The 140,136-nt window shown below is 37.6% G+C and overlaps 4 protein-coding genes and 1 pseudogene across 5 annotated transcripts; 3 read left to right on the forward strand and 2 right to left on the reverse strand.

Annotated features, from left to right (window-relative positions):
- Nucleotides 1–49,267: 49,267 nt before the first annotated feature.
- On the forward strand, nucleotides 49,268–52,590 carry LOC112176321 (septin and tuftelin-interacting protein 1 homolog 1). Of its 2 annotated transcripts, none has more exons than XM_024314175.2 (2): nucleotides 49,268–49,459; nucleotides 49,581–52,590. In XM_024314175.2, exon 2 carries the CDS (start codon nucleotides 49,669–49,671, stop codon nucleotides 52,291–52,293), a length of 2,625 nt encoding a protein of 874 aa, XP_024169943.1. In that variant the 5' UTR covers nucleotides 49,268–49,459; nucleotides 49,581–49,668; the 3' UTR covers nucleotides 52,294–52,590. The 2 variants fall into 2 exon arrangements, with proteins under 2 accessions (XP_024169943.1, XP_024169946.1); XM_024314178.2 differs by having other exon boundaries at nucleotides 49,268–49,438; nucleotides 49,584–52,590.
- Nucleotides 52,591–56,085: 3,495 nt separating this feature from the next.
- LOC112177855 lies at nucleotides 56,086–59,489 on the forward strand (annotated as a pseudogene).
- Nucleotides 59,490–78,602: 19,113 nt separating this feature from the next.
- LOC112177856 lies at nucleotides 78,603–79,805 on the forward strand. The gene has a single exon (XM_024316101.1). The coding sequence runs from the start codon at nucleotides 78,603–78,605 to the stop codon at nucleotides 79,803–79,805; it is 1,203 nt and encodes a 400-aa protein (XP_024171869.1).
- Nucleotides 79,806–105,051: 25,246 nt separating this feature from the next.
- LOC112178886 (NAC domain-containing protein 35) lies at nucleotides 105,052–108,005 on the reverse strand. Its single transcript, XM_024317147.2, has 3 exons — nucleotides 107,468–108,005; nucleotides 107,078–107,346; nucleotides 105,052–106,668 (listed from the first exon to the last, which is right to left on the reverse strand). The coding sequence occupies exons 1-3, from the start codon at nucleotides 107,709–107,711 to the stop codon at nucleotides 105,778–105,780; spliced, it is 1,404 nt and encodes a 467-aa protein (XP_024172915.1). The 5' UTR covers nucleotides 107,712–108,005; the 3' UTR covers nucleotides 105,052–105,777.
- Nucleotides 108,006–133,524: 25,519 nt separating this feature from the next.
- LOC112180914 (dnaJ homolog subfamily C member 8) lies at nucleotides 133,525–139,000 on the reverse strand. Its single transcript, XM_024319494.2, has 9 exons — nucleotides 138,815–139,000; nucleotides 137,868–137,958; nucleotides 137,708–137,768; nucleotides 136,591–136,668; nucleotides 136,122–136,195; nucleotides 135,406–135,519; nucleotides 135,209–135,316; nucleotides 133,976–134,014; nucleotides 133,525–133,862 (listed from the first exon to the last, which is right to left on the reverse strand). The coding sequence occupies exons 1-9, from the start codon at nucleotides 138,886–138,888 to the stop codon at nucleotides 133,776–133,778; spliced, it is 726 nt and encodes a 241-aa protein (XP_024175262.1). The 5' UTR covers nucleotides 138,889–139,000; the 3' UTR covers nucleotides 133,525–133,775.
- Nucleotides 139,001–140,136: the final 1,136 nt, after the last annotated feature.

The raw sequence follows: 140,136 nt of genomic DNA on the forward strand, positions 1-140,136 counted from the left end.
CTCATTCCTCAACAACCTGTTCTCACCTCGCTGTACAATATCCTAGCTCAATAATGGATACAGGTACCCCACCTAATATCACAACACTAGGAATCTTTACCACACCGCTCGGTGGCAACCCAATCATTTCATGGATCTCATCCTCGTACACTATCCAACAAAGACTCTGTGACTGCAGCACTACACACAGATCACACAAGAGTCCAGAATCCTGTTATCACAACAGTATCTGCATCATATCATCAATAATGCAAACCTTGCATTACAAGAATTGAAAATGAAACCTTCATTTCAACTCACCTCGAACCTATGCATCACAACTTAATAAGTGTCTACCCAACCTGGGAACACAAAATCAAGCTAAGGTCTGGCCCCACCTGACCCGCACACACATCATCACCTGTCATTGTAATTACAATCAAAGTGGTATAGACCTTCTACTACCACAACAATGAAGGATGCATCACATCACATGCCACACTCAAAAGTCTAGCTATAGACAACAGACAAAACTCAACACAACACAACACATGGAAAGAAGTACACAACTATCACACATTATTCTAGCACACAAGCAGAATTAGATAAGGTACTTTCTTATCCGCACACACATCAGCTTGAGGAAACCATGCAACCATGATTCCATCTAGCACTCCATAACCTTTCCATCTAAAGGAAAACATAAATCACCGCTGTGACAATGTTCTATTTGCTAACTTAACCATCAAGAAGCAAATCAAGTCTCATCTAGACAATAAAGGAAGAATACTCTCGGAATTCTCCTATAATTACATACTTATGAGTCTCCAGCAACCTCGACCGTTACTCCCATAAACTATCCTGGCAGACAGACAAGAACTCTGACTGACATCGTAACCACTCGTCCGGCCAAGGACGTGATTACCTATTTCCTGCCTTGATCACCGTCTGCGATCAGTCACCGTCTATGACTCAATATATCACCATCTGTGATCAGTCACCATCTGTGATTCAATATATCACCATCTGTGATCAGTCACCTTCTGTGACTCAATATATATCACCATCTGTGATCAGTCATCTTCTGTGACTCAATATATCACCATCTGTGATCAGTCACCTTCTGTGACTCAATATATATCACCATCTGTGATCAGTCACCTTCTGTGACTCAATATCTATCACCATCTGTGATCAGTCACCATCTGTGACGCAATATCGATCACCATCTGTGATCAGTCACCATCTGTGACTCAATATATATCACCATCTGTGATCAGTCACCTTCTGTGACTCAATATATCACCATCTGTGATCAGTCACCATCTGTGACGCAATATATCACCATCTGTGATCAGTCACCATCTGTGACTCAATATATCACCATCTGTGATCAGTCACCGTCTGTGACTCAATATCGATCACCATCTGTGATCAGTCACCGTCTGTGACTCAATATCGATCACCATCTGTGATCAGTCACCCTCTGTGACTCAATATCTATCACCATCTGTGATCAGTCACCATCTGTGACCTCAATATATCACCATCTGTGATCAGTCACCATCTGTGACTCAATATCTATCACCATCTGTGATCAGTCACCATCTGTGACCTCAATATATCACCATCTGTGATCAGTCACCATCTGTGACTCAATATATCACCATCTGTGATCAGTCACCGTCTGTGACTCAATATCTATCACCATCTGTGATCAGTCACCATCTGTGACTCAATATCGATCACCATCTGTGATCAGTCACCGTCTGTGACTCAATATATCACCATCTGTGATCAGTCACCATCTGTGACTCAATATCTATCACCATCTGTGATCAGTCACCATCTGTGACTCAATATATCACCATCTGTGATCAGTCACCATCTGTGACTCAATATATCACCATCTGTGATCAGTCACCGTCTGTGACTCAATATCTATCACCATCTGTGATCAGTCACCATAACTTAGACACGATATACACATAGCTCACACTTACGGTCATCAATTCCCTAATCTTCCATATCGTGCCTACATAAGTCAACTGGTGACTACATCCTCATGCTTAGATTCTCAACTAGCGTTCCATTACACAAATTAAGCCAACAATCAATCAAATCAACCACACACTACGTCAGAAGATACAATTCTATCCCCTACGTACACAAGAGTTAAATCTAAAGGTCCTCATTCCTCAAAAGACTATAACTCCTAGAAGCTACCTTAAGCTCCTACAACTTATTCACCGAGCCAACACTACCCTGAAGACTCACATTCCAACACTCATTGCATACCCAATGACTATATCAATACCGAAGAGCATCAGATGGGGATCCGCTGCAGACGGGCCATCACTCGAGGAGTATTGATTGTCACCAAATATGCACCTTACGCTCTGATACCAATCTGTCACGCCCCTGATTTTATACACAATAAATCGATATATAACCCCATAATTATATATGCGTGAAATGCTCAGCCATCAATACAAAATACTTAGAAACTTATTCCCTTTTAACGCAAGTACATATTGATGCCCTGAACCCACAAATTCTATATTGACTCGCCCCATAGAGTCACACAACACATGAGTTTACGAATTAAATTGTCAACAACAAAATAAAACGTAAATGCTCCTCAGAGTAACTATACAACGGAAGTCCTTATCAACGGTAAAGTCACAAAGATGGCTTCCTACCGTAAAGCTGCAAAGCGCCACCTCAGCTTCAGCCACGATTTCCCTGACCTGCAGGATTAACCCCTACACCATTCCATTGAATAGTGCACCGGGTTTCCACACAACAAAACCCGGTAAGCTTATGAAGCTCGTATGAGTAACTCAAAACCAATTACACGAATTTACGGGATAAAAGCCCGCACAACTCACGCCAACACGAGGAAAACCTTTCGACTCGAGGATAAGGAAAACATATCATGCTTCCCAAAACAATACTCTTCCCCAAAAAGGAAAACACAAAAGCCACACCGTGACGAAATCATATAAATTGTTAACATCACAATTCAAATCTGATTAATTGATCCAACCTGGATAAAACACACACGCACATCAATCATACCTATCGTTAACCTAACAAATAGCATATGATTCTTAGTCCAACCTGGACAAAATACGTACCCAGGAGTCATAAGTAACCTACTTAGATCCATGAGGTACCATGGCAGACATACTAGCGCTCTAGCTTATCGTAACCACTCGCCCGGCTAACTGCGTGATTCCTTATTTCTTACCTTGGTCATTATCAGCGACCTGTCACCATCTGTGACATATGATCTTCAGACCCCATCCAATCTCGAAATCAACCATTGGTCACCATCTGCGACCTATCACCATCTGTGACATATATAATATGATTCACAAGTCCTCCCAGGACATTTAAAAGAAAGAATCCCCGAAACTCTCTTTTAAAGAAACACGTACTCATGAGCATCAGATAGCTCCCCACTAACCCCATGATGTACCAACAACAAATCAGTCCAACCTAGACACACAACACATCAACACAGATTCACCACGAAGCCACTAGTACATGAATACGTATGTATATATATATGTACACACATAGTCATTCACTCATAAATGCAACCAATACATGAATACATATGTATATATATATACCCCATAATATATATATGTACACACATACTCATTCACTCAGAAATGAAACCAATACATGAATACATATGTATATATATATACCCCATAATATATATATGTACACACATACTCATTCACTCAGAAATGAAACCAATACATGAATACATATGTATATATATATACCCCATAATATATATATGTACACACATACTCATTCACTTAGAATTGCCACAATACATCTATGGTAACTAGACTCAGAACACAGATAAATCATTGGTTACCATCTGCAACCTATCACCGTCTGTGACTCTTGGTTTTCATACCCCGTCTGGTCTTAGAACCAACCGTTGGTCACCATCTGCGACCCATGTTTTTCAGACCCCATCTGGTCTCAAGTCAACGTTAAGTAAGTCACACCTGACCTAAAAACGTTACGACCATCTAGTTCCGGCTTTCCCATCCCTGCTCACCATCTGTGACCCTTGGTACAAGGACCAATACATTTAAAAAGAGTCACGCTTGACTCAAAAATGTAACATCAAACTCAATACTTTTCAAACAATAGAAAACATCTTTTTCTATAATATTGTTTCCTGAAAAGTCATACTTAACAATAATATGAACACCATCATGCATATTATTATTCATCACAATCATCCACAAGGACATATATATATTTCATCTAAATATATATATGTAGTCATTCGCTCAGGAATGCCTACTAATACCAACTATAGTTTGCAGTTAAATAATTAACGCCAAAACAATAATGGTAATTCTGTTCATAATGAACCTTGTGAGATTACTCACCTCGAAACTCCCGCTGCGTCTTCAATACAGAACAAGACAGCCAATCCACAAAATAGCCGTCCGAGGAGTACTACGTCACGTACCTAAGGAATTACAGCTCTCATTCAGTCAACGAATCACAAGGGATAACGTTCGAAACCCTAAATCGAACCAAAATTCCCAAGGTGACGCCAAATGAGGCGAAACCACATCCGAGACCTCCCAAAGTCCTCGGAATACGTCCACGATCGATGTGACCAAACCACAAGTCGATCGGACTCTCAAATCCTCAAGGATCGAATAAATCGATCGGTATGAAACTGCAAAAATCATAACAATTCCATACGAACTCCAAAATTTGCATATTATATATCGAAACGCTCGTATCAACGAGTAGAACATATATAATACCAAAACCAATTCCTTAAGTGGCCGGAACACCGCCGGAACGCCACCACAGACGGTGGTGCACCGCCGCCGGCCAAAAACACATTATTTCACAAAACTCCCAACATCAAAAAGCTTCATCTAAGCATGCTTGTGAATTCTCATAACTGGATCGAAGTCAGAAAACAAGCCTAAGGGATCGAAAACTACCTCACAAGCCGTGAACAGTGATCCAATCCGAGTTGATCGAAGTTTCACGTGAATCGATCCAAACAACCACCAAGGATCGATCAACGAGGCCGCTCTGAGCTCAACCAAGGAATCGTTGAAGCCATGAAGTCGCCGGAGTTGTGTTTTCCGGCCGGGTCCGAAAACACCAACCTGCACCGCCTTCTACCGCCGCTACCACCGAGAATCGGCGATAGAGAACACCACAGGGACCACCAGACGGCGGAGACGATCCTGTCTGGAAAATTTCGTCGCCGGAGATGGCCGGAGCTCGCCGGAAACGTCGGGTCGGATCGACCGGGTCCGGGTCGGGTCAGTCGAAAAACTTCGACTCAGAAGACGCGGACGAGAGAGAAGAGAGAGAGAGTGTGGTTTCCGGAAAAGGAAAGTGGAAAAAATGAATATATTTTTCTGATTTTTCCTATATATACCAAAATGGAAACTTTTTCCAATAGCCATAACTTCCTCATACGAACTCCGATTTATGCGTTCCGCATGTCCACGAACTCGTATTGACGCGCTCTACGACTTTCGTGAAGGAAGTTTTTGGAGAATCTCAACGTATCAAAAGTCAACCTTGAAACCCCCCCTAATTCCACACTTTACGAATAAAAATTCGTCCAAAACACTTCCGCTCCGTCCACGAGCCACGAAAACGTCCGATACCCACAATTTAAATTCCAGAAAATCCTCGGAAAGTAAATACGAATTTCTGGGGCATCACATTGATCCCTATCAGTTACTCCCGGTACAAGACCCACAATTAAATAAACCACCCACGAACTAAAATGTTCCACAATACACAACACTTTTCAAAACAATAGAAATCACCCTTTCACAAAGCATTGTTTCACGAAAAGTCACACCCAAAACAATAAAATCAACGCACCCATAATTATTGTTTTATCACACAAATCCACCTACACATATATATTTCACGTAAATATATATACACGTAGACATTCACTCAGGAATGTTATTAATACCAACTATAGTTTGCAGTTAACTAAATAACTATCGAACGATAAGGTAAGCCCGTTCTTAAATGAACATTGTGAGATTACTCACCTCGAAACTCCCGCTGCGTCTTCAATATGGAACAAAGAAGCCAATCCACAAAATAACCGTCCAAAATACTTCGTCAAGTACCTAATCACATACGGTTTTAACTTAGTAACAATTCACAAACGATTTAAGTCTGAAACCCCTGTTTTGAACTAAAATCCCCAAAGTGGCGCCAATCGAGGCAAAACCACATCCGAGACCTCCCAAAGTCTCCGGAATACTTCCACGATCGATATATCCAAACCACAAGTCGATCGGACGCTCGGATCCTCACGGATAGAATAAATCAACCGGTATGAAACCGTAAAAATCATAACAAATTCATACGAACTCTAAAATTTTTATATTATATATTGAAACGCTCGTATCGACGAGTAGAAAATATATAATACCAGAAATAGTTCCTAATATGGTCGGAACGCCTTCAGAATGCCGCCACAGGAGGTGGCGCACTGCCGTAGGCCAAAACTCAATATTTGACAAAACTTCCAACATCAAAGATGTTCATCTCAGCATGCTTAACCATTTTCATAACTAGCACGAAGTCAAAATCGAAGCGTAAAGGGTCGATAACTACCTCGCAAGTTGTGGATTACTGTTCAATCCGAGTTGAACCAAGTTTCACGTGAATCGATCCAAACAACCACCACAGATCGATCCAGGAGGCTACTACGAGCTCCCCAAGCTTGATTTGAAGCCTCGCCGACGTCGGAGATCGGAGAACTGATCGGGTTCGAATACACAAAACTTCACCTCCTTGCTGCATCATCACCGCTGCGAATCGCCGCTAGAGGACACCACAGGGAGGAGCGGACGGCGGAGACCAGCCGATCTGGAAAGTTTCACATGAAGAGGTCAATCGCGGGTGAAGAGAGAGAACGGAGAGTTTTCTGATTTCCGGAAATGGAAAGTGAGAAAATGAAAATAGTAAGTTTCCGAAAATGGAAACTCCTATTTATAGAACTTTCCCAAAACTTCAAATGCTCATAACTTTCACATACGAACTCCGATTTCTGCGTTCCACATAACCACGAACTCGTATCAACTTGCCTACAACTTTTGTGAAGGAAGTTTTCGGAGAATCCCAACGTATAAAAAGTCAACCTTGAGCCCCCCCCTAAAGTCATACTTTCCGAATAAAAATTCATCCGAAACACTTCCGCTCTGTCCACGAGCCACGAAACCATCCAATAATCATTAGATTCCGGAAAATCCTCGGAAAATAAATATGAATTTTCGGGGCATCACAGCTACTGATTAAATTGAAACCATAGGGACTAACATGATGTTACCCCCAAACCTCAGGGGGGTAAATTGAATTTAATCTTTTTTTCTAATACAAGCTTGGATTTTTGGGTTTATATATAATTTTCTTGTTATTTAACCATAAGATTGTTCTCTTTGTCCCAACTAATGAAATTTAAAATATTTATCTGTAATGGCCAAAGCTCTACCAGTGCTCAGCTTTCTGACTATTCTTGTTCTTCTGGGTCCAGGTAATCTCTTTACACATCATTTTAAATGCAAACTTGTCTTGATAAAGGATTAAATTGAATTGATTATAATAAATTTTCAAAGTTGTGGTCATAAATCAAATTAAAATAGTAAACATCCGGATTCAATTAAGGAAGATTTTATATAGATTACATCCCATTTAATCAGATGAAATATTGTTAAAAGACGAGAAAAATCTTAATTATAGACATATAAGTACCCTATAAGGAATGTTCAATTATGTGAATTGGGTGTAGATTAGGAAAAAAAATTTAGGTGGGTTACAAGATTGGTTTTTTGAGTTTATATCTAATTATCTCGTTATTTAACCATAAGATTTTCTCCTTTGTCCTGACTAAAGAACTTTATAAAATTTATCTGAGATGGCCAAAGCTCTGCTAGTGCTGAGCTTTCTAATCATCCATGTTCTTCTGGGTCCAGGTAATCTCTTTACACATCATTTAAAATGCGAACTTGTCTTGATAAATGATTAAATTGAATTGATTATAATAAATTTCAAAGTTGTGGTCATAATTCAAGTTCAAAAAATAGTAAACATCTGTCTTCAATTAAGGAAGATTTTATATAGATTACACCCTATTTAATCAGAAGGAACTATTGTTAAAAGACTAGAAAAATCTTAGTTGTAGACATGTACCCTATAAGGAAGTTATTATGTGAATTGGGTGTAGATTAGAAAAAAATTATGGGTGGGTTTACTATTGTTAAAAGACAAGAAAAATCTTAGTTGTAGACATATACCCTATAAGGAAGTTATTATGTGAATTGGGTGTAGATTAGAAAAAAATTATGGATGGGTTTTTCCAAATACAAGCTTGGATTTTTGGGTTTATATCTAATTTTCTTGTTATTTAACCTTAAGATTTTCTCCTTTGTCCCAACTAAAGAACTTTAGACAATTTATCTGAGATGGCCAAAGCTCTGCCAATGCTCAGCTTTCTAATCATCCTTATTCTTCTTGGTCCAGGTAATCTCTTTGCACATCATTTTAAATGTTTGGATATGTCAGTATGTCGAATTCGTGAGTATTAAGTTCAAAAATGCTTTCATATTACCCCAAAAAAATGAATACCCAGATATTTCTCATATTAGATCACTGCCACATTATGTTTATGAGCTAATGTGTTACCTACACATTTAACCAACTCCCTTATACATTTTAGAACTTGTTGATTAATATCACATAAATCATTGTAATTGCAAAGAGACCAAGTGCCATACTCAAGTGTAGTTTATAATATTGTCTAAATAATATTCAAATATATTGTCTAAATAATATTTAAATATATATTTGCAGCAACTCATATAATTGCTATACCAGCACCCTGCCCAAAAGTAGTGTTGTATGGTGTCACCTGCACTCAATTGGGGACGAATCCAGAATGCACAAGACAATGTTCGAGGCAAATTGACCCCCAAAGTTTGGCAGATTGCGAAAGCCCCCCTGGTGTTCCCGGTTTAATTGTCTGCACGTGCATCAAGCCATGCTAGAAACTCTTGTCGTAGTTTAGTTGCTAATTCGGTGGCCTTATTGTTCCATCATGGCTTCGTCTCTCCTTATTATTATAAATGAATAATAATAAATATATAACAAAATAAGGGTGCTATAGCACTATTATAAAGTTATTTCACATTTCAAGTTAGAAAAAAATAATAATAAAATTCAGCGTGTTATCATTTTATAAACGTTTCAATAATCTTGTCTCTTTTTGTATGAGTTAATGATACTTACTAGAGATTAATTAATCCATTCCAAGTTCCTTAGTTATGATGACCTGGATTTTCGTTATGTAATTTTGGTAATTAATAATGGACCAGTTGTACGGATATTTGGTATTGTGCTTTATTTTTAAGTTGTATGTGAGGTGGAATGATTTTCGTACGTATAATTATTCGAATTTCACAGTTTAGGGGGTTGTGTGAAGTTTGAATTTTTATACGTTGGGGTTCTCGGAAAACTTCCTTCATGAAAGTTGTAGAGCGCGTCGATACGAGTTCGTGGACATGCGGAATGCGTCAATCGGAGTTCGTATGTGAAAGTTATGAGCATTTGAAGTTTTGGGAAAGTTCTATAAATAGGAGTTTCCATTTTCAGAAATTTACTATTTACATTTCACATTTACCATTTCTGAAAAAATCAGAAATGCTCCGTTCTCTCTCCTCACCCGCGACTGACCCGACCCAAACCCAGTGACCCGACCCGACTTTTCAGGCGAACTGCGGCGGTCTCCGGCGACGAAACTTTCCAGATAGGATCGTCTCCTCCGTCTGGTCGTCCCTCTGGTGTCCTCTAGCGCCGATTCTCCTCCATGGCGGCACTGCAAGGCGGCGCAGTTGGGTGTTTTCAGACCCGGTCGGTTCTCCGATCTCCGACGTCGGCGGGGCTTCATGTTGAGCTTGGGGAGCTCAGAGCAGCCTCCTTGATCGATCCTTGGTGGTTGTTTGGATCGATTCACGTAAAACTTGGTTCAACTCAGATTGGATTACTGTTCAAGGCTTGTGAGGTAGTTTTCGACCCTTTATGCTTGTTTTCTGACTTCGAGCTAGTTATGAGAATTCACAAGCATGCTTAGATGAAGCTTTTTGATGTTGGGAGTTTTGTGAAATATTGAGTTTTGGACGGCGGCGGTGCACCACCGTCTGTGGCGGCTTTCTGGCCATGTGGAGAACTATTTTTAGTATTATTTATGTTCTAGTCGTTGATATGAGCGTTTCGATATATAGTATGCAAATTTTGGAGTTCGTATGAAATTGTTATGATTTTTACAGTTTCATACCGATCGATTTATTCGATCAGTGAGGATTCGAGTGTCCGATCGACTTGTGGTTTGGTCATATCGATCGTGGACGTATTCCGGAGACTTTGGGAGGTCTCGGATGTGGTTTTGCCTCGATTGGCGCCACTTTGGGGATTTTAGTTCAAAACAGGGGTTTCGAACTTAAATCAAATGTGAATCGTCACTAAGTTGGAAATGTATGTGATTAGGTACTTGACGAAGTATTCTGGACGGTTAGATTGGCGGCATTGTGCTTTATTGAAGACGCAGCGGGAGTTCGAGGTGAGTAATCTCACAAGGTTCAATATGAACGGAATTACCATTATCGTTTTGGCGTTAATTAATTAACTGCAAACTATAGTTGGTATTAGTAGTCATTCCTGAGCGAATGACTACGTATATATATATTTACGTGAAATATATATATCCTTGTGGATGATTTCGATGAATAATAATATGCATGATAGTGTTCATAGTATTGTTGAATGTGACTTTTCAGGAAACAATATTGTGGAAAAAGATGTTTTCTATTGTTTGAAAAGTATTGAGCTTGATGTTACATTTTTGAGTCAAGCGTGACTCATTTTAGATGTATTGGTCTTGTACCAAGGGTCACAGATGGTGAGCAAGGATTGGAAAAAACCGAAACTAGATGTTTGTAACGTTTTAGGTCGGATGCGACTTATTTACGTTGACTTTAAGACCAGACAGGGTCTAAGAAGATCTTATGTCACAGATGGTGATAGGTCATAGATGGTGACAGGTTGCAGAAGGTGACCTTGATGTTTGATTTCATGATCAGACGGGGTCTGAAGATCATGTGTCACAGATGGTGACCTTAATGTTAATTTTGAGACCAGACGTGGTCTGAAACCACATGTCACAGTTGGTGACCAAGGCAGGAAATAGGTAATCACGTCCGTAATCGGACGAGTGGTTACGATTTCAATAGAGCTATAGTCTGTCTACCATTATAGATTATGGGGGTAACGGTCGAGGTTGCTGGAGACTCATAAGTGCGTAGTTAAAGGAGAATTCCTTGAGTATTCTTCTTTTATTGTCTAGATGAGACTTGAATTGCTTCTTGATGGTTAAGTTAGCAAATAGAACATTATCACAGCGGTGATTTATGTTGTCCTTTCAATGGGAAGGATATGGAATGTTAGAAGGAATCATGGCTGCATGTTTTCCTTATACTGATTTGTGTGAGTTGTTGATTGATGTTCATGAGTTACTCATACGGGCTTGCAAAAGCTTACCGGGTTTGTTGTGTGGCAACCCGGTGCACCATTCAAACGGTGTAGGGGTTAATCCTGCAGGTCAGGATAATTGTGGCTGAAGCTGAGGTAGCTTGTTGGCAGCAGAACGGGTAGGAAGCAAATTTTGTTGGCTTGGCCAGTGTATGACTTCCGCTATGTAGTAAGCTCTGAGGAGCATTTACGTTTTATTTTGTGATGACAATTTAATTCGTAAGTTTTGTAATATATGACTCTGTGGAGCGGGTCAATATTTGAAATTGTGGGTTCAGGGCATCAATATGTACTTGCTGTAAAGGGAAGATGTCTCCATGTACCTTGTATTGATGGCTGAACGATCGCGCATGTATAATTATGAGATTATATATCGATTTTCATATGTGTAAAATCAGGGGCGTGACATTAGTACACCCACTTACAACATACATTTTAAATTCCTCATCCATTATACAATTACAAATCTAAATGCAACATACTTGATTATTCAAAAATGTGCGATTTCAATGTACAAGTCTTAAAAGCAGGACTAGTACTACATCTTCATGAACCTAGAGTTTACTGACATACTCAAACAAGAATTTGTGCATGGTGTACCTCATGTTTTTTTTTTTTTTAGAGTAATGGTCAGCCACCTTTATTAATGAAAATAATAGAGATTACAGTTTAGAGATGTAGAAACTACATCAAAATGAAAATAACCAAAACAATACTAGATGGGCATCGAAAAGAAAACCTAGCAAGGATTATAAGGGATGCTATAAAGCATTTGATGGAGCACCGGATAGAACCTGGGCTATATAAAGAGTTATTAATGGTATGATCGACCATACTTCCACGGAAAAAAGTACGTCAAATAGAGGGTAATCTTCCATCAAAATAACCAGTAGTATGACCGACCTTGACTATTCTATGCAAAAGGATACGTCGAATAGAGAGCAATCTTCTACCTAACAAATCGAGAAACCAATTCCAAAATGCAGCAAAACAACAGGCCCATAGTAAGTCTCATGGATCCTAAATAAGAAACCAGACATTAGCTGACAGGGCTCCAAAAGACCAGGCCCAAACAAAAGCCCTTCTTGAAGAGGCCCAAGCTCACTTCCTTTGGGAACCTAAATTTCCTCTAGGCACCTAGACAGAGATGATACTTGACCCCAACTCTAGTCGGCGGCAATCCGCCTCAACCCCATCAGCTTGACTCCAAACACCGTCTCCTGCACCGGATTGGCGCCTCACAGTCTCGGATCACTGCGCTGCTGAAACACACCGCCGTCACTCACTGGGAAGGTTCCTTCTGCACAAAACTGGATAGGTCTGCATCCCTCCCTTTAAATCGAGCCTGCCATGGTCGGTCCATGCCGCTGCTGCTCTCCGCAGCCTTCGACCCTCTTAGAAGTTGAATCAACAACCCACACACTATCCAATCTGTCGCACCAAATTGCACCCCGCCGAACACCGTACCTTTCAAATTGGGCCTCAACCGCTCAACCAAGTTCTGATCTGGCCAGTCTCTAACGATGCCTTCAATCCTAGGCCAAAACCCGATCATAATCCACAGATCCCGATCACTTCCTCAGCCAATAGCTCCTGTCGAATGGTAGCACTAGACAACGAGGACAACTGAGGCAGGGGCGAAGACTTTTTGCCGAAAGACAAGGTTATTTCTTGCCTCCCAAATTTTCTAGCAAATCAGAACACAATTTTCAGTAGAAGTTTTTTCATAGCCAGTGTCAAACCAAGAAGAAAACCATTCATCAAAAGTAATACAACCATGAGAAGAGATTCCCGCTGTCCTCCAAACATCCGAAGCGTAGGGGCACGAGAGAAAAAGATGGTTTAGATTCACAACCCCTACACTGTAGAACAGACAAGCACTATCAAAATTAGCATTAAATCTAGCTAATCTTTCTCTAGTTTGTAATCTTCTTCTTGTCAACGGCCAAGCAAAGATTTTTGCTTTTGGCGGGATGTTCAATTTCTAGATTTCATTTAAAATTCTAGTTCTTGCCTGGGGGGGCTCGTGATCACATTGCAACCAGGTTGCTGTTAATAGTAAAATCTCTAGAGGGGGACAGACCCCAAATAAACTCATCATTCATATCAACTGCAGGGAGGGGAATACCAGTAATAAACTTCACAATATCAGAGGCTAAAATCGAAGATAACTTAGCTACATTCCAACAACTGTTGTCAATATAATCACTCACGTTTTCATCCAGATTTAAATTACTTCTAGCGTTTAGAGGAATGAGATTAAGAAGGGGAAATTGATAAGCCCAATTAAAAGTCTAGAATTTAACATGTTGACCATTACCAACAATCCAACGCATACCTTGAGTAATGATGTCTCTACTTTCCAGAATCCCACGCCAAGCCATGGAGTGATAAGATCTAGGCTTAGCCTCAAAGAAAGAATGCTTCCTGAGATATTTCCTGCGAACAATATCAACCCACCAGTTATTTTTGTCTGATATGATTTTCCACCCCAACTTGGCCAGGGCAGCCTTGTTGAAGAAAGTGGCAGGCCTAACACCCAAACCACCAAGAGTTTTTGGTCGGCAGATATCTTTCCAAGCTACTGGAGGGGAATAACTATCCCTTCCCCAGAAAAAATTTCTAGTTTCCTTGTCAATAGCTTTAGATAGCCTAGGAGGACACTTGAAACACGAGAAAACATGGTTCGACATACCAGAAATAGTGGACTTGATTAGAGTCAGCTTTCCAGCTCTAGAAAGCGTGGCATTTTTCCAGCCATTTAATTTGTTTGAGATCTTTTGCAGCAGTTCTTTGTCATTCAAAGGGTCCTTCTAAAACACTATATTATGAATTCCTAAATACTTACCTATCGTGTTCCTCTGTTGTATGTTCAGTCTGTTTGTAATGTCTTATTTAACTCTGTTGGAGATACCTTTAGAGAAGAAGATAGAAGACTTATCATAATTAATCTTTTGACCTGAAGCAGAAACAAAAGAATGGAGAAAATTAGCCAGAAAAGACGATGCCCTGTTTGTATCCCTAGCAAAGATAAGACAATCATCAGTAAAAACCAAATTTGAAATTTTGTAACCATTTGGAGAAGAAAGTAAACCTATATTGTTCTTTGAGTGAAGAGTTGCTGCATTAAGTTTTCTAATAAAAGGTTCCATACAAAGAATAAAAATATAGGGAGAAAGAGGGTCTCCCTGTCTGATACCTCTACTAGGAGCAAAGTGGCCCTCTTGCTTACCATTAACAAGCACCAAAAAAGTAGTAGAGGTGATACAATTCAAGATTAGGTTAATCCAAGCACCGAAAAAGTTCATTTGTTTAGCTTGCTTTTTCACCTTCTTTATTTTAAAGTACTTTTTTACTTTTTTGTATATTGAGCAAGGTGATCTCTTGGATTTGTTTGAACTTTATTTTGTTTTCCTAACCAATCCAAACAGAAGAACTTGTAATTGATGCCATATAATTAATATACCTTCCTGCCCAAAAGTGGTGTTGTATGGTGTCAACTGCACTCAATTGGGGAAGGATCCAAAATGCACAAGAAAATGTTCGGAGCATATCGATCCCTAAAGTTTGTCAAATTGTGAAAACTACCTTGGTGTGCGTGGTTCAATTGTCTGCACGTGCATCACTCCTTGCTAGAAATTGTAATACCCTAGAAATTCTTTATTAATTTTTGATGATTTTTCAGAAATTATTAAGTTGGTCGCTAGTACGATTACATGGTTCGAGGATGAAGTGAAAATGTTTCGGATGAATAATTACTCGAAACGTTTTATTTTTGAGGAGTTAAGGGTGGACTTTTTATTCATTGAGTTTCTCTGAAAACTTCCTTCACAAAATTCATAGAGGGCGTGAATACGAGTTTGTAGACATACGGCACGCGAGAATCGGAGATTGTATGAAGAAATTATGGTCAGCAGAAAATTTTCCTAGAAATAGAAAAATCTGAAAAATATTTTCTTAAATTCCCATTGGTCAGTTTTTAGATTTTTGAAACACTAATTCTCTCCCAAAATTCTGGTTGACCCAACCCAGACCCTCTTTGCCAGACCCAGCTATATCTTCGCCATCCAACATCTTCTGGCCATGCCACCACCGCAAATCGACTCGCCTCCACCCCGTCATCATCCCTGTTGGTTCGATTTCTATTGATTCACTCCGAAAGCGGCAAATCGAAGCCCGATCTCCACAACGGCGCTGCCCCATTTGGAACTTCTGATTCCGATAGCGGTTGAGTTTAAAATTTATCAAGTTTTGATGCTCTCCTCCTCCTGATCACATCCATACAAGCCTTGCAAGTTGCAACTCGAATCGAAGTGTGGAGCTCAAAATCTCGATTTGAAGTTTTGAGCTTTCAGTGGCAATCTAGGCCGATCCCGGCCGATTCTTAACTCTAGTTATGAAAGTTGCTCATCTTGTTGTCTACATTTTGGACTGTTGGATCAACCTAGTTTTGAGGTTAATCCGGCGGCGCATCCAGCCACTTTTTGGACTTCTTATTTCACAGTTGTCTTTTACTTGTCGATACGAGTAGGTTGATATATTATGGGGTCATGTTATGATCATTTGAAACATGTTAGGTTTAACGTAGTTGCAGTTTACTCGGTTTGTGATCCGTGAGGATCCAACTATTGGATCGTCGTTTAATTTTGAGAAATTGATCCTAGAAGTGTTCGGGAGACCTTGGGAGGTCTAGAAAGAAAATTTGTCTCAATTGACGAAATCCTCGATTTTTAGTTCAAGTGCTCGGTTCGAATCGTAATCGATATCATTTTTAGTCGTGTACTAAGTTGAGATTTTATTTGACTTAGGTGCTTGACGGAGTGTGTTCTATTCATTATCTCGTCTGTGAGAGAAGATGCAGTAGGATTTAGAAGTGAGTAAGTCTCACAAGGTTCATTTACAAATGGTGTCTACTTTATTGTTTTGGATTAATTGCTAAATTGTGAAATCGTTTACGAAAATAAATATATGTTTTGAATTATATGAACTTGATCATTTACAATTCATAGGTAATTTAAAATGACGTTTTTTATAGGCCTGGGCACGGGCCGAGACTGCATGTCAATTTTCTAGGCCCGGGACCAAGCCCATTTTATTCTGGTCAGGCTCAAATAACTTTTTTCAGTTATAGGGACCATGAAGGCCTGAACCGTTCAGTCCCGGGCCAGTCTTGCCGGGTTTTCGGGCCCAAAAGTCTAATTTTGATTACCTTCATTTTGTCCACAGTTTCATCATGTTTTGGGTTTAGAAGAAGAATATAACATCATACACATCACAAACTAAGCTACAAAATGAAGAGAATAACATCCAAACTTCATAGCTTCTTCAAAGTTACAAACAAATGAAGTTTCAAAGTTTAAGTTCGAACCATATGAATGAAGAACTAAGAAGTGAAGTTTCCAACTTCAAAAGTTCGAAGTTTAAATACAACAACCAACTGAAGAATTGGAGTTTCAAACAGATCAAAGTTACAGAACAAATAAAATTCCAAATCAAATAGGCAAATAATGAAATAATTGAAGAAGGCCAGAAGGAATTGAGGGCGAGGGATTGCTGGGTTTCTGGAAATGGGGAAAGGGACAGTACTCGTTCAAATTAGAAATCGGGAAAGTTATGAATCTATTGAGGGCTAAAGAAAATTCTAGTTGAGGGATTGGGTTTTGAAGTTAGTAATCAAAGAAGACCAGAAGGGATTGAAGGCCGGATTGCTAGGTTTCTAGAAATCAGGAAAAACTAGGAAAAACTAGGTACTCGTTCGGATTCGATATCGCAAATGCTAGGGATCGATTGAGGGCTAAGGGAAATTCTAGTGGGTTCGAGTTGCTAAGGGAAACTGGCAAAATTGAAGGGTTCTTGTTACAAAGGGATTCGAAGAACTGAAAGGAAGGCTGCATATGCCAAATTTCCAGTTAAGGAAAGGTTCGAGGTTGAGTTTGGGAAAGGGTCGGGGTTGCAGAAGAATGCTGCTACTTTGAAGCTTTGAATGTTGACTGAAGTCAAGGGTCTTAGTCAAGACAATATGCTTAGGGATGTAGGGTTATTACTCTTCGGGCTTTCAAGCTTATGAATATTAGGGCTCGGGACCGGCCCGTTTAAACACAAATGGTCCGGGCTTTATTTTTTTGTGTATTTTTTCCCTCAAAGCATGGCCCAGACCTGAAGGTCCAGATCGATTTGGTTCGGGTTTTCGGGCTAAAATGCCCAGGCCTAGTTTTTTGTAAAAAAAAAAAAAAAAAAAAGATTTTTCACTGATTTTGTGAATTGTGAATTATAGTTGGGATTAGTGTCATTCCTGAGTGAATGACCGCGTGTGCGCGCGCACGTCTATATATATATAAGTTCCTTTTAGTGAGGTATCATTTTTTAGGCCACTTTAAGGGATCATTCATTAGACCTACTTTTTTTTTTTTTTTTTTATCACATATTCATATCTTAACCGTTCAATTTTTTGGTATATATGAGTAGATCATCTCTGCAAATTTTCAGCCATAATCATTAAGGCATTCATAATTGAGATTTACAATTATGAACACGAATAGTTCAAGTTGGATAGATTCGACTCGTTCATTGATTTAATCTAGTTCAATACCTTAACGATCATCAATTTGGCTGAAAATTTGAAGAAATGATCTATATATAAAAAAATATATATCTTGATGGTGTAGTATTGTGGTGAGTACAACAATGGTGATTTTGTTCATGTTACTGTTTTGAGAATTTACTCTTTTCAGGAAATCAATATATTATGTGTTTGTTGATTTTTATTTTTATTGTGCTGAAAGAGTATTTTGAGTTGTGGTATAACTTTTTGGGTCATGTGGACCTCTTTAAATATTTTGCTCTTAGGGCTGTGAGGTTTGAGGTTCAGAGGTTAAGTGATAACCTCAAGGCAAGTAAATCAGGAACCACGTCTTTGGTTGGGTTAGTGATCAGATTAGTTAGAGCTCTAATCTATCTGCGATTATACTATCCTGGGGGTAACTGTGTGTTATTGCGACTCATGAGTACGTGTTTTTTTAAAAGAGAGTTTCAAGCATATTCTTTCTTTTATTGTCCAAAAGGGACATGGGTTTCATATTTAAATTGTGAGTTGTTTTACTTGAGTTGAAAGAGTGATTTATGGAATCAAATATTGTTGCTTTAATTTATTCTTAAGTTGAGAAGATTGTAAGCATGTGTTGATTGAGTCATTTTATTGGAGTTTACTCATACGAGCTTAAAAAGCTTACCGGGTCTGTTGTTGCAACCCGATGCATTATACCATGGTGTATGGGTTATTTTTGCAGGTCAGGACAACCAAGGTTGAGACCGCGGCTTGTTATTGCAGCAATGTTTGGTTTAGAACCTATTTTGTATTTTACTGCTGTTTTGTAGTATGCTCCTTGTGAGCGTTTACATTTTACTTTGATATTTCCGAGTTTTGTAAACACATTGTAATATAATATGTGACTCTAGAGAACGAGTTGGTATTCACATTTGTGGGCTAAGTTTATTTTATTGCTTAGTTTAAATGAAAAATTCCTAAGCATTGTTTGTGTTACTTGTTGAGTTATTGCGTTTCGGATTTGAATTTCTTTATTCAAAATTCGGGGCGTGACAGAAACTCTTGTCGTGGTTTAGTTGCTAATGTCTAAATTTGGTGGCCTTATTATTTCGTCGTGGCCTCGTCTCTCCTTATTATTATAAATGAATAATAATAAATATAAAACAAAATAAGGATGCTATAGCACTATTACAAAATTATTTTACATTTTAAGTTCAAATACTTTCAGAAAAAATAATGAGTGTGTTATCATTTTATAAACGTATTAATAATCTTATCTCTTTTTGTATAACTTAGTGATAGCAAAAATAGTAATAGCCCTTTGACCCAGTTTGCTCTTCCATTTCTTAGTAGGAGTGCTCCTATGTTAGCAGGACATTTCGTGCAAGAACTAGGTTTGAGTTAGTGCACTAACTAGGTTCTTTTTTCTCCCCTAATGGCTCTATCTCTGAGTTCTTATTTCGCTCACTAGGGCAGAGGAGGGGTCCAAGCTATCTTGTTAATGATAAGTCAGAATCCTTTCTTCTATTGTTTAGGTAATTTCCTCTACCGTTTGGGAGTGAGTTTGAATTACCTTTGCTTCGCAACCTTCTCATACTAGAGATTAATTAATCTATTCCAAGCTCCTCAGTACATCCACTTACAACATTTTAATGTTCTCATCCATTATACAATTACAAATCTGAATTCAACATGCTAGAATATTCAAAGTTGTGCGATTTCAATGTACAAGTCTCAAAATCAGGATTAGTATTACATCTTCACGAACCTAAAGTTTGCTAACGTACTCAGACAAGAGTTTGTGCATGGTGCATCTCATATGGGTAGTCTCAATATGAGTTTAATATATTAACCAATGTTTAAGTAAATCCAAATTGTGTCTGGCCCAAACTCTAGGTTACTTGATCTAGTGGTAATAGAGTTTTAATTAGAGAGAATCTCGGAGAATATTTTAGAGATATCCATTCATTGTATGATTACCTTTCCTTGTACAATTCAGATTCTATGCATTGTAATCCTCTATATAAAGAGGCCCCTATTATCAATAAGAATACACAACAATTTTCTCTCAATTTCTGATTCCCTAAAACACGTTATCAGCACGAAGCCCTAACCCTGAAACAAATAGCCAAACCCTGATTCAAGAAGCTAAAAACCTTGAATCCGAATACAAAAACTTGAAGCCTTTTCTGCCTCCACCTCACACGTTGAAGCACTCGATCCCACGATTCCAGAATCGGCGGCGTCACCTGAAAATCCGACCCGAAACCTACCGAACCGGCCACCGGAAGCTTCATACAACTAACATCAAATATTCCACAGGTCACCATCTTCCGGACCTCCAATTTCCACAAAATTTTGGTAGCAGAAGTCTCTTGATCTGAAGATTCAGGAACTGGAATAAAAAGTCCAAAAACCAGCCTAAAATTTGTTGAACCGGCCGCTTGATCATCAGTAGAAAACCGGCAGAAAAGAAAAGGAAAAGAAAAGAGGAAGAAAGAAGCAGCCCAACCCACTGACATCAGCCTGCCAAGTCAGCATATGGACCCACTACCACGTCATCAGCCGGACCCCATCGCCACGTCAGCAACTGGACCCCATTGTCATGTCAGCAACAGCATCAGCGTGCCACGTCAGCATCCGGTCAACACCGGTCAATGCCAGTCAACCACTTTTCTGGCAACTTTTCAGGCCAATTTCGGCAACTTTTTCTGACCACTTTTCCGGCGACCTATTTCGAGGTATTTTTTTCTAAAAGTTCCCGTTTTTTTAGAGTTTTTACATTTAATTTATCTTCTTTTTCAGGGACTTGCAACCTCCCTTCTTCTACCCCCCTTTCTTCATCATAGGGAAGACTAAATTAAGTCGAATTGTGGGGGTTTGTGTTACTCCAAGCTTAGATCTTGTTGAGATCTCCAAACATGGAGTTTGTAGAGAATTTATGATCGACCACTTACGTCATTGTTTCGATCTAATCCAATATCTCTTGGAATTGAATTTCTTGGAAGCGACTACGCTCAGAAATTCCTAATTTCTTGGAAGCGATTACGCTCATAAATTTTATATGTTTTCGTGGTAGCCTATTTCGCTCCGAAACTAACCCTAATTTCTTGTTCTCCTTCAGGATGAGTAACCTGAACAAATTAGACTTTGCTCCATTAGGAACAACTGGCTCTAGATAACACAGGTGGGTTCGTGATGTCCGCCATCATCTCAAGGCCGATAGAATCCTGGATATGATTCTCGAGCCTAGCCAGGATGTGCTAACTGTTGAGCAAGCTCAAGCTTTGGAAGAAAATAGAGCAGCCTTAGAGGCAAATAAGGCGAAAGCCATCATCCTAATGACTCGTCATATGGATGATTCGCTCTAGTAAGAGTGTATGAATGAAGAAGACCCCAGAATGCTGTGGGTCTCACTCGAAGATAGATTTGGCAACGTCCGTGACTCCTTGCTTCCTGACCTAGAAGTGAGATGACATAGCCTCCACTTCTGTGATTTCAAGTCAGTTCTTGACTACAACTCGGAAGCACTTGGCATTAAATCCTTAATGGAATTCTGTGGTAAAGAGATCACACATGCGATGTTGATTGAGAAGACTCCCTCTACCTTCCTCGTCTCTGCATTGATGGTTGCTAAGAACTGTCGAATCGATGTTGCTGCAGGATGGATCACAAGGTTTCATGAGCTCATTGGAGCTATGAATGTCGCTGAAAAGCATGACAACATCCTTGTGAAGAACTATAATTCGAGATCCGTGGAAATAGAGCATATTCCGGAATCCAATTATAGTCGCGCCCCTAAGAGAAGGCGCCAAGATGAAACTCTAACCTTAGGGATACTTCTGGACATTCTGGTCCCATATAATCGCTCTATTTGGGAAGATAACCGCCAAAATAGGCGAACATGGAACCGAAGAGGTCAACGTGGAAAGAGAGAGGGAGGCAACGCCTCTGGCCATGTTGGTGGCGCCACCAACACTAAGAGCCATCTAAATGACGCTTTCAAAGCGCCTCAATCAATGGAGTTTGAGCAAAGAGATGTATGTTCTCGATGTGGAGTGTTTGATCATTAGGCACACATTGTAGAGCTCGTGAAGAAATTGTCACCGCCTATAAAGCATATTGTGAAGCAAGATAAGCTCATTATGTGGAACAAGAAGATCAAGAAGATGATCTAGAGTGAAGGGTTGAAGACTACAAATCTGGTTGGGATCAATAGATCGCCAATTCTATTTAAGTCTTTATTTTTCCAAGAAATGTAATAGGCAATTGCCATATCTTTTTGTAGTAAATGCCAATGGTTTAGTTTTTCTTCAAAGTAGGCTCACCCAAAGTAAGTGTGATGTCTAGGAAGGTTATGAGATTAGTGGTACTTAAGCGAGCCTTGCTCCACCGACATCTCTCTACTCACTTGGTCATATTGATTTTGGAATTACCGAAAGAAGTTATACGACTACCATTGTTTTGCATTAGCTAGCATTTTGGATTAGATTTTCTTTGGTCAAAGAGACAATGATGTAACTCCGTTGGCTTATGAATAAAATTTTGAGTTCTTTTCATGATGACTCAATTTTGATTATGAGCATATTACTTTTGTGACTACGATGGCTGGGTCATCAATATTAATTCAAGGACATGGAATAACCCAAGTTCCCCCTGCCAAATGGCACCTTGATTACTGTAGCAAAAACTCTCTACGCACCTAGGGTAAATCGCACCTATGAATTGCCAAAGGATTCCATGCGAAAACGCATGTAGAGAACGGAAATGAGTTCCTTTGCAATACCTCCAATGATTGCGAACAAAGGCGCATCTTAGAGAATTTTATGTGTCTCTCTAGTGGACTTTATGTCACTATTTGAGCTATTAAATCCAATAAAGTTATGAGAGAAGATCTCTTGGATTTAGACACATATTGGCTTTGTCACGACATGATAGGTCATCCTGGTCATAATATGATGATCCGTCTACTAAAGACTTCACATGGACATCTTTTCTATCGAGCGAAATGAAGCATGAATTAAAAGTTGATCTCTGGACTAAGTGTGACCGATGCTGCTGCCTAGGGCACCGCCTCCGTCCACCACCAGCTTAGGGTTGGCACAGTCCCTATCCATGACACCATGGATAGCGTCCATCATGGTGATGGCACCCCAGGTGATGCTGCAATCACCAACTTGCTTCAAATAGTGTTTCAGACGCTCAGACCTAACTAAAATTCTCATTGGTTACTTCTAAAGCCTCTCGCTAGTTTTACAAAAGCCGTTCCTTAGGAAAATTAGGACTGAGACCATCCTATGCAAAGGATATGAAAATTCTCATTTTGTTCTTACATAGAATCCGTGGGGATTCTGTGGACTGATTCAACCAACTTGCGGATGTTTAAATATCTCAAGATGTTGGTTGACATGCAAACACGCTGGTCACGTGTTGTGCCATAGTCCACTTGTAATGCTGCTTATGCTACACTCCTGGCACATACCATATGACAACGGGCTCACTCCCCGGATCATCCTATTCAGTCAATTGGATTTGACATTGCTTAAGAGTTTACATCGAAGACTTTCGATGGTTATTGCATTGGGACTGATGTTGGACATCATATTCCCATGAACACACCCAAATGGTCTCTCGGAAACGACTACGATGGTAGCCCAGACATTGGGAATGCGCACCAATCTCCTTATATCCGCTTGGGGTGATGCAATATCGCATGCAACTATGCTAATTCGTCTACGACCTACCGCCACTCAATGTATATCTACGTTACAGCTAGTGACTCAGTACAAGTATTTTGCACTTACGCACATTTGAGTGTGCCCTTTATGTGCCCATTGCGCCACCACAGCGCTCTATAATGGGTATTTATAGAAGAATGGGCAACTACGTTGGATTTAAGACTCCAACAATCGTCCGCCACTTAATGCCCTTGCAAAGCGATCTCATTACCGCTAGATTTGTGGGTTGTCACTTTGATGAGACAGTCTTTCTGTCGTTAGGGGGAGATAAGAACACGGATGTTCAACAGGAACGACAGGAATTGTAGTGGCCTGTCCCCACAATGTCTCATCTCGATCCCTGTTAAAGTGACGAGATCACACAAATATGCTGCAAACAAGCCTGCAAGGAAGGACGTCCCTACGAGAGGACGTAGCGCCACCCTACACGGAGATAGGCATGGCGCCAACACCAAAGAGAGTGTCACTCTGGCGTTACAGGCCATGGCCCCAGCTAAGATGCATGGGAGGCCCATGGTTCAAATGACACTTTGGCACATTCCAATCCTTTGATCATCAAGACTCAAAATCCGTCTCATGAAAATCTTCCGGGTTAGGGTTATCGTTGGGGGACGCCTCAACGTTAGAACCTATTCCTGAGAATATAGAGCTCTATGAAAATTACACTAGTGTACATGAGACGTGGGATAGAAACTCCATCATAATTGTTGATGTAGTTGCGCATTTCATTGCACATGAGTTTGTTGAGCCCGATGATATCGAACCACTCTTCGTTAATGAATGAATGCCAATGTAGAGAGATTTGGCCTAAATGGAAAGATGCGATCTAGGTTAAGATGGATTCTTTAACGAAGAGGAAGGTTTTTGAGCCAGTGATGCCAACACCTCCTTACATAAAACCTATTGACTAATGGGTCTTCATTAGAAAGCGTGATGAGAAAAAGAGATGGCAATCTCGCCTTATGGTGCAAGGCTTCTCACAAAACGCCTTGGAATCGACTACGATGAGACATATTCTCTCGTAATGGATGTCATTGCACTCCACTACCCTGTCAGTTTGGTAGTTTCCGAATAACTGAACATGCAGCTTACAAATGTGGTCACTACGTATCTCTATAGGGATCTAGATACGGATTATATATGAAGGTTCATGGTGAACTTTATCTACCCAAGTCAAGTGGCTCTATACCACGGAGCGCGTTTACAATAAGATTGAAACGCTCACTAAAGTAACTACTTGATTGGGAAGGGATATGCCCACGCGTTTCTGTAACAAGTTTTGGATTCCAACCCGGTTCATGTTGGACATGATCTTCATTAGAAGCCCTTAAAGAGTTAAGAGAAACCGCTGAACACTTCAAATCTGAGTTTGAGATGAAGGATTTTGGGAGACCACGATTATATCTCGGTTTGAAACTTGAGCATCGTGTCAATAGATGCTTAGGCATTTTGACAAGGTAAGCCTTCAAGCACCCCCATGATCGTTCGTAGTCTTGATCCTGAAAAGGATCCTTTTCGTCGAAAGGATGATGACGAAGATGTGCTAGAGGCTGAAGTGCCTTACTTAGTACAATAGGTGCATTATTGTACTTAGCTCAATGTACAAGACCGGACATCTCATTTGCAGTGAACTTGTTAGCTAAGGTATAGCTCTGCGCTAACGCAACACCATTTGATTGGTGTAAAAGATATCTTTCGGTACTTGAGATGTACGATTGATATGGGCTCGTTCTATCCCTACAGAGAGATGATGGATTCAGACCCATCACATACCAGGAACGCCGCCAACACTGGTCTGCGTCCACTATCCCTATCCCAAAACAACATAAGTGTTTTGGAAGGTTTTGCTGATGTTGGGTATCTCTCTGACCCATAGAAAGGTCATTCCCAAACTAGTTAAGTGTTCACCATGGGAAAAGACCTTGATATCTTGGAGGTCTACAGAACAGACTTTAGTCGTTATATCTTCGAATAATGCAGAGATTCTTGCTCTTCACGAAGTGGTTTGTGAATGTATATGGATTGGATCCATAATTACGTATGTTCGAACAATTGTGGTTTGAAGTCTAGCACATATGAGCCTACGAGCATTTAGGATAATGCTGCTTACTTTGAACAAATGAAGCAAAGGCTACATCAAAAGCGACAACATCAAGTATAATCAGCAATAACAAACTCTCCTCAAGATCAAAGTGAACTAGGTTCGATCTGAGGACAGTATGGCAGACTTGCTCACTAAGTCATTGCCTGAATTCCACTTTCGAGAAACATGTTGTTAGCATCACTTGCGGAAGTTATCCGAACTCCAACGACCGTAGTCGTCAGGGGGAGATGTAGACATCAGGGGGAGGTGTCTACATGTATGGTCTCGAAACGTGAAACGTGTGTTGTGCTCTTTTTCCCTTTCGACCGAGGTTATTTTTGTCCCACTAGGTTTTTGTTACTCGGAAAGGTTTTTAATGAGGCAACTAGAGGAGCACCACGTTTGGGCGACACAAGGGGGAGTGTTTAAGTAAATCCAAATTGTGTCTGACCCAAACTCTAGGTAACTTGACCTAGTGGTAATAGGGTTTTAATTAGAGAGAATCTCGGAGAATATCTTAGAGATATCCATTCATTGTATGATTACCTTTCCTTGTACAATTCAGATTCTATGCATTGTAATCCTCTATATAAAGAGGCCCCTATTATCAATGAGAACACACATCAATTTTCTCTCAATTTCTGATTCCCTAAATGATGCAGCTTAAAGCAAGCGCATAATTTAACCCTGAAATGTCATCGTTAGTATATAGTAAATAGGGATCGTTCTATTCCGGGGATTGAGGGTACACCTGTAATTGCAAAAACAAATTAATAAAAGTAAAAAGTATTATTTACAAAATAAAACAAAGAATAAAATATATACAAATGAACACAAAAGGGGGTTTTAGGATTATTAAATTAAAAACTAAAATAAATAAAATAAAGAAAATGTAAAAACATATATACACGGGTGGAATGAGAGAACAAAGATCAAAACCGAAACTATGATAAAATTCGATTAAACCCTAATATTGTTCATCTAAGTCATGAGAAAGGAGTTGATCATGTGAAATATTCGAAAGCAAATAATTTCCCATTTTTTACTTTTCAATGCTAATTAACCTAAGTGAAAGCACAGAGATTAATCCTATCAAACATGTAATCAAGCCCTAGAAAGCTAGTCAATCATGACATGTTTAACGCATGAAACACATGGAAAGGCTATCAACTCAAGTGTGCAACTTAGTATGAAAAAGTCCACCTAATTGCAATCCTCTTTAATTAAATTCGGTTTTTGTCCAAAACCTTTACTACTTCGATTCAAGTTACACAAAACAAAAAGTTGATTTCATGTTCTTAAATCTAGCACCATTCATATCAAAACCCTAAGTGTTTCGAACCACATAAGATTAAAATACAAAAGATATCTATAAAGCAAATTTAATTAAACAAACTCACATAAGCAACTCTCGAATTACAATATAAGAGTCGAAATTCTCATTTAATCATAAAAATTCCAGAAATAATAATTTTGTTCAATCATGAATATCAACTAAAACAAAACCAACGAAATTCAAAGCAAAGGTTACAAAGTAGAGGTCGAATTACACCGTGGATGGAAGATGAGAATGGATGATTTTCGTTGGGATTCTTGAAGCTTGAAAGCAAGTCTTCAATGGTGGATGGTGGAGGAAAAGGTCACGGCTCCTTCTTCTCCCTTCGGCCTTGCTTGAACTCCGTGGCTTGCTTTAGAGGATGGAGAGAAGATGGAAGAAGCTCACGGCAACAATATAATTTTTCTGAATTTTTCTAAGGTGTGGAACCCTTCTCAACGTCAAAGAGGGGAGTATATATAGGAGCACGGCTAGGGTTCACAAAGCAATCAGAATTTTCCACATAGCTTCAACCAATGATAATTCGCCAAGTAAGCTTGTGATGTGGTCCAACCAATCATAGAATGCCAAGTAAGCCTTGTGATGTGTTCCCACCAATCAAAATTCTCTAAAATACCTCCCTAATATTTAATTGCCGAATTTCCTTGAAATTATTCTGATTTTCTTCATGAATTCCAGCTAACATTCCTTTAGGGAATTTAGGGATGCACCTAGACACGTTTTGAGCTTTTCCTTGGTGCACACATATTTTCCTTCCATAAATATCTCCCTTGAATCTCTCTTGGCGTCATCTCCTTGATTATTTCTGATTTTCACGTTGGCAATCACACCAAATTATTCCTCCAACAATATTTCTTTCCATAAAAGTCTCCCAAGAAAATCTCTCCTTGAAATCCTCAATCAATCATCTTTAATTCCCACGTTGTCACCTTCTTGCCATGTCATCTTCATGAAGCTTCTCTTCCCATTTATGAACTCAATTCAGCTTATTTATTCCAAAGACCTGAAAATAGAAGCTTTCTAAAATAAGAAATGGAAACTTTCCTAAACTAAAATGGGAAACTTTCTAAAAATGAAAAATAGAAACTACAAAACGGAAACTTTCTACAATTAGGAACTTTCCCAATCGAAAAATGGAAACTTTCCTAATCAAGGATTCTTTAAGGAAATAATGCAGGAAATGTAGGGAAATAGCAGTTAAAACATCGCATTAAAATGCTCCTATCACTAAAACAACCAATAAATTATTATCTTCTATTACTATAGTTAATAAAGACAAGAATACTTTAAAATGCATCTTTCTTTTCTTCATTTTGGACATAAAACAAGCAATTAGGTTCCTTCTAATAATTATAAAACCATTGATAATGTTAAGCCTATTTGAAACTTGAGAATTGATAAAATGAAGAGATACAAATTATGGTAAGTTTTCATTTTTTTACCCCTAACTTTTACATCATAAATTAGTTTGTTGTTGCAATCCTAATTCCATCATGACCGCATCTAGACTTACCAGCTCAATCAATCTTGTCTAGCTTGTAATGTTCTTGTTGATTATTTTGGGGAGTAATTTTTAATAATCGTTGCCTATCATATGATTTTTTTATACACGTCAGTGACACATCATTATAAAGGGGGGGCCCATCAGAGCTACGTCATCAATTAACAGAACAATTGATGGAAAATGTAACTATTGCCTCCTAGATTATTTCCCTCAACAAAGTACGTTCATTTGAGGCCGCTTTATTACAGATCCTGTAACCTTCACTTCTGAGTGTGTGAACTTCCTTGATACATTTTGTAGGCACTGGACTGGAACTTCCTTCTTTGGGTGCTCAAGAGTTTCAACAACACTTTCGTCAACTATGTTTACAACATTCTCTAGTCCGAATTCATCTCTATCAACGTTAATGGATAAGCTTGTGAGTTTTAACTTGCTTGAGGAGAGTGCGACAAGGTGATCTATTATCTCCTCTTCTTATTTGCCTAGAGGAGGAGGTTCTCAGTATGGTGATCACTCTCTTACCTATCTGGCAGCTGAGGAAAATAAAATAAAGTGCATTGCCGCACTCTCATCAATTAAGTCTGCATCTCATGCACTCTTTGCACTATAGCAAAATTGACGTGCGCTGTAAAATACTGTCATTTACGGCGCACATCTCGTATGCGTGCCGTTGGAATGTCTTCATTCGGGTCATTTAAGGTGTACATCTTATGTGTACCATAAATTTAGTCATCTATTAACATTCTTTTGTTTTGATTGAAAAAAGAAAGAAAAAAAAAGGGATCTCATTTCAATCATTCTTTTTCTGAGATCTAATGGATTTCATCTCAGAGTCCATAGACTCCAACTTTCCAACTCAGTGGTGGTTCATCATTCACTCCCTCACCACTTGTCTCTTTTTTTGGCGACCTCTGTTCTCTCTGAAACCTCTCTCCATCAGCGAAAGATCGACATCCGATTCAAGCATTTTCTTACTCAAATGAGTATTGTCCGATCTTGTATCTCACTTGCAGCGATTTGTGCATAGCTTGATCTTTATGGCCATCAGAGGCGTCGATTTCAAGCAGTCAATACCTTTCTTCTTGCTCCACCTTGGTTAACTGTGCCAAGTTTCTGATTTTGAAGTGTGTATCCTTTATTAGGGTTTCGATTTCATTCTCTGTGATTCGTTTTTCATTTTGGATTATCTGTTTGTGTGGTTTTCCTTAATAAGATTTCTGATAGAGTAACGTTGCGATCAATTGGAAGCGGTACCATACTTGTACATATCCGTTGCATATATGGATCGTGGTAGGTTAATATGAGGTTGCTTTGGATAATATATGCTTCGAATTTCATCTTAGGTGATTATTATCATTAATTTTTACTGGTATCTTCAGGTTGATTACACTATAGGTTAATGTTTATTGGCATCTTCAGGTTGATTACATTGCAGTATTGTATACTCGTGTTGCATATTATGTTGTATGTGCTTTTGAATAGATAGTCACCCTGTTACTGTATTAAATTCAACTCCAGTCTGTTTCACTAGCAAGAGCACTCCCCTTCTAGGTGCTTCTAGCTTTTTCATAATGTTCTTCCTCATTTAGTCACTATTCCTTGTAATCATTTTGGTTCTAATTCTGCTAAAGCAATGCCTCAGACTCTAGTGGGTGTATTAGTTTGTTGTATTGTTTATATACAACTCTTTAATATTCAAATTAGTCATGCTGCTGGTTTGAACTTTTCAATGTTAACAATATACTACCATTGATGGCATTACTGTTGGGGACATCATTGAGTATAAAATAAGTGCAAATTTGGTGTATGATGTCTCCTACTCCCAAGTATAGGAGGTCAAGTTTTAGTAAAGGGAAAAAGTAAGAGTATCGCACCGAAGGGATTGAGTAACTCTACCCTAACTAGATCACCGCGAAAATAAACCTAGAAAACACATGTAAAGTCTACCTTTTTACAAATTCACAACCTTAGCCCTTTGGAAGCTAAAGATCATGAAGATGGTATTTACAATTGTGGTGGTGAACGGTTTGGTTGATTTTAATTTTTATGAAGTAAATTAAGTTGCATAAAATAAAATAAACAAATAAAAATGAAGAGACTAAATCAATGAGAAGAATAGAGACTTAGGCATCACACCTAACCTTACTCATGCAAAAAATGTAACCCATATTTGATGTAATAACATGCTTTGACAAACTTCCCCTTAGTGCTTTGGTGAAGCTACCAAGAAACTAACTAGTCATGAAACCTAACAATCTCTTCCGAAGCAAAGTTAAATTACACAACCTTTATACCATTCAAATCTTCCGGATCCTAAATGACCTATGGTGCCATGAGCCTAAATTCTTCTGAAACCTAAACTCACAACATCATGCTTTAAGTTTAGAGGAAGAAATTCAAGCAACTTAGTTCTTCCCATAGGAATAAGCTAAGCCACCACCTATTTAGCTACACATGCTCACGGAATCAAGAGTTTATCAAGTCCATGTTTCCAATTCATTAATTTCCTAAAGCATGTTTCTAGGTGATAAATCTATAAACACACTTAGGGTACATGAACGTGTAGTAGCCAAAAGATTCAAAACATGCATAAACATCAAACCACATGGAAATTTACATTATTTGCACATAAGTTTGGCTAGGGCTAATCCAACTACTCACAACACATGTTATTACAAATACAAGCCATGAACATCAAATTAAAGAGAGAAGGAGAGAAAGAGAAGAACTACCCAACCTTCCACCTAGCTCTCAAAGATGTCAAATGATGAGAGAATTGCTTCAAGGTATGGGATTTTCGGTTTTTACAACCCAAAACACCATACACATCCACAAAACTTAAGAACAAGCAAGAACAAAGGCTTGGATTTGTGAAAAGCAAGTGTTGTGATTGATTTAGAGTGTGTAGTAACTTCGGTTTTGGTGAAACCCAAGTGCCTACACACCTATTTCTCACACAAACTCAAAGAACTATGTACAAGGTATGAAAAACTAACACATAAACTAAAGAAAAGAGAGATTTTGATGCTCCAAAATGAGAGAGCCAAGGGGGTGCACGGTTTTGGGGAGAGAGGAGGGCTATTTAAAGGCCAAGGCAATCCAAATCAAGGGTGGAGATCAAAAGGAATGAAGGGCTAGATGTGTTTGACAAATTTGTAAGCACAAAATGCGGATCTAGTTTTTGAGTCCACATAGAAATGACCTAGAAAGCCCATAGATATCTTGGTGGAGGAGAAAAAGTAGGGGTAAAAGGGTCATTGTGTAGGGGAACAAGGTAATAAATGGGAGACAAATGTGTAAGGTATAAGAATAGGACCACTTGTCATCTTTCAAATTTTGAATTTCAAAATAACCTACACCTAAAGTCTCTAACCCTAGTCAGCTCTTCCTTGTCCTCCACAAATGTTCTTGGCCTGCCAACTCGGCCGGAAATGTCTGGAATCCAGCGTTGACCACCGTTGACACATTTTTTGTCTGTTTGCGCACTTTCTTCTCCTTTCTTCCTTCAATTGAATATCTACCGAGAGTTTGGAATTGACCTTTGATTTCTTCATACCAAATGTTCCTCCATGAGTATAGATCATCCTGGTAAAATTTCAGATCTTAGTTCACCGTGGTTTGGCCGGAAATGATGCCGGAATTTGTACAGGTCCGGTTTTACAGTTTTCGTCTTTTAGTCAGAAAATTGGACCGATCTTTTGATGTTATTCCACTCCGAAATTTCTCTTACACTCTTCATATGAAATGATCCTTAGGATGTCTAGAATATATCTGGAAATTTTCAACTTATTTGGAGTTTATTTGGTCAGTCTGTCACTCCTCCTTCCTTGCCTAGCTTGGTTTCTCCTAGCCGGAGTAGGAAAATGTGCTAAAGTTGAGTTTTTAGTGCATTTCCAAGCTTCTCCATCATTTCCTAGCATGATAAGGAAAAAATAATAAATATATATAAATAAACACAAAGGCTAAGCAAAAGTACAAGATTAGGGGAATAATTACTAGGTAATTATGGACCTAACAATTACCTACATTTAGCTTACTTTATATCTTTTTTTTTTTTGGCTCTACAAGACTGCTTCTCCAAAAATCAAAAGACGGAAAACATGCTGAAACTGCAGAAGCTGGACCCTCCTCGAGCAAGGTTATTCTACCTTTGATGCATGTAAATGATATATTACCATGGATATATAGCATTGCCTGTAGTTAGCTTAATTTAACTTTTCACTTTCCCAAGATGCTTCTTGTAGTACCCCGGAAATTTGTTATTATTTTTCGTAATTTAATTAGTGGTTATTGGACAATTTCGTGGTTTGTGGATGGAGAAGAAGTGTTTCGGACGAATTTTTATTCCAAAAATTTGGTTTTAGGGAGGGCGCAAAGGTTTACTTTTTATACATTGGGTTTCTCTGAAAACTTCCTTCATGAAAGTCGTAGAGCGCGTCGATATGAGTTCGTGGAAATGTGGAACGCAAAAATTAGAGTTCGTATGAGAAAGTTATGAACGATTGAAAATTTAGGAAAATTCTATAAATAGGAGAAATTTCCGGATTTTTCATTAAATCCCAAAGTTTCCCTTTTTCTTATTTTTCTTCCCCAAATTCTCTCCGTTCTCTCTCCTCCACGTAGCCCAGACCAGACGGGTTTCGGCCGACCTGACCAGACTTGTTCTTTCTCCTCCGGCCACCTTCGACGACGAGACAAGGCAAGGAACGTTCAGACTAGCATTGCAAGCCGCCCTGTGGTGGTGGTTTGCACAGTGGTTCGCCAGAAACAGCAGATCGGAGTCGAGAAAGAATTCACGATCGGGACCCGGTCGGAAATCCACTTTTCCGGCTACATCTCGGCCGATCCTTCTCAATTTTGGAATCTCCTCCTCCTCTTAATCATCCCCATACCCGCCTTGAAGGACGATTTTGTATGTGGAGTGAAAGATCAAGGTTTGAAGATCAGCGGTGCACAACGAATCTGGAGCTTGATCAGACGGCAGTGATTGATCGATCTTGCAAGCGTGATCTAGGACGATCTAGACCGATCTAGGCTTAGCTCTAGGTAAGAAAGTTGCTCTACTCTTCATAATGAACATTTCTGGATGGCTTGATTGTTGTGATTTTGAGTTTGGTCCGGCGGTGATGCGCCACCACTTGTGGCCGCGTTCCGGCCATGTAAGGGACAGTTTCTAGTTTTATATATTATATACTCGTCGAGACGAGCGTTTTGATATATAATACATAATTTTTGGTGATCGAATGAATATGTTATGATTTTTACGGTTTCGAACCGTTCGATTATTCGATTCGTGAGGATTCGAGTGTTCAATCGACTTGTGGTTTTGGCATATCGATCGTAGTAGCATTCTAGAGATTTTGGGTGGTCTCGGATGAGGTTTCGCCTCAATTGACGTTACTTTCAGGGTTGTTGTTCTATTAGGGGATTTGAATTTTAATCACTTGGTGATTCACTGATTTAAGATCATTGATGATTAGGTGCTTCTCAAGGTGATTTGGACGAGTTGTTAGTGTGAGTGTTAGTTCGGTTCTGTATAGAAAATGTAGCAGGATTTTGAGGTGAGTAATCTCACAATGTTCATTTTCGAACGGAGTTACCTTTATTGTTTCGAGAGTTATTTAGTTAATTGCAAACTATAGTTGGTATTAGTAGCATTCCTGAGTGAATGATCACGTGTGTGTGTGTGTGTATATATACACATGAAATATGTATATTCTTATGGGTTGATGGGTGATTTTAGTACTAGGGATTGATGGGTTTCATTTTATTGTTTTGAGGCTTGACTTTTCGAGAAACATTGTGTTAGGAATTGGAAATTTCTATTGTTTGAAAAGTGTCAAGATTTGGTGTGAGTTGCTTTAATGTGATTTGAACGTTTTGATCTAACGACTGGGGGTCTGAAGATCCGAAAGTCACAAGTGGTGATTTCTCCTTTTGATTTGATTTAACATTTTGGGTCCAGTGTGACTTGCTTAATGTTTTAAATCTGATGACCGGGGGGGGGGGGTCTAGAGATTCGGAGGTCACGGGGTGACATATCATTTTGATTTGGTTTAAGATTTTGGATCCAGAGCGACTTGCTTAATGTTTTGATTTGGCTATCAAGGAGGTCTGATGATCGGAGGTCACGGGGTGACATCTCATTTTGAGAGTCGAGTAATATTTGGTCTTGAGTGACCGCTTTTAAATGTTTTGATCTGACGACCAGGGAGGTCTGAGGATTCGGGGTTGCTGGGAGTGACCTCAGGCATATATTGGGACATCACGCTTTTGGGCGGGTGAGTGGATATGATCATGGGGAGTAGCAGGGAGCTATTTGATGCTCATGAGTACGTGTTTTTAAAAGGGGATTTCGGGGATTCTTTCTTTTAAATGTCCAAGTGGGACTTGTGTATCATATTTAAATTGTCAGAGTTTCAGTTTATATGATTTGTCACGGGGTGACTTTTGTTGAATTGAGAACGTATTTTAAAAGGGAGTTTTGGGGATTCTTTCTTTTAAACGTCCGGGGTGGACTTGTGTATCATATTTAAATTGTCATAGTTTCAATTAATATGATTTTTGTCACAGGTGGCTTGTGTGTTCCTTTTTCTCGAGTTGATAGGTTTTCCTGGTTGGGTGAGTTGTGCATGTGTGTTTTGAGTTACTCATACGAGCTTTCATAAGCTTACCGGGTTTGTTGTGTGACAACCCGGTGCACTATTCAATGGTGTAGAGGTTAATCCTGCAGGTCAGGGTAATCATAGCTGAAATTGAGGTAGCATGCTAGCAGCTTTACGGTAGAAAACCAATTTTGTGACTTTACCGTTATTAAGACTTCCGCTTACAATAAGCTCTGAGGAGCATTTACTTCTTATTTTGTTGTGGAAATTTAATTCGTAAACTTGTATAATATATGACTCTGCGGAGCGAGTATATATTGATATTGTGGGTTCAGGGCATCAGTATGTACTTGGTTTAAAAGGAAAAAGTTTTCCAGGTATTTTGTATTGATGGCTGAACCATCACGCATGTATAATTATGAGATTATATATTGATTTTTAATTGTGTTAAAAATTGGGGCGTGACACTTCTCCCAAAAAATCAACCTGTGGAAATGACGCTGAAACTTCAGGAGCTGGACCATTAAGCAAGGTTACTATTATAATCTTAAGGTTACGTAATATATTACCCATTAATAGCATTACATATGTTTACCTTACTTTACTTTATTTTTCACTTTTCAAGGATTTGTCCCCACAAACTGATGCAAGATGTGTAAATGATGTTGAGTCATCAGGAGCTAGACTTTCCTCAAGCAAGGTTATTTTACCTTCAATGCAAACAGTATGTTACCATTTATAACATTGCTGACATTTATCTTAGTTTGTTATTTTTTATTTTCCTAGGTTGCTTCTGTAGAAAATGATCCAAGTGGTGTAACTGAGGTTGAAACATCAGGACCTGTACCCTCTTCCTTAAGCAAGGTTTCTTGAGGCTATGAGCAGAACATTACAAAGCAAGGATGATCTAGCTAGCATCTTCTATATTTGAAAATCAGTTTAATTATACTATGATTTTGTAATATGAAGTTATTTAATCGATATAGTTTACTGCATGAATGCTTTTGTTTACTATGCTTGAATGAAATGGTTTAGTTGAAAGCATTGTCTATTAGAAGTGTGAATGAAGACATCTTTTATGACACGCAAAAGGGTCTTCTACAACACGCAAAAAAGGTCTTTTACGACACACAAAATGGTCTTTTACGACATATACAAAATCAAAGTTGTAAAACATCTTTCACTGCGCACAAAAGAGTGTTTTACAATGCGCAAAAAATATTTTTTACTGTGCATATTTTGTGTGCCGCAAGAGAAATTTGTCTTTTATGACACGCTTCTTTGTGCCGTAAACTTGTCTTTTACGGCACACATTGTGTGTCGTAAAAGACCATTTTTGTTGTAATGTTGGAACAATGTTATGGTATTCTTGCAGGGTAGTGCCAGACATTTAAGAAATCTTATGAGCTACATGGAAGAATCTTAATTCAAGTCGGGTAGTAAAGGAAAATCTCGTCTTGGGGAAGCATACTTTATCAAGACAAGTTCACATTCAAAATGTCTTGGGTATTGCTTTTCTTCTATCTTAGAGTCCCCATCTTTACAAGCTTATCAAAGTTAGAGTTCCTAATGCCTATTGTAGACAAAATTCGATGTAACCTTAGTTATTGAAAAGGAAAATGTTAAGCTATCGTAAGTTAATTAACTTGTTAAGCTAGAGGCAACTTACTTATACTTTCCAAATTTATGAATGACCCAAGTCTTTCTTGAAAAAGGTGCAGCGTTGGGTTCAAAATTTCTTTTGGAGCGGGGATCCCCTAAATGATAGTGCAAGTCTGGTAGCTTGACGTTCTTGTTGCGCTCTGAAGGCTCAGGGTGAATTAGGGATTAAGAACCTTTTCACTCTAAACTGTTCTCTCCCATTTAAAACGTGCTGGGAGTGTGGAGCCACAAAATACACAGGCTCTGAGTCGAATGACACAATGCTCTGAAAGGATGAAACTAACCTCAAAAGGAACGGGCCACGCCTACAACAAGCCATGAACCAACTTTCTCCAGATCATCTAGAAATAATCTCTAGAACATTTCCACGAGACTTGGACTCCAGCCTAAAACTAATCCACAATGGATATGTACCAAGTCCAACAATCAAACACCTCATAACTGAGGAATGACCAAAGTCCAGCACGTTGCCCCAAACCGGACAAAAGGCTCTCAAATGGGTCTGAGCATGTGGTGACTTGCCCACTAATTCTGCTTAGTCACATAAGAAGGCTGATCCTACAAGTGATAAGAAGCTAATTATTCGACTAAGTACACGAGACTGAAAGAACCCTAGAAATCGATTTCGCTGAAATCAAGAACCAAAACATTTATAAGAAAAAAGGATGAAATGAAGTAGTGAATTACCGTGATGTATTGCGCAACACTTGTTAGGGTTAGGGTTGCAAAGTGATTGGGGAAGTTGGTCAAATTTTCAAGCTTTTCTTTGGATTTTGGAATAGAAAGAGAGAAGAATTAGGAAGAACTTGAAAGCGAGTCTTTTTGTTCTGTGTTTTGAAGAAAAGCGGGTTGGAAACGGGAACGAAAACGTAGTCATTTTGAATAATAAAAAGAAATAATTTGCTATATAATCGGTACTTTCTTTTCTATTTTTTCTTGAGAAGTTTTAAATACACACTCATAATTACTTAATACACACTTTATACTTAATACACCACCCATTTAATTTCTCATTCTAATAATTTACTAAATACACAACCCAAAGTACCTAAAATACCCTTAATATCAAAAATCATGAAATATCCTACTTTTTGACTATATTAAGGTTACTATTTAATATGATTAGTATATTCTAGTATATTGACATTTTGCAAATGACCATATTGAATTTTTTTTTTTTTGGATAAAATGGAAACATACCAATAGTATGCCCCGGTTCATAGATCAAGAATAGTACAGAAGACTACTCCAATAATACATTTCTGCTCAGAGTAGGCTATGCCACATAAAAATACCTCGCCTTGCAGGCAATCTAATCTACCTAACCTTAAAACGCCGAGCACGCAATTGTGGTACGCTAAAGCTAAGCACTTCCACAAGACTCATAGAGACATTCTTACTAGCATAGACAATCAAAACTAGGATAACCTACTAAGCAACTATAGGTTCCTTCCCATTAGACGGGTTAGAACCATTGACAATCTCAACTAAAGTAAATTCCGACAAACCATTCACCAACTTTTCCACTTTTTGTGGAGACTTACTCTTCTTGGATGGAGACTTTTTCATAGGAGAAGCCTGAACCACCTTGACCTCCTTTGTTTTGTTTTTTGTACCTTTCGGCCTACCTCTCTTCTTGTATACCTTCTCGGCCGGCTTCACATTGCACAAACCCATGGTCATAGCATCCAGATTAGTTCGTCCAACTGCCAAGCTCAATCTCATTTTCTTTGGAGAAATCCCATCCTCATCCACACGCTTACGACGCATTCCACGACCAGGAGAATGCATTGAAGGATTCGGTGCATGATCTATCGAACTGGTTGCTCCAAATGTCCCCTTACCTGAGCCATCAGACTTTGGCTCACTACCACCATCAAGCTCCGTCGCATTTGAGTCTGTCTGCACCACAGAGCTACCATCTCCACTGCCAACAGAAGGCCTCCGACATATTTCTTTCCTCACTTTAGGTTTAACAGTCGGTAGAAACCTCTCTAACCCAATCTGGGGGTATGCTGTGCCCCAAAAACCAACATTGGCCCAGCCGGCTGTATCACTCCTACTTGGTTCAAAGCACGCTCCAGATTTCGACGTGCTAAAGGAGTATCAGTTTGCAGCTCTGCCGGTAAAGGAGTTTCCGAACACGGTAAGCCAACATGAGTGACAAGTCCACAATCCTTGCACTGCCCATACAAATTTTCGAAGAAGAATTCCAAATCCACTACAATACCATCATCTACCGTGAAGCTACACCGAAAGATGATAGGCTGCAGCAGGTCCATCTCAACCCGAATCTGGATTCTTCCTGCAGCAAACTCTGTGGTGTCTTTCTGCACAAACCGACCTATGGCACTGCCGATCCTCCTAAGACAGCGATCTGTATGAAAGTCTGGCGGTAGTCCACGCACCTTGATCCAGAAAGAAAGTGTATTAAGCGGCACATCTTTGATAGTTCCAACTCCATCATATGGTGCCAAAACCACCGGATCCCTATCAAAACCCCATGGACCACCCCAGAGAATCCGGTTACAATCAATTGGGTCCGACAAGGTGAAGAGAAAACGGTCATCATGCTCCTGGACGGTGTATCGACCATTCAGCCGCCATGCTCGCCGGAACATCCCCATAAAGAATCTCTTGTTGAACGCTCTGGCTGTCAGAAGTTTCCCCACAAGGTACGTCTGTGATCGACGTAGTCCTTCACCACGAGAAGGCCGCAAGTCTACTGGCCGACGTGCATCCACCAATCCCAAGGATGCAGCCAGGCGCACTGCCATCTCGTCGACATCCTCCATGCAACCAACTTAGTGTTTTGGTGAGCTAGTTTCCTCTCTCTCGCTTAGGTGCGGCTAGGGTTTTTTAGGGGAGAAAATTGATATATCAACTCAGGTTTATTCAAACAGAGATTGCAAAAACTAAAAAGACCATATTGATTACTTGTGTTAGTTATTAAGAAATCCATAAAGATTTATTATTGTTTCCTTTAAATAGATGCATATAAATAGGCTTTGTGTTATTTGAGCTCTCATCCACCAAACACCATATTAATCAAGTATAAAATTATGAGTTGAATATTCAACCAAAACTATACCAGTAGTTTCTCCATAGTGGCGGAACTAAATAGTTGTCATTAGAGGGGCCAAACAAATTAAGAATTACAAAATTTTATCACCTATGATGTTTTATATTAGAAAATAAATTGATTAATCATAACTCTTAGAACAAAAAAGGAAATTAACTAAAAAATGGGAGTAAAGCGATTTTTTTAAAAAAATATTGATTTTGAAATTCTAAATATTATGGTCTCTAACCTCATCTAATTATAATTTATTTAAGGAAAAATTAAATTAGATAGTTTCTAACTTTATTCTTGTATTAAATTGGGAGGCCATGTATAGAAATTTGTTGTGTTTATCTAACTATTTATACATAAATAGAATAATATAAGGAAAATATGACTATTTTTTTCTTCTTCTAATGCATAGATGTATGTTTTGGTTATTTAACCTACCTACAAAATCCAATTTGAAATATAAAATAATAGGGATGTGTATTAAGTGATTAGGGGTGTGTATTTAAATTTTTTTTTTCTTCTAAATAATCCGACCCCCATTGTATTAAAAAAAATAAAAAATGTAAATTCCTTCCATGGTACTTGGGCTATGGCCAATTAGACACTTTAGTACCTAGTCTCTAAAAGAGGACAATTTGATACCTAAACTTAGGCACTGTTTGACAATTTGGTACTTCTATTAATTTTTTAGTTAAATATAAAGATAAAATTGATATTTATGTCAAAGGAAAAACATATTATGTGCCTTCGTCAAAGTAACTGACGAAGAGGGAATCAAGGAATCAGTGATTACCAATCAATTAGCATAAAAGATAGATCAATCAGTATTTAATATCATAATTGTAAACATTATTTCCGTTGTAATTTCTTCCCTATATAAAGGGACTATGAAATGAAATGAGTAGACCATTCCAATCTTCATTTACTTTTACACGTTATCAGCACGCTCAGAGCAAATAGCCAAGAAAAAAAAACCCAAACCCTAAAGAAGAAAAAGTTTGCAGCAGCCTCCACGGCCATCCCTCCGCGCGCACAGCCTCAGCTCCCTTCCACAGACCGGCCAGCCAATTGCTCTCCACACCCAACCCAGAGCACAGCCAATCATCGTCCAGACTGGCTGCCCGATCCTCCTCCGGACAGCAGCAGCGCACATCTACCTTGCAGCCCAGCCTATGCGCATCTGCCTGCACGTTCTCCAAGCGGCGAGTCCTTCATCAGACCCAGATCGGATTCATCGCTGTTCATCAGCCTAGCCTCGCCTGGCAGCACCCTTGCATCCCCGTCTGCAGCCCAGTCGCAGACCATCTTGCAGCGGCCCGCCTTCACTGCACAACCCATCTGCCACAGCGCCTCCTAACCCGTGATCTGCACCAACCCAGCACCTTTGCAGCCTTCAGCAGCCCATCTCTGCGCTTCCAGTCCACCGTCGCTCCCCACTGTCGCCGCAACCACAGATCGCAAACGACGTAACAGCCCGGCTCCTACACCAGAAGGAAGGAAAGCCGGAGGAAGAAGAAGAAGAAGAAGAAAAAAAAAGGGGCAACTCGGGCCGAAGTAAGGACCCGGCCCAGAAAGAGAAAAAAAAGGGCCCTGAAAAAAAAAAAAAAAAAAAAAAAAAAAGGGGGAGCAGGCCCTGAAACGAAAAGAAAAAAAAACAGAAAGCTCAGAAAACAGAAGGCCCAGAGAAAAAAAAAACAGAAACAGAAAAAAAAAAAAAACAAAACAAAACAGGCCCTGCGGCCCAGAAAAAAAGAAAAAAAAAGAAAAAAAACAAGGCTCAAAAGAGAGAGGAAGCGGCCCAATTTTTCTCAAGCATACAAACATCGCACGCCTTCATCAACACGCGCGTGCGTTAGGATTGTTTTTCTCGAAACCAAGTATGTTCTCTTTTATTTTCATATTATGGTATATTTAATTATTTATCATTAGAATTTTTTTTTATTTTTGAGCATGCTATTTTATCGCTTGTTATATATGTGATATATATATTCGTGGAATCTAAAGCATGTGAATTTTATTTATATTTTCTATGTTTAAGCATGCTTTATACCTTATTGTTTATACCTTTATATTTTGTTATTACGCATGTTTAATTAGATAATTTTGATCATTTTAAGCATGCCTTGTTTTTATGTTTTATATAATTACCTTTAAACATGATTTATCCTTATATAAATTATTCCTAAGCATGCCTTTATATTATGCTCTCATTTGTATTTTATGTTATGCATGATATATTCTTGCTATATGTAGTATATAATTTGTTGTATATATGTAAAATTTTGAACAAGCCATGTCATTTATTTTTATTTATGCTATGTTTTATTATTAAATGTGTTATAGTTATTTTTGTAATACAACATATACAATTCTGCTTTGCCATGATAATGAAAATTCATGCGCATTTATACACACAACATTACTGTGATAAAGTATTTTCACATAGCATCGAAAAAAAAAAATGTGTGACCATTACGAATCTTGGTCTTGAAATCTAATTCATATTGTTTGGAAAATAATACACGTGGATGTCTTTTGTGACTGCGTAATTTATATCTTCTCTCTTGTTGATGTAGATGGCTGATCCAACTCGACCTGAATTTGACATTTTGGACTCAGAAGGACTTGAGTACCACCGTTGGGTTTCCGATGTAGAAACCGCATTTGTGGCAAAAGAATACACTGTCACCATCAAAACTACCACTGACCCCAAAGACGATGGACTGTCTGATAAGGTAAAAGCAAACGCCTTAATGTTTTTAAGGCGACATATTGATCCTAGCCTACGCTGGGAATACCTCCAGTTGAAGACACCCAAAGAATTGTGGGATGCCCTTAAGGGACGTTTTGGGAACATTCATGACACCTTGCTCCCAGAATTGACTGTTCAGTGGAATGAAATCCGCTTGCTTGACTACAAAAGGGTCAATGACTTCAACAAAGACATGTTGCGCCTAAAGGCACGTCTAAATTTCTGTGGAAAGGAACTCACAGAAGATGATATGATCCAAAAGACTATTTCCACCTTTCCTACTTCAGCAATTATACTAGCGAACCAGTATAGGCTGGAGTATGATAATAAAAGAATCACAACCTTCAATAAACTGATCAACCTACTGCAAGTGGCTGAGAGGCACAATGAGGTTCTTTTGAGCAACAATGCCAGACCCGTTGGGACAAAAAAAATTCCTGAGGCTAATTATGGCAAAGTCAAAGGTGGAAAGAATCCCAATGAAAAGAGGGTTGGACGTGTTGATCCCTACCCACGTGGCAACAATGCACCACGTGGCAAGGGACGTGGGGGTCCTGGTATGGGCCGTGGAGGCCCTCCCAATGTATGGCGCAGAGATGGTGGTGCTGGCCCTAGTGGTCATGGAAACAAGGTGCAAAGGGCACCTAAGAACCCTTCAGTCAAACAGGGTAGAGTTGGCAATGAACCATGCTATAGGTGTGGAGTCATGGGGCATTGGTACAAGAACTGTCAAGCAAGCAACAGAGTAGCAGCCAATTACAAGAGGAATAAGGAGTCTCAAGAACAAGAGGCTCACTATATGGAAGAAGGAGGCAATGACCCAGATGTCAACCTCACAATTGCAGACTTCAATGGCAACAAGGAACTTGCTCAGTCAATGGATGCTTCAGATTTTGACTGATCTGCTTTATTTATTCTATTTTCCAAACACAGTTGTGAAGGCATAATGCCTCATTTTTTTTTAATTAGACTATTACGTAGTCTTAAAGTTTATTTCAATAATTGTTTGAATTAGATTTCTGAATAAGACCTTGATTTGATTATCGTTGGCTTATTAATAAATTTCGGATTTTATTCTGAAGCATTGAATTTATTCGATTTTTATGTAACACACATATTCACATGGTTCGAAAAAGCACTATAAAGATGTAAAGCAATACATCTAGAAAAAAAAAATTATTATTAAAAAAAAAAAAATTTTTTTATCATTCTACTAAAATAGTCATGCTCTAAAGAATATGAGTTATATTTTCAAAATTAATAATATATCCCATTTATTTGTAGGAATGAATCGAGGAGAAATCGAGTGCTTAGTTGATAGTGGGACTACCCACACCATATTAAGGAATAGGCAATTATTTATTGAATTAATAGCCTTTAATTCCTCTGTGACTACGATGATTGGATCATCACAAGTAATAAAAGGGCGAGGAACTGCCAATTTTTTGCTGCCTAATGGCACAACATTTAAAGTCACAGACGCTCTATATGCACCTAGAGCTAATCGAACCTTGTTAAGTTTCAAAGATATTCGTGCCAACGGTTATCATGTAGAAACACACTGTGAGAATGGAATTGAATACCTTTATATTACCTCTAATGAATGTGGAAGGAAACGCATTTTAGAGAAACTTATGAGTCAATCTAGTGGACTGTACCTCACTACGATTCGGATCATTGAATCATATGTTGTCACCAACAATGAAATGTGGGACACTGACTCATACAGGCTTTGGCATGACCGCTTAGGGCACCCTGGTCGTGACATGATGATCCGCATTTTGAAAAACTCACACGGACATCCCTTCTTTCGAGTGAAAAATAAAATGGGAGAAAAATCCGCCACACTGAAAGGTGTCGGTCCTCGTATTGCTCAAATACAACCATTACATTCTAAAGTACCAGAAGCACTACCTCCCTCCCATTATGCCTCATTGACTATTTCAAAGGCACATCGCTCGTTTTGCAAAGCCTGCTCTTTAGCAAAAACAGGATCGAGATCTTCCTATGCTAAAGATACAAAACAAAATATTCCATTCTTACAAAGGATACAAGGAGACATCTGTGGACCTATCCATCCAGAATGCGGACCATTCAAGTACTTTATGGTTCTGGTGGATGCCTCGACACGCTGGTCACATGTCGTTTTATTGTCCACAAGAAATGCTGCATTTGCAAAACTCCTAGCACAGATTATACGCTTAAGGGCTCACCACCCTGATCACCCTATCAAGTCTATAAGGCTTGATAATGCTGGAGAGTTTACATCAAAAGCATTTGATGATTATTGCATGTCTATTGGGATCGATGTAGAGCATCCTGTACCCCATGTGCATACACAAAATGGTCTCGCAGAAGCCACCATCAAAAGGCTACAGATGGTGGCTAGGGCATTGGTTATGCGCACCAACTTGCCTATATCTGCATGGGGTTATGCAATATTGCACGCAGCTTTACTCATTCGTTTCAGACCCACTGCTAGCCAACCATTTTCTGCGTACCAGTTGGTAACTGGATATGAGCCTGACATTTCACACTTACGCATATTTGGTTGCGCCGTATATGTGCCTATTGCGCCCCCACAGCGCACTAAAATGGGTCCTCAGAGACGATTAAGTATTTATGTTGGATACGAATCTCCAACGATTATCCGCTATTTGGAACCCTTGACAGGCGATCTCTTTACCGCTCGATTTGCGGATTGTCACTTTGATGAGACAGTCTTCTCGTCGTTAGGGGGAGATAGGAAAAAGGATTTTCCAAGGGAACGACAGGAATTTTCGTGGTTTGTTCCCACTCTATCTCATTTTGATCCCCGCACTTCACAATGTGAAAGTGAAGTGAAAAGAATAATCGATCTTCAAAACGTAGCAGATTCGATGCCTGATGCGTTTTCTGATATCGCAAAAGTGACGAGATCACATATACCAGCTGCAAATGTGCCTGCAAGGTTAGAAGTCCCCAACAAGGGGCACGATGCTGCAAATAGAGGCACTACAACCACACTTAGTGGAGGTATGGTTGAGGCCGTGGCTCCTCAAAGGAAGAGGGGGAGGCCACTAGGTTCGATTGACACTCACCCAAGGAAGAAGAGGGCGAGTAAGGCACAAACCGATCCATTAATCATCAATGTAGAGAATCCCTCTCATGAGATTGTCTCTGATTATAGCTATGTCCATGAATCAATACTGGAGGATGCTCCGATGTTTGAAATGATTCCAGAGAACAAAGAAATCTCAATGGATTATGAGAGTGCGTATGAGTTGATAGAAAGATCTTCCATACACATTGATGATGTATTTGCATACACTGTTGCTCAAGAAATCATAGAGCACGATGATATCGAACCACGCTCTGTTGCAGAATGTCAACAAAGAGCAGATTGGCCTAAATGGAAAGAAGCAATCCAGGCAGAGTTAGATTCTCTGACAAAGAGACAGGTATTTGGCCCGGTAGTGCTAACCCTACCAAGTGTAAAGCCTGTAGGACATAAATGGGTCTTTGTTAGAAAGCGTAATGAGAAGAATGAAGTCCTGAGGTACAAGGAGGTACAAGGCTCGCCTTGTGGCACAAGGTTTCTCCCAACGCCCTGGAATTGACTATGAGGAGACATACTCTCCCGTAATGGACGTTATAACGTTTCGCTACTTAGTTAGCCTAGTAGTTTCCGAAGGACTGGAAATGCAGCTTATGGATGTGGTGACTGCATATCTCTATGGGGATCTAGATTCAGAGATATATATGAAAGTGCCTGATGGCCTTACATTACCCAAGTCAAGTGACTCTAAACCACAGAGTGCGTTTGCAATTAAGTTGAAACGCTCACTTTACGGATTGAAACAATCTGGGCGGATGTGGTATACCTGTCTAAGTGACTACTTGATTGGGAAGGGATATAAGAACGATGAACTATGCCCCTGCGTATTCATAAAGAAAACAAGTTCCGGATTTGCAATTGTAGCAGTATATGTCGATGATATGAACATAATAGGTACTCTTGATGAAATAAGAGAAACCGCGAGCTACTTGATATCCGAATTTGAGATGAAGGATCTTGGGAAAACTCGATTCTGTCTAGGCCTTGAACTAGAACACCGAGTTTGTGGAATACTAATCCACCAGTCTGCGTATGTCCAAAAGATGCTCAGGCGATTTAACATGGACAAAGCGCATCCTGCTAGCACTCCTATGATCGGTCGAAGTTTGGATGCAAAGAAAGATCCATTTCGTCCGAAGGAAGATGACGAAGAGGTGTTGGGAGCTAAAATTCCCTACCTAAGTGCAATAGGCGCATTATTGTACTTAGCCCAATGTACTCGACCAGACATTGCATTCTCAGTGAACTTGTTAGCTAGATTTAGCTCAGCACCAACGCAGCGTCACTGGAATGGTATCAAGAATATTTTCAGATACCTAAAAGGAACCATTGACTTGGGACTGTTCTTTCCCTACAGAGAGACAAGAGGGACCGCAGATGGAACTGCAATCCCTGAAGGAAATATTGATGGTGAAAGTGCCACACACTACACCAAAACGCCAAATGATGTTTTGGTTGGTTTTGCTGATGCTGGGTATCTCTCTGACCCACATAAAGGTCGTTCCCAAACTAGTTATGTATTTACCATTGGGAACACGGCGATATCTTGGAGATCAACCAAGCAAACCCTTGTGGCTACCTCCTCGAACCACTCAGAGATCATCGCCCTACATGAGGCGGTTCGTGAGTGTGTATGGTTAAGAGCTATCATCACACATATTCGAGGGACGAGTGGTTTGAGTTCTACCACTGAAGAGCCTACTTGTATTTATGAAGATAATGCAGCTTGCATCGAACAGATGAAGATAGGATATATCAAGGGTGATAATACAAAACACATATCGCCGAAGTTTTTCTACAATCAGCAACAACAGGCCCTCCTCAAGATTCAAGTGAATCAAGTAAAGTCTGAGGAGAATGTGGCAGATTTGTTCACCAAATCATTGCCTAAGGCCATATTCGAGAAACATGTGAAAAGCATAGGAATGCGAAGACTTTCCAAGCTCCCTTGATTAATGTAAGTATCAGGGGGAGTCTAACACACACATGTCATTCTCAAATGTAGAAGGTGCGTTGTGCTCTTTTCCTTCGACCAAGTTTTTTTTTTTGTCCCACAGGGTTTTTATTGTTACTTGGCAAGGTTTTTAGTGAGGCAACAACTTATGCACCATTGCGTCTTTGACTTGGCACAAGGGGGAGTGTCAAAGGAAAAACATATTATGTGCCTTCGTCAAAGTAACTGACGAAGAGGGAATCAAGGAATCAGTGATTACCAATCAATTAGCATAAAAGATAGATCAATATCAGTATTTAATATCATAATTGTAAACATTATTTCCGTTGTAATTTCTTCCCTATATAAAGGGACTATGAAATGAAATGAGTAGACCATTCCAATCTCCATTTACTTTTACAATTTAGAATATATATATACACACACACACACACACACACACACACAGATTCGATCCAGAGAGGAGCTCCGCTTTGAAATTAACGTGTGAAGTTCGAGTTTTTGGTAACTTTTCGGTCGCATATCCACATCTCGACCGTTCAGTTTTTAGGTACTACTGTATAGATCATCTCTGCAAATTTTCAGCCAAATTGATGATCGTTAAGGTATCTAACTCGCTTAAACCAATGGATGAACTGAATTTGTCAACCTGAACCGTACCAACTTTAAAGCAGTTATCAATGCCTTAACGATCATCAATTTGACTTAAAATCTGCAGAGATGATCTATACACTAGTGCTTAAAAATTGAACGGTCGAGATGTGGATATGCGACCGAAAAGTGATCCAAAACTCGAACTTCACACGTTAATTTCAAAGCGGAGGTTCTCTCTGGATAGGATTTGTGCGTGTATATATATATATATATATATATATATATATATATATATATAGTCGTTATTCATCATTTTATGGATATGAATTAATGCTTAAGGGCTATGTTGAAGATGAAATAATTAAAAAATATAGTAATCGTGATTTGAACACTCACGAGACTAATCCACTGAATTATGTCAAATCCATCAGAAGTAGTCTCGTAAGTGTTCAAATCATGACGACTAAATTTTTCATACATCAAATTCAATTATGTTATCTTCAACATAATCTAAAAATATTAATTCATATTCATTTTCTCTCAGACGCAAAAAATGATGAAGACCCAGGATCGATGATAAGGCAAATTTTATTTTTATTTTTATACATAAATATTAATAATAATAGAAGTCAAAGTTCAAATATCAAATTATCATCTTTTAAGAACTAAGTATCAAAGTGTCTAATTGTTGATATCTCAGTCATCATAGAATGAATTTAAATAATCGCACAACAGAAAAAAAAATTGGGGTTTGAGTCGAGACGCAGCGGTCTCATCTTCTTGTTTCCGCAGTCTACAACAGAATCGCAGCCGAGGGTGAGAAAATCAGAGAAAGAGATTCAAAGAACCAAGAGGCTTCTTGGCTTTCTGTTTCTCGAAGCTTCAAGGGGCGCCCATAAGCTTCAAGGTTTTTCCCTTTCTCTATTTCAACTTTGCAATCTCTGCTCTGATTCTTGAAAGTCATCTGCTTATGCCATTTGCAGCATATATAAACATCTCTATTGAATTCATTTGTTTGTTTTATGCAGATTGATAGATGGATAGATGCATTAAGAAGAAGACGACCAAATTCAATTTTTAGGGTTTTCAGTTTCGGTGATTGTTAGGGCTCCGGCGATGGATGATTATCAGGAGATGGAGAGGTTCGGAATGGAGAACGATTACGAGGACCTCCAGTGGATCGGTGGCGAGGCCTATTACCGAAACCGCAAGAGTAAGCGCGTGCAGACCAAAGACGATGCTCTCTACGGCTCGTTCGCTGATTCCGATGACGATGAAGACGACGGCTCCAGGAAACGTCGCAAAGAGCGAAAGGCCGACTTCACAAAGCCCGTCAGTTTTGTCTCCACCGGCGTCGTCGTCCCCAACCAGGAAGCCGAGAACGATTTAAAGCAGCAGAGCGATGATAGTAGGCCTGATATTGATCCTGCTGCTATTTCAGGTTCTGGTCTAGGCTTCAATAATTCTGGTCTAGGGTTCAATAATTCTGGTTTAGGATTCGGTAATACTGGTGGTTTAGGATTCAATCATTCAGTAGGCAATGATGATGAGGAAGATGACAGCAGTTTTCTGCCGTCGGCCTTCGGGAAGAAGATAAAGGAGGGAGCTGAGAGGAGACACAAGGAGAAAGAAAAGATGAAATTGCAGCAGCAGAGTAGTCGGTCTCAAAGAGATTTGGAATCTAAAGGAGCAATCAGCGGCGGGGATGGGGATTTGGGGGCCTTTGAGAAACACACAAAAGGCATTGGGATGAAGATGCTTGCAAAAATGGGATACAAAGGAGGTGGTCTTGGGAAGAACCAGCAAGGAATTCTTGCCCCCATTGAAGCCAAGTTGAGGCCAAAAAACATGGGTATGGGTTTTAATGATTACAAGGAAACCAAACAGCCCAGTGTGCAAGAATTGGATGAGGAAAAGCCCAAGAAGCAGTTGCCGGCTGCTACTGCCACCACCAAAAAGAGGAATTCCTGGAAGAAGATGGTTGCCGGCAGGACTAACAAGGAGCGGTATATATCTGCCAAGGAGTTGTTAGCCAAGAAAGAAGAAGAAGGTGCCGAGGTCTTTGTGCAGAAGGTGGTTGATATGCGGGGACCTCAAGTACGAGTTTTGACCAATTTGGAGAATTTGAATGCTGAGGAGAAGGCTAGGGAAGAAAATGTTCCCATGCCTGAGCTACAGCACAACTTGAGGTTGATTCTTGACATGGCTGAGCTTGACATCCAAAAGATTGATAGGGATTTGAGGAATGAGAGAGAGACTGCTATAAGCTTGAACCAGGAGAAAGAGAGATTGGAAGCTGAGGTGACTATGCAGAAGCAGCACTTGGATAGCTTGGATGATATCACAACTGTGTTGGACCGACTGGGAGAAGAGAAAGCCATGGGAATATTGACGCTGGATTCTCTGGCAAAGAGTTTCAGTGACCTGCAGAGGAGGTATGCCGATGACTACAAGTTATGTAACTTGGCTTGCATTGCCTGTTCCTTTGCACTCCCTTTGTTTATCAGGATGTTTCAAGGTTGGGATCCTCTTCGGAACCCCTCTCATGGAATGGACGTGGTATCCACCTGGAAGGCTTTACTTCATGGGGAGGGGGAGTATGAGCGGTGCCTTGATATATGGGATTCTTCAATGTCTCCTTATACCCAATTGGTTTCCGAGGTTGTGGTACCAGCTGTGAGGATTGCTGGAGTAAATACTTGGCAGCCTAAGGACCCTGAACCCATGCTTCGTTTTTTGGAGTCTTGGGAGAAATTGCTGCCGGCTCCTGTTCTTAATAGCATAGTGGATATGGTAGTCTTCCCCAAATTGAAGGAGGCAGTAGACTTTTGGGAACCTCACCGGGACACAGTTCCCATCCATGTCTGGGTGCATCCATGGCTACCACTATTAGGACACAAGTTGGAGGAGGTGTACCACACAATACGCTACAAGTTGAGTAATGTTCTAGGTGCATGGCACCCCAGTGATGGATCTGCTTATACGATACTCTCTCCTTGGAAAAAGGTTTTCGATTCTGCAAGTTGGGAACAGCTAATGCATCGATTTATAGTACCCAAATTGCAGCTTGTTTTGCAAGACTTCCAAGTAAACCCTGCAGATCAGAGACTTGATCAGTTTAATTGGGTCATGAGTTGGGCTTCTGCTATTCCAATTCATCTAATGGTAGATATGTTGGAGAAGTTTTTCTTCCCCAAGTGGCTACATGTTTTATATCACTGGTTAATATCAAACCCGAACTTTGAAGAGGTTTTGAATTGGTATAAAGGTTGGAAGGAACTTATATCTGAAGAGCTTCACGCAAATGAAAGTATCCGCTATCAGCTTAATTGTGGCCTTGACATGATGAATCGTGCTGTTGAGGGTATGGAGGTGGTTCAACCTGGTTTGAAAGAGAATATTAGCTACCTCAGGGTGCTTGAGCAAAGGCAATTTGAGGCACAGCAAAAAGCAGCAGCGGCCCATGCAAATTTGGGTGGCGCAGCCCATATTGATGGTGGTAGTCACGAGATGACCCTGAAAGATGTTATTGAAGCCCATGCACAGCAGAATGGGTTGCTATTTAGGCCTAAGCCTACTAGGACGCATAATGGCCACCAGATATACGGGTTTGGTAATGTAAGCATAATAGTTGACTCTCTAAATCAAAAGGTGTATGCCCAAACAGAGGACACTTGGTCCCTTGTATCCCTTGAGAAGTTGCTTGACCTGCACAATACTTCTCTTACAAGAAGACGCTGACACTGAATCTTTGAGAAGTGGAGAGGAGTTGGTAGGTTTCATATGCAGCATGCATCTCTCAGAGTTCAAAAAATTAAAAGTTAGCTTGTTCATAGTTTTGCAGCTTATCTTTGGATGGAATTGATACTGCAGACTGTAACTTTTTTAATCATCAGCTTAGTTTTGCATCCAGAATCTGGTTGTGTAGAATACATGTGCTACCATACTTATCAATCATTTTGATTATTTTCATATTCTCATAGGACAATGCCCTGCTTTCATTTTAATGCCTACTGATATTCATCATGTTTGAGTTCAGCTCCCTCTCTACGCACTATATAATTTATTGGCTCTCTTGTTCAAAATTCTTGTTGTGCATTCTTTTGATGCTTCACGACTAGAAAGGCTGATCATATGTGTGGAGTATTTGGCTGCGTTTTGAGACCCCCAGTGATGCCATTGAAGGTATCATAGTGTCAATTTGTTTATATGTTCTGAGCACAGTGTTTGGTTTGCCTAAACCTGTAGGAGTATTCATGATCAGTTCTTGATGATTTGTTATTAATATGGATATATTAATGCGTACACTCTGCTTGATTTTTTGTTTGTATGAAGTTTTGTTCGTTGTTATTGGATGGGTTGAATTCTCAGACAATTGCTAAAGGGTCTTTGCTAATGTTCTGGTGCGATATTTGGGCGACCTTATTTGCGATTATTTATTAACAACATAAAAATGGCCTCTGTTGAATTTTTCTGCAGTCAGACTCTCTCATTCACACTTAATGCATAACCTTTTACCTCAATATCCATCTTTTCTTTTGCATATTTCAGGGATGAGAGAAGGTTGTTTTTATATTTGAATGACTGGAGTTCTATCATATGTTAGTGGTTTGGTTGCAAAATCTATCTTCGTGACAGCATTAAGTGTGCTCAAAAGTAAACACAGTTCTTACATGATGAACATGAACAGCATTTTGAGAACTTTTCAAATGCTTGAATCCATTCTTGTATCTTGATGATTCCATACATGTGGGATATGAACAGAAATGACTGTAACCCTGCATAATTGCCCCCCCAAAAAAGAAAAGGTTAATACGGATGGAAAGTTTAATTGCATGGAGCTTGAGAATGTATACCAGCCACACCTATGCATATATTAAAAATGGTGGGGAGGGGGATTTAATACAGATAGATTTTGTTTGTACAGGTTTCTCTTCCTTTTACTCAGACTGTCTTCATTTATTTGTGTGCAGCTCCTTCCTCTGCAGTTTTGCTGAGGTAGTTTTCAACGTCAGTGGTAACTCATTTCGTATTTACATTTGTGGTCATTTTTTGATACATATATTCAAAGCTTCCCCTCATTAATGTAATAAATGCTTATAGCTGCATATTTGGTATTTCTTTTGGAGCGTTGCTTTAAAATGCTTATAACTGCATATTTGCTATTCCTTTTGGACCATTTTTCTTTGAAGTTCACAACATGTTCTGGACTTGAAATGACAGAGATGAGGTTAATGGTGAATTTATCTAAGTGGGATTCTTCCATGGAAAAAACCTCCTAAATAAAATAATGAAATTACTGCATAGATGAATTGGATCGAAATGATCCATTGTGGGTTTGAAACTAATAAATATTTTTCCTGTTGCATTCATGATCCCTGCTCCTCCTGAATTATAATTCCACACCATCCCCTCCCCCCCCCCCCCAAAAAAATACCCCACAAAAAAAGAAAAAAAGAAAAGAAGAATATTGCTTTCCCTGTAGCGTTAGGAGCTAAAAATTGAACTGCATAGTTTGGTTGTCCCAGTTCTTCACTTGCATATAAACAGAACCACAAATCCCAAGTACATCATATAACATCCCTTTTCGGGACTTTGTTTCTGTCTTGCCACTTGATTTTGCTTTGTTTGGGGAACAGTTATGCTTCCTGTTTGCAGTTAGACATAAGTGAAGTGTCTGCAACATGTACATATAAAGAAGTAGTAGTTCAAGTAATCAACCATTTTCAAGAAACAATCCAATTCAGTAATAATTATAGCTAGCTTCATCAATTAGTCCAGCAAAATTGAAAGCAGTAGATGCTGATGACCTGATTTTAATGATGGTAGATGAACTCTGCAAAACTACAGACTAATTTGGCTCAGAAGTCCTCTCTCAAAAGCAACAGAATCACAAGCATGGGCTCGGACATGTTTCCCTTACCACTTGATCAATAATTTATATCCTTTCTCTCTCACTCAATCACTACAATGGTCTGTATATACTTGGTGCTCCCCAAGTATATGTTTTTAGTTTCATAACAATGAAAAGTTTGCATATAGTTCTGTTATGTTTCCTTATTACTGTTTTTGATATCTTTTCCCATAACACTAGTTCCTCTTTTCTGACTTACAATGCATGTAGGAGTCTCAAAAAGTTTATCACTTTCAACTGACATCAAAAATGAAATTGCAGAGAAAAGTGTTGGAAGTATAGGAACAGTGGTCAATGTTGTCTGCTGCCTACAACTTCTACATGTTTTTCCTTATAGCTATTATAAGTTACATAGCTAGGCAGATTTCTTTGAGTGCATCTTTAATGCATTCACATATGCATTAGTAAGTTGTATCAGTTTTACCATAGACGAAGCTTTAATTTTTTTGTCTAGTATTTGGTTGTAAGGTGCCTATATAAGGCCACCGTACCGTATGTTGTATGTTCAAAACATCTCAATGTCAGAAATAAGATCAAGAGGAATGATATTCTTCGTCTCATATTTTATCAAATAGAGTTGTGCGTCTTTTGTTAATCAGCATAGATGTATATCAGTCTCTGCAGGCCCATTCCCTTTTATTAATTACTGAGCTTGATTATTAAACGGTCCATTGTATCATTTGAGCAGAAAAATCATTAATCTGCAAGACTTTTAAAGTCCTCTCCTTCATAGTTTTGGTGTGTTCTTTTCAACCATCTTCTGAGTAGGTTCTGAAACTTTATCGTTTTTTAGTGGCAAGTTCCTGTTAATTTTATTGTGTTATTGAAGCAAGTTATGAACCTGTTGTATTGTTAAAAAGCTTTTGGAAGCTTCATGCAACTATGAATTTGGGAAGTTTGAATGAACTGCAAGTATTGGATTGTCATATTCATGGTCTGATTGTAGTCTGAAATCTGAGTTCGGTTTTTGTGAGCATTGATCAATGAAACTATTCAAATTTGTTTCCTCCAGTATGAAGCTCTTGCAAAAGTTTACACTCAGTCATCATGGGAAAAGTTCTTACTTATTCTTTTCTTAATGGGTTTTGGAAGAAAATTGTTGCAATGTGAGATTGAGGCTTGGTCTGTTTTTAGATGACAGAAAGAAAGTTGCAGTATATTTACGCTTTTGTTGGAAAGCTGCTGTTATCATCTCTTAGTAGAAAATAGGTTGAAAAATTTTGCCTTTTAATGCATCATCTGCCTCAACTTTTGTGTTGGAATAGTCATAGACGTTATGATGTAGGAATAGTCATAGTCATAATGCTAAGAATGATCTAAACCATTTCATATGGAGGGATAAAAGAAGGGCTGAAATTACAGAATGAATATATGTATTTCTCAACTAAAACCACCGATCAATATGTCAACAACTTTAGAAATCAGTCTTAGGAGTGCAGGCCTGTTCGCATCCTAACATAGGATTGCAGTAGAACTTGAGTCCTAATCGAAGATGCAGATCTCTGATGATATTATGATTTATTCAATTTTCCAAACCATCCAAAGTGAAATCATCAGACATAACACAAGATATGTTGACGCAGTAAAACCCTCCAAAGAGGTAAACAACTGCGGGCACTATGCCGGTGAACGATCACTATATGAATATGAAAGTACATAAAGATCTTACACAACTCATCTACTAGAACCAATCTAGTGGACAGCGGTGTCTCCTCGTCTTTGCTACTTCCAAATTAGCCACCTTGTTCTCCTTTGTCAATCTTGAGATGGCACAACTCTCACCTCGGTTGTCAATCACCTCAAGGCACAAATCATGCATGAACTACCAACACACATGAAGCATAAAACTAGAAAACTTTTGATAGAAAAAGTTTGAGATTTGATGATCCTTTAAGAGCTAAACAAGGAACAGCTCGTGAAGAATTCTGAACAACAATTTTGGCTCAATACTTTCTGAGAATGAAATATCAGAAAGCTCTTTATAAACGTAGCAGTGATATCTTTTCAATGACAGAAGGCTTTGGATAAGACTTTTGGCGTCGCTGATCGTCAAGTCGTTGTGGGTACATTATTAGTATTCTGAGAATTGGCAAAAGAAATGGATCAAAAAAAAGGGGGGAACCCTAACAACGTGAAAAACACATATATATAAGATATGAATGAACTAGGGTCTCCTAGGGTTTCTACTACAGAAAAACTTTTCAAAAGAGATTTTTATCCATGGATTAAAATCAGACGTTTGAAAGGAAAAGCCCATAAATCAATTTAAGAAAGTTTGAATGCTTTGGATAAAACCTTCTGAAAATTCGCAGATTAGTACATTAGGATTGAAAAGATTTTCGCATCCTACAATAGGATTTAAAGACAAGTTCAGTCCTAACCACTTGACAAGCATGCACATGTATGCAAGACATACCTGATTGATGACAGTTGTGCCTGAAGCTTGAAGCATTCCATTCTTCTAAGGATCCAAGACTAGAAAGTTATTACATGAAAACATGACTCTTGGTTGTTGTGCTTAGGAAATGCCAATCAATTAAACATTGCACTAACAAGGGCCTTTTGGTTATGGTTTTTCACTTTTGCTACTGACTGGTGTTGAATGCATAATGAAACTAAATTGACAGTTACAATTTTAGACCTCAACAATCAGTAACAGACGAGCAAAAGAGTGCAGTTTCTTGACACTGCTTAATACCATACGGTTATACCATCACCCATATTCAATAGACAGCTTGATGTAGAACGGATGGCAGCCCAATTCGAAGAGTAGTTTGATCGTGCAAAAGGAGAAAAACAAAAAGTTACTAGTAGCCACGACGGAGCTCGGTGTCCGATTGGAGCGCGCCATAGCTTTCCGGAAAGGGAATCGCGCTAGGAACAAAAATCGTCGCTATGCCACGATGTGTGGGCTTTTTCGGCCTTTCGGGGTTGTTTAGGGCCTCAAAACTGCAATTTACTGTTTTTTCGAAATTTCAGTTTCCTAGTTTATTTTGGGTTTGTTTTATTTTACCCATGAGCTTTAGAGTTTCATTATTAGTCGCCCTAGGGTTTCTTTTCTCATATATAAGCAACCTTAAACGGTTGCAAAACTATCTTTTATCATATTTTCAATCAAATTGAGATTTATCTCTTTTATCTTTGGTGGACTCTAGAACCTTTTGTTTTAGGTTTATTACTTGTAAACCTAGGTTACTGTTCCGACTGCGTCACAGCCAAAGGGTGAGACTTGCTTTGGAAGAAAAAGGCATTGGTGACACATCATTCCATCTCGATCCTGTAACCGGCAGAAATATGAATGCCTCATCTCAATCGAATTGCAACACTCCCGGTTTTCCAGAACCGCGACCACAAGAATTTCAATACGATTAAGATTATTTAGTATGTCGCTCCGCTAACACTCCCTATTACAATATAATTGAATATATGAGATTGAGTTTAGACTTTGGAACCCATTTTGATTCGCATGAATCATAATCTGAGCAGTGTTGTGTTGGTTTTTAAAGCATGTTAATTAGGAACAAAGAAAGATTTTAAAGTCCCACTCAGGGACGGAGCCACTTGAAGGGCTGTCTAGGTTGTAGCCCAAGGGAAAAATTGGGCCAAAACTACCAAGTATGGGTATAGCCCAAATAAAAAAAATAAAAAATAAAAACTAATGCTTTGCAATTGTATTTCTGCTTTCGGTCTCGACTCCATACTCTCAGATACTCTACTCCATACTCTCAGATACTCTCACTCTCTCACCGAGGCACCGACTCCATACTCTCAGATACTCTCACTCTCTCCCCGAGGCACCGAGGCTTCAAATCTTCAATCCCTGAATCTCATATTCTAAGCTCTCTGGTAAACACCATATACCCAATACCCATGTTGATGATGTTTGATTGTTTGAATCTCCCTGAATCTCGTTGATGATGTTTGATTGTTTGAATCGTTAATTCGTGATTATGGTGTTTAGGACTTTAGGGTGAGGACCGTGAGGTCGTAATTAAGTAATTGGGAATGACCGAATGGGTTGATGAATGATGACTTGATGTTGATAATTGGGAATGGGTAATGGGTTGATGTCGATAATTGGGAATGGGTTGATGTTGAATACTTGAACTGTTGATAATTGGGAATGGGTAATGGGTTGATGTTGATAATTGGGAATGGGTTGATGTTGAATACTTGAATTGTTGATAATTGGGAATGTGTTGAATCGGTTGATGAATGGTGATGTGGTGTTTGATGTTTGGTGTCTAGATTCCACATAATTGGGATTTTAGTGATGTTTTTTTTTAGATAAATGATAATTATTTATCTAAGCTTAGGCCATTTAATTTTGCATAATTGCATATTTTTCCATCTTGCTTGTTAATTGTTATATTGAAATATATGTATATATATTATAGGTATTGAATAAAATGACGGATCGCCGAAAACCCAAGCGGTATAAAAATATTCTTTCATGGTTTACAAGTGATATTCCATCAAGTGGTAGTGGGAATGAAATCGGGTTTTCGTTTTGAATAATAAAGGCGTGAGGATGAGCCTCCCACTGGGTTCCAAACCTCAAAAAAAAAAAAAGTTCTGCGCAAAATATTTGTTAGGCTAAAATTAGCCCAACCCTCCATACGATCCTGGCTACGTCCCTGGTCCCACTGGTTCTTCCAGGTATGTAGAAAGAATTGTTAGTGTCTCTACTCTACTGGCATGGTGAACATTACCTTCAGTGGCAGAGAAGTCACTGAATGGATGGACAGAATACAACAATGGAACCCCAAGTTTTTCACACTTGACCACATTCCAGACAAGTACTTCCGATCTGTCTCCAAATTCTTGAGGCGTGTGGTGATGGCTCGAATGGAGGAATCTCCTGATTTAGCAGGTGCTTATCACGGTAAGTTGCAAGAAGTATATGGCAGTATGGCACAGAAGACAAGTGGAAAAACTCAAAAGTGTTTTGATACAGGAAAAAGAACATCTAATAAGACTGCTTGATGAAGTCGAAAAACAGCTAAATGAAACGACATATTAGCTGGGGAAGAGTTTAAGCCGTTCTTCAAGTTTGACACCCAACCAGGTTTAATAAAAAAAGAAAAGAAACATTGACTACGTTAGCAAGCAGCTGTTCATATCGACGCCTGACAAAAATCCTAAAAGGTAACTTCACTCCTTTGTTTTAGTCTTTAGCCTAGAGACAAGCTATGGTACTTGTACGAATTTGTTCAAAAGCTTGTAACAATGTCGTAAGAGGTGTAATTACTATTATTAGAACTAAGATTACACAAAATAGGACTCAACATTACAACTCTAACAACAAATTTGTTGTCACTTTTGTAAATGTGGGTATGAGATACCCACAAGTACACTAGAATTTTCCCTTTAGCCTATTGTATTTTGTATATACTGCCTTTAGATGCAAGTAGTCTCTTTCCTAAATGTATTGTGGATTGAATTCAAAAGGGTGCTGTATTTGATTGCAGAGATACTTTAAGAGGAAAATACAAACCTTAAGCTGACAAAGGTTGATAATGAAAATATAAACCTTTAGCTGGAAATTTAAACCTACTTTCATAATGATAGCTGACAAAGTTTTCTTCAATACAAACCTTTAGCATAGAAACCAGCATTAAGGTTGTGGCATCTGATAAACTTCATCAAGCTTTAATATTAGTTGATTCTAGTGAAAATTAGATCCATTCCTGTTTTAAGTTTCCTGCTTGGAAGGTAGCTCTGTTAATATAGTTCATTTTGCATTTGGTTATTAATGATCGTGCACTGGACTTGATAAAAATATGCTGTAGACTGCTAAAATCTTCTCTCTAAAATTAAAGACTTCCCTTTGTCGTAATGTGCATTACATTAAAAAACTGTTATGTTTGATTGCAGACAGTGGCGTAGCCAAAAATCTCTCTTAGGAGGGTCAAACTTTATTAACTAACAAATTATATTCATTTCTAGTCGTCCTCTAAAAATAACACAATCTTTTGCCCAAAAATATATATATATTAGTATAAGTAAGAAAATTTAGGTGTAATATTTCTTGTACTAATGCTGAAATTGAAAGCTCCTTAAATCATGTTGAATAAATTTTAGGATTTAAGATGAATGATAAATATAGAAAAACTTATGTGTTACTTCAATTTAGCATATTAATAAAGAATCATAAATATGCGCATATGGGCATATATTGATCAATAGGGTAAGAAAACCTTGAAAAGATTCATATTAATTAGATATATGTAGTGTATTAATAGTGTAAAATATTATTTCATTCCATTAAAGTTCAAGGATAATTAAAACTAATTAAGATAAATTTGTATTGAATTTTAAAAATTGAGACTAATTAAAGATTTTTCAAAAATTGAGAAGGGTCAATTTTATTTCATTCCATTAAGATTCATAGATCATTAACACTAATTAAGGATTTTCTAAAAATTGAGAAGGGTCAATTGACCCTTCTCGCCCTAGGCTAGCTACGCCCTTGATTGCAGAGATACTTAGGAGGAAAATACAAACCTTTAGCTGGCAAAATTTGATATTGAAAATGTAAACCTTTAGCTGACAAACCTTCAGCTCAAAATATAAACCAACTTTCAAAATGATAGCTGACAAAGCGCATTCATTCTTATATGTCAATCTGGGAGACAAAGCGCATTCATTCTTAGTATACTATATATATGCTTTCTGCTATATACATGCCTTCTGTAATAAATTCACATTGTAGATATACCTCATCAAATCTTTCACCACATTCATTCTTATATGTCAATCTTTCCCATTTTGCTCACTTGACTGCAAGCATTAGCTTTCAATCATACAATTGATGTTAATTTTGTTAACTATTCTTTCTATGTTTGATAACTTCTGTTCGTGTTTTGAATTGGGGGAAACTTGGGCTGCAATTGCATGAAATTAGATTCATTGCAGTGAGGAGAACTTCTAATTTGATTCATAACCCGTTCATTGCAGCTTTATTCATTTTCTCTCCTCTAACTATCCAATATTTCAGTGGCAGCTCATTGCATCCAAGCAGAAATACACAAGAGACGTCAACAGCAGACGAACCAATTGATGATACTTCTGAAGAATTGATGTAAAATAATTGGTTCAAACTACAAAAGTAGGATATTTTTGTAAAAACCAACCACTTTTTGTAATTTGTACATAACGAACTGTTGAGAATATATACATCCCACATGGGAAAAATGGGACCTTGCCTATGGGTTTATAAGGGTTTGGGCCACTCCATCCATTGCCAATTGGTTTTGGATGTGAACTCTAGATTACTTTATCATGGTATCAGAGCGGGTTATCCACGTGTGCATGCCTAACGGCCACACGGGCTCCACGTCACCCAAAAATTGTCCACGTGTATGGCTTGAAAATTCGCCACACGTGCGGGGGCGTGTTGAGAATATATACATCCCACATGGGAAAAATGGGACCTTGCCTATGAGTTTATAAGGGTTTGGGCCACTCCATCCATTGCCAATTGGTTTTGGATGTGAACTCCAGATTACTTTATCACGAACAGCTTTGGTTAGAAAATCCATTTTTTGAAAAATGTAAATAAAAAGCTTTGGTTAAAAACTTAAAATACCAGCTCTTCCTTAGAAGTTGAGGGGGATCCGTAATGATGCACAAACACAGAGTCGTTAAACCTGTCTGAGATTGGAGCAGTGCTAGAGGAAGTCCATTTGCTGATACAAGATTTTGAAATGGTGAACTGGAAGAACGTGCGTAAAAAAGCCAACCAAGTAGCTCATGGTCTGGTCCAATCTATGTTTTGTAAGGAGGTTGGTCCTCCATGGCCTAGTGATTTAATTGAATATGCTAATGATGTAAGGGGCTGATCTCTGGTTGGAGATTGTTTCTGGCCCGTATTTGTACTCTTTGAGAGAGTTTATTAAAATGCATTTTGAATAAATAAAAAGAAAAAAACCAGCTCTTCCTTAGAATTTCCATTTTTGAAATATGTAAATTTACAAGTTTGGTTAAAACACCAACTTTTGTAAGATGTAATAACATCTACGGTTAACGTCTCTAAAATTATTGTTGTTACTCAATATAAAATTCAGAAAAAAAAAAAAATTAAATTTGCAGCATCGCGCGGGCCGAATACCTAGTGCATGCTATTAGACCATTACTTGGATAAGTTAATTACAGTATTTTGATGTCAAAGTTATATTTACACAATTAGATCCCTATGAAAGATGATATAAATTAAATGGCTAAGTGCATCTTTAGCAGACTCTCTATTCTGGCTCCTTAGCTATTTTGGAGAGCATCTTTAGCTTTTTATCAAGGTTCTAAAAATCGCTAGGCGCTAGTCGGGCGGTAACCCGAGGCCTAGCGCCTAGGGGCCTAGGCGGGGACTAGGCGGATTTGTTTTTTTTTTTTTTTTTTAAATTTTATCTATATTTTTATTACATATAATTATATAAATAAATATGTAACCCGCCATCACATTATCTCATTGGTAACTAACTAACTATCACTTCTAATTAAATAATAAATATTAATTTTACTAAGAACCTATGCAACCACCTTTGTTTTAGCAACGTGCTGATCTGATATTCTTGGTTACCTCAATTAGTTTATCATTAGTCTTATGAGTCTTAACCACTCAAGGTCTAGTCTTATCTTTCTCAAAAAAAAAAAAAAAAAAAAAAAGGGTCTAGTCTTATCTTTAAAGTCTATATGCGGTGGTAAGCAGAGAATTGTCACGAATCCCACTTTCTTCACAATTGTTTATTTGGTTCCTTCATCTTCGCTCCCCTTCTTCACTGAATAGCACTTTGCCGGCGAAACCAGAAAAGCATAAACCAGAGAGAGGTGACGAATTTCAACCCCATGAGGGATCTGAAGAGGCCGATCCTCACCGTATCGACATGGGTTGGGCGTCAACTGACAGAGAAGAGTCGAGGACTGCCGCCTTGCTGCTGCAACGACGATCTAGAAGACTGAAAATTTGAGAAAGCCAAGCGCCTAGCCCTCAACGCCTAGCGCCTAGGACCGCCCAACCTCCGCCTAGACCGCCTAGGCGGCCGCCTGAGACCCCAGCGCCCAAACCATTCGCCTAGGCCAAAATCGGATCGGGAAACCCCCGCCTAGCGTCTAGACGCCGCCTAGGCCGATTTTTAGAACCATGCTTTTTATATATTTTAGCAACTGCACCAAACTCCTAAGTTGCTCTCCATTATAACTTTTAGCTATCTCGCTCCTAAATATAGAGAGCGAGATGAGGCTCTCCATAATTTAAAATATTCCTTTTGGGTTATTTTATGTAATTTATAAATACATTTAAACTATTTAATCTTCATTTAAAAAATAATATAAACTCAAAAATATTAGCTAAAATAGAGAGCACTAATACAGACGTATTTCTAAAGTGGCTAGGTAAAATGACTTTTTAGCTACTTTAGCTAAAATTTAACAAAACAATGGCTAGTATTGCTAAAGATGCTCTAAGTGAGTAAAGATTTGTGGCCAAAATTTGTGGCCAAAAAGGTATTTGAGAGGAAGCTCTTAGTAAGGTCGGAGGTAGCGTACGTTTCGAGTAAAGACGTGTTACAGATATGCCTCTGTTTATTTCCTGTCCATATGCATATACTGATTGTCTCTTTTTCATAACAGCATATTGCTAAATGCTATATTGTTCTTTGCTTCCTTAATTTCAGATTTAGGCTTTTGCAGAAATTTGATTAAACAGAATTGGGGAGCTTACTTTGTCTTGTCTACATCGGAAAGTGATGCAGACAGGTTTCCTTCATTGTCCCATTAATTTATACTTATAATTAGAGATTGTTTAAGGAGACCTGTAATAGTAAAAAAAAAATTACTTGCTCTCTGCCATGTTTTTCGCTTCTATCGATTCTATTAATTTTAAGTTTCTTGGATTAGCATTGCTCTTTCATTCCTAAATTTATATTACAGTACAAACTGGTTTAGTGCAGTCCTCAAAGTGAACCTTAATATATATTGCATGCCGAAACATTCTTCTTCCCTTTACTCGTAATAGGCATTTTCTTCGACAACTCCGAAAAAAGTTCTTGAGATTTTAAGTAGTTGCATAGTTCACAGAGTACATATTAAGGTTAATCCTGTCAGTGAACTTTGTTGGCGTCTAATACAACTTTATACTTGCTGCACACCTCAGGTACGTGTTCATTGCATTACAATTTTACATGTCAGATTCTGATCATGTGGTCAGAATATATGGGGTATCTGCTGGGTTTCTGATATGAAGTAGAAGAACTATTTAGTATTTACAGATAATGAATAAGCATTGTATCTGGGGATTGAATGTTATTATAATTTAACAAGTGTTCACTATGCCAAAAAACGTATCAGACGACAGACAGAAACTGTTGTCTGATTTGGAGTGCCACCGTTGTAGAGCGAGCCGTTGTCTGTTGAAAATTAAGACAACGGTGGAACACAGTTGTCTGATAAACAAACAGGCAACGGGTATGTGGTATAACTGTTGTGTGATGGCTCGACAGATGGCTCGGCAGATGCCATGCGCAGCTGCGCAGCAGTTGAAGCGCTTCCTTCAGACAACAGTGCTTGGTTTCAAGCTGTTGTATGTTAAGCATATCAGACAACACATTTTTATTTTTTGTGTTGTCTGATTGATCCTCAAACTTCAGTGCTTGGACTATATCTGTTGTATGATTTACATTTGGGACAACAGAGTTTAGATGCTTCTGTTGTATGAGTTAGTTTTTGGACAACAGAGTTCAATTGCTTCTGTTGTATGATTAAGGTTTAGGACAACTGAGTTTTGTTGCTTCTGTTGTGTGAGTAGAAATTAGAAGACACTGATTTGTTAAAAACCGATGTGTGATATGCATGATTGCAATCAGTTTCTGCCCCATTTTTGGACATTCAGACAACAGGCAGTCGTCATTATATCTATTCTGTTGTGCGATCATTTGAACATCCCATTCCTGAATTAGATTATGCATTCATTTGCTCAATATTTACCAAATGAACAGTACTTCATCAAACACGAATATTGGAAACCATCAAATGAGTAATCTAACCAATACTTTAAACTTCAAAAGCAAAGAGGTGCATTTCCCAAAAGTGAAGAACCCGAAACCTTCCAGTTAATCAAAACTCTGAAATAAAAAGTGAAGAACCCGAAATCAAAAGTGTCATTTGTGATTTGTGAAGAACCCGAAATCCTCCGGTTAATCAAAACCAGAAATCAAAAGTGAAGAATTAGAAATCAAGACCGTGATTTGTGATTTGTGAAATCGAAACTCGTGCATAGTGAGGACGAGAAGACGAGAAACCATAAACCCCCAAATTTTAGGGCTTACCAGATTTGAAGACAAATCTCAGATTTAGGGCTTCAGATTGGTACCAGAGAGTTGGGGTTCAAGGCTTGAGGGCTTCAGAGGCGGTGGATTTAAGGTCGAGGGCTTCGGAGGCGGAGGATTTAGGGTCGAGGGCTTCAGTGTCGGAGAGAGTTGGGGTCGGGCTGGTAGTCTCAGTGGAGTTTTGGAAAGAGAGAGTCGGGGTCTGAGTCTGACCGTGAAGTTTTGGAGTCAGTGTGTCTAGGGCTGGTAGTTGTGAAGTGAATGATTTTGTAGGCTTTTTTTTTTTTTTCCAAGTTGGTCGGAATGTGTAGTGGTCCAGGACACATGGCTAGATAAGCCATTAGTTGATGGATGCACGTACAAGGCATCAGACCATGGTTTTTAACTTATGTGTTGTCTGAATGCAACTTTTAAATTTTCAATTTGCCTCCTCTTGTTGCCTGGATGGGAGGGAAATTGGAGAATGGAGGGAAATATTGGGGTTAGGGTTTGCGACTCAAAGAGGGGTTAGGGTTGCGACTCAAAGAACTGCAGAGAGGGGAGTGAAATCAGAGAGAGGGGAAGTGTGGAAGTTTTTTTGGCTGAAATGTATCTAGAAGAAGATGGGTTTCAAGAAGAAGATGGGTTTGATTCTTTAAGAGAAGAAGACGGGTTCCGCTTTCAGAAGCTAGAAGAAGATAGGCTTTACGGCTTTTCCCGAAGACTGGCTAAGTGGGAGACAATGTGGTAGACAGAGGAGCACTAAGTTTAGTTTTTTTACTTTGTATAATCAATTCAGACAACACATAAATCAATGTTGGTTGTCTGATGGTCTATACTTGAAACTTAGGGACCTAACAAGCAAATCTCCAGCCTATTACGAATCACATACAAACTCACTTCTCCCGCCTAGGATCACCATCTCGCATTCACACAACAAAAATAGATCACTCCGTTGTAGGAGCTTACAATCGTGTACCAGCATTTCACCCAAAAATTGGTCTTTTTGCGGCTAATCACTCTCATTTTAGAGTACATCTGATTTTCTTCCAAACTTGCACAACGGAAAACAAAAAATGTGTTGTATGTTATTTTGCAACTTACTCTCATACAACAGATACAACTATACTGTTGTACAAGGTCAGTTCAAATTTCGACCCAAATTTGAGCAAGGTGAGAGGGAAATTTTTTTTTCATTCAAACAACAGACAAAACCTTATAACTGTTGTACAATAATCTTGCACCCAAAAAAAATTGATTTTTGACCTATTTATACAACTAAATCTCATTAAACGTGTTGTGTGAAGCTGTTTTCGTCAACAGACAACGGAAATTTTTTTTTCGTTGTCTAAAAAGTGTAGTGTGATGAGGATTTTGGCATAGTGGTTTATATATGAAGTTGTTACGTTATCTGTACATATGTTTGCGATAGAGCTTGGAATCTTGATATAGATGGTTTTTACTCAAATAGTGTATTAGGGATACAAACATAAACATATTCAACAATATTGGAGCAACTTTTCAGGTACTGGGAGAATGAAAGTGGCAATCGACAGGTATTGAACTTTGGACACTTGAGAGCGATCTTCTGATCTCCAGGTGGCGTTGGTGGTTTGACTTTGAATTTAGGCCACTAACAATAACAAAGATCGTGGCTCTCTGAAGTAGCATGCATGTCAGTGTACTGAAGCTTGCTGATCAGCAATGCTTGATAGATCTAGCTGTATAAGCTGGGTAGAACAAGGTAGCTGATGAAGACCGGGAAGAGAGAAGTAAAAAACAAAAAGAAAGGCAGAAAAAAAGGGATGGAAAGAGGGGAGAATAAGATAAGGAGGTTTGGGTGATATATATAAGAGAATTACATGGAGACCTAGTTATTAAGCCAGTCGCAAAAATCAATTTCCCTTCAGGAATTGATTTTAGAGCAATGAACTGCTGACTACCCTATTCTATGGCTATAAACAAATTCCTTGATATTAGAAGTGAACTGATTGAAGCTCAAAATTTGCATGCCATGAACTTCACAGAACTGAAACTCGATCTTTACGTAATCTACTAGGAATATTAATCCTGTTAGAATTTGTGGCTTTTATACCACTGTTGGAATTTGATGCGCGGAAGCTTTAGTTAGTAGTGGGTTAGGACAATGTGTTTAAGAAAAGATATTTAGGAGCTAGCTAGAGTTTGGGAAGGAGTTTAGTAGAACACTTTGTAAAAGAGGAGAAGAGATTGGAACAGAGGAGGGAGTCTTTTATTCTTGATTGATTGGTTGATTCAAGTAGAAAATAAGACTTCAAGATATTTGGAATGCTTCAATATTATTCACTTCCCAAGAATAGGGTTTATAAAGTGATACAAGAGTAATCCTAATAGGAAAAGATCTCCTACAATTATACAGAGAGACGTAATCTATATGTACAAGGAAAGTAAATATTTATAGAATATTCTACACTCCCCCTCAAGTTGGTGCATAGATGTCAATCATGCCCAACTTGTCAATCGAGTTGTCAAACACTTTCCTTGACACTCCTTTCGTAAGAACATCTACTAATTGATCTTCTGTATACACAAAAGGGAAATGAATAATTTTCCTGTCCAGATTTTCCTTAATGAAATGTTAATCTACTTCCACATGCTTAGTCCGGTCATGCTGAACAGGATTGTGAGCAATCTCAATAGCAGATGTGTTATCACAATGCAAGTCCATAGCTTTCTTGAGTTTAAAACCCAAATCTTTCAACACATTACGAATCCACAACATCTCACACACTCCATGTGCCATACCTCAAAACTCAGCTTCAACACTTGACCTAGCAACAACCTTATGTTTCTTGCTGCACCAAGTCACCAGATTTCCTCCAACAAATGTAAAATACCTAGACGTGGATCGTCTGTCTGTCTTATCACCAGCCTAGTCTGCATCCGTGTACCCTACAACTTCCAAATCACCCTTTTTTTCAAACAACAAACCTCTTCCAGGTGCCATCTTAAGGTATCTCAAAAATACGATACACTGCATCCATATGCTCTTCATTGGGACAATGCATAAACTGACTAACCACACTCACAGCATAAGCAATATCAGGTCTAGTATGGGAAAGATAAATAAGCCTCCCTCTTAGACGTTGGTACCTTCCTTTATCAGTTGGAACTTGATCTGGATAGATTGCAAGGTTGAGATTCATCTCGATCGGTGTCTCAATAGGATTGCAGTCAAGCATCCCTATTTCAGCTAACAAGTCAAGTACATACTTACGTTGAGACAACGAAATCCCCTTTTTAGACCTTGCAAATTCAATTCCAAGAAAGTACTTCAATTGCCCAAGATCCTTCATCTCTAACTCCTTAGAAAGATAGTTCTGTAGAGCCTCCATCTCTTTTAAGTCATCCCCTGTGACAATCATATCATCAACATATACTATCAGAGCGGTGATCTTACCCTGACTACGCTTGATGAACAAAGTGTGATCCCAATTGCTTTGTCTATATCCAAACGTCCTCATGGACTTGGAGAACCTCCCAAACCAAGCTCTTGGAGACTGCTTCAAATCATAAAGGGACTTCTTCAACTTACAAACCTTGCTAGTATCATAAGGCAAATTTTTGACTCCTAGCGGCATGTCCATATACACTTCTTCCTCCAAGTTACCATTGAGGAAAGCATTCTTCACGTCAAACTGACGTAGAGGCCAATCTTTAGTTGCTGTGAGTGAAATCAATATTTGAACAGTATTGATCTTTGCTACAGGGGCAAACGTCTCTTCATAATCAATTCCATAGCGTTGAGTATAACCTTTGGCAACTAATCTGGCTTTGTACCTGTCAATGCTCCCATCAGCTTTAAGTTTTACTGTAAACACCCATCGGCATCCAACAGTCTTCTTTCCAGCAGGCATAGTCACAATATCCTAAGTCGAGTTTTTCTGCAAAGCCTCTAGTTCTTCATTCATTGCTTGAGTCCACTTAGGGTCTGCCAAACCCTCCTGTACACTACTAGGAATAGATACAGTGGATAATTGATCAACAACAAGTGCATGTGACCCATACAACCTATGGTTAGACATGTAATTAGCTATAGGATACTTGGCTTTGGTTTTGATGTCTGGTTCATATTGTTTCTTAGGAATACCCTTGGTAACCCTCTGTGATTTCCTAGACTCAATATTACCTACCGCAGATAATTTGTTCGAAATTAAAGGTACCTGAGAAGGAACACTCACAACTGATTTTTCAGTTGACGATGTAGAGAGGGGGAAAAACTCTGATAGATGAGGACTAGTCATCACCGCCGGGCTAGTCAATGAGTAATTTGTTGGTCTGTGATGTTCCATATATTCCAGGATGCATTAATTCATCATTGTTACCCTCATTTTGCATATCAGTCTCTTGACGTGTGGGGTCTTGATTTGAGAACTCACGGCCACTTTCAAGTCCACTTTGGTGCCGCACAATAGTAGGTTGGCGTGCTCCATCTATCTTCTCTGACAAATTAGGTTGACTTGCAGCATTCCTCAACTTGTCAAGTTGGTGGCTTAAGCCATATGGCCGGCTGGAGCCAAGCCGTTGGCTGATGGAATCATGTCTAACTGAGGGCCCCACGGACCCATCGAATTGTCTACCTCCAATCAGACCACCATTTTCACTTGGGGACCCCACGGTTTGGTCACCTTTTTCTTCTCCTCTTTCTTTTCCTACGGCAACATGCTCTTTTCCTTTTCCATTTTTTTCTCCTCTTTCTTATCCACTTTCTTTTCTGTAGGTGGAGGACCCCATGGCAGCTTCCTTGTCTTTTTGGTAGATGGGGGCCCCACGGCTGCAGCATCCTTTTCTTTTTTGTTTTCTACTACTCCAGCAGCATCCTATTCTTTTTCGTTTTATACTACTCCAGTTTCTGTTTCGTTTCTAGTTGAAGAATTCCCAACTCCAAATCTCGATTCCAAAGCATCTAATTTTTCAAATTCTTCAAATGCAAATAAATCTCAAGGATTCCCTTCACACACTCTCTCCCCCTGAAGGGAAGACTCCGAACCTCCCCCTGAATAACAAGACTCAGATTCACGAAACGCAACATCAAGAGAGACATGCATAGTGCCAGTAAGAGGATCATAACATCGATAACCCTTTTGGAATTCAGCATAACCAACAAATAAACACTTACGGGCACGGGGATCGAGCTTGCTGTGCTGAGGCTTAGGAATATGAACATAGACTATGCATCCAAACACACGAGACTCAAGATTTGGTAGCGACGGAAGTGACAGAAGTTTTTGAAGTTTCTGCTGAGGATTTTGAAATTCAATTACCCGAGAAGGAGTACGATTAATGAGGTAGGCAGCGGACTTCACAGCTTCTCCCCAATATTCACGAGGTACATGCATGCCAAACAAAGAGGCACGGACAACTTCAAGTAACTGTCGATTCTTCCTTTCTGCCAATCCATTCTGTTGAGGAGTATATGAGTTTGAAGTCTGATGTCGAATTCCATGAGATTGCATAAACTTCTGCATAGGGCCATTCACATATTCGCCACCATTGTCAGATTGAAAAACTCGAATAGACTGTTGGTACTGTGTGGACACCATTTTATGAAAAACTTGGAATATGGAACAAACATCACTCTTGTTCTTTAATAGAGATACCCAAGTCATACGAGTACAATCATCAATAAAAGTCACAAAATACCGAGCTCCAGAAAAAGAAGGGATCTCAGCAGGACCCCAGACATCAGAATGAATCTTCATAAATGGAATGGGACTTTTATTAAGACTAGGTGAATACGAAATTTGATGACTCTTAGCCAATTCACATACATCACAACGAAAAGCTGAATCACTGACACCCAAAAACAACTGAGGTTGTAGTTTCTTAAGATAACTAGAAGATAGATGACACAAACGACGATGCCACAGCCACACTGTTTCCTTAGCATTCACTAATCCATTGACCTAATTCACTTGTCCTACCAACTGTTGCTCTCCACTCTCTGTCAGGTCCAAGTAATAGAGTTTCCCCCTTCTAACATCATAACCAAGAATCCGCCAAGTCAGAATATCCTGAAACACACAGAAAGAGGGATAAAATGTCACAATACATGCTAGTGCTAGAATAATTTGGCTAACAGATAGGAGATTATATGCCAATGAAGGAACAACTAACACAGACTCAAGGGTTAATGTATTAGACAGAACAACATAACCTTCTCTGATAACCAGAGTTGGAGTACCGTCTGCCGTAGAGACAATGTCTTGAGAGGAGGGTTTCAGCTTTTCTAAGAGACTAGGATCATTAGTCATATGGTCAGATGCACCTGTATCAATTATCCAAGAACTATTCATAGATACCTTACCCTTCATACCTGACTGTGCTACGTTAGCGGAGGCATCAGATAGGTGCTCTTCCTCTGTAGTAGCCACGACAGCTTTTCTGAGGTTCTTTCGCTGTTTCTTGGTGAAATCCCACCAATCAGGGTAGCCAATTACTTCATAGCACCGTTGCTTGCTATGACCCAAAACTTCACAGAGCGGACACTTTATATTTGCATATGGATTTATTTTACTCGGAGGACGACGTGGTGGAGGAGTTAAGAGGCTTGAGGAAGGACCCATTGAGCAGAAAGCAAGGGCCTGCACATGACCAAACAATTGTGCAGCAGGACGTTAATCAAACACTTTAATCAAATAGCAGGAGGTCTTGTTGGCTAGGAGGGCTACGGCTTGGCTTGGAGCAGGAAAGGTTGACGGCTTGTCAACTAGGCTTAAACAATTATGCAGGATGTGGTGGTGATATAAAGTATAAACTTGTCCCCACGTGAAGTTGTCTGGGAAAGAAAAAAGAAAGAGAAAAAATATACTTGTGATGGTGGAAAAATAAATTTGATTGGGTGGTTCGTAGGGTTTTTTGATATGGTGATGATGTGGGCTACTTTTGATGCGGTGATGTCACTGGGGGGGGGGGGTGTAGTGGTGATGGTCAGATTGATAATGATTCAAGAATTGTTTAGAGTTTCGAAATTTAGGTATGTTCTTCGGAATTCGGGTTGGAAATTCAGGTATGTTTTTCGGAATTCAGGTTTTGGGTTTCAACAGAATACGGTGCAAGTTCAAGAATGGAACCTGCTTTGATACGAAGTAGAAAATAAGACTTCAAGGTATTTGGAATGCTTCAATATTATTCACTTCCCGACAATAGGGTTTATAAAGTGATACAAGAGTAATCCTAATAGGAAACGATCTCCTACAATTATACAGAGAGACGTAATCTATATGTACAAGGAAAGTAAATATTTACATAATATTCTACAAGTCATACATCGTACATACATATATAATTCTATATAGATATTGTAAGCCGACATTGTGGCTTACCATTTCGCTGACATTACCTAATGTGGTTAGTTGTTAACCGCACATTTATACACAACACTAGAATTCTCTAGACGTATGATTACATGATCACTGTAAAACCTTTCTACACTAGCTACCATGATTAGTCTAGATTAAGATTTGTACAAGTTCTAGATTAATCTAGATAACTAGAGAATAGTTTAGAAAGTATCGATGTGCATTAATGTTTTAACACTCCTCCTTAATGCACATTGATGATACTCTGAGCAATCTCGTAGTAATTTAAGTCTTGATCTTGGAAGTGCCTTGGAGAATATGTGCTCGCTCTTGCTTTCTTTTTACATAGCCTTCCTTCGGCTTTCTTCTTCCACGGCCTTTCTTCAGCCTTCTTCTTTCGTGGCCTTTCTTCTGCTTTCTTCTTCATTGCAACTTCACAACTTTTAGACTTCGAAGGATTTGAACTTCCTTCTTTATTTGCTTGATGTGGTCGAGTCCCCGGCTGCTTTTTCTCTAGGCCAATATTTTTCTTCTTGACTTCTGCTTTCATGGCCGGCCATTTGTTGCCAATGAATTGGAAAATTTCTATTTTCATCCTTATTTTGAATATCAACCTTCTTTTCTTGTCAAATATTTTGCAGAAGCCTCCATGAAATAATATAGCATAACCATTTTCCATCATTTGTCCGACACTTAGGAGATTATACTCCAAGCTAGGAACTAATGATGTTAATCTTTTTAGTTCCTAAATTAGTTGGGATGAAAATTGTACCATTTCCTTTAGTTTTCACCATTTCTCCATTTCCTAGTTTCACTTGAGACTTGTGAAGCATCAAGTTTGGAGGAAATAGTTTTGTCTCCTGATATGTGATCACGTACCACTTCTTGTTTTTCTCTTCGATCAATCGCCGAGTGACATGCATAGAAGAGCTGCTTATCTTGCTCATTTTCTTCTGAAAAGTCTGCTCGGTGATTTTTCTTGAGGTAACAGTTTTCCTCAATATGACCAAACTTATTGCAGTTTCGGCATTTTGGTTTTCCCCGAACCAACAATCTTCTTCTTGGTGATTATTCTTTTTGCAGATCCCACATGGAGGATAATTTCCTCTTTTCTTAAAACCTTTTTTATTTTCCCAATATTTGAGTCTATCTTGTCCTCTAGAAAATTCTTTAGGACGAAAATTCTTCAAACTTTTTTTCTTTTTCATTTTTCTGAGATTGTAATTGAGTTTAGATCAGAATGCACTTTCTATAGGACTTTCATTCCAACTACTCAATCTTTTCTCATAAGCTTCTAAAGAGCCTATCAATTCTGTCACCGAAAGATTTGATATGTCTTTTGAATGTTCGATGGCAGTTACTATTGGATCATATTTTTCAGTATCATATTTTTCAGTGAGGCTAATGAGTATTTTTTTTCAACTACTCTAGTCTCACTAATATTTTCACCAGAGGCTCTTAATTGATTTACTATTTCCTTTAACCGGGAATAGTAATCTTTAACGATCTCAGAATCTTTCATTTTCAAATTTTCTAAATCTCTCCTCATAGTTTGTAATTTGACGGAACGTACCTTTGTAGTTCCTTGAAACTCCTCCTTTAGTAGATTCCAAACTTCTTTTGATGTAGTAGCTCCCATGATTCTTGAAAAGTTTGTATCATCCACCGCTTGTTGAATGACTCTCTTAGTTTTTCTTTTCTTACCTCAATTGCTCCACCGTTGGATTTTCCGGAGTCGAGAATCATTTCTCTACTACATCCCATAGATCTTGAGACATGAAAAAGGTTCTCATCTTGATACTCCAAAAATCATAGTTTTCTCCCTTGAAGATGGGAAGAGGAATTGATGTTTGGTTGGAAGTGGAGGCAGACATGGTGGAAGACACAAATCAACGCCCCAAATAGATGATCGAATAAGCTCTGATACCACTATTAGAATTTGTGCCTTTGATACCACTGTTGGAATTTGGTGCGGAAGCTTTATATAGTAGTGGGCTAGGACAATGTATTTAGGAAAAGATATTTAGGAGCTAGAGTTTGGGAAGGAGTTTAGTAGCACACTTTGTAAAAGAGGAGAAGAGATTGGAACAGAGGAAGTAAGGCTTTTACTTCTTGATTGGTTGGTTGATTCATACATTGTACATACTTATATATAGATATTGGAAGCCGACATTGTGGCTTACCGTTCCGCCGACATTACCTAATGCGGTTAGTTGTTAACTACACATTTATACACAACACTAGAACTCTCTAGATGTATGATTACATGATCACTGTAGAACCTTTCTACACTAGCTACCATGATTAGTCTAGATTAATCTAGCTGGATTTGTACAAGTTCTAGATTAATCTAGATAACTAGAGAATAGTTTAGAAAGTATCAATGTGCATTAATGTTTTAACACATCCTACTTGAAATAAGTAGTAATGTTATGAAATATTTCTTAGTGAAGTCCTAATAATTCAATTAGGGATTTAAAATCTTAAAGGTGACGAGCAAATTGATTATCTTCTATAAAAGGGATTGATATTGTCAGGCCCACCCGAGAATTTAATATAAAAAAGTGGATGTTGGCTTGGTCAAGCCCATGCAGCCGAACTCCCGAAGACTCTTTTCTGGCTCTCACATTCTCTCACTCCATCTCTTCATCTTCTACTCTTCTTCCTCCCAAAATGCCTCAATTTTAGACGCAAATACAATCGGCGACCACTTGAACTCCTAAAATTGTTAAATATGTATTTTGATATTGTTCAATTCAATTAGGGGAAAATTTTAGGGTTAAGGATTGATTTCGAATTCACTATGGTTAATTGGTTAGTATATTAAGTTCTTGTAATCAACCTAACAACAATTTTGGTGTACAGATATGGCTACAAAAAGCAAAAACTGTATGGAGAAAAAAAGGGCATTGGAGATACAAGACAATGGAGAAGCAGAGCAACAGATGGTGACTCCATGGAGGGTGGAGGCCAAAGATGGCAGCAAAATCGATTACGATAAGCTTATTAACCAGTTTGGTTGCCAGAGGCTCGATCAATCTCTTAACGACCAGGTCCACCAATTCACATCACGTGCTTGGCACGTCTTCCTCTGCCGTGGGGTTTTCTGAGCCCACCGGGACTTCAATGAGATTCTAGATGCTTATGAGAAAGGAGATAAGTTCTATTTGTAAACAAGAAGAGGGCCTTCTTCTGAGTCTTTGCATTTGGGACATCTCATCCCCTTCATGTTCACTAAATATTTGTAAGATGCCTTCAAGGTTCCTCTCACTATGCCAAAAAAATGAATCAGATGACATATTTCCAACGACAGCAAAAATTTTAATTGTCGTCTCTTACTAACAGACGACATCAAGAATTTTTCTATTGTGTGACTTTACTTCAGACAACACATTTAGTAGGATAAGTGTGATGTTGTCCGGATTTTCAATTCAGACAACATAAATTTCATTGCTGTTGTCTCTACATTCAATTCAGACAACAGTTATTACTCTGCTGTTGTCTCTATATTTTTCTTGAGACAACAGTTAATGTCGGTCTATTGTGCAAACTGTATTAAGACAATGCTGGATTTATGATATTGTATATGTTGTTTATATTTATTTGATACAATGTCTTCAGACAAGAGTTTTTCTTTAGTTACAAACTATGTTGTGTGATGTTGACTTAGATAATGCCTTTACATTTATGTTGTCTGAGTTTTCTAACCCTAGCTAGCTAGTTGACTTGGACAAATTAAACACTTGGCCATTATTTCTGCAAAAACATACTTGACCTCATCTCCATCAGCTATAGCAGCTTACTCCGCATCAATCTCACTCAAAATCCACTCGAGCCCTTTGCCATCTCTCAAAATCAATGAAAATTCCTCAAAAGTAATAATTTGAGCCATCTCTCTACTTCGAGCCATCTGCCATCATCGCACTGAAGAGGAAATCCAAGCTTTCAACCATGATGAGTCTCATCAGAGATTTCAAGATTAACTATTTTCGAGGTTCTTGAAGACAGATCGAGCGCTCCTTCTTTCAAGCTAGGTACGAATCTTTCATATTGGTTTGCTAGGGTTTTGCTTGAATTGGAATTGGGGATTAGGGTTTCTGATGAAATGAATTTTGGGTATATATCTGGTTTAGGGTTAACGTGAATTTGGGGATTGGGGATTTCATCGAACTCAAATTGGGGTCTAGGATTTTTATTTTTGAACTGGATTTGGGTATAATGTGTAGTGTAGATAAAGTTTATTCGTGGGTGTAGATTGTGATATTCAGTTCGAAGCTTGCTTTTCTTTTGGTATTTTACTTTATGTTTTTTTCCTTGATTTGTGTATCATACCATTGACATACCTACTTTGGTGTTGAAGGTTTGTCTTTACTAAAGAATTTCAATTGCTAGTTGAGAAAGAGAAGAGTAGTGTTGTGGATACTTTATTTGGTACAGTTTCTGTGATTTCTTCAAAGGTAGGAATTACAGTTCCTTCATTGATTATGAATCTTGTTTAATTTGGGTATCACCTTATTTAATTTCAAAGTTTTCCACTAATGAATCTTATGTTAGTAGTATAAAATCAAGTTCTGGTAGAAATAGAACTTTTGATAAAGATAATACGCAAGGCCTTAGTGAGGTTGTTTTTCAATCTTTTGTTAATCAAGCTCTTGGTATTTGTTATTCTTGTTGTCCATAATCATGAACATGTTTATATTTCTTGAGAACTATACTTTGAAACACTTGGTTAACTTGTGGTACTTTTGGACTCTAAACTGAACTGGTTTTCATCAATGTGAGTTTAATGATGATGGAGCTACTAGGCTGTTCTTGTATACAAGTTGTTGAAGTTGTGAGCTTCCGTATTTTGGGTATATATTTGCATTGTGTTTTCAAATACTTGTACATAATTGAGAACTTGATGAGTTATGTTGTCGAAGCTTGGTTCTTTATTGTTCTTGTGAACAAAAAGATGTTGTTGGTTTTGTTCATAATATGTATCCTATGACAATGAGTAATGACGTGATCAGTTTAGGTATTTGGTAGCCCTAAGCTTTGATATTATTAATGCATCGGGCTAAATGCTCATTTCACAATCTCTTCATCTACCATTTGCTTCATTTACTAATATTTTGGTTTATTGGAAAATCAGAGCAAGCAGTACGTTGACAAACAAGCAAGGAGCATACGTTTTGAAGCTTATGTTTAGGAGTGTAAAAGCAAACAGGTAAGGAAATTGTTTTGGATGTTTGAATTTGTAGCATTATTTTTATGGATATTTGAATCTGGAACCTTATTTTTGATCGATGTTTGGACTTGCTTTCTGTGTTTTGATGGATGCTGTGTAAATAATGATGTGTTATCTGAACCAAATAAATGTTGAATAAATTTTGATGCTTAAAGCTATGAATTCAATTGGTTTTTGTATTATCTGATTATTTTTTTATGTTTGCGTTAGGTATGTTGGTTATGTCTTAGGAATCGTACTAAGTTGTTTTTCTGTTTGATTGTAAGATGGATAAATCTTGGATGCATGCTGATAGAAGATCACGGGCATTTGAGTTAGGGGTTGAAGAATTAATTCAGTTTGCATTAGAGAGTGGTTACAATGTTAATAAACTTTGCTGTCCTTGTATGAATTGTGAACACAGTAAAAGTTTGAAGGCTGGGGTAGTGAAGGATCATCTAGTTGAGTTTGGTATTGATAAAACATACACAAATTGGATATGGCATGGGGAAAATGTGTCAAATGTGAGTGTACCCAAAGAACATTCTGAAACTGTAGAACAGAATCCCATAGGCATAGGGCAGAATGACTACAGTATGGGGGGGTCCGATAATGAGGAGTTTTCAGAAGACTCCGATGAATTTTTAAGGTTTGTTGAGGATGGTGATAAACCTCTTTACCTTGGTTGTACGCATTTTACAAAGTTGAATGGACTTGTTAAAACATACAATCTGAAAGAAAAGCATGGGTTAAGTGATGCTTGTTATTCCGACATGTTGATACTCATTATTGGAATGTTGCTTCCAGAAGGTAATGAAGTCCCCGGGTCTTTCTATGACGCCAAAAAGACTTTATGTTCATTGGGAATGGAATATGAAAATATACATGCATGTCCTAATGACTGTATCTTATATAGGGATAGTAATGTTGATGCCACTACCTGCCCTACTTGTGGTCCCTCTAGGTGGAAGTTGGGTAAGAATGAAATAGAGAAAGTAGGGGTTCCGAGGAAGGTTTTGTGGTATTTTCCACCTATACCAAGGTTTAGGAAGATGTTTCAATCAGTAAGTACAGCTAAAAGCTTGACATGGCATGCTGATGAGCAACTAAATGATGGTAAAATGAGGCATCCTGTTGATTCCCCTACTTGGAAGTTAGTGGACGATCAGTGGCCTGCTTTTGGTATAGAGCCTAGGAATTTAAGGCTAGCGCTATCGTCCAACGGTTTCAATCCCCACAGTTCTCTTTCTAGTAGATACTCTTGCTGGCCTGTCATACTAGTAAGCTATAATCTTCCCCCATGGCTCTGCATGAAGAGGAAGTATATGATGCTAACTTTGTTAATCTCTGGACCTAAACAACCTGGAAATGATATTGATGTCTACCTCCAACCGTTAATAGATGATTTGAAGACTTTGTGGGATGGGGTTCAAGGGGTATATGATAGTTATAGAAAAGATTACTTCACATTGAAAGTAGTATTGTTCTAGACCATTAACGACTTCCCAGCATATGGGAACTTGTCAGGCAGCATTGTGAAAGGTTAAAATGGGTGTCCGGTTTGTGTAGAGCATACCAATCCTCATAGGCTGCCTCACGGTCAAAAGATGTCATATCAGCGACATCGAAGATTCTTACCACGTCACCATCCATATCGAAAGCAGGCAACTGCTTTCGATAACACTAAAGAACATGATCCCCTTCCTACTCTATTAAGTGGACAGGAGGTCTTAAAGAGAGTAGAAGGTTTGAAGCAGGTTTATGGTAAAAAGCATTGTCATCCTCCATCTAAGGGTGTTGACGATCAGAGTAGACCTTGTTGGAAGAAGCAATCAGTTTTCTTTGAACTTGAGTACTGGAAATTTCTTCCTGTTCAACACATTCTCGATGTCATGCACATTGAGAAGAATATTTGTGATGCATTAATTGCTACATTGTTGAACATTCCTGGGAAAACAAAAGATGGGATCGCTTCTTGTTTAGATATGGCTGCAATGGGTATAAGAACTGGTCTGCAGCCAATAACGGGGGGAAAAAAGCAGAAGTTACCATTGGCAAGCTGGAATCTGATGCTAGAAGAAAAGAAAATTGTTTGCAATTCTTTTTTTTGGTATGAAGCTAGCTGATCGTTTTTGTTCTAATGTGAAGAGTTTAGTGTCCATGGATGATCTGCGACTTGTTGGTATGAAATCACACGATTGTCATACGCTGCTCCATCACTTACTCCCTATTGTAATTCGTTCAGTATTACAAAAGCCAGTTAGATATGCTATCATTAGATTCTGTCTCTTCTTCAAAGCCATCTGCAGTAAAGTCACATATGTCGAAAAACTGAAAAAAAATGCAAGCTGACCTTGTTGAAACAGTTTGTGAGCTTGAGAAATTCTTCCCCCCTTCTTTCTTCGATGTTATGTTACATCTTTCGGTGCATCTTGTAAGAGAGGTTGAGCTCTGTGGCCCCGTTTTCTTTAGATGGATGTATCCCTTTGAAAGGTACATGAAGACTTTGAAGGGCTATGTAAAGAATCGGAGACATCCAGAAGGTTGCATTGTTGAGTCGTACATCGCTAAAGAAGCAGTGGAGTTTTTAACAGAACGTAATCAAGATGAACCTACTATTGGACTACCAGTAAGCGACAACTTTGATAATACGGAGACATGCAGACCTTTATCTGGTGCCACAGTGATGATTCCTGATCGGAAGGAGTTGCAGCTAGCACATTTATGTGTCCTGCAGAATACGGATGAAGCAAGGCCTTATTTTGAGTAAGTACGTCTATGTTTTATTTTAAAATATATTGCTTTTGTAGAAATATAAGTGTTCTCTTTACTAACTGTTTTGGATTTTACATTTATTTTGCAATGAACATAAGGTATTGATGAAGCGTCATTTTCCAAATTTCGAAAAAAATGAGAAGTGGTTAAAGGAGAAGCAGAATAAAACCATTGCTAAATGGATACAAGACAAGGTAAGGGCTATCGGAATTAAATAATTAATCTCTATGTCAGTTTGATGTTCTATTAAATATAAATTCATATTGGAATGATAACAATATTATGTCTTTGCATGCAGATTGCAGCTGAACTTATGGATCAAGAAAAATAATGTTTCAGAACACATAAAATGGATTGCTGATGGTCCTAATCCCAAAGTACCTACATTCAATGGCTACAAGATAGATGGGGTTAACTTCAGCACCAAGGATCATGACGATGTCCGTCAATATGGGAGTTAGACTACCATAGTTTTAGGGTACCTATCTTCCATTGTGATTGGGTTGATATTGACAAGGGCATTAGGATAGATGACCTGAGATATACATTAGTCAATTTGAATAGGCTAGGTCATTTCAATGATCCTTTCGTGTTAGGTACACATGTGAAGCATGTCTGCTACATAGATGACCCTCTTAACGCTAATTGGTCAGTGGTTATAAGATGTCTGGATAGGGATTACCATCGTGGTGATGATGAGGAGGTTGGAATCATTGAACTTGAGTGGGAGCCATTTGATGCCATGATGCCAACCATCGATACTACAAATGTAGTTGGTGAACAAACTAGTAGTTATATGTGGGATGGTGACGAAGGAATATGGGTTGATTAATTGATGATTTATGTGTAAAGTAATTGTTTAGTACTATTGTAGCCATTTGCTAATTGGCTTGTTCGATATTTAAATTTGGATTGTGTGACTTTGTGAATCTTTGTTTAAATATAATCTGTATTAATTTTTCCTTAACTGTTTTTACTTCAATCTGCCATATTTACTGTGCTTTTATACTATTTTCTATACTTGTAGTCAGTTTTGCTTTGTTATGCTTTAGATGCTTTAATAATGGTTAACTAACCTATGTGGTTTCTTGGTTATAGGTAATGGCTCCTTCAAAGACTGCCTCTAGAGAAAGGGAAAATATTTTGAAGGCACTAAGAGTGACAAGAGCGAGATCTACACCTACTGCAGCAACTCCAGCTAAATCGAGTGCATCAGAACATAAGCCATCCCCAAATAGAGCAATTTCATTTAATGTCAGAAGGTTAATCGCTAAGAAGAAGCGTAAATCATCAAAGGCAACCAGCCCGATACAAACTGACTTGAAATTGCTGAAGCGTGGCTGTGTTACAATGCATAGGATTGTGAGACGCAAAATACTTAGAATCAAATAAAAAGTCATGTTCAACAAGAAGGGATCGCCTTATGGTGTTGCAGCCAAGGAAATGCAATCATATATCTGGGTGCTAGCACGGACTAAGGCACCAATTTGGAGACCTAGTTGGAAGCAGGTGCCAAGAGATCATAAAAATAAGATTTGGCAATGTGTTGAGATAACCAACTGACCCCTTCTCATATTCATTAATATAGACTTCATGTTAAGTCATAGACTGATTCCAAGTTTAGATGGCATTTGAGGTACCCCCGGAGGCAAGGAGAATGGCTCTATCTTCAGCTTCACATAAGTGGAGAGAATTCAAGAGCAAGCTGACTACACAGTACATCATCCCACATAAGGATGAACCAGAATTGTTAGAGTATCCCCCGGCTCATTACAACTTCATTAAAAAGGCTCATTAGGACATATTTGTAGTTGATCGCTTGTCGGATCAATTCATGGTACTTTTTTGAATATTTTCATGTTTTCACAATTGTGTTAAAGTAGGGATTCTTGTGTTAATTCTTGCATGAAGTACGCTTATGTATCCTTCTATGTTTTATAGGAAGTGCACAAGGTGCAAAAGAGGAAGAGGGAAAAGAACAAGTACCCTCATCAGATGTCGCGTAAGGGATATGCAAATCTGGAGGCTGAACTGGTAAGATGTATACTCATTGATAATATAATTCCAGCATGTTGATTTTTGGTTAAGGTTGAATTGTTAATTATGTTTAGATCATGTTGTAGTCTGAATCTGTCCCTGAATCGGAATTGGACCGTGCAACAATGTGGATTAAGACACGGCAGGATAAACATGGTAATTTCAAAGATTCTGAGGTAGAGCAGAAGGCAACTGAAATTGTAAGTAAACTACTACGCTATGTTGTAGTTGAGCAAAGCCAAAATTTTCACAGATTTATTACAAGATATAAACAATTGTAAATCATAGTACTAATTTTATATTAACAATGTTTTCTTGTTTTAGGACAAGTTGAAGAAGCAGGTGAGTGATGGTGAGGTGACAACTTGTGGCACCGATGATGTATTAACCAAGTGGTGTTAGCTCAGTGGTTAGAGCACCCACTACCTATGTACGAAGTCATGGGTTCGAGTCACCATGGGTGCAGGAGTGAAACCCTTTGATCCTCTTTTAAAAAGAAAAGAAAAGAAAAGAATCAAGGCTCTAGGTATCCCTAAGCACCATGGCAGAGTACGTGGTGTGGGAGGTAATATCAACCCTTCGTCTTATTTCAACCTACCTAAGCATAGAAGGAAGACTATTGAAGAGAGGATTAGGGAAGGCTGCAAGAAATGTATAGAGGAAGAGACCGAAAAAATTGTGGCGAGAGAGAGAGCAATATGGGCTGAGAGGCTGATGAGGTTGGAAGCAAAACTATATGGGACAACCATTCCCATTGGGTCCCCTCCGGCAGGTCACCTTACCAAGTACCTTAGTTCTGGACAAGGTAGTTGCTCCAACTTGAAGGAGAAGACCACAAAGCAAAAGGCTGAGGAGGTTGCCAACCCTGCAAAGAAGCGCTTAGAGTTAGTTGATGACATAGATGAGAAAATAGAAGAACAAAATGGCAGGGGGTTGCCGGTGGAAGTGGAAGTTGGTATAGAAGTAGCAGCTACTATTGAAGTGGCAGCTGTTATAGAGCATGTTCATGCCGCTCCTACAGAGGTTCGTGCTGCTCGTATTAAGTTGGTTGAAGTTACACAGGAGGTAGATGTGAACTGCTTGACTGCATAGTTCATAAGGAATATAGCTTATCCTAATTAGTTAACTTGTTCTAGTTAATTTTGTGTCATAAATTTTATTGGAATTTGTGTTTTGCATAACACAGGAACTGTGGCCGTCAAAGTGCAAATTGGCTTTAGGATCAGTGAACAATATCGTTGCCATTGCAAGCGTTGTTGAAGTCCAAGATGATAAGTGCGCCAATCAGACAGTTCATGGTCGTCCTTTGGGAGAAGGGAATGTGCGGGTGTCGATCATTCGTCCACTTGTTCCTGAAGCCAAGCTTCCATTCCCAGTCAATGATGAGATAGTGTCTGTCAAAGATGCTGTTGGGACTTATATCGCTTGGCCAAGGGACCTCATACTTCAATCCCCTCCCCAAACTGACAAGAAAAGTAGCATTTATGTACTTTTTGTCTATAATGTAATGATAATTTAAAACTGTTTCCATACAGAAACAACCAAATAAGGCCGCAGGTAAGGGTTCGAAGAAAAGGAAAAGGCAAACAGCTAGTGATGAAGAGGAGTGTATTGACTTGAAGAAGCTGCCAAAAGATTACCCTTCACCTTTGAAGTGCTTGTGGTTGTGGGGGAGAGACACACTAGCCGATGGGAAGACAATCTCTTTCATGCTAACAGATAAAGTATTTGGGATCAATAGGAAGCAATATCTGTATAAGGGAGACATTCATGCATTGTGTACCATGAGTGAACTATCAGGTGGCGTCATCTACATGTATATGTGGTAAGAATCATTCATGATATTTATATTGTACTACATTGCAAATTTTGAATATGAAGGTTTGTGTGCTAGTGCAGCTATTTGCATGAAGTATTGAAGAAAGCAAAGATGTTGGACATGGTTGGCTTTGTGGACCCTCATCAGATATGAGCACTTGGATGTGGAAATCCAACGGAAAGGTCGCGTCATTTATCAGTTAGGTTCACAAATGCAAAGAAATGCCAAATTTTTATGTTGCCATATAATAGGGTGAGTTACTTTCTGTAACTTGTCTAATTACTAAAATATGTCATTTTCAAAGTCAAGTATCTAAATAAAAATACTAAAAACTAGACCTCACTTAATTGATCTGTATAAAATTGTCAGTAAGCATTGGATGTTAACTGTTGTCAACCCGGAGGAAGAAATTATCTACTTCATGGATCCACTAAGGCGTCGACTAGTTGGCTTAGAATGACAGATCATTGTGGAGAAGTAAGTGTTCAGCATGAAGGATAGACACATATTGGCTAAGATAGAATTACACCATGAAGGATAGACACATATTGGCTTTGTCACGACAGGATAGGTCATCCTGGTCATGATATGATGATCCGTCTACTAAAGACTTCACATGGACATCTTTTCTATCGAGCGAAATGAAGCATGAATCAAAGTTGATCCCTGGATTAAGTGTGACCGACGCTGTTGCCTAGGGCACCGCCTCCGTCCACCACCAGCCTGGGTTGGCACAGTCCCTATCCATGACACCATGGATAGCGTCCATCATGGTGATGGCGCCCTAGGTAATGCTGCAATCACCAACTTGCTTCAAATAGCGTTTCAGACACTCAGGCCCAACCAAAATTCTTATTGGTTGCTTCTAAAACCTCTCGCTAGTTTTACAAAACCTGTTCCTTAGGGACATTAGGACTGAGATCGTCCTATGCAAAGGATATGAAAATACTCATTATGTTCTTACATAGAATCCATGGGGATTCTATGGACTGATTCAACCAACTTGCGGATGTTTAAATATCTCGTGATATTGGTTGATACGCAAACACGATGGTCACGTGTTGTGCCATTGTCCATCTGTAAATGCTGCTTATGCTACACTTCTAGCACATATCATATGACAACGGACTCACTCCCCGGATCATCCTCTTCCGTCAATTGGACTTGACAATGCTAAAAAGTTTACATCGAAGACTTTCGATGGTTATTGCATTGGGACTAATGTTGGACATTATATTCCCATAAACACACCCAATTGGTCTCGCGGAAACGACTACGATGGTAGTCCGGATATTGGTAATGCGCACTAATTTCCTTTTATCCGCTTGGGGTGATGCAATATTGCATGCAGCTATGCTAATTCGTCTACAACCCACCGCCACTCAATCTATCTCTGCGTTACAGCTAGTGACTGGGTACCAGTATCGTACTTACGCATATTTGAGTGTGCCATTTATGTGCCAATTGCGCCGCCACAGTGCTTTATGATGGGTCATCATAGACGAATGGACAACTACGTTGGATTTGAGACTCCAACCATCGTCTGCCACTTCATGCTCTTGCTAGATGATCTCCTTACTGCTAGATTTGCGGATGTCACTTTGATGAGACAGTCTTCCCGTCTTTAGGGGGAGATAAGAACATAGATGTTCAGCAGGAACGACAGGAATTGTTGTGGTCTGTCCCCACTATGTCTCATCTCGATCCCTACTAAAGTGACGAGATCACACATTTGCTGCAAATATGCCTGCAAGGAAGTACGTCCTTATGAAAGGACGTAGCGCCACCCTACACGAAGATAGGCATGGTGCCAAAGCCAAAGAGAGTGGCACTCTGGCGTTACAGGCCATGGCCCCAGCTAGGATGTGTGGGAGGCCCGTGGGTTTGAAGGATACTTTGGCACAACCCAATCCTTTGATCATCAAGACTCAAAATCCGTCTCATGAGTATCTTCCGGGTTATGGTTATCGTTGGGGGACGCCTCAACGTCAGAACATATTCCTGAGAATATAGAGTTCTATGAAAATTACACTAGTGTACATGAGACGTGGGATACAAACTCCATCATAATTGATGATGTAGTTGCGCATGAGTTTGTTGAGTCAGATGATATCGAACAACGCTCCGTTGATGAATGAATGCCAACATAGAGAGATTTGGCCTAAATGGAAAGATGCGATACATGTTAAGTTGGATTCTCTAACGAAGAGGAAGGTTTTTGAGCCAGTGATGCCAACACCTCCTAACATAAAACCTATTGACTAATGGGTCTTCGTTAGAAAGCGTGATGAGAAAAAGAGATGGCAATCTCGCCTTATGGGGCAAGGCTTCTCACAAAACTCCCTGGAATCGACTACGATGAGACATATTCTCTCGTAATGGATGTCATTGCACTCCACTACCTTGTCAGTTTGGTAGTTTCCGAATAACTGATCATGTAGCTTACAAATGTGGCCACTACATATCTTTATGGGGATCTAGATACGGAATATACATAAAGGTTCTTGGTGAACTTCATCTACCCAAGTCAAGTGGCTCTAGACCACGGAGCGCGTTTACAATAAGATTGAAACGCTCACTAAAGTGACTACTTGATTGGGAAGGGATATGCCCACGCGTTTCTATAACAAGTTTCGGATTCCATCGCGGTTCATGTTGGACATGATCTTCATTAGAAGCCCTTAAAGAGTTAATGACAGGACCCGTCCCGGATTTCACCCTGAAATTCGAGGTGACTCTGCGGGACCCACCTTAGAGATAACTCTACCGAGAACTGGCCGAGTCACCCCTAAAGTGGACTACCCAAAACAGTAACCCACAATAGATCAGAGCCAAACGAAGAAGTGCTGAAGCTATTCGTCAACTATGCCTCGAACCATGTACGCCCGACCTCAACTAATAACCCTGCAAACTGGGGATTAGAAACTGAAAGGCCCAGGGGAAAGTAGATGAAAAATGTTAGCGTGAGTGGACAAAAATAAACAATTTAAAAGAAAAATGATTTCATAATTTCCCACATTTATTCCTTTAAAAACTCGATGCATGCACAAATGGTAAAACACATTTAGCTTTAAATCCAAGGATTTCAAAACAATAAACCGACTAGCCTTGCTAGTCACAACATTCGAAAAATATATTGTAAAACCGAAATCTCGTTTCTCAAGAAGATAAGACCAGCCCCGCTGGCTACAATGAAAATCGGACTAGCCCCGCTAGTCAAGCAACGATAAGATATGGGGAAGAAGTATCACCATACGAAAGAAGGGAGCCTCCCAGGCTCGAGTCAGAGTGTCCCACACTCTGGAGCATCCCATGCTCTGCTCTACTCACCCACGAACACATAGTAAGCAGGGAGGAGTACTAATAGGCTAGCTAGCAATAAAATATAGCGACCCAGGTATGGTGGGTAAAAACCATTCAAATCCAGTAAATCGATAAGGTTTCCCCATAAGTCCCGCGAATAAAGAAAACACGGGTACGATTCCCAACCGTACCCGGAAATTCTCATAGTAAGTCACAAAAATCAACAGCGTGTCCCACACGCTAAAAGAATAATTAAATCAATCGTTTCCTCGACAAAAATTCCATTTAAAATCCAAAAACAATTCATTCCCGAAATCACTTTATAATATTTCATAAATCTCAAAACCCAATCAAATCCGAAATCACTTTATAATCCGAAAACCAAAATCACTGTCGATAGCAAATCATACTTTATTTCGAAATTCGCAATATCCTTTTAAAACTTAGAGCCAAAATCATTCTGAAATTATAACCGAGATAAATCAATTTATATTCTCAAATAAATAAACTTAATAATTAATTACGAAATAATATTGCATGCATCACTTAAAATCAAAAGTCCACTCACAGTACTGGTTGGTGACCACGCAAACGAGTTCCTTCGTCAAGCGGTAGCTCAATATATCGTCCTGTACACAAGTACACTTCTATAAACGACAATTCAAATAAATAATTACGAACCTAAACGAAACCCCAAAATCCCTATCTCTATTGCTTCTCAAATTCAATCCAAATCACACCCATAACACCAATTCCTCAATCTACATATTCCACAATGAAAATGAGGGAAATCCGACGGCCGGATTTCCCACAATTCAATCACAAAACTTCCGAACTTCGGAAAATCACAAACAATTCCAAACTCCTCCAAAATTCACCAAACTTCACATACAAGCTCTACAACATTTATAGGATTTAATGGGCTAAAAACTAGAATAAAAACACTGCCCGACACGCTAAAGCCGCCGCCCACAGTGGCGGCGCTGCCGCCACCGCCACCAGCTCCGATGGCCACCAAATTTTGGTAGCACCATCATCTCATCATTCCAAACACTTTTCTCAACTACCACAACCCGAGAAAACAACTAGACCTAGGTCAACAATTAAGAAAACAGTAAACCCAGATTTATGAATAGTACCCAGAAATTCAAACCTTCGATTCTTCCTCCACGCTGAAAATCGTGGCTCAAGGCTAGGGGCAAAATGATCATTGGCAAAAACCGAACCTTCGACGCCGGTTTGGTGGCCGGAGACTGCCGAAATCCGAAGAAACCGGCGTTGATCACTTCTGCTACAGTAAAGTTTTCGGGCTTGATTCTTCGTTTTCCGGCCAAACCGCCGTGAGTTACCGCCGTGGAGAGGTTGGGTAGGAGTAGAGGAGTCCAACGGTGCCACTCGTTCATCCCCAGGTGGCCTAAATCGTGAGGTGGCCGGAGTTGCAGAGAAGAGGGACACAGACGCGGGGAGGAGGAGAGAAAGAGAGAAATGAAAAGTTACCGGCTGCCACAGTAAAAATTCAAATATATACTACTTACCATGAACAATAATTTTCACATTTTCACTTATAACTTTCGCATACGAGCTCTGATTTTTACGTACCGCACATGCACGCGTTCGGTTTAACGTCCTCTACAACTTTCATGAAGAACATTTTCTCAAATTTTGACCCGAATAAAAAGTCAACTTTTAGGGACACTAAAAGTATCGAAACAAAGTAAAAAGTGAAAGTAATTGTCATTTACCGTCCAAATGACTAGTAAACAGGTAAATTGAGATACGGGACGTTACAGTTAAAGGAAACCGTTGAACACTTCAAATCTGAGTTTGAGATGAAGGATTTTGGGAGAACTCGATTATGCCTCGGTTTGGAACTTGAGCATCGTGTTGATAGATGCTTAGGCATTTTGACAAGGTCAAACCTTCAATCACCCCCATGATCGTCCTTAGTCTTGATCCTGAAAATGATCCTCTTCGTCTGAAGGATGATGACGAAGATGTGCTAGAGGTAGAAATGCCTTACTTGAGTACAATATGCGCATTATTGTACTTAGCTCAATGCACAAGACCGGACATCTCATTTGCAGTGAACTTGTTAGCTAAGGTATATCTCTGCGCCAACGCGACACCATTTGATTGGTGTAAAAGATTTATTTCGGTACTTGAGATGTACGATTGATATAGGCTCGTTCTATCCCTATAGAGAGATAATGGATTCAAACCCATCACACACCAGGAACGCCGCCAACACGTGCCTGCGTCCACTATCCCCATCCCAAAACGACATAAGTGTTTTGGAAGGTTTTGCTGATGTTGGGTATCTCTTTGACCCATACAAAGGTCATTCTCAAACTGGTTAAGTGTTCACTACGGGAAAATATCTTGGAGGTCTACAGAACAGACCTTAGTCGCTATATCTTCGAATAATGCAGAAATTCTTGCTCTTCACGAAGTGGTTCGTGAATGTATATGGATTTGATCCATAGTTACACATGTTCGAACAATTGTGGTTTGAAGTCTACCACAGATGAGCCTACGAGCATATAGGATAATGCTGCTTGTTTTGAAGCAAGGATACATCAAAAGCGACCACACCAAGTATAATCAGCAACAACAAACTCTCCTCAAGATCAAAGTGAACTAGGTTCGATCTGAGAACAATATGGCAGACTTGCTCACTAAGTCATTGCCTAAATTCCACTTTTGAGAAACATGTTGGTAGCATCGTTTGCGAAAGTTATCCGAACTCCAATGACCGTAGTCGTCAGGGGGAGGTGTCTACATGTATGGTCTCGAAACGTGAAAGGTGTGTTGTGCTCTTTTTCCCCTTCGACCGAGGTTATTTTTGTCCCACTGGGTTTTTGTTACTCGGCAAGGTTTTTAATAAGGAAACGAGAGAAGCACCATGTTTGGGCGACACAAGGGGGAGTGTTCAAGTAAATCCAGAATATGTGTCTGGCCCAAACTAGAGGTTACTTGCTCTAGTTGAAATAAGGTTTATATTAGAGATATTCTCGGAGAATCTTAGGAGATATCCAATCAATGTATGATTATGTTTCCACGTACAACTCTATCTCTATGTTTGTAATCCTTTATATAAAGAGACCCTTATTATTAATGAAAGTACAACTCAATTATCTCCCAATTCAGTTTTCCTTAAACACATACATCATTTTTCTTTCTTTTTGACGTAGTTGGGATAGCTAGAACTCAAGACACTAATGTAATCTTTCTATCTTTCCTAAGCCTATGGCCTACATTTCAACAAAAAAATTAAAATGTTACAGGTCATGTTATTTGTGGCCTACGACTATTATCCGGTAAAAATTGTTTGTGGCTTATATACCGCCCCAGCCGAGTCTTTTATATATTGTCGCTTTATTAGAATACGATAAAAGTATTCTATAATAAAAAAATAACAGTGAAATACCTTATGATCTTATGCTTATAGTTTTCAGATAATTGACATAAAGTAATGAAAAATCGAAAAATACCAGACATCACTGTTTTGCTTGAGAGCCTAAGGCTGCCAATAAGTTGTAGGCTTTTGGGAAATAGCTCGACCTTTTCCTCGTCAAACAAGCACTACATTCACATAGTCGCCATCTGTTAATTGAGGAATAAATTGAAGATCGAGGTCCCTACTGTACACTTAGGTCAAGGGAGAAGGTGGAGAAGAAGCATTGTATTTATTCTGGCAAAGCTAGTGTAATCTAGTATAGTGTGGCATCACATTCATCATGCATTATGGTCCAGCTGCAGGGACCTCTCTGGATATCTAGCTTAGGCTTAGCTATATATGCTCTTGGCTTTAACAAATAAAACAAAACGACACCCACAAAAATGCGGGTGGATCTGGTTGACTTGTCAGTAACAAAAACAATAATGAATCTAACCTACTAGCCTACAATACACACTCAATCGCTAGCCCCAATTGATTTTCACTCCCGCACAACTAGTTAGACAATTGTGCCCTAAGAGACTTGAGCTCTACCAGTTCCTTCTGCGAGATCAGATCCCAATGAGAATGCATGCTACCCATCCCTATCCCATCCCATCCCATCCCATCCTCTGAATCTTTATTGTTTGAGAGAGAGAGAGAGAGAGACCAACAGTCTCTGCATCCAACTCCCTAGCTATGTGATCACATGAAGAACAATGTCTCATTCTCCTATATATTTATCATCCATTAATTAGTATGTAGATCCTCGATCACCTTAAATTTTTGGTTTAACTTGCATTGATCCTCACCCTTTAACTCAAGTCAAGCAGTTAGCTAACCGAGAGAGAGAGAGAGAGAGATTTTCTAGGTTAACTAATAGGGCTTTCACATATGTAATATATATATATATATATATATATATATATGTAATATATATATATATATATATATATTTCGTATTTCTTTTTAAGACAATACTCATGGAAAAAATATATAGAAAGACAAAATGCTAGAGCTATGAAGGAAAGATAAGTTATCCATAGTGGTGCAAAGATGTAGGGGAACAAAAGTATGATACACATAAAAACCTTAAGGTCGTGCTCTGTGCGCAGCTACCAAACCCAAACACCGAACGACGTACGTCATTTTTCCTCTTCCTTTCCAATTCTTTTTACCATGTCAACCATTGACGATATTACCTCATCCTTTGCTGCATCTCTTGCACTGGCTAGCAATGAATGTTATCGATCTCTCAAGAACATCTGGAGGAGCCTAGCTAGAGGCGTGCAACACAATCCTATCTGCTTGCATGTCCTCTAGTCAAGAAACCAGCGATGCTCAATGATCTGAGACGTTTTTTCCAGTGAGTTTTGGTCCTTGATAAGGGTTTCAAGATTTAGCAGAGAGAGCCAAACAGATTTGTCCTTGCCTTTGATCTACGTTGGGATCGAAATAAGGTTTTGAAGGGTGGACCATGGAGATTTAATTAAGCTCTAGTGATTCTTCAAGAATATGATGGTGTCACACCTATTCATGAGATTGATCTGACCTCACTATTCTTCTGGGTTTGAATTAGCAACATTCCACCCTTGTTCGAAGAGCCTGACATGATCAGAAACATAGCTTCGATGTCTGCTAAGTTTCTTTAAATAGATGACAAACTTTTTGAGAATGTGAGCAAAGTTAGGGTTCATGTTTCACATGAAATTTCAAAATCTTTTTTTCTTAAAAATAAAAAATAAAAAATAAATAAAATAAAAAAATCTTGAAGCTAGCACCTAGGGTTGAAGCTGAAATCTCTTACTTCTTTGAGAATCTTGTTGGCAAATGTGATCATTGCAATCTGATATATCATGAGGGTGACCATCGTCCTCTGCTCAGTAGTCATGTTGCACCGAGTGTAGCACGGGGTCCTATTGAAGCACAAGAACTCTATTTAGCTAGCTTTTCTTTCCAAACCTCCTAGCCCAACTGTTAAGGGCAAGGAGAAAATTTAAGTTTCTTTTATTTTTCTGAACTTAACCTAATTACTATGCTTTGTTTTCATAGTTCTTAGGATTGCTTTTAAATAAGTGAGCACTAGTTGTCTAATGGGTGGTGCTAGCATACCACGTCCTAAACTTGCCCTAGAGTTGGCAAGGGAATGTATGTATCCGTGCCATTTTGGCTTGAGATGAATGAAATTTAATACTTTGATTCAAAAAAAAAAAAAAGATGTAGGGGAACATAAATTGAAGATTCAAATCCACCATTTTAATTTTTAATTTTTTTAAATATACGCCATTTTACCATCTTAATCATATGGGTGGTGTTATTGACACACTTTTTTTCTTCTATTCACACACCCCTTCTATTTTAATAATTAGTTTAATTCAAATTTTTTTTTCTTCAAATTATCCTAACTGCCCTCCTTTGCAATATTTTTTTTTTTTTCTGATCACCCCAAAATCCTAAACCATATTTTCCCGCAGACACAGACGACTTCAAAACTCTTTTCGATTCCTTCTTTTCTTTTCCATCAAAAACTTCTCTAGCATTTGTACCAAAAAAAAAAACTTTTCTAGCATAGTCATTCTATCTCTCTAATGTGATGCTTTGAAGTTCAATTATGGCAGAACAAGCACCTTTAGACCCATCTTTGGAGAAATTTTTTACATCCAATTTGCACTGGAGACATGGAAGAAAAATATGAGTGTAGTGATCATTGGAGCCCCTTTGAATCCATCATTCTAACTGAAATTATTTGGTGTATTTCTCACCAAGTTGATAAACTCCCTTGAAATTACAGAATATTGCAATTGAATTAAAGAAGCAGCTACACTCTTTAGGCTCTTAAAATCCTTGGAATGAACTATAGTCTTATTTGTCTGTAACTTTTAGTATTTTCAAGATTGCTACTGTTTTGATCAGAATAAGGAAAACTAAGTGGAATGCGCTTGCACACGCTTGGAGAAAAAAGAGCGCTTTTCCTTCCTGTCGGACGGCGAGCCCTTTCGCCGTTATCGGACGGGTTTGTCGTCCCTGCGTGAATGTGAGGCCGGGCTCCTCATTCGACATTCTCGTTTGGATAGAGGAGATTGAGGCAGTGTTGTGTGAGGTGAGGAGTGGGGGAGATCACAGCGGCTATCGGGGGCGGTGGCATGGAGTAGGGTCATGCCTAGGTTCAGACAGCGGCAAGGGTTGTTCTGATCTCAGTGGTGTCCAATCTGGAGTGCTCGTGGTGGCGCGATCTAGGTTGGAATTAGATCCGATCTGGGCAAGGAGCTGACGTGATCTTTCAGTTCAGGCGGTGGCGATCTGTCGGTGGTGGCTGGGTTTGACCTCGGCTGGGCCTTACACATGGGTTGTACTCTCCTTGCTTCCTGGACTGGTGATTAGGTTTGGGCTCACTTCTTGGCCCCAGACTTTGTTGTTTACTTTAATAATGTTTTTCCTTATTGCTGTTATTTAGTTCTGTTGCGCTGTTTGCGAGTAATAAGTCCTTACATCTGTGGAGTAAGGCTAGTCGGGCTATATGCCTGTGTGTGCACTCAAAGTGCCTTAAGGTATGGTATGATTCTATACATGTATCTGCATAGGGTGGTTATAGTTGGACCTCCAAATTTGATATTTGGATCTCCAACTTTTTTCAATTATTAATAGACTTTGTCAAGTCATATGAAAAGATAAATAAGGGCAAAGAGAAAAAAATGAAAAAGAAAAAGAAAAGAAATAGAGAAATTTTAAATACACACCCCCAAACTACTTAATACACTTCCCTATTATTTTATATTTCAAATCAGATTTTATAGGTAGATTAAATGACCAAAATAGACATCTATATATTAGAAGAAAAATAATAATAATAATAATCATATCTTCCTTATATGATTCTATAATTATAAACACAATAAATTTCTATACATGCATCCTCATTTAAAACAAGAATAAAGTTAGAAACCATCTAATTTAAATTTTCCTTAAATAAATTGTAATTAAATGGGGTGAGAAACCATATCATTTAGAATTTCAAAATCAATGGCATTAAATGTTTCTTAAAACAAATCGCTTTACTCCCACTTTTTTTTTCTTTCTAAAAGTTATGATTAGTTAATTTATTATCTAATATAAAAAATCACAGGTATAAAACTTTGTAATTGTTAATTTGTTTGACCATCCAATGACAATTTCGTAGTTCCGCCGTTGTGGAGAAACTACTGATACAGCCTTGGTTGAATGTTCGACTCAAAATTTTATACTTGATCAATATAGTGTTTGGTGGATGAGGACTTAAATAATACAAAACCTATTTCTAAGCATCTATTTGAAGGGAACAATAATAATTCCTTATGGATTTCTCAATAACTAACACAAATAATTAATATGGTCAATTATAAAATACTAATATGTTAATATATACTAATCAAATTAAATAGTAGCCTTAATGTAGTTAAATAATAGTGTATTTCATGGTTTTTTAGGTTAAGGATATTTTAGGTAATTTGGGTTGTGTATTTAGTAAAATATTAGAATGAGTAATTAAATGGTAGGTGTATTGAGTAAAGAGTGTGTATTAAGTAATTAGGGGTGTGTATTTAAAACTTATCAAAAAAATACTCTTCTTACCTCCCCAAATATAACATTCAATTAAATTGCTTTTTTTTTTCCCGAAATTTCCTTATATTACCTATATAGTTTTATAATTTACCTAAAACAATTAAATAAAAATAATAATTTCTATAGATGGCTCATCATTTAATACAAAAGCAAATTCAAAATAATCTGATTTGAAATTTCCTTAAACTAAATTCAATGAATATTATGATATAGTTATTATTTGATCTTCCAACCCAAAACCCTTGAAATCCTTCTTTTAGCAAATTCAAAGGGATTCCAACAACATATCAAGATAGAGAACCTACTCATAAGAGAGCAATATCATGTGATTTTGATTCAGTCTTCTTCTCATGGTTGAAGATACATATAAAAAGTAGAGTAACAGATTGTTGTATCTCATGTTCAAGAGTGTTTTGGTAAAAACTAAGGAGATCTACTTAGCTTTTCAAGTATTTTAAAAAAGAGCAATATCATGTGATTTTGATTCATTCTTCTTCTCGTGGTTGAAGATACATATAAAAAGTAGAGTAACAGATTGTTGTATCTCATGTTCAAGAGTGTTTTGGTAAAAAATAAGGAGGTCTATTTAGCTTTTCAAGTATTTTAAAAAGTAAATTAGAGGTGTATTAAGTATGGGAGATCCAAATAGCAAATTTAGAGGTCTAACTAGAACCACCATACTCACATGCTCTATTGGTCAATATATGTGTTAAAAAGTTTTTACTATTACAAGCCATCGCAACAATGTCAACCACAAGTAGATTAAGTATGACATAGTCGAACAAACCTCTACATCATGTATGCAACCATTACACATTAGATTCTGAGTGTCCATTTATATTGAATAGTATACCATATTCTCAGGTATATATATTGAAGATCATATCATTTACCAACCAACTTCTCAGGGGATGCAAATTGTAAATATACCTCATGAACATTCATCAAAAGAAACTCATAACATAAAACATACCTTATAGCGACGAACAATAGATAACAGCATCTAAAATACGTAACTAATAAATCACATATCAATGAGGTTTCCTCTTGACTAGGCATCCAAAGAAACTTATAGCATTACACAAACCTTATATGACATTAAATAACATACCTCTTTTTTTTTTCTTTAACCCTTAGCCCACCTTACCCTTACATATGTCAGTGAGAATCGAACTCATGACCTTTACAATGTTGGAATTATAACTTACCAACAGGTCACAGATCACGGACAACATACCTCTAGAATAGGTGCCAATAAACCACATACTATGTGGTATCTAAAACTATATACCTTTTGACAAGGTATTGAGCATAAAATGTCACGGCCCGATTTTTAACACAAAAATAAAAATCGATATATATAATCCCATAATTATACATGCGTGATGATTCAGCCATCAATACAAATACCTGGAAAACTTTTTCCTTTTAAACCAAGTACATACTGATGCCCTGAACCCACAAAGTCAATATATACTCGCTCCACAGAGTTATATATTACACGAGTTTACAAATTAAATTGCCACAACAAGATAATAAGTAAATGCTTCTCATAGATTATTACAAGCGGAAGTCTTAATAACGGCAAAGTCACAAAAATGGCTTCCTACTGTAAAGCTGCAAAGACGTAACCTCAGCTTCAGCCACGATTATCTTGATCTGCAGAATTAACCCCTACACCGTTGAATGGTGCACCGGGTTGTCACACAACAAATCCGGTAAGCTTTTACAAGCTCGTATGAGTAACTCAAAACATACACGCACAACTCGTCCAACGAGGAAACCCATCAACTCGTGAAAAAGGAACACACACCCTATTTTCCCAAAACAACACATTCTTTTCCCAAAAGAACACAACACAAAAGCCACCCCGTGACAAAATCATAATAATTGAAACTCTGACAATTAAATATGATACACAAGTTCTCCCTGGACATTTAAAGAAAGAATCCCCAAAACTCCCTTTTAAAACACGTTCTCAAATCAACAAAAGGCACCCCGTGACAAAATCATAATAATTGAAACTCTGACAATTAAATATGATACACAAGTCCTCCCTGGACATTTAAAAGAAAGAATCCTTGAAACTCCCTTTTAAAACACGTACTCATGAGCATCGAATAGCTCCCCGCTACCCCTCATGATGTACAATGGCAACAAACTAGAGCTCTAACTGATCGTATCCACAAACTCTGCCAATGGCGTGAAGTCCCGATATATTTACCTGAGGTCACTCCCAGCAACCTAGAATCCTCAGACCTCCTCGGTCATCAGATCAAAACATTTCAAAGCGGTTACTCAGGACCAAAAGTTACTCAACTCTCAAAAGGAGATGTCACCTCGTGACCTCCGATCATCAGACCTCCCCGGTCGTCAAATCAAAACATTAAGCAAGTCGCTCTGGACCCAAAATGTTAAATCAAATCAAAAGGAGAAATCACCACTTGTGACTCTCATATCTTCCGACCCCCGGTCATTAGATCAAAACATTAAGCAACTCACACCAAATCTTGACACTTTTCAAACAATAGAAATTCTCAATTCCTAAAACAATGTTTCCTGAAAAGTCAAGCCTAAAAACAATAGAATGAAACCCATCAATAGTTCAATACCTATTGCTTAATTCACCCCTCAATCCATAAGAATATACATATTTCACATAAATACACACACACACACACACACACACATGGTCATCACTCAGGAATGCCACTAATACCAACTATAGTTTGCAGTTAACTAAATAACTCTCAAAACAATAAAGGTAACTTCGTTCGTAAATGAACATTGTGAGATTACTCACCTCAGAATCCTGCTGCGTCTTCAATACAGAACCAAACTAACACTCACACCAACAACTCGTCCAAATCACCTTGAGAAGCACCTAATCACCAATGATCTCAAATTAGTGAATCACCAAGTGATTAAAGTTCAAATCCCCTAATCGAACAACAACCCTGAAAGTAACGCCAATCTAGGCGAAACCTCATCTAAGACCACCCAAAGTCTCCGGAATGCTTTTACAATCGATGTGAAAAAACCACAAGTCAATCGAACGCTCAAATCCTAACGGATCGAATCATCAAACGGTCCAAAACTGTAAAAATCACAACACATTCATACGATCTCCAAAAATTAGGTATTATATATTGAAACGCTCGTATCGACGAGTAGATGATATATAATACCAGAAACTATCCAATACATGACCGAAAGGCCCCCACAATCGGTGGCACAACCACCACCGGCCAAAACTCAAAACTAGATTAATCCAACCGTCCAAAATGTCAAGAACACCAAATAGATCAACTTTAATACCTGGGGTTCAAGCCAACACAGCCTAGATCGCTGCCACAAGCTGCCGTGAACTGTTCACCTTGATTTGATCTGATTCCAACGTGAATCGATCAAAACAAACACCACAGATCGATCAGGGAGACTTCTACGAACTTAACCTAAAAAACTTGAAGCCGTGACGTCGCCTGAACTAGGATTTCTGATTGGGTCCAACTGCACTCGAGTTCGATGTGTTGCTGCACCACCGTGACCGAGAATTGATGCTAGAGGCCACCACCAGGAGGACTAGAACAAGGAGGCGAGTTGGCCTTCCTAGGTCCCGCCACTAGAGGTCGCCGAAGATTGTCGGAAAAGCCGGGTGGGGTTTCCGGGTTCCGGTCGGGTTTGACGAAAAGAAGAGAGAGAACGAAGGTTCTGATTTCCGTAAATAGAAACCCAAATGAAAATTGTAAATTTCCCGAAAGGGAAATTTCTATTTATAGTGATTTCCAAAAATATCCAAAACTTCCGCAGACCATAACTTCCACATACGAACTCCGATTTCCTCGTTCCACATATCCGCGAACTCATATCGACGCGCTCTACGACTTTCGTGAAGGAAGTTTTCAGAGATACCCAACGAATAAAAAGTCAACCCTTGCGCCCCCCCCCCCCCCCTAAAATGACGCTTTCTGAATAATTATTCGCCCGAAACACTTCTGCTCCATCCACGAGCCACAAAATCGTCCAATAACCACTAATTAAATTCCAGAAAATCCTCGGAAAATAAATACGAATTTCCGGGGCATCACATAAAACAACGCCACCTCAGAGCATTACACATACCTTATATGACATCAAATAACATACCTCTAGAATATGTGCCAATAAGTCACATAGCTATGAGGTATCTAAAATTAGGAAGAGGCTCTAATGAGGACTGCTATAATGAGAACTAGTTGAGAACTTTTCAATTAATGGTTGTAAGACCCATTTTTCGATTACATTTCGACAAATCAACCATTAAATGTTTAGATATTCATGAGCATATCACTTCTACAAATTTTCAACCAAATTGGAAACCATTAAGGTATCGAATTAAATCAAATATATAGACGAACCAAATCTGTCAAATTTGAGCCATTCTTGTTCATAAATGATAAATCACTATTATAAATGCCTTAACGATCTCCAATTTGGTTGAAAATATGCAAAAATGATCTACTCATGAATATATAAACATCTAACGGTTGATTCGTCAAAATATAATTGAAGAGTGAGTCACACAAAAAAGTCATCAACTAGTCCTCATTACAGTGGAGTTTCTCCCTCTAAAACTATATACATTTTGACAAGGTATTGAAAAAAAAATCATAGCATAAAACAACCTACCTCACAGCCATGAACATTGCAAAAATATCTTACCTTTAAAATAAGTAACTAATGAAACTCATAGCATCAAAATAAAAAATAAAAAATAGAAACAAGGAGGCATTAAATTTTGAGAACTTGAACATATTGTGTAATACATATATATTTTTATTTTATTTTTTCTCAATCATGACCTGAAGTCAGGTGTTTTACCCAACCCCTACAAGTTAGCATGTGTATACTAAGTATGGCATAACCGAAGAAATCTCTATGTTAGGTATACAACTAGTGATTACAAACCCAAGAGAAAGATATGCAAAAGTCTCTTAGTATTTGGTTCATTCAATCAACCCATTTGAATTTGAAAAAGAATCAAAATTGCATGATTCTAGCAATATAATGACAATATTAAAGCTACAATTTTGAATGCAAAACCTACAATTAAAATATTAGTTGTAAAGAGCTTTAATCATGGATACATAACATTACTTTTTTAGCAAGAGCTAGATTAGTGTAGGTTAATAATTTTTCTTCAGTGGCAATTATTATAATTTTGAGAGAAAAAAGGTTGTATTATTTATCCTATAGCGCAACTTTTGGGTCTAAATTGAAAAGAAATAATAGAAGGGTTTTACCTAATATTCTTATAAAAATTGGGCCTATAATGAAGGCAAATGAAAAGGCGTTACCTTATGTGGATTGATACAATTCGATCAAATTTGTATCATTCAAACCAACAACTATATTAATGACTTAATTTGTTTTTCTTTTTAGGAAAGGGCTAACATGGTTGTTTTCAAGTTTTAACCATTAGTATTACAGAATACAAAGGCGGGACATAGTGCCTAAACCCCATATTACAATCAACATCAACAGAATGTCCCGAAATAATATCTGGAATACAAATTTGGATTGTACTAATTGGGTAGGATTGTATCGATTAACTGTGAACAATATTTGCTCAATTCATTATAAAATTGAAACTTATATTGTTATAGGTTTAAAAATTAGATAATGGGAAGACTATTTTTTGTTTTTTGTTTTAGGGAAAAGAAAGATATATTCCTATGATTAAAAGATCATACAACCGTACAAGGTCAATCTAGGGGATCAGAAGATCACCCATTACATTTATGGGAGAATAGTCAATTTGGTCACTCAACTATGACTCATTTGATACTTTGGTCACTTAAGTTTCAAATATATCACTTTGGTCACTCAAGTATTACACTGTCATTCACAAAAGTCACTTTGTTGTGAGAAAAAATGCCCCTTGGGTGACTTTTGTGAATGACAGTGTAATACTTGAGTGACCAAAGTGATATATTTGAAACTTGAGTAACCAAAGTATCGAATGAGTCATAGTTTAGTGACCATTTGTGAAATTCTCCCTACATTTATTGCTCAACTGACTGCACAAATAGTCAGACTAACATCCAAAAAGAAGATGCAAAAAACTAAAATGCAAAAAGAAAATTGCAAAACTAAAATCCAAAAGGAAAATGAAAAGAAAAACTAACAACTAAATTTATTCTAAACACAACCATAACTCTCCGCATTTGCCTTGATTAGCTTGAGGCCTAGAGAGCATCTTAGTGTACCCCTCTACCAGTCATTGCAGTCATAACGGGAAGACTACATCCTCTTATATCTATAAAAGGAGGCTTGAAGTTTGGTGTCACATATTCCACCAAATTATAATATGCCTATAATACCCTTCAAAATAGAAATTAACAACTCATAATAAATAAATAAAATCATCCAAAAGAGTTATTACCAAAAACCCAAAAACAAAACACATGAATAAAAGAATTGAAGAAGTCTGTGGCAAAAAAAAATTCCCTTTTTTTTTTCTTTTCCACAATGACACATGCATCACACCATTCACACGGGTATGAAATTAGTATGACTTAAACGCATAGAGTTTACCAATGTTATATATCCATGAACTAATGAGGATTTGCATCTAATCAAATTAAACAAACGGCATCGTTTGACAACATGATCCACCTCATTACACTCTCGTTAAACCTAATTACTAGATTGAATTTCAATATATCGTTTGACTAAGAATATAATTTGGGGGAGAGTTTCTAATTAATGAGGACCACTAAAATGAGCACTTTCTAATCAAGTGGTTGGGAGACACACTTTTCGATTACATTACGGCGAATCATCAGTAGATGTTTATGTGTGCATGAATAGATTATTTCTGAAAATTTTCTTCCAAATTGCTAATTATTAAGGTACCGAATTAGATCAAGTCAATGGACGAACCAATAGACGTTAAACATGAACCGTTCATGTTCATAAATGATAAATCGTGATTATATCTTAACAATTTTCAATTTGGTTGAAAAATTGCATAAATGATCTACATATGAATGTCTAAACATCTAACGGTTAATTTATAAAAATGTGATCGAAAAGTGAGTCTCACAAGAAATTTCTCATGAATTCCTCATTTTAATGGTTCTCATTAAAAACTCACCCTATAATTTAGTAAACACATAATGTTACTAAGTGATTTTTTGAACATATATAGAGATAAGAGATGCATTGATTAAATGGCTAATATTTACGTTCATATCTTTTGGAGTACGTTTAGGCCCGGCCTTGCCCCAAGGTAGGCTTGGCAACAGCCTAGGGCACCAAGAGAGAGGGGGCACCAATATTTGTTTATATATATAGTTATATATATTAAAAAAAAATTATTACGTAGTATCTATCAACGGTAAACGAAAAGAAAAAAAAAACTACTTTATTCCCAAAGCTGCGTCTCCCTTTCTCGCTTCGAGGTCTTATCTTTTCCTCACTTTGAGAATTGTATACATAATTATAGCAGATGAATTGCAAGATTCTCTTAACTGTCTCCATTCTCCAATAATTTTAAATGAAACTTATAGAGATTCTCTATAAATTTGAGGTTTCAATGGTTATTTAATCAAACAATTTATTCCTATCATCTACCACCTCCTCTCAATCTTTCTCCCCTATATTTTTCTTTTCTTCTATGGTGTTCAGATGCAATTTTTGGCATTCTATCGATGTAGATTGCGATAAAAATCAAAATTGGTATAGTTAAATTGAGTGTTCTTCAAATTTTCTTTTGACAATGGTTGTTCTTCAATTTTCAAAATCGTTGAAATTTTAGATATTAGAAGTTCTTTTGCTGGCTGTTTGTGGTATTTGTTGATTATTCTAACAACTATTGTTCCTTTTTAGGTTGTAATCTCAAAATCTTGGTTGTACCATCACCGCTAGTATCCAAATTGCGACTTTCAACTTCTCTAATTACATGTGCGATCCATATTGAATAATAGAAGACTTTTCTTTTCCCCCTACAATTGAACAGTTTTTTTTTCCCTGTTCTCTTTCTCTTTCTTGATGTATATATAATTTGACATGTTGGTGTAATGTGACATATATTAGGTACACAAACTAGAAGTCGAAAGTTGTAACATGATCTGTTGATGCATACATCTTCACAATTGCTACATCGCAATCCTGGTTTTATTTTTTTTTGCTCAAATTTTTACCGTTTATTGTTTTAATGTTTGGAAATTGAAAGAAATCTATAGTTGGGCACCACCGTTTTTTTTTTTTTTCCGCCCAGGTCATCAAAAACCTCAGGACCGGCCCTGAGTTTTATGTCTCTTAAAGCTTCTAATATTAAAGCACACCGCAAATTACTGTTTCAAAGTTAGTAACTTTACCTAGGTTACTTCATTAATTAGCACAACTTCTAAGTGATGATGTATCGTTAATTAATGAGACAACAAATTAAAGAGTAAACCATATAATTTTATATTCACGTGTTGTACGTGGTACAAACTTTAGTTGATTGTTATTTTTGCAAGATCAAATGTGTAGAAGGTATGACATGTCATCGGTTAACAGTTTCATCGACGATCAAAGTAGCTAGATACAAAATTGTTATTATCTTAGAATAATAGGTTGGAGTTTGTGAAATTAAAAGGACTATGGATAAAACGATGACTTCAAAACAGAAAACAGTGATATGTAATTACTCTTGAATTAATTTATGTACATATAATTGTATGTTGATGAATGTGCTTATGCATATATGTTCGAAGGTACTTAGTACCTAGTAAAAAAAATCAAAACCACAATATTGTTTTGGTCAAATGTTAGGATCGATGTTAATGTTATTTCATGATGAGGCCTAACCGTAAAAACATAAACAGCTCTGGATCGGAAGTAGGCCTGATCAAAAGCCTTAGTTACTTCTAATTGACAACATGAGTAGTACTAGATAGGGGAAAAGCTCTAAAAAAAAAAAGGAAACAAAAAAAAGGAGGAGGAGGAGATGAATTGGATGACCTATGATTGACATATATATGATTTTCTGCAACCCTAATTCAGCACCTTACGTCATGACCTAAGCATGCAACATTGCAATTCAGAATACATACTGGCTAGCTATATTACATGTTACTGCATCACCACAACACAAAAGGGATGAATATAGGATATCACCCCATCAATAACCCCCAGAAAAACAACTAAATGTATGATCGATCAAATATATATGGTTGTATATAAATTCAAAAACATTAGATCGAATAATAGTATCACTTCATTAAAATACTAGATCTACAAATTAAGTCTGCCAGAAAAATGGAAAAGATGTAGAGATCATTAAGGACTACTAGCTAGCTAGCTAGAGAAATCAAATTCAGCAGCAGCTAGAATCAGCTAGCTAGCATAATTAAGTGGTAGTGTATGGATGATGGATCAAATACGTATATATGCAGTTGAGTTTAGTTGATAATATATATATATATATAAATATAAATATATATATATATATGTATATTATTGATTACTTGAATGGATTGGTGTTGTACTGATCGGGCGCCCTGTTTGGTTCTGAGATCGGATTCCAGTCCCAAAGGCGGTCGGAGAAAGCAGTTATTGGAAGTCCGTTGGGGGAGAGCTGAGACTGTGACGATGGAGGAGGTACCAATGGGAAAGGACTGGAGAAATGGTTAACCACGTTGCTAGGTACTTGGTGGTGGTGATGGTGATTATGATTATGAGCATCATAGTATTGTTGTACATGTAGAGCTTGTTGTTGATTGGCAATGTTGGAAACTGCTTGCTGCTGTTGGTAATTCAAGAGTCTTTGAAGATCATCAATCGGGTTAGACGTGGATGAAACAGAAGATCCGGCGAACAGCATTGATTGTGGCTTTGAGTGGTGGTGCTGCTGCTGCTGCAAGAATGTTGACATCCCCTCTTGTTCGGCCTGATCATCGAGGTGTAGGACTCCTCGATGGTGATGGTGATGAGGTTGTAGCCCGAGTGACGATGATGGAAGATGAATTGGAGGAATATTAGGAGCACTACTACGGAGGCCAACGCCAAGCGTGCTTGTCACATCCGAATTCCCGCTACTTCCTTCCGTTTCGTTAATCTTTGGATCCACAGCCACCTGATCTTGATGATGATGAAGTTGTTCTACAGATTGGCCAAGTGACGGCGACCCTCCATTGAAGTTAAAATTAGCTTGGAGTTTTTCCATCAAACTACTGTTAATGCTGTGCTGCTTTTTGTCTAGGGTGGACGAGGAGGAAGACTGAGCCAGTACTGATCTTGATGTGGATGCATTATTAGCATTAGCGGCGGCTCTGGATGACGGCAGAGAACGAGGCAGCGACGGGTGGTCTTCCACTCCGGGTCTCTTGTAAACTCGGCAAAGGGATATTTCTCCCTGCAAATCAATTAAACAAAATTAAATCCAAGTCTCTGCGCGCATGTGGTTCACCTAATTAATTAATTCCAAGGTCACGTTAAATAAAAATCAAAACTACAATAGCAAATGTTGAAATTGATGAACTTCAGTCTTAATCTTGGATATGTTTTCTTAATTTGCTCACAATTGACATGCTCTTCTGCTAATTATCTTTGAGAAACGGAACCAAGAAAAAAGAAGAAGGGAAAATTGACATCTAATTGTTCATGGGTTAGAGATCGAATGAAATACTAGCTAGGTTTAATAACTAAATTGAAAGTTCATTCCGACTCCTCTTCTGTTTTACTGGCTCGATCTTCAGCCCAAAGATCGCAACTTAATAATTAATTTGTCGTTGAAGTTGTAATACATGCATAAGTTGGTGTACCTTTTGATATCGTTCAGTTTCATGATGAGGCAAGCGATACTCGTTCATGATCCAGCTAGTTCGAATGCCTTTGGGGGCTTTCCCAGAGTAGAAAACTAGGGTTTTCTTCAATCCGATTGACCGGAAGTTCTCGCTTCGAATCATCCGATCGGCTCCAGTTGCCTTCCAGTATCCAGATGTGGTCACACGGTTGGGCCTGTCGCCGTTCCGGTACTTTCTGTCTCTCGGGACATAAAAGAACCACTCCTTCTCTCCAATCGCGGCCATAGCTAAACATCATCATATTCATTTCATATGGTTAGTTGTTTCGAATTAGAACACAAAGAAGAAGAGGGGGGTAGGGATTGATCGATGTTATATGATGATGAAGTGAGGGATATGTATATATACCTGGAAGTTCCCAAGGGTCATAGCGATAAAGGTCGAGAAAAGTAATCAGTTCGACATTGAAGCGCTTGCCCTCCACCTTACGGCGAAGGTAAAACTCTATCAGTTCTTCTTCAGTTGGATGGAAGCGAAAGCCCGGCATCACCATGTCATGCTCGTGCTCATCATCAACCTCATCATGATGATTGCCCTGCTTGTTCGACTCGTCTTCTTCGTGGCTCATCCTGCTCGTTGCTGCAATTGCCATAAACTAACTGATGATCGATCCAATATTAGAACTAATTACGATCAGAGTTCATTTCCCAGCTTCTAGCTGCAAGCTACGGAAGCTAGCTCTATATAATTGCTGCAATTTGGTTTGGTTTGGCTTCTCCACTGGCCTCTTTATACCATAAACTCACTAAGATGAGTCAAATTGTACGAACTATGTGCAAGTGGTGGGCAAGATAAGAGATGGCTAATCAGTCGCAACAGTAACTCGCCAGCCCTGAAAGTAACTGGTTAATGAAGATGGAGATAGAAGAAATTAAAGAGGAAATCTAATAAAATGATCGAGGAGAGGTGAGGTGAGGTAGAGGGGAGGAGTTAATTAGAAAGATCTACATAGCTTTCAGGCCCGGAGGGAGGTGGGGCCTACTAATCAGAGGTATGCTGGTAAAGGGGCGTTTAAGATGAGATAGTGACTTTTCGAACAGGACCGGGTGGCCACCCTTAGCGGTGCCCCTGGACCTTTCTTTGTTTCTTGCGTCACAATTCATTTCCAAAATTAATTAAAAATTTTATAATTAACCTACCCAACCCTACACCGTACACCGTATAATACATGTGGACAATTCATTTTGTATTTTGTATTTGTCTCTGTCTTTAATTCCGCATAAATATTTGCAGAAAGGCTTATCCACATGAGATTTATACTATGTTCAATTTATTGCTTTACTTCAGCATCAAGTTTATAAGATCATCATCTATATAATTTCAACACATTATAGCTAGTTTGCTCTTTTATTTCGTGCATCTATCGTGGAAGTCATATTAATTGTTAACTAATAGTTATAACGCATTACTTAAACCATGAGAAAGAGCTCCGTGCACCAATTTTCTTTCAACAACGGTTTGTAACGTAGTCTCCTCCAAGTTTGACCACACAAAAATGTGCTCAAGTAATTCCTCTAATAACACGCAACCACATTGGTAGCTAGGAACTAGTGACACGTTTACTTACTTGGAATGAAAAATAATCATGAATTAGAGACAACTGGAATGGGAGAAGAAAAGAATCGGTATTAATTCCAGAAGAGTTGATTCCTAAACTCATCTCCTCCCTTCGTAATCAAATTCTTGAGTATTCAGGAATCGACTCCTTATAAGGAGGTGGGACCTACACCAATTCTTATTCCTTCGTGTGTTAGTAAACACATGAATACTTTTACTCGGAATCATTCCGATTTCTTTATATGTTAGTGTTTGTAAGAATAGTTTTACCCTGTAATCATTCCCTCCCATTCCAAGTAAGTAAACGTGCCCTAGATGATTGTAGGTTTAGCAAGATTTTGTTAGTCCTTTGTAGGAGGTATAACAAACGAATTACGATTAAAGTGACAAGGAGACAAATCTATCATTATAATAAAGGGAAAATGATCATTTACCCAATTTCGGGGTTAATTAACCCCACTTACCCAAACACTCTAAAAGATTGCCGACTTACCCAAACATTCTAAGAGATCATTTCCCTAATACCCAATTAAATATTTTTTTATTCCTTTTTATTTATTTTTGGGACAATTTTGCCCTCTCCTTCTTTGTCACTTAGAGAGAGAAGTCATCAGAGACCTTGCCGGACTCCCGTGACAAGTGGCCGGCCGAGGACTCCGGTGACAGGAATCCGGCGACCGGTATTCATGTCACCGGTAACGGGTTACCGGAATCTAGCAACCTGTCACCGGAATCCCGAATCCGGCTACTGGACTGGTGACGGAATTCCGGCATATGATTTTATTACCCTCCAATAATACCTAGTAATCATATTATTGCCCCCCAATAACAAGTTTATTGGGGATCACTAATTAGTGAAAAATGAAGATGTTTTTAATTTTGAAAGTTTTAGGAGGTTTATCCAAATAAATAATCTTATTATTGTCCCAATAAACATTTTATTGCCCCCCTCCCCCCAAATAAACTTGCAACAAGACGATTATAACAGTTAAATATTAGTACAGGCAGTCACCAATCTACAAAATCTATCAGACATATGCTATTCTAGTACATAACTGGAATTAAAACATTTTTTCTGCATATTTTCTCATACTAGACATCTCGTGGCATATGGTCTGCAACAAAAACAAAAGGAATGGAGGAATCCTTAAAGAATAAACTAGAAAAATAAAACCCAGCACCCAAGTTCAGACTCTTAGGCCCCCAACCTATTACCCTAGAGAAATAGGCCACAGATCTGCCGCGTGCAAGACACCTCCTGCACCGCCGCTGACGACCCTACACCAGCACAACAGTCGCCATCTTTGAAGTCGTTGGACAAGGGAGTTAGATTGCTATCCCCGCCACACCAAGCCGCAGCCAACCCAAGAGGAGGAGTCGCACTTGTAAGCCCAACACAGCAGTCTTCAAGATCTTCATCCCCCGTTAACACATACAGAGGTAGAAGACCCAAAGCAGTCCACTGTCTGACAACTCGCTCACCGAACCCCTGCAGTCTTGCCCACATAATCGAACTTGGTGGCAGAGGACGTAATCGGAGGGTGTCGACGAAGTTCCTACAATGAGAGAGAGAGAGAGAGAGTCTCAAATTGAGATCGATTAGTTTCAATTTAATTAATAGGGGCAAAACTGTATATAGATGTTAGATTGAGTAAATGCGGTTAAAAAACTCTTAGTGGAGTAAGTGGACAATTTTTAAGCTGAAATTGGGTAACTGGTCACGGACCCTATAATAAATTATAGTAAGATGCAATTAATGTCTATCAAGTAACAATAGAAGAATTATTAGCTAGATATTTCTTTAATCAATTTTAATGGATTTTTTTTGTGTGGTAACAATTTTTTTTTTTGGTCAGATTCGATTATATGTCAAGTTACTCACTTCTCATTCTAATGAGTTTTATAGGTTTCTATTTGAGATTGGTTCTAGAATTGGTAAAACCGCTTCTAAATTGTCTAAAACTCTTTTGATAGTGTTGGAAGTACTTTTTAAGTTATAGAAGCTTATTTTGGTAGTTAAAACATTTGACACCCGCTTCCTAAAAATCACTTGTAAGTGGTTTTACACAAAAGGCTTGTCAAGCAACAATAGAAGAATTATTAGTTAGATATTTCAACTTTAATCAATTTTAATGGATTTTTTTTCTGTGGTAAATTTTTTTTTGTTAGATTCGATTATATGTCAAGTTACTCACTTGTCATTCTAATAAGTTTTATAGGTTTCTATTTGAGATTTCTTCTAGAATTGGTAAAACCGCTTCTAAATTGTCTAAAACTCTTTTGATAGTGTTGGAAGTACCTTTTAAGTTATAGAAGCTTATTTTGGTAGTTAGAAACATTTGACATCCGCTTCCGAAAAATCACTTGTAAGTGGTTTTACACAAAAGACTTGTCAAGTAACAATAGAAGAATTATTAGTTAGATATTTCTTTAATCAATTTTAATGAACTTTTTTCTGTGGTAACAAATTTTTTTTTTGTTAGATTTGATTATATGTCGAGTTACTCACTTCTCATTCTAATGAGTTTTATAGGCTTCCATTTGAGATTGCTTCTAGAATTGGTCAAACAGCTTCTAAATTGTCTAAAACTCTTTTGATGGTGTTGGAAGTACTTTTTAAGTTATAGAAGCTTATTTTGTAGTTAGAAACATTTGACATCCACTTCCTAAAAATCACTTGTAAGTGGTTTTACATAAAAGACTTGTCAAGTAACAATAGAAGAATTATTAGTTAGATATTTCTTTAATCAATTTTAATGAACTTTTTTTTTGTGGTAACAATTTTTTGTTTTGTTAGATTTGATTATATGTCGAGTTACTCAATTCTCATTCTAATGAGTTTTATAGGCTTCCATTTGAGATTGTTTCTAGAATTGGTAAAACCGCTTCTAAATTGTCTAAAACTCTTTTTATAGTGTTGGAAGTACTTTTTAAGTTATAGAAGCTTATTTTGGTAGTTAGAAACATTTGACATCCGCTTCCTCAAAATCACTTGTAAGTGGTTTTACACAAAAGACTTGAAATTTTTATAAAAAAACCTTTACATACGTACTTCTAACAAAACGCTTTAATCTCAAACATAGACATAATGTGATTGAATTAAATTGATTATTGACGTTTTCTACTCAATACTAGTAAATTATACTGTATGCTCTAACTTTGACACAAAGACAATGAATCTTGTTTGTTCATTTTGTGGAGAAGGAAATATTACAAATTTTGGACCTAATTCCCTAGTAACTTATAAATGAAAAGTATATATTACCAAATCAACCATGAGTTGGTTCAGAACCATTGAACTAATGTGAGAGCAAGGCACGACCAAAAACATTATCACTAAAACACACTATGCATCCAAGTTGTATGAAAGTAATTGGTAGGGAGGTGGGGGTGTGGGGCTTGAGGGGAGCATCGCATGCATACATTATACATAGGTAGGGATATATTTGATATATATACACTTCATATGACATAATATATGGTGATCGAGTAGTGTAGTGATGTGTGAGTCAAGAGAAACCCGTGACTAATCTTCTTTTTCAGATGGGTGGATTGGGTGATGATGACACCAGCTGCGTTTTCTCCTCTACATGTTTGTTTCTGCATATTAATAATGCATTGGCCCTTTCATTTTCACACATTTTTACCGACCTTCATTTGCTTAATCATTATACGTAACCCTAATTACACTTTATATTAACATTTGACTGTTAAACTTCGATCAAATCTTGTTGAGAATTTTGAGTTCTTTGTTCGGAATTATTCACCACTTGCACCATGATGATGACTTCTCTCTCTCTCTCTCTCTCTCTCTCTCTCTCTCTCTAGTTAGATCAGCAATCGATATCCAGTACTGGTTTAATTGCATAATCCATCCAAAGTTTCCATAAATATCATCATGTCTAAGCTTGTTAGGGTTTTGGCCTTTTTCTTTGCTTTGTTATGTAAAAGCCAAACCGTGTCGTATTAGAGGACTAATATATACCTCAAATTGGGTCCTCAGGGAATCCCAGAATTGAAAATCAAGGCCATGCCAATTGTTAAGCTAGCTAGGTTACTCTGGAAGTACGTCTGGATGGCACTAAAGAAATACTAAGCAGATACCTAGCTAGATAGCTATACAAGTCTAATCATATACAAAATTTAAACGCGTGAAGAAAAATTAATGGAATTTTCTGGCAATTAGCTAGAGAAATATTCTTACAATAATCTGGAACCATGCACAGAATAGAAGTAGTAGAAGTGACTCGCTTAGGTTAGTGATTTGTCATCTTCTTTCCAAGTCTTAGAGGGGTTGAAAGAAAATTTGCATTCGAGAATCGAGAAAGATCAGAGACAGAATTTTCAATGATATTGACAATCTTTAACTTTGTATAATAATTACTAGACTCCAAACACACCATATGCATGTGGATAATTTAGTGGGAAGTTACTCCACAGAATATGGAGAAAATTGCTGCACATATTTTATTTTTTATTTTTTTTGTTAAATGTCTTTTGTTTTTCTTTTATTTGTGAATTTACTATTTTGTCTTTCTCAAATATTTCAGTTCAAATGTTTTTTAATATTTTAGGGATATTTTGGTAAAATTTTTCTGTTTGGCTGACAAATTCTCTTCTCGAAATAATAGTATAGATAACAATAACTAATCATTATTGTTATGAGTGACATCAAATGAACTTGATTTTGTGGTCATAAACTAAATCAAGGAACTTGATTTTGTGGTCATAAACTAAAACCTTAAAACAAGTTAACTTTAAAATCTCATCTAGCATTTCCACAGAAGTGATACTGTCTTTATTTTTTATACATGAAATAAAATCAAGCAATATATGTTATTGTGCAGTGGCGGATCCAGAAAAGTTTCTTAGGTAAGGCAAGATTCAAGGAAAACAAGAAAAACCCAGCCTAGGTAAGGCAAGATTCATCTGGTTTTGCCCTTTTCTGCTATGTTTTAGGTAGCTTCCTTCAGCCAACATATATAAATCAAGGTAAACAAGAAAAACTCAGTCTAGGCAAGTGCCCAATCTGGCCTATATGTGGCTCCGCCCCTGTTACTGTGTATCGTTACATTCCAAACTTGTGATGAGGGTTGTGCACTCCTATTTAAGATTTATTTTTGTGAGAGTTAAACCACGATCGAAATGAATTAATCCAAAGTCGGAAGGCAATGTTTTAGTATTTAGGGTTTATTGTCTTACCGAAATTATATATATAAAAAAAAGAATAAAAGAGGCAAAATTAAGCAAAATAGTACACTACGATCGTTGGTGTATTAGATATAATAAAATATACTAAAAAGAAAAAGACCATTTTTATTCCAGTAAAGCACATCACAGTAAAGGAAGATGATTTGGCTATGATAAGAAAATGAAACAATATTAATAATATTAATTTGATTGCATGGGCACATGAAGCTGATGGAAACCCTAGCAAGGTAACTAGAATGATTGTACCACACAGCTAGTGATATGTGTCCTGTAACTCCAACTAGAATCCATCGCTAGAAAGATTTGGTTACCAATTTGTTAATATAATTGGTTATCCATTGGAGGTAGGTGCTGAGTATTAGCCAAAGTGGTGATGTAACTTAGGCTTATAATTTTCACCCACTTTCATATATCAAACACATCACCAGGCTTATCAACATTGACTTTGTGCATGCATAGTTCTTAATTAAGACCATAATATTAATATAATTTAACCTAATGCATGCTAATTTAACATAATATTAATATATAGATGTAATAGATGGCAGTCATTTTCAGAGTGGACCGACCATTTGGACCCCTACTGAGATAGAGATAAAATCTTTACATTCTGTTAATATGTATGAAAAGTTGTCTTTACTGGAAAGTTGTAGGGCTGAGCTAGAAAGCAGCAGCTGCCCCAAACTTTTAATTTCTTCCCCGTCATTGACCTTCTTAAATTTCCTCTTCTTTTGCTTTTGTTTAGTTTCTCTTTTATTGAAAGATTTGACCTCAAATCTTTCTTTTCCCACTTAAGCTACGAGAGAGAGAGAGAGAGAGAGAGAGAGAGAGAGAGATTGACTGCATATGCAATCTGCATGATGGACGGAATAACACCAACTCCTCCAACACTCCAAATCACCGAATCAGAAAGTTCATCGCTGCCAACTGGGTTTGGATTAAAAAAATAAACTGGGTTTCGATTTATGCTTGTGACTGACTATGTCTATGTGATCAAGAAGCAATGAAAAATATTAGAGGAATAATTAAGATGGAAATAAGAGCAATGAGACAATCATATGCGTGTCCGTCTGGTGCATGCTCCACTGCTGTTTCTCGTGATCGCATACAGCCTAATTTGTTTCCTGAGTAGTCCATATTATTTTCATAGCTTTTATAACTGCCAAAATGCTGCTTCCACCAAATAACATGCTTGAAATTTTAAATTTTAATTAAAAAAAAGAAGTAAGGTTCTAACAGACTACGAGCAAAAAGATCTCTAGAAAATACATTCACACACACTGTAGTGACTTTTATATATTTGTTCTTTTTGTCTTAACAATTGCTATCAAGAACATTCAGAGGGACTACTTCCGAAAGGGGCATGAATACCGCGAAAGGAATTGGAATATATATACTAGGAAGCTGACATACGTTTAAAGTATGAGTGTTTGGGAGCAAGTATTAGCGATCACTCTTATTATAACACTATTTTGCTGGCAGTATATATGTACCAGTGACTATGTTTTCTCGTGACGAAATCTAGAAGCACAACTGGCATATTTCCTGTCAAAATAGGACTCTGGGATTATTTAATCCTGCTGGTAGCTATAACTACGTTTAAAATCTCTCCGAGTGATCGATCACCTCACTCTTTACAAATGGAAATAGATTTTCATGGGAATCATCACCTCGTCTTCTGCTAAAACAGAGAGAGAGAGAGAGAGAGAGAGAGAGAGAGAGAATTCTCTAAGGCGGAAAAGGTCGATGCTAATGAATATAGTATAATCAAGACCCAATTAATTAAAAGGGAATTAGGGAGATCAAATTAAGTGGTAGATAGGCCTGCGCTAGGTTAATTAGCTGCTGCGCCTACATACAGCATTAGTTAGGATTAGCAAGATATGTTAATGTTAATGGTACTAATTAGTTATCAATTAATCAGTGAATCGAGTACTAGAGAGAATAGCTTAAGGAAAAAGTTCTCATGGTTAGTGAAAGAGGGTAGGGAGTTGGGTTACAATTAGACTAGTTCAAGAATTTAATCTCCTCAATATATAAAAAAAAAAAAAAAAAAAATGAGGAACGAGGTAGGTATTTATTATAACAAGTACTACAAGCATGCATCTCGTGGCTTGGGCCAGTTTGGCGGTTGCCAACTCGATTGGCCGATTGCTTTGATGGACATGTGACTGACTAGCTATTCTACCATATAAGCCAATGCGAGAGAGAGAGAGAGAGAGCGTAGCTAATTACAGAATAATAAACAACACAGATAAGAGTCTAGAGACGTTCCTAAGTACAAATATCTGCACACTAGTAATACAAACTCGTTGAATTACCAAAAATCATAAATTTAGAAGTTTGTTTTGTAATCTCTTTTCTAGCTTTCTGATCAAATATATAACAAAAAAATGCAACCCAATTTGTGACAAGCTAGGAATAAGAAGCCATTACATCAACAATAATTAAATAAGAATTATTTTGTTTAGGGATAAAGATGATATATGTTAACCCGGCCAAGTGGTGTGGTCGAGTTGACTAGTCTTGGCCTATTTGCATAGACGGACACTTCTCAAATACTGGCAACAGGTCTAAGATCGAATCTTGTCTTGGATAAAAGCATGTATAGGGAAGGGCTAAAGCTGAAGCCCCGAAGTGGTAGTCTACCAGACCACCATTTTTTATACCAAAAACAAAGATGATACATGTTAATTTCCATATTTTCTCATTAAATACAACTTCCATGCTATCATTTTTTCTCAAGAAAACATACAAATAAACTCAACTTATAAGAAGGTAAAATAAATTTAACTCTATGAAGAGCTAAAATCATTTTACCACTCTAAACTTTACACTTAAAATTAATTGTGTCCCCAAACTTCTAATTTGATAGCATGTGCCCTTATACTCTCCAATTTGATTAATTATGACAATTTTTCACTAATTTATCAATTTGTTCATATATAGTTGTCCACTCAAACTAGTTTTTCACCTTTAATCATGCAAGAAACATATTATTTACAATATCAAGACTAAAAATTGACCCTAAGTGGGCATGCATTGTCACTAATTTATGAAGAAATTGAGGAATTAGTTTGCTAATGATTATGATTGATCAATATTAGAGAGTATAATGGCATATGTGATTAAATTAAAAGTTCGTGGGCACATACGATTTTAGGCATAAAGCTCAAGGAGGTAAAATGAATTTAACTCTATGAAAAACTAGAAACTCGATGAATTCCTGATTGAATTTTCAAACTCCAAATCTTTACTAAACTCTAACATCATCAACAACCCAAAACTATTCTTCAATCTTGTTCGTGAACAAACGGCCAAAGCGAAATTAATAGAGTTAATATCCCGTGTCGATTGGGAAAGAAAGATTAATAGAGATATTTGATGAATACATATAAATAAACATAGACAAGTTGGCTGTGGTCTGTGGGATTGGGGCCCGAAGATTGGGCATACATACATAGCCCCATCACCGACCGTGTCAGGGCGTTGGCATATATACCAGAACTTACTAGTGGTTTTGGTTTTCTATTGAAGCATTATTGGAATTAGAGGTGATATGATTTGTCATTGGTCTTCGACTTCGACCACTCAAAATATATATGCAAAAACCGCCCACTTACAAGTTACAAACAAAACCATTCTTTTCCTCGTCTTTTGTTCCTCAGAAGCAGCCTGGCTAAGATTATACAAAAAAATACAAAGCCTTGCTTTTTCTCTTCGATCATCAACATCAAAGGAATCAATGAAGTGATAAATTGATTGAATCTGCCCTAGCTAGATATTAATAATATCCACCGCGCTTTAAATTTTGATAGCTACAAAAACTTTAACCGTATCGAGCAGGCTGAGTTTGACAACGATTATATGAGATAATGTTATAACGCACCTTTTTCAGGGTGACGCTGCATGGATGTCAGGGTGCACCTTCACACATGATATCAGGGTAGCCTAATTATACTTTTGCTGTTTGGAGCAGGTTTCTTCGCCGGTTCTGTTGGCTCAGGCCTTTTGGCATGGTTGGTCACGTTAGGGTACTCTGCCCCCTGACGACCCCATGTCAAATTTCCTTTATGGTGTTGTGCCACCTCCGAGGTGTGGCTAGTTTTTGGGCTACTAAGAGCAAGTTTATTCGTTGGGTCACCAGGTCACCTACTATTCACTATTTTTTAGTGTATATTTTCATTCTCTGCGTTACGAAATACACTGTGTCCGTGACCCATGGCACAAAATACACTGTGCATGTCACCATGGTGACCCAGAACACTGTACAGGGTGACTCAGGGCACGAAATACACTGTGCCCGTGACCCAGAGGGTGAAATTAACACTAAAAAGTAGTGAATAGTGGGTGACCTAGTGACCCAACGGGTGAATTTGCTCTAACCTCTTTTTCTTTTACTTTTATTTTTTTTTTTATAGGTGAAATGATTACATGGAAAACTCCAGATCCGGAGTTCAAGATTTCTAATTGTAGGATTTAGAGTTTGTCATTTCCCTTCCAGTTGCGTTAGAGAATATTTGAAGTTACTGAAGTGATCTGAAAAAAGTGTGATATCATGTGTTCCGATAAAAAAAATTACTCTTATACTGTAGTTAGCAAAAGTTGACAAGTTTTAATACTCATAATCATGGCTTGTTTTTAACTACGAGTACCCATACAACAAGACAAATCACCAAAAATAATCAGCGCAAGACTCCCTACAATTACTACACAAGAAGCTGACCAAGGTTCCTTTGAGCAAAATACTCGTTCAACTTGACCCAAGAAAGAAAAGGAACTATTGAACCCCTCTACAGAGGATATATTAGTTCACCTGCAAACCAAAATTTTAAACTATATATTGAACCTAGAAAACTATTGGTGCTCTATTGGCGACGAGTGAATGCAGCATCAAAGCTACTCTAGGGTTTGGTCGTTTGGTGGTGGGTCGACGCGGCTCAACAATTTGTCTAGGCTTTTGTTTTCAGGTCTCTCTATGTCCCTTTTTTTATCTCTTTATTTGTTTTTTTTTTTTCGTGCTTTTTTTAGTCAAAGTATTGGAGTAGGCTATGGATCTTGAGTTTAAGTTTTTTCTTGAAATCATTTTCTGGAATGTGTACTAGTTGTTTGTCCTAGCTTGGGCTATCACCAAAATAAACATGTGAATATGTAACTTTTTCTTATGTGCTCCTATGGTTGAATTCTTGTACATAATTTGCTTTTATAATTGAAATAAAACTACCCTTCTCATAAAAAAATAATAAAAAAGGGGAAGAGTATTATCTATGTTGCTTTATTTTATTTTATAGACCAGAATAGGAGGCACATCCCTATCTAGCATTATACATAGCACGGTACGTGTATGGAATCAAGAGGGGTGGAAGTATGCATGCATGGCTGCCCTTAACTCTAAATCAGATAGCTTTCATTATCTGAATAGTTTGATGAAGCTAGGCAAACATCGGTGAAGTTTGGTAACTGACATAATAGCACTTAATATGTGTAAGTTTGGTAGTTTCTGGTTCTAGTTTAGCCAGCTATAGCTGTGTGAGCAAATGAATCGTGCATATATAGATCACAAAATCCAACACCACCGCCGGCCTTACTCTCAATCGATCCCACTGCTAGTACTACCCCACACCAACAATGACCAACCAAGAACATACCTGACCACCCACCATAAAGACCTTGGTCTATCTTGGGAGCAAGAACACAAAGACCTGTCAGTCATATATAATTCAAGCAATTATTAATTCATGGTCAAAGAGATCGTACGTACAAATTGACGCAGAGATGGATCGAGAAAACCCCCAGCATTCTTGTAGTTGGGGATCTTAACTCCAGTACTACTACTGGCAATTGGACTCACAGCATTCAATTTTGTGCGGTGACCAGTGACTAGTGATCAGCATTGTCGATCATAAGATAATTCTAGCTAGCTAGGGTACAGTTTCCAAACAGATCCAAATATACCAATAATTTGCAGCAGAGTACGTATGATATAGATTCGACTTAGCTTGCATCAAAACCCTAAAACCATGTTGCGGAGTACAGATGATTCGAGACCATGCATCCTAAAAGCTTTCGAAGTTTTACTTGATAAAACAATCGGTAAATGACAAACCGATAAAAATTCCGAGATTTTAACTCTCATTGATATCCGATACTTGTTCAATATGCGATACGTAACAAGAAAACAGTGATGAGCAAAGAGTATATAGCGGTACAAATATGACCGGGTGCAGGTGAACATTCTTGTAGAAAGGTTTTAGGGTTCTGTACATTACATGGATGAGCAGTTAAGATGAGGACAAAAGAAACCAGAGACGGGGAAGGAGACTTGACATGGAAGGGTCCACAGGCACCGTTTGATGTATCCATTCCACCAATCCAACCGTCAGTTCATTTATAGTATTTATGAAAGAGTCAAGGGTTGCGTTTGACCGTCTGACCAGAAGAGCCAGACCCTGACATTCTATTGACTCTCTGACACCGCATTTAATCCTGCGTACCTTTGAGCTGGAGCGCTGACCTCCAACTAACTTTGATCCATCATCTTCTTCATCCATCACTCGAACCTCTCTCTCTCTCTCTCTCTCTCTCTGTCTGCATGTAATTATTTGTATATATGCAGCAGCAGGAAACCCGTGAGTCTTATGAAAATAACTCTACGGCTGCAAACGCATCGAAGAAGTTGAATTGAATAGTTCACACTAACTCCTATAAATCCCCAGCTTCAAAAATTTTCACCATATATATATATATATAATACATATATATATATATGTGTATATATATATATATATATATATATATATAATACTTGTGTTATTTTCACTAAATAACAGATATCCTTCGACCAGATCGGAAGATTATCACTGTGAATTTCAATGGGTCGATCCACGACAATTAAAAACAAAGTCTATGGCGTCTAATATAGCCGGCCATATGTGGGAAGAATAGAAATTAAATTTCCCCCACACATGAAAGAGGAAGAAAAATAATAGTATGCTTGCTTACACTCCAAGGATTCTTAGTCACTACGAATTGAAAATTAATTTCTATCTTACAACAACTTTAAATATACAGGAAAAAAAAAACCCAATTCTAATCCAATTTTGTGAGTTGAGGATTTACTTTGAGTACTGGAGCCTCAATCTAGGTCATCTCAATCTCGAAGACTTGAACAACATAGTGTGTGCGCACATGTGTGTCTATATATATATATATATATATATATATAGGGATGTTCTAAAGAGGACCTCCTCATACTTGAAATTTTAGGACCCTCATATGTTCAGCACGTAGTTTAATAATTTGAACCGTTCATTCTCTAGTTACATTTGTATTTTTACAAAAAGTTAGCCAAATTGAAAAACGTTTAACTATTTAATTAATACCATGTTCGTTTCAATTTTATCAGACGGGCTACCTTTGTTTACACATTTTTGATAACCAATTGATTATGGATTATGTTTTGTAGACATTGTTCTTGCATATATAGGAGTTTAAAGAAATACCAGTTGATAGTTAAAATCATTGAATTATGTTGCATATTAGTGAAATATAGTAAAAAAAAAAATCTCAAAATTTGAAATTTAAAGATATTCTTGCTAGAACCGACACACACACATATCTGACTTGATTAAAATATGAAAGCATATGTTATACGATATGGTTTAATAATCATGGGCAAAGAGCATTTATGTACTCTCTCAGCAGCGGTGGTGGTAGTTTCATTTCTTAAATTGATGATGGGCCTAAAATTACTTATGATGTGATCTTGATCAACTTTGTTCATGAGTAATTATTTGTTGATCAGCAATATTATTTACAGATTTTATTAAAATACGATGCCAATTCTTGGTTAATATATTTTTAAACTTTTGGTAATAAACATACAAATGTAGAACTTTCAATGGAAGTGACGAAAGAAATGGATGAAATGGTATAATTACCAGAACAAAGAAATGGAAGAGATGGAGAATGACGTTGCAGTGATCTTAGCTTCAGTGCATGTGGGTATGCGCTGCATATGATTTTTACTTGGATATCAAGTTAGATTTTAGTACGAGGCCCAAGTTTGCAGGCAGATCTCAGTAAGCCAATATCCCAAAGTCACAGGAGAACTTGTTAAACGCACCTTAGCAAGATTTTAAGATTCTTCGGTAATAATTCTTTTTATTTTTTAAATATGTAAATTTGACTCTAATACATCCAATTTGTATGTGTGACTTTAATACACCATCTTGTTTTCTGTGAAAATTGGCTACCATCTATACCACCAAATCCATCGATCAGGGAGGGGAACCGGACAACTGTATCATTCAATAATAGTTCACCATGCTACCAAACGGCTTACACCAGCCACCACCACCTTGCCATGGTCATCTATGTTGCACTTGACCAAAGGCACTCTATTACAGTAAAGAGTACTTCTGGATTTTTCCTTAAACACAATCGATGTGGCAACATGTGATTGAGTCTAACGTGGTAATCCATTGCCGACTATCGATGTGATAACATTTGCTTGGATCTTGCGCAACAATTTATTGCCGAGTAATTGACGTCAGGCCCGGCCTGAGAAATTCAAGGCTCGAGGCGAAAAATAAAATTGGGCCCTTTATATAAAAAAAAACTTCAAAAAATTTTTATATTGATGAAAAAAAATATGATATAACCGGGAGGACATAAAACCAATACCCCAAAAAATAAAGATTACGTCGCTTTATATCAATCAAATCTCATCTAAAATGACTTCTTCTTGCATTTTTAGATGCAAAGTCACACAATTTATTTCAATGTTCTCACTTTTAAGCACATTTGTTTCTTCCATATTTTCCGGTTACCTCATTTTCATTTTCACCTATATTTTCAACTCCTTCGGTTACCTCATTTTCGTTCTCACCTATATCTTGAACTCCTTCGCCTTCGGTTACCTCATTTTCACCTTGATTTTCCAAAGAATCTCCTCTTTTCTTAAAAAACTTATCTAAAGACCCTCTTTGGGCCGGAGCTTATAAAATCTTCTTGCTGTTTTTTTCTTTTTCTTTTTTCACTACCAAAAGCATATTTCTTAGGAAATATTACTCTAACAAAAAATAAAAGGATAAATATCAATCGAATAATAGAACTTGGATATGAGAACTGAGAAGTCTAATATGCTGTGTCGCTGTCTACGACTCTAGGCAAACCTCCCTCAGTCCCTCCTTGAGTCTTTGTTCACAGTTTCACTTTCACACCAATGACACCAAAATGAGACTTGGGAGTTGTGAATTGAGATTTGAGAGGAAGTAGAGAAGAATTAGAAGAGAAGAATCTGCCGAAGAGTGTCAGGAGTAACAGTAACCCAGGCAACCCAGCTATTCTCGCTTATTCTCTTTCATTAACCCCATGTTGTCTTCCTTTTTTTTTTTTGGTCGAGTAGCAGCAGCTCCACAAGTGAACTGCTTGAGAATGGCATGTTGTTATCAGTGTGCAGCAACCCCTATATGTTCCCACTTCCCACACGTCTCAAGAATGGGCATGCTGCTGAAGAATTCTTTTGTCTACTTTCATGACCTTTAATATATTCTAAATAATTGCCCATGAGGGGTCATCAATGCAAAATATGATTAAACTTTGATTTCTTTTGTTTTTTGGTAATAAACTACAGCTCAGTTTTTTTTTTTCATCTACTGCCTCAATATTTGGGCCCTGGGCCAGGGCCGGGCCTGAATGACGTAAAGGGCAAGTGGTGAAAACATCCGTTTAGGCGCGACCTAATACGGATACTTTATTGAGGTTTGATTGATCTGAATGAAGCCTAAGAAATCTGGAGTTGTAGGGATGAGATCATAAGGAATCAATTAATTATCATCAAAAAACACATACCCTATGAATATTTATGCCTTAAATTATGTTTATAACCGTATGATATTCTGTTGGGGATTTTATATATATATATATATATATATATATATATATTTTAAAGGGGTTTGGAACTCAGCCCAATTGGGAGGCTCAGCCCCACGCCCGGTTCCATTTATTGAAGTAATACTTTGCAACCGGGGGGGGACATAAATAGAGTTTATTAGTAAAGGTCAGTTCACGTGGCATTAAATAGAGTTTATCGCACGTTTACTTACTTGGAATAGAAACTAATCATGAATCGGAGACAACTAGAATGGAAGAAGAAAGCAATCGGTATTGATTTCGGAGGAGTTGATTCATAAATCCATCTCCCTTCTTCGTATATTCCGATTCCTTCATGTGCTAGTAAATGCAGGAATATTTTTATCCGGAATCATTCCGATTCTTTTATGTGTTAGTAAACGCATGAATACTTTTACCCCGCAATCATTCCCTCTCATTTCAAGTAAGTAAACATGCCTTTAGAGTTTATTGGACTAAGCGTGTAGAGACACAAAAATGACCAAAGTTACACTATATGAATGAAAGTTTACCTACTTATCAAATCATGCATGTTACTAAGTTATGAATGCATATAGTTTTTAGACCTAAGGGATTGGTGATTATCATATCCTGCATTCATCGACGGGATCTTAACCACACCTCAAAGCTCGTGAAGCGACATGTAGCCCTAAAGTGCATGTGTGGATTGAGATCATGTGTATGCATGCAAATATCTGTGAATGTACCACAATGAGTGTATCACATTTTAGGTAAATAATTAAATATTCAAGAGTCTATCGACGATTTAATGTTGAAAGTCAAAAATTAAATTAGGACAATCGTATAAATATATTATAATTTGACAAAAGTTTCATGCTATCCATATAATTGGAATATTAGTTGACGAGAGAACCAAATTGCATTACAATCATATTATGGTTCGCTATATGTTGTAGATTGATTCAAGGGTGCGGCTATTGTCACCCTACTAACTACTTTGGTCACCTTATAAATTTTTGATTTATTAAAATACTAATATATCCTTACATGAAATTACAATAAGGGACAATGTCTTATTGAAAATTACAATTAGTTTTTCTTATTACCCTTACATAATATGTACTTAAACTTCATTCTTAATCTTTTCATTCATCGTTAAACCTAGTGAGACTGATTGATTAAGACTTCATGAGATTGATTGACTGAGAGAAATGAGGAGGAAGCCAAAAACAATTGAGAGAGACGCGGGGGAAGCCAAATAGAAAAAGAATTCGAGTTAAACCCTACATTGGAAAATGGTATTTTGGGTACTACAAATGAGTGGACAAAGTAAACATGAAATTAAAAAAAATATGTGTAGGGTGAGGGCAATAGCCGCACCCTTGATTCAAACATATTCTAGCTAATCTGGGAAGCCAATAATTTTTTATTTTTTTATTTTGAAAAGAGGTAGCCAATAATTTTTGCTAGGTGCTATCTGGTCTATAAATAGTTTTCTTGATTCAATCCCCTCCCAGTTGAAATAAAATCAATATTAAGTTCTTCGATAATCTTGGCCATTTGTTTTTCTCGAAGAGAATCACGACGTTTGCATGAGCTTCCAGTAACATTCCCCAGACAACCAACAAATATGAAGAGATTTGCAATTAAGATATGATTTTTTGCTATACCCACAATAGCTAGCTGAAGTTGCTGAGCAAAGCAATGAACATAAAAAGCTTACCCATTCTCCTTTAAAATAAGTGCTTTTATACCATTGAATTCTCTCATCATATTACTAGCTCTATCATAACCTTGACCACAAAGGCTAGATATGCTTAATCCATTCTCTGAAAAGAATAGATCAATGACTGCCTTAAGTGATGCAGAAGTAGTATCAGTGACTCGTTAATAAGAATAGAGAATAATGCATCACCAATGTCACTAATTATGACATTGAGAGTTTCAGTTGCAACAACATTGACAATATCATGTTGAATATTAGGTGATGTTAATTGATGATTTCTTGGAGCATTTTTCAAGACAACCTTTTTTATATCATCAACTTTATCAGAATGCCACTTCAAAAGCTCTCTAAAGTTTCCTTGGTTATGTGAATAATCAGATTCATCATGACCACGAAATGACAACCCTTGTAGTAATAGAAAACGAGCACAATCAACTGATACATTCAAACAAGTGCGATAGTTAATCAGATCTTGTTGTGTTTGGTTCACCAAAACTGTATCAACATGTTATTGTTGATTTAATAAAACTTGACACATTCTTTTAGCATTGTTGTGAGTGCTATTGGTCCCTCCAACATGATCTTTAAGCTCATCTTTTTTCTTCAAATTATTAAACTGCGTACCAACAAATACATCATCACCTGCTTGGTCTCCAATATTTGGTTTAAAAATATAACAATGCAAAAAATATGCAGCATCCTTTTCTATACTATACTCCAACCAACTAGGATGATCTTAAACCAATTGATGTTAAACCTTCGCTTAACACTGTTAAATTCTGATTGAGGAAAGTTACAGTTTTTTAGTTGACAAGGACCTTGCAGCAAATGATGTCTTCGCACTCAATCTCGAACATTAGGATGATACTCTAAAATCAGAGTTCAAAGTCCAGGATCTCCAGGAAGGTCTTCTATATTAATCTCATTAACAGAAAGTTTTGACGTACCAATATCTTCACATGCATTACTTATCAGATGGGATTGAGGTGCCAACTGATTTGTCAACTTCAATTTTTCGGGATGATGTTTTGAAGTACCATCATGGGATGTATTTCTTATTTGGAGAGCTTTAGGTGGTGTCAACTGATCTGTTGCTTTTCTCTTATAATATCTCTCTAAAAAGGCTTTCATATTCCAAATTTTTAATTATGAAGACTTCAACTTGCCTTTTGTAGGGAGAAAATCTGAGAATGACAAAAGACGAGATTATGAGAGGAAATGACTTAAGAGAATAACCACATGACAAAAAAAAATGGCATAAGCCTAAATATATATAGACATACATGGCAGAGAACTATCATTGATTAGGAAGATATATTAAAAAAATTAAAAGGAGCGTGGAGACTAGATTTCTATCCAAATTGGGACATTAGATGCATAAAACAATCAATCATTGATTAGAAAAATATATTAAAAAATTAAGAGATAGTGGGAGACTAGGAGTAGGAGTTCTATCCCAAGTTGTTAATTATAATATTTAAAACAAACTTTTTCTCTTTCTTAACAAAAGGGTCAAAGATTAGATTAAAGTATAATATATATATATATATATGTGTGTGTGTGTGTGTGTGTGTGTCAGAATATATGTAATAGACCAATCATGGCTTAGTTTAAAAATTTGTACTATGGCTACGCCCCTGCATACCGAACACATGAGATGATAATCTTTATATATTTTTTTAGTGGTAAAATTTCTTTACACCTAAGGATAATTTGGGAAGAATAAGTGGGTAAACTAAGCAAACTATAACTTCAAAGTTTATAAGTACGGAGAAGAGTATGTAGGATGAAAAAAGAGTTTACTAGGGTTACAATAGTATTAGCCGCACCATTTTGTAAAACAAAATTCATCTAACTAATCATATTATCCACTACAAACTTTAGTTGGAACGTGTGACCTATTGACAAATAGCTTTTGTATTGTTTTACGGGGTGGAAATTTCCGGTGGTAGAAGTAACTGCACACCAATCTTATTCAAGAATTTCAAAAGTTTAGATGTGTAAATCATAATGAAGAAAAAATTAGCACATCATATTTAGCCTGCAAATGATGAATCTACCAGGAACAGAACATGCTTTATAGGCTCAGCTCAATAAGATGGAAGAGACATGCTTTAATAGGACATGTAAATGAATATCTACTAATAGAAGAAGTCAAGCTATGGAGCATAAAGAAGGTACATTAATTCTTGCAGATCTCTTGCCTCGGATAGTTAGATCTAAGAAATCCTATTCCTGCCTAAAATAGAGACATATTTGTTGGGGGTCTATATAGAGTCTTCCAAGAAATTGGAATAAACCATTTATCATTACCGTTGCTTACACAAAGCCATTAACAACAAATGAGTATAGCACTAACCAAAATCATGATTTATATTAAAGTTCAAAACTTGTAGGAAGAAGAATAGAACTAATGGAAACAATTCTTAGGGATTGACATGGTGGTCATTTCACTCTTTGGGTTATTGGCACTCTTTGGGTCATTTCACTCTAGAAACAATTCTTAGGGATTGAATTGCAGAATATTGTGAAACACAAAGTCATACACATGCCAGCACTTGCATACTCGTGCATGTGCGCGCACACACACACAGAGACCCTATATCTAATGGAAAGTAACATTGTCAGCCACTCAGTCATGCAATTGGTGAAGATGTTTTAAAATGACAGGCTTTAGATTAAAACGGTCAAGCTTGATTCTAAGAATACAAATTTGTCAAGATTACAAGATTTACAACAAAGAACACTTGCATTTGGCGACAAAGATGCATCCTGAGAAAACAACAGGTGCATCAAAAGAATAGGGAATGAAAAATAAGTATGCTTGTGGAAATGGCTAGACTCCTCTCTTTCTATTTTATTTCTTCTTTTTTACTTTGGAAAAAAGAGAGAGCAACAACAGGAATAGAAGAAAGTACAGTATGGGCACGACCAAACTCCTCTCAAACAGAAGCTTCTAATTAGTAAAAACAAATTTATCTATTCTATAGGAGGAACTGACCATGGAAATTAGTGGGACTTTGACCCAAAAGCTTGCATGCTGCCTCAGCCAAATGGAAAGCATCAGGTATGTTGTCTCCTTCTGAGCAGTAGCATAGTAAGCAAGTCACCTTCAATTCCATATAATAAAAGCAATCCTAGGATATAATAAAAGCAATCCTAGGATAAGAAATCACCTTAATCTCATGTTCTAGCTTGTGAATCTAAACACTGTCTTTTGATATGTGGTTTTCATTTTTCATGTGGCTCTGGTTGTGGATAGAGGCTAAGCAAGAATTGATTCAATGAGTGGATGATAGGAGCGTAATTGTACATTATTTATATCAAATTCATTTATATTTTCATTTTTAGTTCTTGATATTTTCTAGTTATTTAATTTGTTTATATGTTTTGTAGGTATTTTAGAGCAAAGGAGAAGAAAAGAAGCACAAGAGGGATTAAAAGCCAAAATCAGCAAATCTATCTGTGCAAATCAGTCAAATTCGACAGAGTACTGAGAGTAGTTTAGGACGATCCAGATAATGATGTTTATATTTGGAAAGCCTCGAATGTCTAGTTTCCAAAGCTTTTTACAGTTCGTGAATATCATTTTTCTAGAAGAAGTTATGACCGATTTAGTACAAGAAGGTCATACTGCACGCGAATCTGAGTTCAAAGAGAGAAAGATTGTCTCCTAGAGCTATAAGGGAAGAAGAATTAAAAGTCCTTCTTTAATTAGAGATCAAATTCCTTAATTCTTGGAAGAGAAGAAGTCTTGACGCAATAACTATATAAAAAGGAGTCTAGGGCATCATTGTAGATATCTTTGGACGCGCAACATCAGTCCATTGCCGCCATTCTCTCCTCCCTCTCTTTTCATGTTCTATTTTATTTCTTTTATGTATTGCTAATAGTTTTTGATAGTTAGGGGCTACCTAAGCCTTAGACATGTGTAAACTAAGATTTTGGCGTTAATTTTATAGTTTCTTGGATATTGAATGTTTGTTAATTCATTGGTTTCTCATTGATAAATTCTGGTTTCGTTTATTATGGTTGCAAATGTATTAAGCATGTTAGGATTTTATTGCTATGATTTCGTGTTTAGATCATCATGTCAAGCATGTTATCTAGAGTAGCACATGAGTGAGTTGAACCCCATTCATATGAATTAGCATCTAGGTAGATTAGGACAACATCAGTACCGAAATTGCCTAGCTTTATTCACAACCTTTTTGTTCTTAATGACTTTTGACTAAGAGCTGTGCGAGAACATCACTCTAGGTTCTATGTTAGAAGCTAGGTTAAGGATGCAGACATCATGCACTTAACATATCAAGTATAAAAGTTTAATTGGTTAAGTTCGACACATCATTGGCTTAGCTTGAGTAAAGACATTCAATTAAAAAGAAGCATATAGGTTAACAATTCTTAGGTGAAACATCTAGTAGTGTATGGTTGTTCCTAGCTATTGTTTGTCTCATCTATTTCAAAAACAAAAAACAATTCTCTATTTTCGTCGCTTTCTGTTATCTATTTTGTTTTATTTATTTAGTATAGTAAATCAACTCCGATTCCCCTAAAATTTTGTATTAGTCGTTCTTAGTGTGTCTAGTTCGTGTTTATAAATTTTCATAATTTTTCATTAAGTCTAGATAAGGTTTTTAATTTCTTCTTTTTTATAGGTCAGTTTTAGTGTTTTGTCTATTTTCGAGTCTAGATTTGCATATTAAGCACATTCCTCTACGATAGACCCCTTCTTTCCTATACTACGATTGACTAATATTTGTGATTGCAGGGTTAAATTATTATGTCTATTTTAGGTGTACCAGTGGAAGGGCTACTATTTTTTCCATACATTAATAGGGTGTTCAGAAAGGAGGAAACCAAAAATTAATACTTTTTTTGTTTTTGTTTTTTGAAGTTTCAACTTGTGTAACACCTCAATTACTTTCGGTAAAAAGTATGACTAGGTCCACTTATTGCAATATTGGCATAACTAAAAAAAATACCTTGAAGCAAGAAAAGCGAGCTATGAAAGGGAAGCTTGGGTAGTAATATTCTTCTTCTTCTTCTTCAAATTCACCTTCGAAGGACAAGCTGTCCTCCTGCATGGCATTGCCTTCCGCTAATGTGTTAAGATACTTCCAAGACCTCTGATTTGGGTTATATTCCTGAAGTCTTTTTCACAGTAATTATCTGTTCCATTAGAATTGGTGCTAGACAGATAATGCATCTGCGAACCGCTGGAATGTCACAGAAGGTAAACCAATCAAACATGAGTATGAGAGTACAAATAATTTGGCTACACACAAATCATTTCCCATGCAACAGAGTTAGAGCTGCCTCGGTTCTTTCAAGAGTAGTCTTGCACATTTAAGAAGTTTTCATAGTACATGGTACAATTCAAGAAGTACATAAGCAGATTTTCATTTTAGAAGTTCCAATATGTTTTTATTATCACTAATTCAACTGAAAACGAAGTAAAAGCAAACATAAGATAGCAATAACATTGAAACAAGAAGTGCAGTCAGCCAAAAATCCGTCGAAATTTAGGTGGTTGGAGAAACATGAGGTTGGAGAAACATGAAGGTTTGACTGATGGATTTTTGCTTGACTGCACTTCTTGTTGAAGTAGATTTTTTCCAAAGTATATAGGATCATGTTTGTAAGTTAACTGCTTAACAAATGGTTGAATGCTTATGAATCTCATTAAATTTTCTTTTGAGTGCTTCAACTTTACCTATCCTATAATGTTCGCCTCAACATATCAATGTCTATATATATAAACACTCTTCCATAATTGCTGAACTTAAATATGATGAAATATTTAAACAAAGGTGCATGAAATGCTAAAAAAGAGCTTCAACTTAAAGGAGCGATCATAAGACAGAACTGATGCTATTTGTACCTTGACATATAAATTCTCTACCATTTCCCAAAGTCTAAGCTTGAAAGCACAATGACATGCTTTTTTCCACTGGCAGCGACATAGTCAGCCAAGTTCTTAACAAATTCAATCATCATCCCCTGCTTAGAATTACCATTTTAATGTCAGAATTATTGTGACCCCTCAAATATTCAAAAGTAGCAATTCTACAGGAAAGCAAAACAATTCAAACAATCCTAAGATGTGTAGTAAACCGTCCTACTGTACCTTAACAACAGGGGATCTTTGTTAGATAAAGTCATTGCATTAGAAGATCATAAGCTGCAAACGATAATTTCATTTATTAAAAAAAAGAAACAATAAAGAGGGTAGAAAGAATAGGAAGCCGAAGAAGTTGATTATTGTCTGTTTTTGGTATTGTGACAGGCTTTAAGTCTATCAAAGTACCATATGTATAGTTAAGTTTCCCTTCAAATATTAACTTGCTTACAAGAATTCAATATGTTTTGGAGTCAGTTCTTTGCGATTATTATTGGCCAATGGGGTTGCTTAGTCTGAGTACATAGATAACAGATTAGGGAATAGGGTTCCTTGTTTCTAGCGCAAAAATCAGTCATATGAATTTCAATTTCAGTTTGGTACTAGAAATCCAATGGAACATGAAATCCAATAGGGTAAAGAAACATGAATCAATGCTTACAATCCAATAGGGTAAAGAAAGATGGTAACAGAATCCAATAGCCATAAATAACATATCGAACAATACGTCAATATGATAGTTTTTCTAACAAAGTTGCTAAGGTGCGCCATTGCTGTTGAGAGAGAAGGCTTAGGCAAAACGGAAGGATGTAAATTAAAAAAAAAAAATAAATAAATAAAATAAGCATAATTTCAGTACTTTAAATATACTAGTTAAATACCCGTGCGATTCACGTGTTATTGGTGAAGGGATGGAAAGTTTCCTCATATTTATAATTTTTTTACTTTTTTTTTTACCATAATAACATTTTTTTTTGGGAAATAAAATGACCATAATAATAAGTTTAGATGATTGCATATTGACAACAATATCAGAAAATTGAAATAAATTGGAACTTAAAAAATGATTGGTAAAACAATGTCCTCAAATGAGAAGTCCTGTGTTCGAGCCTCATTAATTATGAAAGATGGGAAGGGGTGAGATTTAAAAAAAAATTATCGTATTATGAGTTTTTATTTTCCATTATAAAAGGCATTTTAGGCACTTCATAATTTGGTGAAGCCTTGGACAGTAATCATCACCTCTATTTATACCAATACATAGATATAAATTCCTTAACTAGTTATAGATATAAATGTTCAGCAAAATTTATACTAGTACGGATGTAAATTCCTCAGCTAGTAATATATATAAATTTTCAGCAAAATTGATGATTATAGATCAAATAAATGAACGATCTGAATCAGTCCAATTTGAACTGTTTATGTTTAGAATCGTAAATCACGATTATGAATGTCTTAACAATTATCAGTTTAGCTACAAATTTGGAGAAATTATCTACACATTGGGACCTAAAAACTGAATGATCTAGGTGCCGAAATGTGATAAAAAAGTGGATCTCACAAGAGATCCTTTAAATTGACCAAAAAAAAAGATCCCTTATTTACAAATTTAGTATTTAATTATTATTATTTACAAAAATACCACTACGTCTTTAAAGCTACTGTCATTCTCCATAATATTACTCTTTCGAAAGAAAAAAAAATATTGCCCTGAAATGAAAAGCTAATAAAAAAGCTATTATTCCGACCTAAAAGCAACTGACCCGTTTTTATGCCAAACAGCCAAACCCTAGATCTTCGCTGTCCGACTACTTTCAATGGCAGCGCCAGTGCAGTTGTGTTCCTACCGCCAGCAATTTACTCTTGCTCATAGATCATCCATCTGATCAATGAAGACAACATATCAAACCCTATAAGCTCATGATTCTCCAAAGATTGTTTCCCGCTTTTGATATGCGTATGAAAAAATACCTCTCGTCATGATCTAAATCCTCTTCCATGGCTCGGATTTCATCTACATACGATTAAATATGCATTACAAAGATAGACAACTAATGAAAACTATAAAGATTTTCCCAACCGTTTTCTCCTTTATCTATCTTATCTAGTAATAATCTGTGTATGCCATGGCGGTTCAAAAGAATTAATAGCATCAATATCATCAACAATCAAGGGCCAGAATTAGTTACAATGATTTAAATTAACAACTTAGTAATATCAAACTATCATCCATCTCGCATTGGTACAATGATAATCCTGTTTACAAACAAGTCAAAGACACATAACCGTACATATCCTTCAACTTTCTGATCCCCAGAAAGCTTGGGTAATCATCAACGGCAATCTACCAAGACCCTACCCGGCGAAAACCATGCCAATCAGCCTCGTTTTACTGGCCTCTGAACATAAGACTTGTTAGGATCTTCAGTTTTCAGTTTGGGAGGTCGAAGTTCTCCTTTCTTGGCCTGAATGCACACAGATGTTAGTATATTGAGGCCATTATCATTTTTTTCTCAACTCAAACTTTTAAGTAAGAAACAGAGATCAATTTCTTTGTTTCATAATTGCAACATCTCACCTTCTTTCCACCCTTCATAAAATCTCTCCAGCTTGAAACCTGATCATGAAGAAATAAAGGAAATCAAACCCAAATCACATGAAGGAGCCAGCTTGGTAGGCAAAAATATAATATGTATGAGATCATCAATATACTATTACTATTATATCCCTGGTAATAGATTTTTTAAATAAAAAAACTTATAATGCAATGTAGAGTATGAAACTTAAGTGCCATTCAAATTGGACAGGTGTTATTGAAGATGAGAGTTAATTGACAAACTGTGTCCTGATAAATATCTGCAAAGGTTTCGGAAGAAAGATTTCTGCATTTATCATGCTCAAAGGCATAATATGGAGTTTTGAAACTGCATAATGTACAACATATATCCATACCTTGTGCACAACGGGAAATAAGATGAATTTTCATAAAATAAAATAAACAAAAAAGAAGGAAGTTTTGCAGCATTGAACAATTAAGTTTAAATTCTAAAAAAATATATTAGATATCTAAACATATTTCAAAAGAGATTATTCAGGACTGAATTAGGTTGCCACAGCACCTTAAAAAAGAATGGCATAAAACAGTATGTAGAATGTGAGGTGATTTAAACTCCCCAAGTGCACAAGGAGACAAACAATGTATGTGGCCCAGTTAGGTGCTTCTATGTGATCTATAACATTTGATTAATATAATTATGTATATATGAGTATATGAATGCTCATATTCCCTGTTTCTCATCAGTTTATTAACTCATCATTCTTTTATATTATTGGTTGATTTTCAAAAGTACAAAACAAGCAGTTCAATTGTCCAGCTACCTTAAGTAGGAAGATCCCATATACAAAATTCAGTTCAAAGAACTTATGAACAGGAAGAATGTTCTGATTCAGCAGAGTATATGATTAAGCAGTTGAACCAATGAGTTACCTTAAAAGGGAAGATCCCTTACCTTTCTACAAAATTCAGTTCAAAGAACTTATGAACAGGAAGAATTTTTGGCAGAGTATTAACCTAGGGATGACAGTGACGTCTTACATTGACCTTAGAGGCTTAAATCGCAGATAGTGTAATCAATGATAACAATCAAGGATCCAACAATAACACTTTGGTTAATCTCTGTAATCCTACTAAGCATATAAAAGAATTTGCAAAATCCTGCTTTAAGGAACCAACTATAATAACCTCACAACAATGAAAATTTAAGCCCATGCCATAGTGTCCTACAGAAAATTGAAAAGGATAGAAAAATACCCTTTTTTCTCTTGTTCCTTCCCATTCTGCCTCGTGATCTCGTTTTCTTTTCCACATCTCTTTAGCTTCTTCTTCATCTTTTTTCAATCTTCCTTCCTCTTCTGATATCTACATGGCAATGAAAGACAAAGGAAACTACTATGAAACCTTAAACAAGTACGGCTCAAGCAAAGAAAACACCCAAATTTCCAGCGTACCCTCATTTGCATTTTTCTCCTCCGCCATTCTTGTTCTGTTAATATTTCTCGAACCTTCATTTTTAGTTCTTGCTGAAACTCTTCTGACTGCTCATACTGTTGCTCATATTTTCCCTGAAAAATATATCAAAGCATAATGTTTACAATTTACTGTGTCGGAATTGGGAAAGCCCAATTTACTGTGTCGGAATTGGGAAAGCCCAATAAAATAAAAACAATTGCATGAACTAGGGACCGGTGTTTCTTGGACCTCCATATTCCCTCCATTAAATGGGAAAAAAATCAATGTAAAATGAATAAAGGTACAAGGAATCATATCCTATGTACCAACACGAATCTTTTGTTTTAGTTTGCAGCAAAACTCAAAGGATAGGGGTTATTAGCTCAGCCCAGTAAAGGGTCAGTCATATCCTTTTGTTTTTTTTTTGAACAAAGGGTCAGTCATATCCTTTATACTGCATGCCTTGTGTGGATTTCTTTTACTATCAGCATCTGGATATAACCATCCTAGTTCTGTCATTTCGTCAGGTACTAACTAATTCTATAAGGATTGTCCAAAAAAAAACTAATTCTATAAGGTCCAAAGCTGGGATACTAATTACAATTTACAACTTACAAGTATGAAGTCCATAATAATGATATCAGATTGGTCAAAACGATGAACAAACATATACACAATCATGTGCAATTATCAAAGATATGGGAACCGAAAATACCTCATCAACCAATGACTTTATTTTAGAAGCTGTATCTTTCTTCAACTGCTTCTTCCTTTTTGCTCTGAGTTCGTCTGTAACCCATATTAAGAACAATGAGTGATCACCAAGGAAGAATTTTACAAAATAAAGTTAAAAGTTTTTTTTTTTGGCCAATGAGAATACTGAAACTTAATGACCAAAAGAAGCTATGTAAGGTAGGTTCTTTATGAGAGACCAAAAAGAGATATATAATCTATTCTTGGATAATGCAATACTTCTACATTTTAAGCATCAAATTTTCATCTGACTCTGTCCATATATAGATTATGGGCACATGAGTAACATAACAATTTTCAGATCTGCAAATAAATGATTCGATTATCTAACCAAGTGATTTTTTTTTTTCATATGAATTTCAGATGAAGGAAGAGTCATCATACATAGGAACATCCAGACACAAGACGATAATAAAACCAAAATTTCTAACCTTTGGCAGCGGTGACTTGGCTAATGATATAGTCCCTTTCTTGTTGATCGAGTAAAAGTTGGTGGGCTTTCGCCAACGCTGAAAATAAATGGACAACCCTATGTTAATTTAAGCATACATTAATAAAGACAAATGGGCATTGATGTATCCTCAATGTATTACTGAGAGATTACATCCATGTTTCCCTTACAAAAACCAACATATTACCACACATCACACTACAGTTGCCAACCAACAAGGACTGTATCTAAGGTGATGTCAATCAGGGAAAATGTTCAAAGTAAAATTTACTAACCTAAAACACAATACTAATAGAATTGATAAGATTGAATATCTCTTTATTTTTCTTTTGAATAGAAAAACAAAGACTTCATTGACAAAATCTGGTAATTAAAAAACATCACACCTATCTATCAACAATCTAAATGTCAACTCTATCGCATCGCAAATACAAACAAACTACAAACACACAGAATGCAAAACTCAGCTTAGATCACAGCTTTACCCCAAAATTGACAGACTGAATATCATCATTAGTATAATGGATTTGAACATTAAATTTCTGAGTGACTAAACAGGTTACCCCTTCTTTGAGTTTTAAAATACAGTATAATCTCATAATTTCTTCATATAAGAATGCCATGCATCAAAATCATAACAAAAATTCTATCTCATTCAATGTGTCCAACAAATCAAGATGAATGTGATAGTATTATGTTAACAATAACCAAGATGTCACCACGTAAGTCCAGAACCTTTTCAGCCTCCCAAAGCCCCCACCTTTGCCTCCCTGGCAAGGCTATTTTCATCAAATAATAGCACCCAATGGTACAGAAAGTTGGAGACTGATAACACGCCTCAAAATGTGGAATTATTTACACTCAGTAAGGATAATTAACTTTTCACCCATTCTGTTACCCCCACACTACTGGATTAAGTGATGTAAGCATAAAGTAGTTGACTATCTCTGCCTGAAAAACTAAAGGACCATAACAAATGTAATAAAAATTAACAACTATATCTTAAATGCAGGCTTATTAAAATAACTGAAATAAAATAGGAACTGTAAAAAATGTATTTAATCCAGTACACAAAGTATCAAAGCACATATTAGTACCTCCAAATGCCTCCTTAGCCTGTGGATGCTTGCATTTATCAGGGTGAACCATCAAGGACAACTGCAAACAATTCCCATAAAAATATGTCAATAAATGATTGGATTATAAGTACGCAAAGTCAAGAAATGGCCCTACCAATCTAAACTTGGATAAACTTACCTTTCGATACTGTTTTTTAACATCTTCTTCAGTCGCATCAAATGGTAAGTTAAGATATTCGAAGGGATTTAACTTGAAGCAGGAGAGGATCCTGCAAATTTTTCACCATGTCAAGATCAATTATATACTGACAAGTCAATATATAAGAAATGTTTCATCATATTTACTGATAACTACAAACATTTAACATTTATGTCTCCATAGAAAAAAATGATACTCATTAAAAAGTACAAACAAACCAAAGAACAAAGAAAAAGCAGTCTCTCAATCCCCCTTGCTGGAAAAAGGCAATCCTCCCATTAACAGATTATGACCTCTCTCAAAGCATCTCTCCAAAGCATTGTCCATCCCTACCAATAACTAGTGATTCTAAAAAAGAAACGACAAAAAGCTTCTTTCAGAGTGCAAAGTACTGAAACTTATCTCTTCCTATAACCGTAAGAAACAACGATGCCTCTCAAATTTTAGTAAAATCCATCCCTCTTCTCAGCTGAAAAATAAAAACAGTATTAAGATTCTCTCTCTCACACACACACACACATGTTATCATGATGTAGATAACAACTTCAATTCTTCAAACCTCAACACTCATCTGCAGGCTGAACTCCAATGATATCAATCCTAAACCTTGTGATCACAACTAGAACGCACACGCACACACATATACATCAAATTTGCAATTGCAATTGCAGTAGAGCATATCCATAATCTCCAATTCGCAGCCAGACCATATCGCAAACAATTCAATTTTGATCATAAAATGAATATATAATCTTAAACCCTAGCTTCCAGTGGAATTATGAGCGTAAGTAGAGGCTCAGGAACAATTCGGTCCTTGTATTTCAATATGTAAATACATAGAGAGATAGAGAGAGAGAGAGAGAGAGAGAGAGAGAGAGAAAGGCATATACGTATAGGAATATAAGAGAGGGAGAAAGTAGGGAGACCTGAGGACTTGGTTATCCCTCTCAACTTCGCTGACTTCGGCGTAGAAGTTCTTGAGAAGCAAATCGTCGTCCATGGATGCCTCTGAAGGAGATTGAAATCTCAATTAGCCTTTCAATTTCTTCTACTAGAACGAAGCAGACTTTGATTTTAGACCCTCTTGCTTTTTCTTTTTTTTTTTCTTTTTTTTTTTCCTCCTTTTAACTTCTTTACCTCCCTCGGACCAAAAACAACCTAAAAAACATAATATACGGTGTGGGTGTGTGAGAGGGTCCTCCCATTAATATTTTTTTGGTCATTTTAAGGGATCCTTTGTGGTACCTACTTTTCGATCGTATTTTGGTATCTCCATTATTTAGTTTTTAGGTTTTAATGAATGGATCATTTCTGTAAATTTTCAACTAAATTGATGATCGTTAACATATCAAACTAGATTAAGGCCTCGTTTGGGATTGCTTCGCTTTTAAAAAAAATCAGCTTTTGTTCAAAATTTTAGATTTTATTGTGTTTGATAAATAAATAAAAAGTAGCTTTAATTGAAAATTATAGGTCACTGGCAGTAGATTTTAGAAGCAGCGTAAAGGTTCTTACTCCTAAATATAAAGAGCAAGAGGTGGCTCTCTATTATTTTTATTAATTTAAAATATTTTTTTAAGTTGTTGTTTGTAATTGATAAATATATTTAAACTATTTTTTCTTCATTCAAAATAATATAAATTTAAAATTAGTTAAATTAAAGAGAACTAATACAGGATACTTTTGTTTTGTTTTAAAGACTTTTGAGAGTGCAGGGTTTCTTCAAAATAAATAAAAAATCTCTTCCTCCGTCTGACGATGCGTCCATGACATTGTCGTCGGATGGGCTTTGTTGGTAGACGACGGTGGTAGGTGGGAGGAGGCAGGAGAGTTTTAGGGCAATAAGAGGTTGGGTTTTGGATTCTACAGGTCAGATGAACACCAGAAGGACTGATGGCGGTCGCTGGGTTAGGATCTAAAAGGGCTGAAGCGAATGGTTGGGTGGCGGTGGTTTTGAGTATGGTCGTCAGCGGCAAGGAATTTTCGGTTCGAAATCCCCGTGCAATGGCCTGTAGATTGTCGTGGAATCTGCTTGGATGTGGATCTGGGGTTAACCTAGGTTCATATCTAGGTAGGTTGATGAGAGTGCCACTGAGGGAGATGGCGGTACGACGGTGGTGGTGGGCCGCAAAGATGATGGTTGCAGGTTGAGGTTGGCTTTGCAAGATCTGGCCCTGCTATCACAACCTAAACATGAGTTATGACTAATGTGGTGGTTTAAAACTGAAATCAAAGTAAGGCCTTTTAT

The sequence above is a fragment of the Rosa chinensis genome, chromosome 7, assembly GCF_002994745.2.
Source record: "Rosa chinensis cultivar Old Blush chromosome 7, RchiOBHm-V2, whole genome shotgun sequence".
Lineage (NCBI taxonomy): Eukaryota > Viridiplantae > Streptophyta > Magnoliopsida > Rosales > Rosaceae > Rosa > Rosa chinensis.

What these genes read in the sequence shown, in the direction of transcription:
- LOC112176321 (XM_024314175.2), top strand. Translation starts at nt 49,669, where the DNA reads ATGGATGATTATCAGGAGATGGAGAGGTTCGGAATGGAGAACGATTAC.
- LOC112177856 (XM_024316101.1), top strand. Translation starts at nt 78,603, where the DNA reads ATGGATAAATCTTGGATGCATGCTGATAGAAGATCACGGGCATTTGAG.
- LOC112178886 (XM_024317147.2), bottom strand. Translation starts at nt 107,711, where the DNA reads ATGGCAATTGCAGCAACGAGCAGGATGAGCCACGAAGAAGACGAGTCG. An exon ending in TGACCCTTGGGAACTTCCAG is followed by an intron (nt 107,347 to 107,467) that starts GTATATATACAT and finishes GATGATGTTTAG; the next exon opens with CTATGGCCGCGATTGGAGAG. An exon ending in AAACTGAACGATATCAAAAG is followed by an intron (nt 106,669 to 107,077) that starts GTACACCAACTT and finishes ATTGATTTGCAG; the next exon opens with GGAGAAATATCCCTTTGCCG.
- LOC112180914 (XM_024319494.2), bottom strand. Translation starts at nt 138,888, where the DNA reads ATGGACGACGATTTGCTTCTCAAGAACTTCTACGCCGAAGTCAGCGAA. An exon ending in AGGGATAACCAAGTCCTCAG is followed by an intron (nt 137,959 to 138,814) that starts GTCTCCCTACTT and finishes AAAAATTTGCAG; the next exon opens with GATCCTCTCCTGCTTCAAGT. An exon ending in TTAAAAAACAGTATCGAAAG is followed by an intron (nt 137,769 to 137,867) that starts GTAAGTTTATCC and finishes AATTGTTTGCAG; the next exon opens with TTGTCCTTGATGGTTCACCC.